Source organism: Tamandua tetradactyla, chromosome 5 (assembly GCF_023851605.1).
Source record: "Tamandua tetradactyla isolate mTamTet1 chromosome 5, mTamTet1.pri, whole genome shotgun sequence".
In the NCBI taxonomy this organism is placed as follows: Eukaryota; Metazoa; Chordata; class Mammalia; order Pilosa; family Myrmecophagidae; genus Tamandua; species Tamandua tetradactyla.
Window position 1 is genome coordinate 34667941 of NC_135331.1, and position 117437 is coordinate 34785377.

Genomic DNA, 117437 nt, shown 5'->3' on the forward strand with positions numbered 1-117437 from the left:
AAAGTGCCTAAATTGTTAGTCTTACAACAGTCGCATCTATTCCTGAGTTTTAACTGCTACAATTCTGAGATGCAGAGCTCTTTGTGTATAACCTGGTCGTTTCCTGGAACATCCATCGGGTATCCGTGTGACACCTGAGAGTCAGAGCTAGAGGAGAGCAGCCATGAAAGTCTGCAGTAACCCAAAAAGCAATTATTTAAAAAGCTGAAAAAGAGATCAGACATCAATTAGACATGAATGAAACTTGTGGTTAGGGCTAAGGTAAATCAGACTAATATAAAGGATGATACTGACTCCTACTTATAATTATGTCTAAGAGTCACCCCCAGAGAACCTCTTTTGTTGCTCAGATGTGGCCTCTCTCTAAGCCAACTTGGCAGGTGAACTCACTGCCCTTCATCCCTCCTTCGGACATGATCCCTGGGGGTGTAAGTCTCCCTGGCAACACGGGATATGATTCCCAGGGATGAACCTGGACACAGCACTGTTGGATTGAGAAAGCCTTCTTGATGAAAAGGGGGAAGAGAAATGATACAAAATAAAGTTTCAGCGGCAGAGAAATTTCAAATAGAATTGAAAGGTCATTCTGGAGGTTATTCTTATGCATTATATAGAGATTCCTTTTTAGTTTTTAGTGTATTAGAATAGCTAGGAGAAAATACTTGAACTGTTGAACTGTTATCCAGTAGCCCTGATTCTTGAAGATGATTATAACTACAGCTTTTGCAGTGTGACCGTTTGATTGTGAAAACCTTGTGGCTGCCACTCCCTTTATCTAGTGTATGGACAGATGAGTAAGAAATTAAGGACAACAAATAAATAATAAGAGTAGATAAGGGGTACAGGATGTGCTGGGTGTTCTTTTTTATTTTTAGTTTTTTAAGAATAGAATTAAAATGTTCAAAAATTGATTGTGGTGATGAATGCAGAGCTGTATGATGATCCTGTTAACCAGTGATTATAGACTTTGGATGATTATATGGTATGTGAAAATATTTCAATAAAATTGCATTTAAAAAGTTTGACATTGGGATAAATTATTCATATTTTCCCATGGTCTGCTAGCAAGATGTCAATAGCTCTCCAAATTGTGAATGTATTTTCCAGGGCCTTGCCTCAAATATACAAGTAAAAAAGAAAATTATATTAACGGATTCAAGCACAGGATACACATAAAGATTGATCACCCATCCAGAAAATGTATGCCTTGTCTCCCAGCAGTGAAAAAGCAGCACCAAAATGGGTACGTGGCCAAAGCCAAGGACAGATCATTAAACACGACACCTTACAACCTACTGCTTGCAAGATATTGTGGACATTTAAGTATTTGGTTGATACAAAAGTAATGCTTTAGTGAAAAACTAGAAAACTGTGAAGGCATATTCTTTTATTATTGATAAATAATTCACATACCACAAATTCACTCTGTTAAAGTGAGCAATTAATTCACCAGTTTTTTAATATATTCATGAGGCCATACAAGCATGATCACTACTGATTTCAGAATATTTTCATCACCCCAAAAGGAAACCTTCCAGTGATTTTCTATGTCCATTATTCACACCCCCCAGCATGACAATTATTTTCTGTCTCTATAGAGTTGCCTATTCTGGACATCTCCTATAAATAGAATAACACAATACATTGCCTTTTGTGTCTGACTTCTTTCACAAAGTATAATGCTTTCAGGTTCATTCACACTGTAGGATGTACCAGTACTTTATTCTTTTTATGACCAATTATGATTCGTTGTATGGTTATGCTTCATTTTGTTTAACAATTCATCAACTGACAGAAATTTGGGTTTGTTTTCACTTTTTCGCTATCATGAATAAGGTTGCTATGAACACTCATGTGTAGATTTGCATGAACTAAGTTTCCATGCCATCCACAAACTGAGATAGTTTTACTTCCCTTTAAATCTGGACACCATTAATTTCCTTTTTCTTGCCTACTAGTTGTGGCTAGAATCACTAGTACATAAGGTATTAACAATGTACATCATTGTATTTTGTCTGTTCTTAGGGATAAAGCTTTCAGTCTTTCTCCATTTTCTATGATCTTAGCTCTTGGGTTTTTATTGATTCCTTTTATCAGGTTGAGGAAGTTTCCTTTCTATTTCTAGTTTGTTGAGTGTTTCATCATGAATGTGTGTTGAATTTTCTTACTTTTTTAAGTTTTTTGAGATGATCATATGCTTTTTAAATTTTATTTTATTAATATGGTGGATTTCATTGATTGAATCTCACGTATGCAAACAACATTGCATTCCTAGGATTAACTACAGTTGATCAGGATGTATAATCCTTTTGTTTTTGCTGGATTTTGTTTACTAACATTTTGTTGAATATGTTTGCATCTCTAGAAATAAGGGACATTGAGTTGTTATTTTGTCTGATGTCTTTGCCTGGTTTTGATATTAGAAAGAGATGCTGGGAAACGATCCCTCCTTTTCTAAGTTTTGGAAGAGTTTGTAAAAGTTTTGTTTTAATTACTCTACCAATATTGTCAGAATTTGCCATTGAATCAGAGTCAATCAAGGTTCTTAAGCCTTTCTTTATAAGAAGTTATTTTGCTGGGTTTTTTTTTTTTTTAAGTATTTCGATCTCCTTATTTATTATTGGTTCATTCAGATATTCTATTTCTTTTTGGGGGGGAGGGGGGTACATGGTCCAGGAATCGAACCCAAGTCTCCCGTATGAAAGGCAAGCATTCTAACTACTGAACTAACTGTGCACCCTCTATTTCTTTTTGAGTCCCTTTGGGTAAGCCGTGCCTGCTCATTTCATAGTTTTACCTTATGATCCTTTTTATGTATACTGAATTGGTAGTAATATCCTTTCTTTCACTCTTGAGCTTAGTAATTTCATCTCTCATTCTTTTTGTCTACATCAGTCTAGCTAAAATTTCATCAACTATTGATCTTTTCAAAGAAACAACTTTTGGTCCTTGATTTTCTCTATTGTGTTTCTATTCACTATTTTATTTGTCTCCACTCTAATCTTTAATTCCTTTGTTCTGCTATCTTTAGGTTCAGTTTTATCTTCTTTATTCAGTTTCTTAAAGTATAATTCCAATGTCTTGACTTATTCAGGGCTAGTTTCTAGTTATGGCTTCATTTCCCTTATGTTCTGGTGTGTGTCAGGGGACCCTAAGACCACTCTCAAGTTTAGATTCTGTAGGAGTACTCACTGGACTCAGTATGTAGTCCTGCTGCTGGCTGTGCTTTGTTATGGACACTAAGCAAAATCCACAAAGGGGAAACATGTGGGGGCAGAGTTCAGAGGACACCAGTCCCAAGCTTCCAAGAGACCACCCCCCAATACAGGCACGCTGAATTCCTCTAGCAAACAGCTGAACATGCTTCAAATATTGTCCTCCAGGGGAGGCGAGTTAGAGACTGATTGTCCATAGTTTTTATAATGTTTACTTACATAGGCACCCTTGACCTAGCATGTACATAAATTCAAAACTCCAGAAGATGAGGTGTTCATCATAAACCTTAGTGTTTACACAAATGGTTTAGGCACAATAAGTCATTCTTATGAGGGAATACCATTCCTGACAAGGAATGTTGGGAATCCTTCTGAAATCTATGCTGAAATTATCATGATGCACATGAGAAATAGAATACAAAACAAACATTAATAACGCTTAGCTGTTTTGAGGAGGAAAGGACTATATTAGAGAATTGATGTGGGCAGGTGAGTAGAACAAAGGAATTATAGTAAGTGGGATGGGTGAGTTTCTGCCTACCCCATTATTTATTCAGGTGTAGCCCTCAGTATGATATGCTGGCTCCCTTTCCATGTCAGACAGTTGTTCCCAAGGGACTCTCCAGTTGGCTAGAGAAGGGGCATATGAGTTGCCATCTACAGCATCTCAAGATCTGTAGGCAAGGGGCTGAGTGTGGGAGAACTCATATCTTTATATAATTTGTAAAGACCATGTTTGTCTAGTTTTACCCTCTCTATTTACAGTGCAGCTTCAGTGGCCATGCTGGAAACTATCTCACAGAGGCTGATGGGGTGTGGCGCTTTCACCACCTCCATTTTTAAAAGAGCCCAGTTAAGCAGGCAGGATCTTCTTTTTACGGGGTCTATGTGCAGCAGATAAGGAGACTCTCTTATTCTAAAGCCCAAAAACTCTTAGTCAGAAAACACATAGGGACTTCCGGGTCAAGATGGCGGCTTAACAACGTGCGCGTTTTAGTTCGTCCTCAAGAACAATTACTAAATAACCAGAAACAGTACAGAACAGCTCCTGGGGCCACGTCAGTGACCAGACACACAGCATACCCCAGTCTGGACCAGCTGGACCGGCTGCGAGCACCCCCCAGAACCATGAGTTCCCAAAGCTGCGGTGGCCAGCGTCCCTCCCCCGCAGGTCTCTTCCCAGAGGGGAAAGGAAAGGATTTTACCAGCAGCAGGGACTGGGCACAATCAAAAGCCAATTGTGGAACTAATTAACAAATTCTGACTACTAAAAATAGCCCCCCAGCTTAGATGAACCTGATCAAAGCAGAGGTTCCTTATTTTTGCCCCGGTGCCAAGGGGGCAGGACTGACAGAAAAAGGGGAAAAAGAAAAGAAGGAAACAGAGGTTTTTGTGGCTGTGTATCTACAAAGGCTTGACTGCCTCTGGATACAGCGGCAGGACTTTTCAGGCTGCAACTGCCCCAGGCATAGGCAGAAGTGAGCTCTTTTGGGGGCTTGTCTGGAGCCTGTGCCTTCCCCAGGGGAGGGGTGAAGCCCAACTTAGGCGGAATCCCTCAATCAAAGAATTCAGACCCCAGGGCTTGGTAATTTGAAGCCATTAAAACCAGCCTACAACCTTTCCTCTGTCTCCACCACGCCCCCAGCAGGGAGAGTCTGCCAAAGTTAAAGGTACCACATCATCTTATGCTGGTGGGACCTGCAGTCAGACAAGTGCCACACACAGGGCAGGATAAGAAAAACAGAGTCCAGAGACTTCACAGGAAAGTCTTTCAACCTGCTGGGTCTCACCCTCAGGGAACACCGACGCAGGTGACTCTTTCCTCCTGATAGGAGGCCAGTTTGGACTGGGTAAATCTGGCTGGGGTCTATAATACCTAATTAGACCCTCCTAAGTGTGTGTGGGGGGAAAGCCACCACACAAGCAGGGCAAGAAACAAGAAAACAAGAACTGAAAAATTCTCCTCTGTTAAACAAAACTTAAGCTAAAGGTCCAGATACAGCTGAACGGAATGTCAAAGAACAGATAGACAACAAATTCATTCAGCAAGAAAACCCTAGATAAAAGAAGTGAAAGCAATCTCCAGAATAAACTATTTAAGGTAATTAAGTGCCTAGACACCAGCAAAAAATGACAAATCACACTAGGAAAATTGAAGATATGGCCCAGTCAAAGGAACAAATGAACAATTCAAATGACATACAGGAACTGAAACAATTAATTCAGAATGTACGAACAGACATGGAAAACCTCAGAAAAGAAAGAAGAAACTGAAAGTCTGAAAAAACAAATCACAGAACTTATGGGAATGAAAGACATAGTAGAAGAGATGAAAAAAACAATGGAAACCTACAATGGTAGATTTCGAGAGACAGAACATAGGATTTCAAAACTGGAGGACGGAACATCTGAAATCCGACAAGAAACAAAAACTATAGAGAAAAAAAAGGAAAAATATGAGCAGGGACTCAGGGAATTGAAAGACAATATGAAGCGCATGAATATACGTGTTGTGGGTGTCCCAGAAGGAGAAGAGAAGGGAAAAGGAGGAGAAAAACTAATGGAGGAAATTATCACTGAAAATTTCCCAACTTTTTAAGACTTAAAATTACAGATCCAAGAAGTGCAGCGTACCCCAAAGAGAACAGATCCAAATAGACATACTCTAAGACATTTAATAATCAGAAAACACATAGGGAGCCAGTGTTTGCCCAAAGGTCTTTGCCAAAGATGCTGTGGTAGTTAGATTCAGGTGTCTACTTGGCTAGGTGAAGGTGCCTAGTTGTACTGCTGCGGACAATGGCATGTGAATCTCATCTGTTGCTGATTACATCTGCAGTCAGCTAGGAGGCATTCCTGCTGCAATGAATGCTTGATTTAATTGGCTGGTGTGCAAATGAGAGACTCAGCATAGCACAGCCAAAGCAGCTGAGCATACCTCATCTCAGCACTCGCAGCTCAGCCCAGGCCTTAGGACATGCAGAAAGAAATCACCCCAGGGAAAGTTGTTGGAACCCAGAGGCCTGGAGAGAAGGCCAGCAGAGATCAACCTGTGCCTTCCCATGTACGAAAGAACCTCAGCTGAAAGTCAGCTTCCTTTCCTCTGAAGAACTAACAAACTAAATTTCCTTTTATAAAAAGCCAATCTGTCTCTGGTGTGTTACATTCCAGCAACTAGCAAACTAGAACAGAGGCTTATTCAGAGGGAGCCAAGGACTCTAATTTAAAATCCGTTCACTTTGGGACATTTGGCATAGCAGGGTAACAGCCTGTTTTGCCAATTCCAAAGCACATTGTTGGGGATCCCCCCAGTGGGAAGTGGCAGGTTTCTGGGTTTGCATCTGGGCTGTAATGAGTGTGAGAGGCATGGGATATGTTACTTTCAGAACATGAATAAAGCTAATAGGTGCTGTGCATGTCATTGTCTGATGAGCTTGTGAGTGACTGAATGGGGAATCTGTCTTTACTTAGAAGACCAGGTGAGACAATAAATTAACTGAGTTTGATCGCCCTTGTATTTTCTGGGATGCTATTCCCTAACTTTGTTCTGTAAACGTGTGACTATGGCTAGGTCCTCTCAGATGCCCTCATTAATATCTTTTGATCAGAGTGCAGTTATATAGTGCTAGATTTTCATTTCAGGTGGAGTGTGGGGTTTGTTTTGTTGCATGGTATAAGAAAAATGTTGTGTTTCTATATATAAGCAAAGAACAATCCAAAATGGACATTTAAAAATCATTTCCATTCACAAACAATAGCATTCAAAGGAATAAAATTCCTAAGAATAAATTTAACCAAGAGGCGAAGGACTTAAACACTGAAAATTATAATACACTGTTGAAAGTAATTAAATTCCTAAATAAATGGCAAGACGTTTATTGTTCACAGATAGGAAATTTTAATACTGCTAAGATGTCAGTAACACTGAAAGTGATCTGCAGATTCAAAGTAATACCTATTAAAATTACAGAAGGCTTTTTTGCAGAACTGGAAAAGTCAATCTTCTGATTCATATGGAATAACAAAGGACTCCTGCTAGCCAAAACAATCTTGAACGAGTCTCACAACCCAATAAAAACACTAACAAAGACATCATTCAAAATTATGCAACACAGCATGCAAAGAACCAGAAAAATATGACTTATTCTCAAGAGGAAATGCAGTCAACAGAAACAGTCCCAAATTAACCAGAGAAGAGAAGGAATTATTAGACAAAGCAGCTCTTCTATCTACGACCAATGAGGTAAATTCTCTTGAAATGAATGGAGAGGTAAAAATAATCAGCAGAGAAACAGAAATAGTGAAAACATGCTTCTTAACCATTTTATGCTCTGTGCAGTGGCTCTGCAGACAAACTGGCATTTGGCAGATGACCAATTCATGAGGGGTTTATTTTTAAGGGTAATAATAAAATCATGGTTTTCAAGCCCTTAAAAAAAAGAAAAAAAAATGCTAATAGAAACTTAAGATCTGAACATAAAATACCCCAAATGAAAAAATTCACTTAAGAGGGATCAATAATGAATGTAGAACAAACAGGAAAGAGTCAAATGGCCAAGGCCATCTGATATGGATTTGTGGAGGGATTTACCTTCTGAAAGCTATCTTTAAAGCAGTGATTAGAATTAGCTGCCAAGTAATGGTATTTCATTACTTATCATAAATTACTACAGTTGCCCCAAATCAGCCACCCAGCAAATTTATCAGTCTCAAGTTAACTTGTCACCACTCCTTGACAGACTCTAGGCTTCTGTCTGGTCACAGAAGAATGTGACTTCATATTTATAGCTCTGACATGCATTTGATTTAAAGCAAAAATCTCATCTGGCTGCACCTGCGGATTTCAGCTTAAACTCTGTCTTCTCCTTTTCTCCTCCCTAAACAATTTATGACTAAATGCATAGCACAAATTAAACAAAAACCCTTATATGCCTCATTTTTACTCTCTTTTGCAGAATCATATCAATATAATGATAACAATAATAATAGTAATCTATTATATATATATTGACCAAATAAAATATTCAGGATTATAACCAGTGCATCTGAACAAGATATTATACTAAAAGTTTCACAGAATCAAAATCACTTACTTGACATTTCTGACACAACTGTTGAGTTATTTTATAACTTGGGCTAGAGCTGACTTCTTTTCAGATACCAGTGAATTCAGTTTTTTCACCTGTCATGTAAAGAAAAGACATGATGCCTTAAAAAAAGAATTTAAGAGAAGAAAACACTACATGCATAAAGATATCTATGGCAGTGATAAATACATAAAACTAAAAACATAAATTACTCCAATGCTCAACAATTGGGAAGTTATTTAGTAAATTTTGATTCCTCAAAAAGATGATGTACCATTTAACTGTTCAAAATGGTAATTATCAGGACTGCAAACCAGCACAGGAAAATATAATCTAATTTTGAATGAACAAAATAAATTACAAAGTTGCCTGTATACAGCTAGAACCAAGTCGTATTATACAAACACACACACACACACATACATAACAAATATGTAAAAACATACATGTAATGGGAAAAGTAGGAGCAAAAGATATCCCCAATAGAAACAGCTGTTTAATAAGAATCGTCCTAATAGTCACAACTCCCAAGAGGGTGTGACTGGACCCTGCATATGCAGAAGGAGGAGAAGCCATATGGACCTCCTTAGGGTGACCTCCTGGGCCTGAGAAGCGAGTATTTATGACTCTTATGTGAGTTTCCCTCATGTCCTCCCAATAGCATCTCCCTATTCACAGCCTTGCAGATAGGATGAGCCATGCCAAAAAGGGTAAGACATGATGCCCAGTAATTTGTGAGGAGAGGGTTCCCTGTAAGAAAATTTTCCATGACTCAGTGTCAAAGGGGTCCTCTTCAGGGTTGGAGACCCAGGTGTGGGTCTCTTTTGCCTGGATGCTCAAAGAAAAGCTATGCCTACTACATCCTCCTAATCTTTCTAAGGAACAGTTGGACCCCATCTATTGTTGCCAGTGGTCAACTGCTAGGCTATAATACCTGCTATGGACAGGTATGTCTTTTTTTAAAAAAATGCCATAAATATCCAAGTCAATAGGGAAAGGGCATGGAATTTTTAGTGATACTGGGTGTGCTGGTTTGAAAGGATTATGCAACCTAGAAAAAGCCATGTTTTAATCCTGATCAATCTTTTGCAAGCAGCTACTTCTTTTCACCCCTGTTCAGTACTGAGGCTGGAAACTTGATTACATGATCTCTACGAAGATGTGACACACTCAATAGTGCATATTACCCTCTCATTAGAGGGAGATGTGACCCCACCCATTCCAGGTGGATCTTGATTAGTTTACTGGAATCCTTTAAAAGAGGAAACATTTTGGAGAGAGCCACGAGAACCCACGCAGTCAGAGAACTCTGGAGATGAAGAAGGAAAACGCCCCGGGGGAGCTTCATGAAACAAGAAGCCTGGAGAGGAAGTTGGCAGATGTCGCCATGTTCACCATGTGCGTTCACAGTTGAGAGAGAATTCCTGAACAGTCCTCGGCCTTCTTGAACCAAGGTATCTTTCCCTGGATGCCTTAGATTGGACATTTCTATAGCCCTGCTTTAATTTGGACATTTCTATGGCTTTAGAACTATAAACACACAACTTATTAAATTCCCCTTTTTAAAAGTCATTCCATTTCTGGTATATAACATTCTGGCAGCTAGCAAACCGGCCAATTGCCCCATTTTCTGGGATAAGAGTAGCAACTCAGATCACCTATTAAAGACTTTCAGTGATCATTCTGCCCCTTTCTCCTTGTCCCCCTGAACAAAACCTTCAAGTATGGTTTGAATTTCCAATCAAGTAAAGTTTTGAACTTCAGTTTTCAATTTGGGTTTCGCATTGTAACCCAATAACACATAGATTTAGGTGTCAAAAGTCATGTAACTATGATTATATATGTATCATATGTACACTTTATCCATTCTACTGTTGATGTGGGTTGTTTCCAGTTATTTGAAATTATGAATATACTTGAAAATAGAGCTGGCATACCTATACATGAACACAGGTATCTAAATAGGAATTGCTTAGCCATAGCATGTGTCTATGTGCAATGTGACCACATTAGCAGGTGGTGCCAGAGAATTTTCCATAGTATCTGTACCAAATGATAGTTATAATGTACTAACTTTTTCATTTATTGATAACTTCAGTCTGACAGTTTTTTTTTAATTTGAGATTTTTGCATCTATGTTCAAAGATGAACTTGGCCTCTAATTTTCCTTTCCTAAATAATGCTTGATTGAATTTAGTAAAAAGATTGTGCTGACCTCAAAAAAAAAAAAAAAGCCATGTAACAGAGAAAGCAATAGTCATGAAGGCACCACAGGCCCTAGGGACACTATTGCCTATGGATGAAACATTGCACTCCCTGTGAAGGGGATGCCCCTCTTGCACAGTGGAACCCATCTATATATAAACGGCCTCTGATGCACCATACACAGATATAGTGGTTGGTCCCTAGTAGTCTCCCAGCTGTTGTGGAGTCAAATCTCTTAACTCCCACATGGCTCCTTCTCCCAGCAGCCCCAGCATCAGGTGGACACTGTTGTCTCTTATCTATATGCCAATTCCATGGAGTCAATGGGACCTTTGCATATTAGCCAATACGACTCAGACTAGTTGCGCCTATTCTAAGGAGCACTGGAAACCAAGGTTTCCTCTCTTGATATACCAGTGCTAACAGTTTGCAGATTCCAAGGAGGATAAAATTTGTGACAGTCACAATTTAGGATTGGGAGTTTTGGCAACACCAGACATGAGCAACAGGCAGTAGAGCAAAGCGGTGCAAACGTTTGTCCTCAAGCCACAGATCCTTCCCAGGTCTGACAAAGCCAGTTAGTAAATAAGCTAAGAGCAGCCAAAAGGCATTATGCCTAATTCTCGTGGTGGTGACCAACACACCCTACTCCTTGTACCACTTATTTTTAATTAGTTAAAATAGGGTTTAAATTTGAGTCTGGGAGGAAGTCAGGTGTGACACAATGGGAAACCAAGACCTTAATACATGACAGAGAAAAGAGTGCCATGAAGATGGACAGGAAGCATGATCAGCTTTGGTAGTTCATCTTGAGGGTGAGGAGCACAAGCAGAATGAGAGGTACCTGTGGACTTGTGCCCTCGTGTGATCCAAGAGTACAGGTTAGTAGATTCCCAGCAGGAGGCAAGGATTTGGATACTTTAAAGCAAATATGTATGGAAAGCTAAAGGGTCTGGGAATTTGGAGGGCAGTGGAGATGGTTAGATTATCATATGGGACAAGTTGTGGGTTTGGGGTGAGGTGTGCTAGTGGGGGTTGTAGTATCATACATGGCTTTCAACTCTGGGGGAGTTTATGGACCAATATTGGAAAGATGTCCATTAACTGGGCCCAAGATCAGTAAATATCTCGAGGCAAATGAAAATGAAAACACAGCATATTAAAATTGATGGGGTGCATAACGGCTGTGCTAAGAGAGAAATTTATTACCTTAAATGCCTATATTAAAAAAGAAGAGGGTGTATGGGTGGTTCGGTGGTAGAATGCTCGCCTTTCATGCGGGAGAGACCTGGGTTTGATTCCTGGACCATGCACCAAAAAAAGAGAGCAAACGTTGAAGAATCAACTCTTCACCTGGAAGAACTACAGAAAGAACAGCAATGTAACCCCAAAGCAAACAAAATAGAGATACAGAGGATTAGAGAAGAAATAAATGAAACTGGGAATATTAAACAAACAGAAAGGGTGCATGGGTGGTTCAGTGGTAGAATGCTTGCCTTACATGCAGGAGACCCAGGTTTGATTCCCGGACCATGCACCCCCCAAAAAAAATCCAATAGAAAAAAATCAACAAAACCAGTAGTTGGTTCTTTGAGAAAATCAATAAAGTCAAAGGACCTTTAACTAGGCTGACAAGAAAAAAAAAACTCAAGAGAGAGAAAATGCAAATAAATTAAATCAGAAATGGAAGAGGGGACATAACCACTGACCTTACAGAAATAAAGAAGGTAATGAGCAGATACCATGAGCAACTATATGCTAATAAAGCATAGATGCTAGACAGCATAGATGAAGTGTTCAACTTCATAGAAAGGTATGAACAACCAACACTGATTCGAGAAGAAATAGATGAACTCAGCAAACCAATTACAAGTTATGAGATTGAATCAGTCATCAAGAAGCTCCCCCAAAAAGAAAAGTCCAGAAACAGATGGTTTTACATGTGAATTCTAGCAAACATTAAAAAAAAAATTACTAACAATGCTGCTCAAGCTCTTCAAAAAAAAACTGAAGAGAAGGGAAAACTCCCTATCTCATTCTATGAAGCTATACACTCCATATCATATGTTACCATATGAAGTCATAGTCATACCAAAGCCAGACAACAATTCTATAAGAAAAGAAAATTACAGACCAATCTCTTTAATGAAAATAGATGCAAAAATCCTCAACAAAATATTGGAAATCAAATCCAGCAACATATTAAAAGAATTATACACCATGATCAAGTGGGATTTATTTCAGGAATGCAAGGTTGTTCAACACAAGAAAATCAAGTAATGTAATACACCATATCAATGAGTCAGAGTGGAAATATCACATGATCATCTCGATTGATGCAGAAAAGGCATCTCACAAAATTCAACATCTCTTCTTAATGAAAACACTAAAGGATGGGAATAGAATGGAACTTCATCAACATGATAAAGGGAAAATATGAAAAGCCCACAGCTAATATCACCCTCAATTGGGGAAAACTGAAAGCATCCCCCCTAAGATCAGGAACAAGACAAAGATGCCCACTGTCACCATTGTTATTCAACGTGTGCTGGAAGTTCTAGACAGAGCAATTAGACAAGAAAAAGAAATAAAAGTCATCCGAATCGGAAAGAAGTAAAACTTACTGTTTGCTGATGATATGATACTACTTGTCAAAAATCCTGAAAAATCTACCGCAAAGCCACTAGAGCTAATAAATGAGTAAAGCATTTATTATGCTGTGACAAGAGTACAAGATTAACACCCCAAAATCAGTAGTGTTTCCATAAACTAGTAATGAGTATTCTGAGGAGGAAATCAAGGAAAAAATTCATTTACAATAGCAACCAAAAGAATCAAACACTTACGAATGAATTTAACTAAAGATACTAAAGACCTATACACAGAAAACTGAGAAATTGCTAAAACAAATCATGGAAGACCTAAATAAATGGGAGGGTATACCATGTACATGGATTGGAAGACTAAATATAGTTAAGATGCCAATGTTACCCAAATTGATTTATAGATTCAATTCAATACCAATTGAAATCCTAATAACCTACATCACAGAAATAGAAAAATCAGTAATAAAAATTATTTGGAAGGGCAGGGTGTGCCAAATAGCTTAAAACATCTTGAGAACAAAAAATGAAGTGGGAGGTCTTACACTACCTGACGTTAAAGCATACTACAAAGCTACAGTGGTCAAAACAGCATGGTACTGCACTCTCACCAGTAAGGCCAGGAGAGTAACAGCCTGCCCCTTCCCAGGCTGAAGGCACAGAAATCCATCTCCTTAAACCATCAGGATGAGAAAAGTGAAGAAAGAGCTGCCATATTTCATCTATTTTAAGTGTGTTTTGATGAAAAGAGTTAATAATATTAATACACTAAATTTTGTGAAACTCTGCCTGTTTGCATACTTGGCTAATTTTCAGCAATCTTGCCAGCTCTGCAGGTGAACTCACTGCCCTAGCCCCAACACTGGACATGATTTCCAGGGACGTAAACCTCCCTGGCAATGTAGGACAGAATCCATGCTTTCGATTTCACATAGCTTATGGCTATTTACTTAGGTTCGGGGCACACCACACAATGCTGACGGGGCAAGTCGGTATAGCACGGGTTGTTGAGCATCTCAGATTGATTCTAGCCTCTGCTGACTCTCTAGCTCATATCTTTGGTGTCTCACTTCTCTGCGTTAGGTCGGGGAAAAGGGAAGGGCACTGCAACTGGACCTGCAGAGGCTCTGTCGCCCCTCCCAACATGGCTTCTGGAACCGCCCCTTCCGGACACCTGACTTCCGGGAGGATGAACCGCACTTCTGGACACCTGACTGCCGGAGAACCACCCCTTCCAGATGTCACCTGACCCCCTTGCTTAAAAACTGCCCATGCCATCACCCAGGCGCTGACTCACCTCCCTCCACCTTGGATTTGGTGAGCTCAGCCCTGGAGCACAGAAATAAACCCCCCACCCCACTTTAAATTTCCTTGTCTATGTTCCTTCTTTCTCAAGCTTTCGCCTCCTAAACCTTTCACTCTGGTCTTCACTATAAAATGCAGATGTGAGAAAGAGCCGACCTCATGGGGCTCTTTGGTAGATTACAAGAATTAATATATGGGAATTACTAAGTGCTCAATAAATTTTGCCATTATTATTATCCTCATTATTGTATTAATTAATTGTGAGGTTGTGAGTTATATATACCCGTTATCAATGTAATACCTCTCAGCTCCAAATCCATTCTTCAATTCTTGCTTCCTTATAATAGACTAAATTTTTTTTATTGTGGTAAGTTATCTATAACATGGAAGTTGCCATTTTTTAACCACTAAAGTGAATAGTTCAGTGGCATTAATTACATTTGATGCTTTGTAGCCATCACCGTTACCCATTCCTAAAACGTTTTCATTACCCCAAACAGAAACTCCGAACCCATTAGGAAATAACTCTCTCCCAGCCCCTGCCCACCCCACACACACCCTCCACTCCCTGGAAAACTCTAATCCACTTTTTGCCTCTATGAATTTGCCTATTATATATATATATATATATATATATATATATATATATATATATATATATATATATTATGCATTTGTGGAATCATACAATATTTGTCTAGACTGGCCTTTTAAAACATTTCTTTTACACAGAGTGCAATTTTGTTCTTTCTCATTAGAGGGCGCTAAAGGGACACTGCAGAAGGAAGTTGCTTCTCTACTGGTTCCATCTACCTTGCAGTGAGATGATGAATATTCTCAAACCCTGGGGAAAGATTTGGGGACCCGGGAAGTTTTACTGCTCTGTCTCCAGGGAGGGTCCAACTCGTCGCTCGAAGAAGGAATACCTTCAAGTCTTTATCATGGGGATAAAAACTCCAGGTTTTCTGGGAAGGATCACAGCTGGTCAACTTCTCAGTCTTGGTGCTTGGCAGGCAAAGGAAAAACATGGGTTTCAAAAAATGATTCCCTGGGGCGGTGCAACAGTGGCTCAGTGGCAGAATTCTTGCCTGCCGTGCCAGAAACCCGGGTTTGATTCCTGGAACCTGCCTGTGCGGAAAAAAAAAAAAAAAAAAAAAAGATTCCATAGAGTGGGTCCTTGGCAGTCTATTTTTCCAAAGTACCCTAGTCAACTCAAGGGTGCATTCTATCCATCCACTGAATCCATCACTTGGGCCTTCGGTCAGAATTCTGGTTGCTGCTCACTTGCTGTATGAGCTTAGACAAGGGGCTTCTGCTCTCTGGGCTTGGCTTTCCTTACCTATGATATAGGAAACAGGAGTAGGGGTGGAGGCAGGGGTCGATAATGTGGTGCCAGCAAAGCCCATAGCATAGTGCCTTGTACGTAGTAGGTCCTCAATATATGGTTGTTATTGTTTTTATTATTATTATTTTGCTTCCAAACAACCCAGTTTCTGAACTCATGGCAGAGTTATCATGCTGGAGATAATGGGATGGGGGGATTGCAATAAAGGACAGGCGTATGTCCCAAGCCAGGCCAATGGGATACTCCCTTCCTGGAGCATGAACCTTAACCAAATGGATCAAAGTGAATACTCCTTCCACCAGAGTGGTGGCATCCTAACAACACTGGCTTTGCCAGGTGACTATTCTCTCATCTTCCTAGATTCCAGAGCTGCCTTGGTTCCATCCCACTTCTCCACCCTCCCATGGATTAAGGAAATACCCAGATTCCTTTCAGTTTATTCCCTTTGTCTAATTTAGCCAAGGTCAGCTTCTGTGGTTTGCGAGCAAAGACCCCTGACACTGGCAAAGGGAAAGAGGGGACCGTGGATTCACTGCTACAAGGAGGGGGCATGCTCTGAGCCACCCCCCACCACCACCAGCAGCCTTCAGAAGGGTCACTGAATACTGGAGGAGCTATAGACAGTAGGATACAAATCCTTACAGTGGCCCTCCAGACCTTATGGGTCCTTCTGCCAGCTCCTCTCTGGTGCATTTCCCACCACTGTACCCGTTACTGCCACCACTCCAGTCCCACTGGCTCCTCGCTGGTTATCATACTTAGAGAGCACATGCCTGCCTCAAGGACTTTGCATGTATTGTTCCCATTTCTTCCCCCAGAAGTCCCCAGGGCTCACTCCTTTTCCTCTTTGCTCACCCCAGCCTTTCAGGCCCTCCATACTTCCCTTGCCTGGTTTAGGTTTTCTCCAGAACTTCCAACATACCATATCATTTGCTTATTCATTTTGTTGTCAACCTCCTAAGCTCCGGGAGGACAGGGATTTTTGTCTGTCTTGCTCATTTCAGTATCTCCAGCATAGTGAGGGGGCCCATAGAAGGTGTGTAATAATATTTGTTGACCTGAATTTCATTCTAGGTAAATAGGAACTTGGGGGAGAGGATGATGGAGCTATTAAAGAAACAAGCATTAGGCCCATACAGTCCACAGCCTGCCCTGGCTTCTGCTGCAGAGGTTGGGAGGGGGCAGGCCCCCGGGAGGACCCCATCTCCCCAAAAATGCCCTGCATGTTGGGGAGGGAACCTCTTAAGCTATGGCCTTTCTTGGCTGGAGACCCAGTATAACATGGAAGACTCGCAGCAATAATAATTATTATTAATAATAATAGCTGCAGCAGCTATCATTTATGATTGCAACTCTTTTTTTTTTTTCTCCTCTGGATCTGTGTTACGGGCTTTGCATCCAATATTGCATTTAAGTCTCAGATTACACAAATGAGGAAAACATATTATATCCATCTCAAATCTGAGAAAACTGCTGCTGGGGAAGGCTCGGTAGGACCCCACACATTGGCCCTCCACTTCCTCGGCCCTGGCCCCCCCGCAGGCGTTTAACAGATAATGCTCTCCTCCCCGGAGAGATGTAAACAGGGTGGGACGTGGGGGGAGCTGGGTGGACGGCAGGGGCTTCCTTCCGAGGCTAGAGTGCAGTGCGTGCGCGAGCGAGGGCGCGAATCTTGTTTGCGTGTTTGGCGGGGAGGCTCCTCCCGCGGCTCTGGCGTCGCTTTCCGGAGCGGGAGGAGGGCCGCCCGCGGAGCCTGACGTCTGTCGCCCTCGGCCGTCACCGGCGCTCGGCCCCGCCCCGCCGCGGCCGCAGCTACAGCGCCCAGGAGGAGCCGCCGCCGCCGCCCGGGACTCGGAACGCAGCGCGCGCGGAGCCATGGCTTCGGGCCCGGCGGGTAAGGGGCGCGCGGCGCGGGGGCGGCGGGAGGGCAGCCCTGGGCCAGGCCGCCACCCTCGGCTGACCGGCGGCTCCCCCGTGTCGCCCCACAGAGCTGGAGACCCGGCAGAGGCTGCTCCGCACGGTCAAGAAGGAGGTAGGTGCCGGGGCGGGCGCGGAGGTCGAGTACCCCAGGGGGAGCGGACACGGCAGCCACGTGGGAAAAGGGGGCTCCGCGGGAGGGGTGTCCAGCGGCGGAGGGGAGGGGGTGGCCATCTCAGGTGTGGGGCTTACCTGGGGGGATATTTACCTCGCGCAGGGCTGCCGGCAGGTGAGTCTGGGGCGGGGGCCTGGGCATGTTTTTGTGCTGTGTGCAGGGTGGATGCAGCGTGAGGATCTCCAGGTGCGGGGTAAACCTGGGTGTGTCTGGGTGGGATCCCTCCGCAAGGGGGTGGGATCCCTCCGCAAGGGGGTGGGATCCCTCGCGGTGGGGGACGATCTTCAAAATGACAAGCCCCTTAGGGGCTGGCAGAGAGTGGGGGTGGGCTGTGTGTGTGTGTGTGTGTGTGTGTGTGTGTGTGTGTGTGTGTGTGTGTGTGTGTGTGTGTGTGTGTGTGTGTGTGTGTACCGAGGCGGGGAGCTGGATGAGGCTGCAGAAGCGAGGCCAGACTTCTGGAAAGGAGCCGTTTGCTCTGGGAAAAGAAATCGTTCCTCCCCCAGCCCCTGATTTCTCAGTCCCTAAAGCCATCCCGGAAGCCAGGACTCTGAATGTCCCCAGACATTGGCCTGTTACCTTTGTGAACATGTGCTGGCGCTCCCTTGACAGGCAGGGGCCCCCACCCCTAACGCAGGACGATAAGAATCAGACCACTTTCAGCTGCTCTGCCACTCTACTCTCCCAGGGGGAGAACCTGTCATGGTGGGGCCTGGGGAAACATTTCGATGCTGGAGCGTGTGTGAGTGTGTGCATGCACGTGCACACATCTGTGTGGGTGGGGACACGTGGCTATGAATATGCATATCTGAGAGCATCTGTATATCTGGGGATCTCTAAGTGTATCTCTGTTTATTGTGTGTGTGTGTCTGTGTGTGTGTCTGTATGTGTGTGCCTGTGTGAAGATCTGTGTTTTTGTGAGTATGAGTCTGTGTATCTGTCTGTATGATGTATGAGTCTGCGTATGAATGAATGACCAGTATGTGAGTGTATGTGTGTGTATGAGTGTGTGTCGGCCTCCCATGCCATCCCACACCCCTGAGGCTGACACCCCATAGGTCACCTCTGTACCTTGTGAGTCCTCAGACCGAGGCTTTCCGTGAACCTTGGGGACTGTGCCTGGCTCTCTGTGCATGTGTGTGTGTGTGTGTACGTGCATGCGTGTGTACATGCATGTGCATGTGCCTGTGAGGGTGTGCACGTGTGTGTGTTTGCATGTGCATGTGCGCGCACACATGTTGTGTGTGCATGCACCTGGCACATGCTGGGGTGTTGGCATCCAGGGGCAGCCCTGAGCACCAAGGGGTCCCTGTCTGCACAATGGCAGGCAGCCACACTTACTCCTCGGCACTTCCAAGAGTAGCTGTGAGGCTGCAACCTGTTGCTGCGCCCGTGTCTCTGTGGTTGGTGGACCCCATTTTGTTTAAAGGATCAGCTGTCTGAATAAGGAGGTATGCAGAACAAGCTAGATCGCTCAGAAAGGCTCAGAAGTTCTCAGCCCAGACTGTTGTAGACGCCCCTGCAGGGGCCTGCCTCTTCTGTCTAGACTCTCCAACAAAACCCACTGATCCACAACATTATTATGACGATATCAGGGGACAGTATAGTCCCTCAAAAGCGTTCAGGTTAAAAACCTGCTGCTTTTCTGTTCTTCTTCCACTCAAACCTAGATGTATATGTGCTTTCCTGATGTTTTCACCCGGAGTGCCTTTGTTTTTAAGGAAATGGTGGGTTCGATTGGGGAGGGGCCTGCAGGAAGCAGGGAGTGTCCGTCAGGCATCTGATCAAAGCATTGCCTCCCCTTTTGGCTGTACCCTGGCTGAGACCCTGGTCCCGGCTCTGCCACCAGTTCCCTCAGTGCCTTGGACAAGTCCCTTCTCCTCTCTAGGACTCAGTTTCCCACCTGGAAACAGATGTCCTTCATTGGTTCAGGTGTCCTTCATTGTCCTGTCCAAATCAGTCTGGTTTAAGTTACCGAGTGGGCTATGAGGGACGCATTGTCCCTATGGCCAGAGGCTGGGCTAATGTCCCCTCTTCTGGCGGCCAGGCTTGGGGAGTGGACTGAATTTTCTGCTCATCTCCAGGCTGGGGCCAGTTCCTGGTTAGAGGGACTTGTGGGCTTCCCACTTGGTGCCTGAGAGGACAGGACCAAAACCTTGCAAGGTTCATCAAGGTTCCTTGAGCCCTGTTTAACCCTGGACCTGCAATCAGAAGCAGGATTCACAGCCACAAATTCTGCATTTCTTGGGGGCAAATTATTTTTGTAATGAGAGATTTCCATTTACCGGGAGGTATTATGTGCCGTGCCCTGTGCACACAGGGAACCCTCTGGGGCAGATAGGGTTACAGACATGGACACCGAAGCTCTGAGAGCCAAAGAAGCTTGCCCAGAACACAGCCAAAAAGGGGCACAGCTGCGACCTACTCCCCACCCCCCAGGTCTGCCTGATGTCAGAGCTAAGCTCTTACCCACCGCCATACCACAAAATGCCCACTGGGGCATCCACCTCTATCTAGTGCCTCAACCTTGGATGTGTGCATGGTATAATTCCCATTGTATACGTGAGAAAACTGCAGCTCGGAGAGAAGAAGGGATGTTTCAAGCCAGCGAAGGGGAACAGGTCTCTGAGACCCCTGCGCAGCATCAGTGCCCCTGAGGGTGTGGCAATCAGCCCTTGCTCCCAGAAGCAGGTCTCCCCTCTCCTTTTCTTCCTTTGTCTACTTCTTTTGGGGGGGCATCTGCCCTGGTGTCAGAGAGCTGTTTTCCAGTGGAATGATGAAGACATAAAAACCTAGGAGTCAGTTAAGTCTTCCTCCTCCCTGCCCTCTGGGTTCAGTGAAGGAGCTGCATCCCTGCCTTGCCCAGAGGCGCCTCCCTCCCTTCTTTCTAGAAGAGCACCATCAACAGTCAGTGTCTCTAGATTAGCCAGGCAGGTCTGCAAGTGTCAGTCCCACTCATTGCAACCACAAATGGGGGCAGCAGTGGCTGCAGAGCTGGGGGCCATGCCCAGTGCTGACTCTAGGAGCTAGCATGACCTAACCCGTTGAGGCAGGGTTGAGAGGGACTTCGGGCTCAGACGGAGCTGGGTTCAAATATCGATGCACTTACTTGCTGAGGGTCATCTGGGATCAGACCCGGAATGGGCTGTGTGGCAGTGAACAAGGCAGGCCCTTTTCCTGCACTTCTGGGGCTGACATTCTGGTGGGGAAACACAGACCCTGACAGCTGCTCTGAGTGGTAAAAGTGCAATTACAGACTGTTCAGAGAGGGCTGAGAGGAGGCTCTTGGCCCCATGGAAACCTTCCTGGGGAAGTAATGTTTAAGATGTCCCAAGGATGAATAGGCCTTTTAGATGAAAGTAGGGGTAGGGATAAAGGGAGGAAAAGCCATTCCTGGCAGAGGGAACTGCATATGCAAAGGTTTTGTGGCTAGAGGGAGCTCCTGAATTGGAGGGTTTGAAGGACAGGGAAAGTGACTGGGGTGCAGAGAGAGTGTGCCTGATGCAGAGGAGATAGAACATGACATCTTCTCCTAAAAGCAAGGGAAAGGGAGCAGGGAGGACACGTGGAAGGAAGTGGGTGGAGCTCATTAACTGAATGATCTTAGACCAGTGTCTTTACCTTCACAAGGGCCTGGGTTTCAGTTTATTCATGATGGGGATGAAAATTACTCACTTGGCAGAATAATACGTGTGAAAGGACCCATCACGTTAGCATGAGCTTCTCCAGGGCAAGGCGTCTACCTTATTTTTCTCTCTCCCCAGAGCAGTCAAGGGAACGCTGGAGACAGGGTGCCCTCAGCATGATTTCCTCCACTTCAATCCAGCCAGCTCCATCCTGACTTCACCCTCCCCTTCCTTTTCATCCTGCCACCCCTTAATTTTGTTTTGGTTCTGCCAGCAAGCAGCGCCTGGCTTCCCGTTGCCTTGACAACTGCCATTAAAGGCCCTGGCCGCGTGACTCGAGTTGGTAACTGAAGCAGAGTGACTAACTGCCTTGTTTTCCTGCCTCTGGGCTGCGCCTGGGAGGCCTCTTAATTGGAGGGAAAAAAGGCAGGGGGTTGTGGGCTGCAGGAGAGACCCCTGGGGAAGGGCAGGGCGAAGAGGCGGGTCCGGGAGAGGAGGCTGCGTGGAAGCGCTTTGAATTGAAGCAGGTGGAAACCCTACAACTGTGGTGTGATGGCCTCAGCTGCTGAGTGGGCTGAGGGGCTGGATGGGGAGGGGGGATGCAGTATAGAGTCTTATGTCTGGGTGGGGGTTAGCAGAATGGGGAAGGGAAATGGGTCATGCTAAGAAGGTTGGGGGAAGATGAGAGGGATGCTTTCGTCCACCCTCCCTCCCCCAAGTAGGGTTGTCAGATAACATACGCGTTGTCCAGTTAACTTAGAATTTCAGATACACCATGGATGGTTTTTCAGATTAAGTATGTGTTGCTAAATCTGGCAACCTTACCCCTGCTGAGGGAAGGGGGTGCTTTGCTGCTGGCAGTCAGTGGGTAAAGGTCAGGAATGCTGTTAAGACATCCTGCAATGCACAGAACGATCCCCGCAACACAGAATTCTCTGGCCCAGTGAGTCAATACTGCGAGAGTAATACCTGCTGTAATCTGATAATGCAGACCCAGTCCCTGCCCTGCTCTTCACTTTTCTAGGCACATCGGATTGGAACCACACGTTCTTGAATAATTTATCCTCCCTTCTCTTTAATGGTTTCGTATGCGTATGTGGGGCTAAGAGGGGCAGTGTTGGATGGTAGGATGGAGTCTTGGATCCTAAGTTGTGTCTGTCATTTAGGACAAACTTCCCTAGAATGTCTCCTAGAGATTTTCATCTGTGAAATGGGCTTGGGCAGGAAGAAAGAGACTGGGCCATGTAATACTTCGAGTAATCCCCACCATTTATGGAAGGGTTACTTTCTGTCGGACGCTGCTCAGTGCTCCCCGCACATTACTTCCTTCACTCTTCATGACTGCCCTCAGGAAGAATTATCATCCCCTTCGCTTGGTAGATAAGGCACAGAGAAGTTAAGCAACAGTTTGCTCTGAGGTCACACAGCCAGTCAGTGGAGAAGCCAAGATTCAAACCCACTCTTGTCTGTATGTGAAGGTTGTGCTTGTGACCTTGGCTAGCGGTGGGCAGTGTTAGTGGGTTGTGAGGTTTAGCTGAATCCCTGTGAACACAGCATGGGATCAGGTATGTAGAGGGAAGAGGTTGAGGCAGGGAAGTTCCATTTGTTCCTACTTATGTAGGACTGTGCATGCCAGCCTGCTGCATTAGATTCGTTCCACCAGATAGCGGAGAGCTGTAGAAGTTTTATGCACTAGGGATGGCCTTGCCTGAAACTGTACTTCTGGAAGGACCCTTTTTTGCCATCTCTTAGAAAGAAATGAACTTCTTTCCTCCCTTTCTTTTTTCCCTCCCTGCTTCCTCCTTCCTCCCACAAATACTTATTGGGCATTTATTGTGTGTCAGGTTCTGTTCTAGAAGCTGAAGATGTCCTGAAATGAGCAAAGCAGTGTAGTGCTTACATGCTTTCATGTAGTGTGGGAACAGATTTGTAAACAATGAATGTGTCTTATAGGTGACGTGTTGTGAGGAAAATAAAGCTGAAAAGAAGCTAGAGAGGGTTGAAAAGGGATGTTCTGCCAGACAATGGTCAAGAGGGGCCTCTCTGGTGAAGTGGTATTTGAGCAGAGCCTTGAAGGAAAGGAGGGGACCATCTGGGGGAAGGGTGTTGCTGACAGAGAGAACAGTATATGCAGATGTCTTGAGTCAAGAACAAGAAATAGCAGGGAGGCCAGTGAGGCGGCAGAGGAGGGAACAGGGAGAGAGGAGGAAGAAATGAGGTCACAGAAAGAACAGGAGGCCGATCAGGCGGGTCCTTGTGGCCACAGAAGGATTTGGCTTGTAGTCAGAGTAACATTTAGCTACCGGGGGTTTTGGGCAGCAGGGGAAAATGACCTCGCTTGTGTTGCGATAGGGTGTTTCAGGCTGCAGGTGGGCAAAAATTGTAGGGACCAAACCGATGAATTAAGGACACCATGTCATCAAGGAGAAGAGGAAACTTCTGCTTGCTCATTGCTGGACTTTTGATTCTTGGGGTGGAAATCACAGCCCCCTTGCCAACTGAATGAGTGTAGTTGGGGCTCTGTGATGCCTGCAGTATAGACTTAAATTGGTTTGCATGTGTCATGTTTGTGGGCTTGAGACGGCAGAAATCCTCATGAATAATGCAGCCATTTCCTCACGATACTTCTGGCAAGGTGGCTTCCAGGAGCTTTATTTTATTTATTTATTTTTTGAGACGTTGTAAGTTTACAGAAAAATCATGCTGGAAATGCATAGCTCCCATGTACCTGTCCTCATACGTGGAGTTTCCCTATTATTAACAGTTTGCACTAATTTGATAACTGTTTCAATTGCTGAAACATTTTTATTATAATTATAGTATTAGCTGTAGTCCATAGTTTACATCAGTGTTTACTGTTTGTGTTGTACAGTCCAATGGTTTTTTTAAAAAATGTTTTCTGGTAATATATATACAACCTAAAATTTCCCCTTTTAACCACGTTCAAACATACGATTCAGTGGTGTTAATTACATTCCAGTATTGGGCTACCATTACCACCATCCATTGCTCCATTGCTTCTTATGACTGAATAATATTCCATTGTGTGTATACATCAGATTCTGTTTATCCATTCATCAGTTGATGGACACTTGTGTTGCTTCCATCTTTTGACAATTGTGGATAATGCTGCTATGAATATCAGGTACAAATATCTGTTCGAGTCCCTGCTTCCAATTCTTCTGGGCACATACGTAGAAGTAGGATTGCTGGGTTATTTGTTAATTCTGTATTTAACTTTCTGAGGAACTACCAAAGTTTGTTTTCCACAGTGACTGCACCATTTTATTTTCCCACCAACAATAAATGACTGTTCCTTTTTCTCTTCATCTTTTCCAACACTTTTTTCCTGTTTTTGTTTTTGTTTTTTAAGTAGTAGCCATTCTAGTGAGTATGAAATATCATCTCACTAGGGTTTTGATTTGTATTTCTCTACTAGTTAATGATATTTAGCTATTTGTGTTCCGTGTATTTGCCTTTTGGCCATTTGTATTTCTTTAGAGAAATGTCTATTCTAATCTTTTACCCATTTTTTGATTGGCTTGTTTGGATTTTTTGTTGTTGTTGTATTACAGGCTTTCTTTATATATTCTGGATATTAAATCCTTACAGATATGTGGTTTCCAAATATTTGCTCCTATTCTGTAAGTTATCTATTTTCATGATGAAATCCTTTGATGTACAAAAGTTTTTCATTTTGATAGAGTCACGTTTATCTGTTGTTTCTTTTGTCGCTTGTGCTTTGAGTATAAAGTCTAAGAAACTGTTGCCTAATACAGGATCTTGAAGATGTTTCCTTATGTTTTCTTCTAGGATTTTTATAGTTCTGGTTCTTTTAGTTAGTTATTTGATCCATTTTGAGTTAATTTTTCTTTGAGCTTATACATTGTGAGGTAGGGGTCCACTTTCATTCTTTTGCATATGGATAGCCAGTTTTCCCAGCACTATTTGTTGAAGAGACTATTCTTTCCCCCATGAGTAGACCTGGTCCCCTAGTTAGTCAAAATTCGGTTGACCATAGGTGTGAGGGATTATTTCTGAACTCTCAGGTAAGACTCCAGTGGTGTGTATGTCTGTCCTTGTGCCAGTACCATGCTGTTTTTGATGACTGTAGCTTTATAATAAATTTTAAGATCGGGGGCATTGGTCTTCCAATTTCATTCTTCTTTTTCAAGATATTTTTGACTATTCAGGACCCCTTCCCCTTCCTTATAAAAGTGATTATTGGCTTTTCTCTTTCTTTCAAGAGGGCTATTGAAATTTTGATTGGGAATCCATTGAATGTGTAAGTTACTTTGGGTATATTTAACATCTTGAAAATATTTAGTCTTCCAGTCTATGAACTTAGAATGTCTTATTTATTTTAGTTCTTTGATTTTTTTTTGCAATGTTTTGTAGTTTTCTGTGTATAAGTCCTGTATATCCTTGGTTAAATTTATTCCCAGATAATTAATTCTTATAGTTGCTATTATAAATGGATTTTTTTCTTGATTTCCTCTCCATATTGTTCATTACTCGTGTATAGAAACATTGCTGATTTGTACCCCACCACTTTTCCAAATCATTTATTAGCTTTAGTAGCTTGTGGATTTTTAGGAATTGCTATAGTAGGATCATGTCATTTGCAAATGCAGAAAGTTTTATTTCTTCCTTTCCAATTTTGATGTCTTTTATTTATTTTTCTTGCCTAATTGCTCTGGATAAAACTTCCAGTACTACGTTGAATAACAGTGGTAACAGTGGGCGTCCTTGTCTTCTTCCTGCTTTTAGAGGGAAAGTTCTCAGTTTTTCACCTTTGAGTGTAATGTTAGTGGGTATTTTGTATATGCCCTTTCACATATGCCCCATTTTAAGGAAGCTTCCTTCTATTCCTAGTTTTCTAAGTATTTTTATCAAAAAGAGTGCCAGATTTTTTCAAATGCCTTTTCTGTGTCGATTGCAATGATCATGTGTTTGTATGTGTGTGTATGTTTTCTGTCTTTGTTCTATTAATGTAGTGTGTTACATTAATTGATTTTCTTGTGTTGAACCACCCTTGCATACCTGGGATAAATCTCACTTGATCATGAAGTGCAATTCTTTTAATATGCTATTGTATACATTTGTTAAGGTTTTGTTGAGGATTTTTGCATCTGTATTTATAAAGGATATTGCTCATGGTATCTTTGTCTAGTTTTGATATTAGGGACATGTTGGCCTGACCATGATGACCAAAATGAGTTAGGAAGTATTCCCTCCTCTTCTATTTTTTGTAAGATTTTGAGCAGAAATTGTGTTAATTCTTCTTGGATTGTTTGGTAAAATTCACCAGTGAAGCCGTCTGGTCTGAGATTTTTCTTTGTTGGGCTGTTTTTGATTACTCCCTGTTTCTGGTTTGTTGAGCTTTTCTGTTTCTTCCTGAGCCAGTGTGTGTAATTTGTGTGTTTCTGGGTATTTGATCATTTCATCAAGGTTGTTTAATTTGTTGGCATACAGTTGTTCATAATATCCTCTTATAATCCTTTCTATTTCTGTAGCATTGTAATAATGACCTTTCTTTCCTTTCTGATTTTGGTTGTGTTCTCTTTCTTTTTCTTTGTTATTGTAGCTAGAGGTTTGCTGATTTTACTGATCTTTTCCATAACACTAACTCTTGGTTTTATTGATTCTCTGTATTGTTTTTTATTCTCAGTTTCATTTATCACTGCTCTAATCGTTGCTATTTCCTTCCTTCTGCTCACTTTGAGTTTAATTTATTCTTCTTTTTGGAGATCCTCCACTTTTAGGTCTCTGAATTGAGATCTTTTTTAATGTAAGCATTTAGGGCTATGAATTTCCCTCTCAGCACTACCTTTGCTGCATCCCATAAGTTTTTGTGTTTTCTGATGTCATTTTTACTCACTTCAAGATACTTCTGATTTCCCTTGTGATTTTTTCTTTGACCCATTGGTTGTTTAAGAAATTAAGAACATGTTGTTTAATTTCCACATATTTGTGAATTTTCCAGTTCGCTCTCTATTATTGATTCCTGACTTCATTCCTTTATGGCCAGAGTATATAGGTTGTATAATTTCAAGATTTTTGAAATATTGAGACTTGACTCTTGACCTGAAATGACGTCTATCCCAGGGGATGATCCAAGTTCTCTAGAGAAGAACATGTATTCTTCTGCTATAGGGTGAGGTGCTCCATAGATTGCCTGTTAGGTCTGCTTGGTTTGTGGTACCATTAAAGTCTTCTGTGTCCTTATTGATCTTCTGTCTAGATATTGTATTCATTATTGAAAGTGGCGAATTGAAATCTCCTACTACTAATGTAGAACCATTCATTTCTCCCTTCAATTATGTTGGTATTTTGCTTCATATGTTCTGGATCTCTGCTGTTAGGTGCGTATAGATTTATAACTGTTTTGGCTCCATGAATTTATCCCTTTATCAGTATATAACGGCCTTCTTCGTCTCTTGTAACCGTTTTTTGATTTAAAGTCTATTTTATCTTATGTTCATATGAATACCCCAGCTCTCTTTTGGTTACTATTTGCATGGTATAGTTTCTTTTCTGTCCTTTCACGTTCACCCTACTTGTATCTTTGAATTTAAGGGCAATCTCTTGCACACAGCATGTAGTTTGGTCATGCTTTTTTATCCATACTTCTAATCTGTGCCTTTTGACTGGAAAATGTAATCCATTTGCATTTAAACTAACTCTTGATGATGCAGGACTTTCTTCTCCCGTTTTGCTGTTTGGTCTTTGTAATTTATGCACCTTTTTCCACTCAATTCTTCTGCTAATGAATACTTTCATATTTATTTTATTTTTTGCAATGTAACATTTTGAATACCTTCTCATTTATTTTGGTATTTATTTTTTTTATCTCTTCTCTGTGGTTACCACGGGGCTTAAATTTAACATCCTACACATGTAACAATCACGTTTGAGTTGATATCAATTGAAGTTGAACACGACACTCGTACACTGTTCCCATACCTGTCTGCCTCCTCCCCATTTGTAGGGCTTGTCTCAAATTATGTCTTTATATATTGTATGTCTGAAACCATAGATTTATCATTCCTTTTATGCTTTTGCAATTTAGAAACTGTGAGAAGTAAAAAATGGAGGTGCATACTAAAAACCTTATTACAATAGTGCCTGCATTTGTAGTTACCCAACCAGTTACCTTTGGATTGGGTCAATATATGGTATGTGCATGGAGGTTGCTCTGCTCCCTCCAGGACAGGATTAGGGACCCACAACGGAGCCTTGGCTGGAAGCCCCTAGAAAGTTCCAGGAGCTTTTGATTGTGATGCATTTCCACGGCAGTGCTGGGTGCCCTGGTCTGATGGGAGGAGGGTTGCAGAGGGATCCCGGATTTCTTGCTTAGTGGTGTCTCCCGTGCAGTTGGGCTGGGTGCCCCCCTGCAGCCACCTCCTGAGGTTCTTAGGGAGCTGGTGGCAGCATTTGCTGCTGGTTGGCAGGTAGGAAAAGGTGCTTCTGTCAGGGTGGAAGCAAGGAAACCAGAGGAGACTCAGTTCTGCCCCTCCTGATTCAAATTCCTTCCTGCTTTCTCAGTGGAAGAAATAGGGCAGCTGCAGGGTTCTAGGAACCTCAACTCATCTAACTCTTTCTAAGGGCCAAATCTTCCATCTTTTTTCTACTCTGAGTTTGCGAAGTCTGTATTTAAGATGTATAAAACTCAGGAGCTGATCAAGAAGTCCTTTGGGGAACCTTCATTCCCTTCAAGTAAATAGGAACTAAAGCTATGTTAATGGAATAAAGATTTTTTTAACACCATTTATTGAGTGTGTTATATGTCCTAATTTACTTACCCCAGCGCCTCAAGAAGTAGATAAAAAAGGAAATAAATAGATAAATGAGGAAATTAATGCACAGAGATGGCAAGAACTTGCCCTGGTAACTGGTACAGCCCAGAGATCTGGCTCCGGGGCATTGCTTTGCATTACTCTGGAGTCAAAACCAACAACCCACACGTGGTTATGAGCTATACTGAGAGTGTGAAATGGTGGAAAGGGCCAGGCTTTGGAACTGGGAGCCCTGGGTCCCATTTGTGTCTGCATGGACCTCTCTGGCTTCAGTTTCCTGGAGTATCATGCAGTGAGGGCATTGCCTGCTAGGCTGGAGTACTATTGCAGTATCAACATCAGGCATTCAGCAGTGTTTGTAGAGGCGCCAGGCACCGTGCTTGTCTCACCCATGTGGGAGTGAGATCCACTCTGTAGCAAAAGGAGATTTGGGAGCCCTTTCTGGTCCTGTCTGAACTTGCAGGTGCTCTCAGTCTGGGATCATGCCCTGTGTTAGATTCAGTTGTCAACTTGGCCAGGTGAGCATACCTAATCTTGTTGCTGCGGACATAAGCCAACGGTATGTGAACCTCATCTGTTGCTAATTACATCTGCAGTTGGCTAGGAGGCGTGTCTGCTGCAATGAGTGACGTTTAACTTAATTGGCTTGTGCTTAAATGAGAGAACGCAATGTAGCACAGTCTAGCAGCTCAGCATTCCTCATCTCAGCACTTGCAGCTCAGCCCAGGCCTTTGGAGAAGTCACCCCGGGGAAAGTTGTTGGAACCCAGGGGCCTGGAGAGAAGATCAGCAGAGACCATCCTGTGCCTTCCACATAAGAAAAGAGCCTCAGTGGAAAGTTAGCTGCCTTTCCTCTGAAGAACCAACAAAATAAATCCCCTTTTATTAAAAGCCAATCCATCTCTGGTGTATTGCATTCCGGCAGCTAGCAAACTAGAACAGAGTTGGTACCGGAGAGTGGGGTGCTGCTGCGGTTTGCAAATGCCAGATCTGTTGGAACTGTGTTTTGGATGGCTAAGGGGAAGACTTTGGAGGAACTGTGAAGAGATTGATGGAGAAGTCCTGGAGGGCTTGAATAGACTGTTGGTGTAAATGAAACCACAGCCAATCTTGACAAAGGAGGACACAAAAGGGAGAGATTGGAGTTTGCAGAGTGAGAACCATGGAAGTTCGGGTCTGAAGCCAAGAAACCTCAGCCAGGAGAGTGGACCCACCTGTATGCGTGGAGAGGGTGAGTTTACCCTGAAGGGCGAGGATGAGTTTCCCCTCTCATTGCAGTGGAAGAGTTGTACAGCCTCAGGCCTTGGAAAAGGCGTAGCACGCTCCTTGGGGGACTGGGAGAGCCTGGCTGCCACCATGTGGAGGGGTTGAGCGTGTGCCCCAGAAATGGCAGAGAGCCCAGGGGTGGCCCTGATGCCTGGAGAGAGTGGAGCCCAGAGGTGGTCTCCTCGATGTTCCCCGAGGTTGATTTGGAAAGCGGCCGGCCACTGCATAGGCCCTTGGAAGGGGTGGGACTGCCACTTTCTACAGCCAAAGGATAAATGGCTTTCAGACTTTGAAATCCAATGGTGTTTGCCTGCAGATTTTCCTTCCAATTTCTCCCTATGGAAATGACAATCTATATCCTGTGAATATCCTCCTTTGCATCTTGGCACTAGACAACTTGTTTTGAGATTCACAGGTCCACAGCAAGAACAGAATTTTTTGCATCTGGTTAAGGTGATGCTTGAAGTTGCCAAGTTGACAAGGGGTGGACATGTGTTAGATTCAGTTGTCAACTTGGCCAGGTGAGCATACCTAATCTTGTTGCTGCAGACATAAGCCAAGGGTATGTGAACCTCATCTGTTGCTAATTACATCTGCAGTTGGCTAGGAGGCGTGTCTGCTGCAATGAGTGACGTTTAACTTAATTGGCTTGTGCTTAAATGAGAGAACGCAATGTAGCACAGTCTAGCAGCTCAGCATTCCTCATCTCAGCACTTGCAGCTCAGCCCAGGCCTTTGGAGAAGTCACCCCGGGGAAAGTTGTTGGAACCCAGGGGCCTGGAGAGAAGATCAGCAGAGACCATCCTGTGCCTTCCACATAAGAAAAGAGCCTCAGTGGAAAGTTAGCTGCCTTTCCTCTGAAGAACCAACAAAATAAATCCCCTTTTATTAAAAGCCAATCCATCTCTGGTGTGTTGCATTCCGGCAGCTAGCAAACTAGAACATGCCCTCCCTGGGTGAATCCTGGACTGGAGTTGTGCAGCACTGGGAGTCTCTCCTCCCACCAGGCAATGCTGTAAAATGAGAAGGGGTCTTTCTGGAGGCCCAAATGAATGATTTTTCTAGTGGGAGTTGGGCAGGAGGGCTGAGCCTTCGTTGGCTGTGTTAACAGCCACCCTGGCTGCAGTGGGCAACGGCTCTTTTTTCTGAGTCTGGGAGCCCAGTGGCCCCCTTAAGATCATCCCCCAACTTAAGGAGGGTCAGAGACATCCATGGGCCACCTGGCCCTACTACTTACCTACCCTGTGCCCTGGGCAAGGTGGCTAGGAGAGCTAAACTTGGATGGGAGGCAGCGTATTTTCTTCCTTTCAATGATTCAAGAAGACGAGAGATGAATGAATTTTTGTGCTTTTTATCCTTGCAAAAAGAATTTAAAGAAACTAAAATTATGACAACATATCCATCTGAGTAAGTCCCCATTTAAGAATCAAATGTGGCACTGAGACTCATTTCAAGAGACTTGCTGATACTTGGAGCATTGAAGGAATTTCCCTTTGATTGTTAATGTTTATTGAATTATGCTTGGTTAGTACATTAGAATCATAGTAACTACTCTTTTATCAATCACTGCTCCAAGTGCTTTGCTTTATCTCATTTAATTCAGAGAGCAATTCTATGGAGTAGGTACAAATATCAACCCTTCTTTACTGGTAGGAAGTTGAAGCTCAGAGAGGTTAAGAAACTGGACCAGGGTCACACAGCAGAGCAGGATACATTAGCCAGCTCTGTCCATTTCAAGTTGGATAAATCATAATAAAACTAGCTTAGGCTAGGGGTGATGGTGCCTGCATTTGGAGCTCAGCCTCTGATCATAGAAGTGCCCACTCTTGTATTTCATGCCTGGCTATGATCCCACGTTAGCAAGTGCTGTCTGAAAACCTGACGTGTGCCCAGTGTCTCCTGGATCAGGGGTACCTACTACAGGGCCTACAAACCCTTGAAATTGTACAAACAGTGAGTGTTTGCTTTATGGAGAGAGATCCCCAGCTTTCATCAGAACTCTAAGAGGTCCACAGCCCAGATGGTCCAGAATCCCCCTGCAAGTTAGCAGGACATAGAGGTGAATGCGGTCGTCTCCTGTCCTCAGTGTGCTCAGGAAGGAGCTGGGCCTTCTGCTTTCTCAACCAGTGAAATTTCTGATGATAGTAATAACAACAGCAGCAGCAACAACTCTTAATAATAGTCATGATTAGCATTCATTGAACACCTACTGTCTTCCCGAGTCCCACTGCTCAATGTGGTAGCCATCAGGCACTGTGTCTATTTACATTAAAATAAATTAAATTAAAAATTCAATTCCTCGGTTGTCCTAGCCGTGTTTCAAGTGCCCAGTAGCGTATGCAGTATTGAACACTAAGGTGTAGAGCATTTCCAGAAAGTTTTGTTGTGTTCTAGGCATTGTACTAAATTCTCTACAGGCATTAAAACATCTAATCTTAAGAACAACCAATCAACACCTACCCCCTCAAAAAAAGATGAAAAAACAGCTGGACGGGGGTCAGGTATTATTTATTTTCCCCATTTTACAGATGAGCAAATCGAGGCACAGAAAAGTGAAATGACTTGTCCAAGTTCATGCAGGGAGACAGGATTTGAACACAGCCCTTAGATACAACATTCCATTGCTTTCTGCGGAAGGTAGGGAAGCAGTGATTAAGTCCATTCTTTGGGTCACCCTGTGTGTGTTTTTTTAAGCAGCCAGCTGGAAACTCCATTGGGCGTGCTCAGGAGCCTGTGCATTCCTCTCATATATGAGGCCTGTGGGTCTGGGGAGATGGGGTGCATTGCTGGGGGCGCCCAGCCCCACACAGCAGCAGGCCGAGCACCCAGGAGAAGCTGTCAGTCTCTAGGATGTGGGCTGCGAAGGTGAAACATGCAGGCCTTGTGTCTGGGAATGGAGGGTGGGGGGTGGCTTTTGCTAGGATTGGGGAGGGGGTGGATGGTGGCCAACAGCTCCCCCGGCTCTGTTGGAGGCACTATGTGGTTGTGCCGAGATGTCTCTGGGTAGATACTCCAGAATCAAGAACCGAGGAAACCTTCTTTGGGTGTGTCTGGGGCACCTGTGAAGGGCTGCAGCACAAGGCTCCTTTGTAGGAATCGTGCTCTCAGTCCCAGCACACCTCTTCTGTCGGGTGGAGGCGGGTTGACCAGTCTTCAGACTGTTGGGGAACAATGCCTGACGCCTATTTATGGTAATTCAGTAAAAGATTAACTGGGTCCAGGCTGGCATCAGGCCACCAGCCACCAAGTTAGAGTCTATTTGCTTCTCCTGCAAGCCCGAGCACCCTCGTTTAGGGCAGGTTGAGGAGGGAGGAACTGGAGGGAGGATTTGACTAATGCTCTGAAGATTGACATGCTGTGGCTTTATTTTAGGTCCCCCACCACTGCCCCTCCCTCCCATCCAACGGGACTGTAGAAAGACAGGCTTCTGTGGGTTTCCGGTCATTATCCGTGCTGTGTGGATGTCTCAGGCAGGGTGGAAGTGTGTGGGTGCGAGAGGTGGGGCAAGTCTGTCCTGGAGGTGACATTTGAACTGGTAGCTGAATGATAAGGAGAGATTGTGCAAGGATCTGGAAGATGGCAGAAGGAATGCAAGAGGAAAGATGCTAAAGCAGGAAGGAGCTTGGAGAGTCTGAGAAAAGCTTAAAGGAGAGAGTGGGGAGGAGAGGAGAGGAAAGGGAGAAGGGACAGTGACGAGGGTGGGTATGGGGCAAGGGCAGGCATGTCGGGCCTTGTAAGCTAGGAGGAGGGGATTTTTAGATTATTCTGAGAGCTGTGGAGACAGTAGAAGTATGTCTCTGTGTCTGTGTGGGTGTGCGTACGTGCACATTAGAGAGTGCAATAGAGAAACAGAGACAGAATAAAAAACAAGATATATGCATGCAAAGATAGGGAAAGAGACATACACAAAGAAACTACTAGAAAGAAAACAAGATCCAGACAGCGAGTTGCCAGCAATCAGTGGCGGCAGCAAGTGAACTGATTTTTTGAGAGACCTCGGGGGTCTTTGGGAAAACTTTTGTGAGGGCATGGAGCAAGTTTTGACACCAGAGGCTTCTGCAGTGGGGGCTGGACCCTCTCTGTGCATGTGCCCTTCAGTGGCGCCCCAGAACCCATAGCAGGTCAGGGTGGGAGGACCGTTTAGAAGGAGGTGCTGAACATGTTTGCTTAAAGGTCCCCATCCCTGCCAGCATCTTCCATTAGTGGCAGAACGAGGAAAGGTCATTTCTTTTTTGTTACAATGAGTCGAGAGTCACCATATGCAGGCAGAGGGAGCCAGAAGGCACCGGGAGTAGTGGACCGTGAAAGATGGTGGCCAGGGGCGGAAGTGGAGCTGGCAGGAGCTGCTGGAACACGGCTCTGGGAGCAGAGTTGGCTGGGACTGTGGTGCTCGGCTGCAGTGAGCTGGGTACGCAGGAGCGTTGGCCACTGGGCGGCCAGCTCCTCGGGTCCCCATCTAGGGCCACCTGAGGCTTCCGTAAGGAGACCTGCATTTGCATCCCGGCTGCTTCCCAGACCAGGTCGGCTTTGCCGGTCCCAGGTCAGTTGCCTCTTTGAGAAAATGGGCATAATAGCAGTGACATCTAGATTGCACAGTTCTGTATCTTTGAGCTCAGGTGTGTGAAGCGTCTGGCATGTGGGAAACACCCTTAGGCTTCTATTGAATAAGGGAACGAACCTGCTGTATGCCGGGTCCATGAAAAGCAGACCATCCTGGCTTTGAATCCGTACCCTGCCATTCCCAGGTGTGCTCTCAGACCAGTTCTTTGACTCAGTTTCCTCATCTGGAGAATGGAAAGGGGATTGTGCCCACCTCATCAAGTTACTGTGAAGATCAGATTATATAATGTCCCCCAAAATGATGCCAGCCACTCAGTGAACACTTCATAGATAAATGCTGGTTGTGATGTCTTAAAACCAATGAGTAGAGCAGTGGCAGCTAATGTGTTAAAAAGGCTTTAAATGTGTTATCTTACTTCTGTGAGGCAGATACTATTACCACCCGTTACATCGATGGGAAGCTGAGCTGTGGGAGGGGACATGATTTGCTCAAGATCATGCAGTCAGTGCATGGAGAAGCTGGGATTTGAATTCTGCAGGTTGCGTCTGGAGCCCAATGCTCATATCCTTTGCAGTGGGCTTTACTCTAGGAGCTCGGAGAAGGGGGAACCACGTCAACTTAGCAGGGGGCTCAGGAGGATTAAGGAGAGGAGCATGTGAACTGGCCCTAGAGGATTGGGGGATTTTTCCAGAGCTGGAGGCAGAGGTGAGAAACGGGTAGGGACATCAGGTGGAGGGACTGTTGTGAGCAAAGGCTGGGCAGAGGGAATTATGTGGGTCACTCAGAAAGGATGGCATGTGTGATCAGAGTTGGGGTGCAGGTAGGGGCAGGGGTCGGATTTGGCAGGAAAGAGAGGTTGGGGCGCACAATGGGAACTTGCACAACTGCTGGGCAACCTCGTCCCCCCACCCCTGCTCCCCCACCCCACCCCCAATCCCACCACCGCCACCGGGGTTTGTTTGCGTCTGTGCTTTGGAGCTTCCCAAAATATTCCTGTCCTTCCCCCATCAGCGCTGCTCCAGCCCCTCCCGACTCTCACTTCCAGCTCCTCGCCCATAACAACTTTGAAAAAAAAAAAAAAATACAACGCCACTATTTTCAGACAGTGCTTTTCCCTGCCACATTGTCTGGACATCTGTTCGTTCCTTTACGCTCCAAGGCAGACATGTGGAGGCAGTTGCAGGGGGACCGTTTTCACTCTCCTTCAGATTTGGAGAAGCCAAGGCCCAGAGCATTGGTTCCTACTTGTACTTCAGCTCTGGAACGTCACCTCCTTTGGGAAGCCCGCCCTGACCTCCCCCCTCCCTGGCGGGTCAGGTTTCTTTGCTATCTGTTCTCCTACAGCCACATTCTTTGAGCTGGTTTCACCTCGTAATTGTTTACCCATTTGTGTGATTCAGTTTATATCTTTGCATCTTTCTGAACTGTCACTTCCTTAAGGACAGAGACTGTGTGTGTTTGCTCCCTGGCACGTGACATGCAGGAGATGCTAGAAAAGTACTGAGAGGGAATGAACAGCTAGTATTCACATGCCAAGTGCTGGGATGGCAAATGAGAGACCTTGGAAGTGGCGCATTTATCCTGGTTCCTAGGGATGGAGAGTCCAGGAGGGCTCCCAGGAGGGGGCGTATTCTTGGCAGAGACCTGAACCTGAGTAGCAGCTAGCCAGCTGGAGTGTGCAAGGAAGGGCAGCTGGTGGAAGGCACTGCGAGAGCAAAGGCACAGAGGTGAGAACCTGGTGCCACTGGATACCCGGGTCTGAGAGCCAGTGCCCGGAGGCAGGCTGCAGATGCTGGCTCGCCAAGGTGTCTGCATTTTGTCTTGATGATCTGAGGTACCTGGGAGGGAGGCCCAAGCTGTCTCCTGCTCCCCAGTGGGAGTCGAGGAGCCTTTGAGTCACCCCCTCTTCTCCCCATCTTCCCCACATGGTGTGCATTGCATAGTTATGTTTAAGGCTGCCTGGCAGGCCCCCTGGGCCTAGGTACCCTAATTTAACCATCCTCTCCACTGGGAATAGATGTAAGAGTCAGGCTGCCTGGGGGCCTCAGTCACTCCTAAGCAGGGCACCGGTGCAGCGTCACTCACCTCACCTGCGCTTCCCCTCTCCCTGCTGGTGTCAACCACCCAATTGGTGGGAGAGGCCACTCTGAGTCAAGACTGAGACAGCAGGTCTTCTGTGGATCACAGGTACTGTGCCAAGTGCTTTAAACCAGGGCTCAGCAAACCACAGCCTGGGAGCCAGGTCCAGCCTGTTTTCTGTAAGGCCCTTGAGCTAAGGATTCTTTTACAGTGGTTAAGGGATCAAACAGTACAAAGGAAAAAAGAAAGGCGGAAGGGAAGAAAAACTGTGCAACTGAGACTGTACCTGACCAGCAGATAAGGTTGTCAGATTTAGCAAATAAAATTCCAAGATGCCCAGTTAAATTTAAATTCCAGAAAACCAACAAATAGAATTTTAATACACATATGCCCCCTGCAATATTTGGAATGTACTTGTACTAAAAAATGTATTCTTTTGTTTATCTAGTTGAAGTTCTGAATTAATTGGGTATCCTGGATTTTGTCTGGCATCCCTGCTGTGAGACCTGAAATATTTGCTCTCTGATGCTTTACAGAAAAAGATTGCTGTTCCAGCTGTTTGGCAAGAACACGTGCGCATGGCCAACTCCCTGAGGGATGGGACCCCTGACATCTGAGAAGGAGGTCCGTTTGATGGCTCCACTGAGGGCCAATGGGCGGCAGAGGGGCATGTCTGCCAATTGACCTGAACCAAGATCTGAGCTTGAAAATTCCGCTTTTGCTGATGTAGAAAATCAGAGGATGCCTTTTAGTATGGGCAAGGAAAAAATAAAAAAAGGAGGGTTTTAAGCCTTACCTTTAAAGATTAGCTCACTAAATGTAAGATGGTGGAAATATTTCCCAGCCCATGAGTGACAGGTCCTGGCTACTGGGGCCTGGCCAGAGAGGATGGTTAGGTGAGTGATGTCCAGCTCAGATGACCCTGCCAGAATCTCTCAATGCACATGGCAGGCCTGGAATCCTGCAGCCTTTCTTAAGGCTAGCTCACCTGGGAGCCAGAACCCCACCGATTTCTCTTTCGAACCCAAAGCCAGAGCCTATGGCATCATGACCCATCCTGTGCTCTCAGTCAGTGCCACCCTACTGGGTAAGTGGCCCTCAGCAATTCTCTGGGGAATCTGGGACCTCAGGACAGCTGTGTCTGCACCTTCAGCCATGGCATCCCTTCTCTGGTTTTCTAGATTGGACTTATGCATCAGGTAGTTTTCAAATAAAGCATTCTACTATATGAATTTAAAAAAAAGAAAAGAAAAAAATTCCCACCCCTGACCTTACCTTAAACTCAAATCAGAGGAGATCAGTCATGAAGGGGCTTAGGGTGCAACCTGGAATAGGGCTTGCTGCTGCTATTAATAATATTAATTCAGTCGCCAAATATATATTGAGCACCTAATGTGTGCCCAGGCTTATGGTCTACTTGGGATAGAGAGACACTAAAGGGATAAATTCACGGGTATATAATGATAGGCTAGTGCTATATAGCTATAGTGACTCCTAAAGGAAACCATAAAGCAGGGTAAGGGCAAAGAAGGGTATGCACAAGGGAGCCTTCCAGGAGGCCACTTTTCAACCAACTCCTGAAAGCAGTAGGGGTGGGGTGTGGCTGTCTGTGGCCACTGCTTGCCCACCACTCTCACAGTGGGCCCAGCCCTGCTCTGAGGTCCACGTGTATGGTATTCCCATTTCACAAGTTGCACAGCTCATGGCAGAGCTGGAGTTTGAACTTGGGCTTGGCTTGGTGAATTCCAAGCTCATGTTCTTTATTGACATCAAGAAAGTGCTTTTGTTTGGCACCGACTGTGTGCCACGTCCTGTTTGGGGCCATCTGACTGTATTTTCCATTATCTTTACTACCGCTCTGCGTGGTGGGGGCTGTCGTTGCTCTGTGCAGCTTAGAGAGGTGGACCCAGCACATTTGACTGGGGTGGGGCGGAGTGGTGGGCAGAGAAGAGTGGGCAGCATGGTGAGGTGCAAGGTGGACAGCACGAGAGTACCTGAGTATGGGCAGGTGCGGGGAGGGGAGAAGGAAAGCCAGGCCTGAGAGCCCTGAGGAGCCTTCCTTCTGGCTCTGCAGAGTGGCCCGGATTTCCCTGTCTGTGTGCCTTGAACCAGTGCCTGCCTGCCCTCATAGTCTTCTGAGTTAAGCCTCCTTTTATGTTGTTTAAATATTTGCAGGTGGAGGGAGGGGTGGCAGCAGGGCAGGCTGGTTTCTGAATGGTTGCAGGGTGGAGACTGAGGTTGGGTGGGGGCAGGGCCGCTAGGCCCTGGGCTGGGAGAGTGGAAGGGAGCTGAAGGACTCCTTAGCAATCACCAAACTGACATTTCAAGAGCATTTACTGCGTGTCAGGGAGTGAAGTAGGCCATCAGTGTCATCACATTTGTAGAATCCCTACTATGTGCTGGGCACTGTCTCCACAATCTCATTCAGACTTCACAGCACCCTGGTAAGGCAGAGCCGCTTATCACCATCAAACTCATTTTACAGATGGCAAACGTTGTGCAAAGTCATGTGTATAGAAAGTGACCAGGGATTCAACCCCAGGTCAGTGACTCCAAATTCCAGGCTCTTTAGCCTCTCTCAGCTAACTCCTGACTTCTTGTCCAGCTAATAAGCTTGTTCCAAAAGGAGTGAGCACCCCGTCATTGGAAGCATACAAGCAGATGTTAGAGGTATACAGCAGATGGATGCTGGCAATGGAGTACCATTTTTGTCTCTGATGCCCTCCCTTCCCCTGAAGGGCCCCCATAGGATATGGTTGGCAGAATCGGGTCCAGGCAATGCAGGTCTCCTGATTCCTAGTTCAGCACTTCCTTTGGTCCCCAAGTGGAAAAAAACTGAGAAATCGCTTCTCCGGTTTCTCCGCATCTTTGTTTTTCGGATGGCCTGACCCAGTACTGGGTGGAGCTGGAGACAAAGCTGGATCAGGCCCTCAGACAGATTGGGCTCCAAGTCCTGGCTTTACCGCCTCCTGGCCATGTGATCATGGGAAAGCTGCATACACTCTCCAAGCCTCAGTTTATTCATCTTTAAAATGGGGAGGATAATGTTCTTATGAGGATTAAGTAATCTATACAAAGCACCTGCACATAGTAGGTGCTCAAATATTCACGTTTACACTTTTACTCGGGGTTGGGTAATAACAAAACCATTTGGTTCAAATTGGTCACCAGGTTCTGCTGTGAAACAACATGCTTGTTAGAACAGGAACCCTGGACCTGACTCCTTTCTCCTCCGTGTGACCTTTGGTGGGATATCTAATCTCGCTATGCCTCGGTTTCCCCATCTGTAAATTGGAATAATTTTGGACCCTGACCTCATTAGGGTTGTGTTGACAAACAGTGCCTGGGATAGTGAGTGCTTCAAAATAAGTAAGCTTAGAGGACCTTATCATCACCTACTGGGTGCTAGGCTGGCCACACCCTTTCACAAATAGCATCTCATTTAATTCTCACCACAGCCTTGCAAGGTGGTGGGTCTCTGCTTTACAAAAGAGGAAACTGCAGCCCCAGGTGGGGTGTGAACTGGGCAAGCTGACACACCCGAGTGGCCAAGCTGGGGGTTGAGTCTGGCTCTGAATTCACACCTCAGCCGTTGCCTTCGGGCTGCCCAAACCAGCCACAAATTCCTGGGCCACAGCTTAGAAGATCATACACACTGTAGTGAGCCTGAATGCCATGCAGCCGCCGCCTCAGACACCTCCCACCCAGGATTCCCTGTAGTCTGTGTGGATCAAGTCCAAGGTTGGGTCTGGGAACCCGAGATGTAGAGGGTGGCTGACCTGAGTTTCCAAGTTTCCTTCTGGGGCCTACCTCACCCTCTTCCCTCCCTGCCCACAAGGGGAATGGGTTTCTCTGGTGGCAAGAGCTGGTGGCAGCCTCTTTCTCCCTGAAGGAAGCAACTTTCAGCTAGGCTCTAGCCAATCACCAGCCTTTTAAATTTCCTCTCCTTGCCTCAGGCTATCAAACATTATTAATTTCTGGGGATAGGTTCTGGCTGATGGCTCTCTGTTCCAGCAGAGGTGGGGAGGGATCCTCCTTTGCTGGAGGCCCATCCCCAGGCTATACCCTGGCAGCTGCATTCCCACCTCCAGCACCTTCCCCACCCCAGAGGGCTTCCGTACCCCATTCTTCAGGTAGGAGGTTTGGAATCAGAGGGCTGTGGGCTGGTCTCTGCAGCAGCTTCCCAGCTGTGTGACCTGGGGAGAAGGCCTTAACCTTTCTGAATTTCAGGATCCACATCTGTAAACAGAGAGCCTTCTCTCTGGGGTTTGGTCTTGAAACAGCGTATTGGGTGAGCGTAGTCAGGGCACCAGCGGGAATCAGATGGCACCCCCAAACCTAGTAAATTGAGGCAAGTGTAATAAAGGGGCTGTTTATGGGAGCAGGGTGGGGCATGGGGGCAGCGGGGACGAGCAGAGTATGCGGAGACCACAGGGAGGGTACAGCACCCTGTGGCTGTTACCGGTGGGGAACCAGGAGACGTTACGACCCCCAGACAGAAAGGAAGGTAGCCTGTGAGATTACCAGGCCCCAGGGTGGCAGCTGCGTGGTGAGGGTCCTGAAACAGGAGCTGTGGCCGCAAAGTATCTTCCTTCCCGAGGAAGTTCAGGAAAAGGTCCTTGCCTCATATTATGCCCCACCCCCTCCCCTCTCCTCCTCCACTTTCCCCCCTCTCCTTTGCCTTCCCCCCAAATTCTCTACTGCAATAGCTGTCAGACTTGAGCATGCATCAGAATCACCTGGGAGACTTGTTAAACATCCCTGAAGCTTCTGATCCAGCAGATCTCAGATAGAACCTGAGAATTGGCATTTCCTACCAGTTTCCCTGGTGAGGGTGATACTGCTATTCTGGGGCTCTGAGCAGCTGCTGTACTGCCAGCACTTTCCCTGTCCCCCTCTCGTCTCATCCTGCCCTGCGGTCCATTGGTTAGAAGCTGCGCAGGAGCAGGGCTGACTGCCCCCACCCCTGTCCCTCTGGCCACACCGTGCATTGTGTGGCTGCTCCCTCAGTACCTAGGGACTGACTGACAGGGCGGGCGTGGGGATTCAGGGATTAGCTTCCCGCCTCACTTCCCAGCTTGCATACCCTGATGTTGGCACCTGTCCTTGTTAACTGCTGGCTAGACATGTCCACACTGCAGCTGAGCAGTCCTGGATGGGAGGCAGACCCTGAGATAGAGGCCAGCATGCAGGAGGTGTGTTAGGGATACTCTGGAGACCAACCCCATGGAAGCGAAGTGAAGCAGGCAGGAGTGGGCAAAGGGAGAGGGCAGGCCACGATGCAGTGGAAGCTTCAGCCAGCCCTGTGGGGAATTCTCTGTGGAACTGGACTGGTCCTTCAGAGCTGTCCTGAGTTCAGATGAGCCTTTATTCCCCGCATGCATCAGTCATTGGATGTGAGCCCACCTGGGAAGGGCTGAGAGCTTGGGTGCAGCGCTCTTGGTAGCTGAGGAGATTCCTTGCCCCCTGAGGGCCTGACAACTAAGAGCCTTCCAGCAGCTCTTCCAGCAGTGGGCAGCCTCTAGTCCTGACGGGGATTGGGGCGGCACATTGCAGCATCACCACATCACCAGAACCTGCCCAAGGAACTGGGCAGGGGCCAGAGAATTTCTCATGCCCCCACTACCCTCTCCTTCCCATCTCTCCATCTCATGGCCCCTCTACCCTAAAACCTTACCTCCTCCCTCAATCCCAAACCAAAAAGCCCTCTTGCTGTCCCTCCAGCACACAGACCCCCAGCAGTCACTTGCCCACAGTTCTGCTAACAGTGGGCCTCTGAATTTTAATTTTGCTTGGCCAGGCCATCCTGCAAGGCAGAGAAACTGTATCTCCTGGGCCCAATCCCAGTTTACACTGAGAAGAGAATAAATGCAGTTGTTGTTACCCTCCAGATAAAGTGGTAAGTGCAGGAGAGCTGCATGCGTCACTCACCTTTCCCTGAAAATTGGTGCAGGTGCAGGGAGGATTTCTGGAATCCTTGCTTGAAGGCCCTGCCTGTGGCTTCTTGGGGCAGGGACCCCCTCGGCTGTCTGAGATGGTCCAAAGGTTTTGGAGCTCGATGTCAGGCAGAGTGCAGTGGGAAGAGGCTCTCCTTACAGTAAACTTTAGAGGTGTGATCTTGGATTTGTTGAAGACCTTGGCCACCCAGGAGCTCACATCTCTAAACTTTGTAATTTTCTTGACTGTAAAGCGGATGATGATGGCTACCTGGAAGGGATGTTAGGAGGTTACATGGGGCATGTCATGTCTGCATAGCATAGTGCCTGGCATGTAAGAAATAAATTATTACTATTATTATTATTATTTACAGAGACAACCGTTGGTTGAAGCTTCAGGTATGGCAGTCAAGAGTATGGGTTTAGATTCCACTTCTGTGGCATTGGGCATTTTACTTAAACTCTCTGTTCTTACCACTGGAGAAGTAGGTATAATGTAGAACCTACAATCACAGGACAGTCAAGGGGATATAGTGAGCAAAGTCAGATATAGCTTAGGGTGAATTCATCCATTCAGCTGCGCCGGGCGGACATTGACGATGCTGGGGCGGAGAGGAGGAGGAAAAACAGGAGGAGGAGAAAGAGAAAGAAGATACTGCGGGAGGTGACGATTTGCAGAATCAGATTCCCAAGGGCAGAAGATGGAACTACGAAGGGAAGGAAAGGGAGGAGGTTAGGACATCCTAGAAAATGGGAGTTGGCTGGTCTTTGAGATGAGAGGGGTAAACTGAAAGCCCAAAGGGTGGGGCCAGCCTGAGTGCACCTTCTAATTGGTGACAGAGTCAGAATTTCCCGAGACTCAGCCCCCTGCCCTCTTCTCCGACAGAAAGGCGAGGGGTGGGGAAGTTCTGAGGACGTTCACAGCTTCCTTTTGGGGTGGAACAGATGTGGCCAAATGGCCACTGTTGCTCCCTGCAGGGGAGGATGTGGGCAGGTGGCACTGGAGGGCGACAGGCAGATGGCTGCCTCCAAGGAACAGGAGGGCGTTGGCGGGAGGGCTGCAGCCTGCTTAGGAGAGGGGCTGACTGCTGGAAGGAGCTCGAGCCTGCATGTGGGTGGTCAGATGCATTGCTGCTGACCCGGAGAGCTGGGCTCAGCTGTAGACCACCCAGGCAGCCAACCCAGGCTGCTACTCAGGGGACAGGGAGGAGCAGCTTCCCGTCCTGGAAGTAGACCAGCCTGGTGGAGCTAAACATTCAACAAACTACAGCCCACAGACCGAATCTGGCCCCCTGATTTAGTAAATAAAATTTTATTGGCACACACAGCCATACTCATTCTCTTGCAGCTTATCTGTAGCTGATTTTGCACTACAGTGGCAAGGTTGAGTAGTTGCCACAGAGTCCACCCGAAAGTATTTACTCTCCAGCCCTTGACAGAAAACATTTGCTGACCTCTGCTCTTCTGTCTGAAGTCCCTGGTGCCATGCCTGCCCCTGGCCATCTTGGAAGACAGTCCTCCTTCCTCAGAGTCTCAGTTTCCTCCTCTGTAAATGGGGAAAGAATAATCTTGGAGTCGTTGTGAAGATTCTGTGAGACAGGGCAGGCAGGAGAGAGTTTTGCAAACTGCAACATGGTTACTACATTCAAATGTCAGTTGTGTTCTGCATTCAACCTACATAAAACCTCTACAAGCTGCCCTTGGTGGTGGGGTTTCTCCTTCAAGCTTCATTGTACTAATTCATTTCTTTTATTTTTATGGCTATAGCAAAAAAAATTATATAACAAAATTTGCCATTTTAGCTATTTTTCAATGTGGAATTCAGTGGTTTGGATTACACTTGTCATCCATCACCAAAGCTTATTCATGATTTAAATGGAAACTCTGTCCCCATTGAGAAATAACTCCCCATTCCCTCCCCTGGTAACCTGTAAATCTACTTTCTGTGTCTGTGAATCTGCATATTCTGGGAATTTCATATAAGTGAAATTATACATTATCAGTCCTTTTGTGTCTGACTTATTTTACTCAACATGATGTCTTCAAGGTTCATCCACGTTGTACCATCTATCAGAACTTCATTCCTTTTATGTGACCAACTAATATCCCATTGTATGGAGATACCACATTTTGTCTATCCATTTGTTGTGGGTAGATACTTGGGTAGTTTCTAGCTTTTGGTTACTGTGAATAATGCTGCTATGAACACTGATATTTGTTGGATTCCTTGCCTTCAGTTCTTTTCAGTCATAATTCTTTTGGGTCTACAATCTGATTTTGCCTACATAAATGTGTTCGATGGACACAGAAGTAGGATGGACTATTAGGTGTGATTTAACCTGGGCAGCAGAGGTTCATTAGGATTAAATTTGCTACTATTTGCTGAGCACATAGAACATATCAGGCACTATGCTAAATGCCTGAACTTTGTTGCCCCATTTAAACCTCCCCGTTGGAGGTATTCATTCATTCAACAGGTATTTATTGAGCGCCTACTAAGTGCCAGGTACTCTTCTACGCCTTGAGACTAAGCAGCAAATGAAATAGAATTCCTGCCTTCATGGAGCGTACAGACCCAGTATGGGAGAGATGGAGAATAAAGAAATTAAGAAAGAAAAAGAGATAGTGTTCTAGAAGGTATGAAACATGGTGGAGGGAAATAAGGCAAGGAAGGGGTATGTTGAGTGTTGGGTGGGCTGGAAAGGGGGAGCAGTTTTAAATAGAGTGATCAGAGAAGTCTTCTCTGAGAAGGGGACGTCTGAGCAAAGAGCTGGTCTGGGTGGTTTTCTGGGGGAAGTGCTCTAGCAAAGGGAACAGCAAGTGCAAAGGCCCTGAGGTAGGAATGTGCCCACTGTGTTGGGTAACATAACATGGAGGTGGGGGCAGCTGATGAGAGTGATGAGAAGAGTGTGGGGTGGGTAGGAGGTCAGTGGGGGGCAGTGCTCCAGGTCAGGTAGAGCCTTGTGGATTCTGGTGAGGACTTGGGGTTTACTCTAAGTGACATGGGAGCCATAGGAGGGTTCTGAGCAGAGAAGAGATACGGTCTGAATTACCTTTTAATAAGAGCCTTCTGACTTTAAGACAAGTCTCTAGGAAGGCTGGGTGGATGCATAGAGAACAGAGCTGTGGCATTTGTCCAGGAGACAGGTGATAGTGGATTTGGACCAGGGAGGGTGTGAGAATTGATCCTGGCTGTATTTTGAAGGCAGAGCCAACAGATTTCATTGACTGTTTAGAAGTTGATATATTATTATGAATCCCAAAGCAGGGAAGGGTTTGCCCAATGCCCTGCAGCTTTTAAGTGGCCAAGTCAAGATTTGAACCTGGACTGTCTGTCCCAAAGTCTTAGGTAACCACCGTGCATCTCGGAAAATGTTCCAGAATGAGCCACGCCTCCCCTCCACGCCTCCCTGACAGCCCACTGCTGCTCACCCTGAATTCGTCCCCCTGCTCCTCTACTCCCAAAACATGTCAGGGTCTGCATGGCAGCTCCATTCTGGCAGGTTCTCCGAGACTGGGTGATAGGTCTACATCACTGCTCCCTGCCTCTGGGGAGCAAAGAGGAAGACAGGGCCCTGGGAAATGGAGTGTGTCGAGTAAATGTGCTGAGACCTTATCGACTTGACGGCATGTTGTAGAAGGAGCTCAGCCCTGGGAGCCAGACAAAACTGTGTCCAAACCTTGATTCCACTCCTGACCAGGAGGATGGGAATGGAGGGGAGCAGGGGGCCAGTTGGGGGTGGTTCCAATACCCAGTTCCCTTTACCCCTATGTCGGAATCCTGCTGATGTAGAACTGAAACAGGCCTTTTGGATCGTCTCTGCTGACCTCACTCTCAAGTTGGGGATACTGAGGCCTGGAGAGGGAAGGTCCTTTGCCAAAGTCCCATAGTGTGACCCGGTGTGGGTTACCCCACCTCCGTGGGCCTCAGTTTCCTTCCTTGGCAGACAGGGATAATAGGGTATTTATGTCTCTGCTCTATGACCCGCAACTATGGTGACAAGAAAGCAGTTTTTCAACTGAAATATTCTCCCAAAGGCTGAAGTTGTTCATGATTTTTTTAAAACCATTCATTCTTCAGGGAACCTTCTTAGCACCTATTCTGTGTGGTACCATAGGTAGGGGGTGCCCAGAGTGCTTGCCTGCAGGAAAAACGGGTGCTGACCAAATCTTTATAAGCCTGGTGGGTGTTAGAAAGGCAGCTGCTATGGATACCTGGTGGGTGGGTGGGGGCAGGTGGTTAATCAGCTGTGGGATGGTTCAGCCAAAACCAGAATAACGGAAGAAGGAGGCCAGGTGAGGTTTTGGGGAGAGGGCATAACCTGCATACAGCTAACATTTATTGCAAGCACACTGCCCATCAGACCCTGTGCTCAGCATGGAAAGTACTTTACCTGGTTCAGCCCTACCATGGCCCTTGGAGGCAGGTACTATTCCTACAACCAGTTTTAACCAAAGAGAAAACCAGGCTCAGGGAAGTGGTGTGATTTGTTTGAGTACACACAGCTAGAGGGACCAGAATAAGGCAGCTGAAGCCAGGGTGGAAAAGACTGCTGTAAATTTAAATCCCAATCCTGCTGCTTCCTAGCTTTGGGTGGGCCAGCTTACCTCCCTAAGCCTCAGTTTCCACATCTAGGAAGTGGGGCCAGTTTTAGTGCCCTCACCAGGTAGTTTTAAGACTTTGAAATGGTGCTGATAAAGCCCAGCTTGGAGCTTGCTGGGAGGTCCGGAGCTGTTCACGGGCAGGGTGCTGACTTGGCTATAAATGGCTGGGGCAGCTTGCCAGCTCTGGGGCAGGCACTGCTGTGTTTATTCTGGAGAACGTGACCAGGAATGCTGAGTTCTGTCTTCTTCTCTTGGAGGCAACCAGAAGGAAAAGGGTGGGTGGCAGTGAGCTCCTGGGACTGACTTCAAACCGGACAGACCACAGGGTTCTGCCCTTGGGAAGGGAAGGGAGCAGGGGGCAAGTTGGGGATGATTCCAATACCCAGTTCCCTTTACCCCTATGCCCCATAGTGACTCCAGAAAGAGCAGGGGCCAGAAGCCAGGGTGGTCAGGGACTTTTGGGTCACCCAACTCCCTGAGGTGGAGACTTGCTGTCCTGTCAGGGCTGTGCTCAGGAAATACTTGTTGAGCGAGTGAAGGTGATGGAAGATCACCCTGACGCAGGCCAGAATTCTGCCTCCAGTTTGGGCCAGTCTCCCTCCCTAGGAGAGCTGCTCCACCTCACTGAGCCTCAGTTTCCCAAAATGAGATCACAGACGCATCTGGTAAGTGTGAGATGAAGAAGTTCAATCCAGGTCTGTCAGACTCCAGGGCTGATTTCTGACTCTTCATCCTCCTGCTTCTTTGACACACTCGCTTAACCCATTCATTCCTCCTTTCATTTAGAAAACACTTTTTCGAGCACCAGCTGTGCACCCAGGACTATCTTGTTTCTGCAGATCCAGCTGAGAACTAGATGGACAAGGTCCCTGCCCTAACGGAACTTATGTTCTAGAAAGGGGGGAGGCAGACATTAATCAGATAAACACACGGTGCAGGGATGGTGCAGGGATGGTGGCTGGTGCCCAAAGGAGCTACAGCAGGGGACGGGATGGAGTGGGGAAGGGGGAAAGAGGTGGTGCCAGGTGCAACACCTGGGAGGTGCCCGCCTTGCAGAGAGCTTGGGAAAAAAACAATGAAAATGGACAGCTTGTGTTGCTGTCACAGACTTCAGACCTACGGAAGACACGCGAGAAGAGTGTGGAAGGAAACCAGTCACCGAGACGCCACCAGCAACCTGGAAAGGGCTTGGGGAGCCGCCCGCGTGGGGTTTGGTCCTGTTCCCCTCCAGCTACCTCTGTCTTCCAGGTGAAGCAGATCATGGAGGAAGCCGTCACGCGCAAGTTCGTCCACGAGGACAGCAGTCACATCATCTCCTTCTGTGGTGAGTCGCGGCCCGGGGTCTTGTTATGTGACCTCTGTTTTGTTTTTTTTTTAACACGGGCAGGCACCTGGAATCGAACCCGGGTCCTCTGGCATGGCAGGCGAGCATTCCTGCCTGCTGAGCCACCGTGGCCCGCCCAACCTCTGTTTTTTTTGAGGGCTGTCTTGGGGAAGTGGGTACCTTTGAGCAGTGCTTTTTGCCCAGTTTTTTGCTTTGGAACTCCATAGTTATGTTCCGATTCGCTTTGGAGAATCTGGAAAAACAGAAAAATAGCAAGAAGACATTGAAAATGCCTTCTGCATCCTGGTTAATGCTGGAGATTGTGGCTTGCCAGCCCCTTGAGTTCGGTTAGTACTGACCCGTGCTCCACAGGGAATAGGGGTCAGTGTCCTTTACTGTCTCTGTCTAAGGTTGATGTGAGCGGTAAGGGAGAGGAGGGACGGGGGACTTGATTTAAAAACAGAGGTCACGTCCCGCTGCCTCAGCAAGGGAGGCAGGCCCCAGGCTCAGAGCGTGGCGCAGGCCTCGCCTTCGTGAACCAGCAACGCTCACAAGATTTCAGAAATAACCTCACTGTCAGCTTCTCACTGTACTTTCACGATGGCTGGAGGCATGTGTTTTATGTGTCCCTCAGGATTCAGCTCACAATCAATGTGTACACGTAACTCAGCGGGTTTCCGTCTTTTTCCCTGAACAGCTTTTCATTTGATGTTGGGGATGGCTCATACTGAAGGGCACGCTCCCCTTCCCCAGTCTACTTTGAGGCCACTGAGGGCACTTCACCCCCTTTGCGAACAGACAGACCTGGGGCTGTCTTGGACAAGATCTTTTTTTTTTGCAATGTGGGGATATGTGTACTTAACACACACACACACACACACACATATATATATTACTTATGTATATATGTGTGGCTGTTTATTTCCAACATTTTCCTTTCTTCCTCACACTTTATTTACAAGTAAAACACTATGTATGGGCCAATGTGATGGTGGCTCAGTGGCAGAGTTCTCGCCTGCCATGCCGGAGACCTGGGTTCGATTCCCAGTGCCTACCCATGCAAAAAAAAAAAAAAGCTATGTGTGTCCATTTCAGAACTAGCTAATTATACCTACCAATTAAAGACTTAGAGAAATAGCAGGTGATGAAAGTGATAATCGTTCTCAAATTCTGATCAAAGTTTCTGGGTGGGAGATATTTTCACTGAGGCTAAATAAGGTCCTGAGATTCTCTCTGAGGTTCCTTTTATCCATTGTAATTCATAATCCAATATCAGAAAGAATGGAACAATGTCCACAAAACCTGTATAGATAATTAACTTGAACAATATGAACAGATGAAAAGTACTGTGCATGTAAATCGAAATTAAGATACTTAAGAGAGCCTCACCCAGATTATTGTAAACCCATGGGCAGACCAGAAAATACGTGACCATTTATTTAAAGTTAAGTGATTCCTAAGAAAAACAAAACAGGAAACAACAAAGAAAAGCAGTTAAATCCAAACTTCTCACCTGCCATCAGGAAAGGGGCTATATTTCTCCTTGCACGTGAGACAGCCTTGGTTAAGATTATAACCATCAGAGGGCCGGTTTGTACTTCTGTGAAATGCAAAGCCTAGATAGTACGCTTCATGAAGTTTGTTGCAAACTTTAGGTAAAGTAAACGTTAATACTCACACCCAGCTGATACCCTATAAACAGGGCTCTTGTTATATATTCGTATTTGCAGTAAATATTGATTATGTATCTATTGTCTACCATCATGGGTTCCTAGTCTACTGTTATAAGAAGATAAGAAGCTACTTAATAGAATACTGAGAGTACCTGGAATAAGGTAGGAGCAGTCAGAATGGCCTGCATGGGACTGCTTTCCTGAAAGGGAATGCTGAAGCCCAGAGAGGGAAAATGATTTACCCGAGGTCACACAGCAAATTAGTGGCAGAGCCTGGGCTACAACCCAGATCCCTTGCTCTGAGCAGGGCTGGACAGGGCCTCCAGGAGAAACAGAAATGGGGAAGTAATGTCATAATGTACCCTTCATGGAGGCGCAAGTGTTATGAGTACACCATGGCTTGGACTTGGGTTTGAATCCCAGTCCCAGAACTTTATTTGCTGTGTGTCCCTGGGCAAGTCAGTTCATGTCTCTGAGCCTTAGTTTCCACATCTGATAATGTGAATGGTTTTTCCCTCTTCTCTGACTATGGCAGGGATGGTATGAGATTGATCAATGGTAGCTGTTGCTATAATCACAATAGTGATGGTGATGATGTTAATGGTTCTTTAACCCAGATAAAATCCAACAGTCACGTGCTCCCATTTCCCTGCCCTTGGGCAGAAATAAGAGCTAACATTCATAAAGCACGTACCACGTGCCAGGCTCTGTGCTAAGTGTTTTTCATGCATTTATTGGGAAACTGAGGCTTGAGGGGGATAGATAATTGCAAAAAAACACGCAGCTGGATAGCGTCTGGGAGAGGATTTGTACAGAGATGGTCTGACCTTGAGCAGCAAGTGTGGATTAACCACGGAGCTTTCCTGTCCCCTTTGGAGGGGGTGGAAGGGAAAGAGGCTCTGTGCTTTTCCTCCCTGGCTGTTGCCATCAAATGTTCGTGATTCTGGGGCCCCTGCTCTCCAAGGCGCCTCTGTCTGCCTGAAGCTGTGAGCCGAGCTGAGCGCGGGGGCATGTGGCCAGGGCAGGCCTGCTGACTGCTGTGTCTCTGCAGCGGCTGTGGAGGCGTGCGTCCTGCACGGGCTGCGGCGGCGGGCAGCCGGGTTCCTGCGCAGCAACAAGATTGCAGCTCTCTTCATGAAGGTGGGCAAGAGCTTCCCACCTGCCGAGGAGCTGAGCCGCAAGGTCCAGGACCTGGAGCAGCTGATTGAGAGCACGTGAGTGCAGGGCCCAGGGCTGTGGGGCTGGGGCACAAACCCTGAGGGCAGGCCACCTGTTTTTGAAGCTACACTGGCCTGTCTGTTCCTCAAACTTGCCAGACTCTTCCCCCCATCTCAGGGCCTTTGCACATCTGTTCCCTTCACCCAACTCACCCTTCCACCAATTTTTGGAGCTGGCTTCTGGTCCTGCAGGCCTTCCTCTAGATAAGTAGGTGACAAGCCCCTGCCCATATTTTCTTCCATGTCATCATGTTCTGCCTATGCGTTATTCTCATCTGTAATTATCTATTCATTTTTTTTGCTATTACTTGTTTGTCATCTGTCTCCTCTACTTGAATCTGAGCTCCATGAGAGTAGGGACTACATCTGTGTTATTCCCCATGATGTCCCCAGACTCTAGGGCAGTGCCTAGCACCTGGTAAATACCCAAGAAGCAGTGATTCAGTGAATAAGTTCTTGCTGTGAACCAATCCCTGTTCTAAATGCAATGTGAGCAGAATTGCATGTAACTGATTTGGTCTCTGTCTGCGTGGACCAGATGCTGAGGTCTCCAGTTAACCTCACACTGAATGGAACCATCGAAGGGGAGAGGTAGCTTCATTGAATCATCTCGGTGTCTGGTTGTATTGTTGGGGGAGGTTCATGGGTTCATGGGTGTGTATACATATGAGAACTTTCCATCATAGCCACCCCCTTGGAGTCCCAACAGCACAGCCGAACCCCCATCCTGGAGCCCGTTCCAGGATGGCAAACAAGTTTTAACTCCAGTTGATGGTAGTAGCTTCCCAGAAGCCTGGGTTGTAAAAAATTCTGAAGCTGTGATTTGGCTGCATGAGAAAGAATGTTTGAATTGATTGGTCATGTCTGCCATGGGCAGAGGAAAGGAGAGAAAGAGCTGTGTGCCATGTGTTTGCTGTCTCCACCCTGGGTCATCACTCAGCTTCAATGGAAGAGAAACAGCCTGTTTCTTTGCCCTTCAGGCCCTGTCTGTCCAGGGCTGTTGGCCACAATGCATGGTGGGCATAGCTTTGGGCTCGCCTCTGCCAGCTCCTACTTGGAATCTGATTCCCAAGCCACTTGAACCTCGGAACACCTGCTCATCCATCTGCTAAATTCCCAGGTGTTTACTGATACCATCTGAAAAGACTGGACTTTCACAGACCTCCCATAATATTGGAGAAATTTGAGACTCGCGTGCCAGGTAGTGAGGGAAAGCCAGATGTTCATGCACGCAAATCACTCCTTCATAAACGTATTTTCTGAGCCCTTACTCAGGCACTGTGCTAGGCCCTGAGGTACAGACATGAGGATCCATGCTTGCCCCGTAGTAGACACTCAGCAAATATTTTATTTTAAAAATATAAGTGAGTGGCTTCGTCCCAGGCCCTTCAATGCAAAGGGGAAGACAGAAGAGTGATGGAGGAGGCGTTGAGGTGGGACCTCTCCCTCCATTTGGGCTGGTCTGAGTGGCTTCCTATAGGAGGTGATGTCAACCCTGACACCTAAGGAATGACAAGGGACTGGCCTGGGAGTGAGGCCGGGAGAGAACCAGGAAGAAGCAGGAGAAGGAAAGGCCTCATAGGAGATGCTGGCAGCCTCAGGGTATAGATGTCTCCATGTGGCTGGATCATGGCAGGAGAAGGGGGTAGTGGTTAGGGGAGGAGTTGGAGAGGTGAGCAGTGTGGCATCATGGACTGCCTGACTGGTCATGTTAAAAAGCTTGGATTTTATTGCAGGGGCAGTGGCAAGCCACTGAAGGATCTATAATCTCAGGCTCCTCTTGCCAGCACTTCTTGCCAACAAAGGGAGAGGGAGAGGGAGGGAGGAAAAGGGAAAGGGAGAGGAAGGTGGTGGGGTCTGAGAATCAGGCTTGTCCGTCAACAGCGTGTAAGGATCTGGTAACCACCTCTCCATGCACGCTGGGTATTGTTATTTTTCATCACCTTACTGATTTGCTCGGAGCAATGTGAGCTCTCCTTATTATTTTATTTGCCATTCCTTTATTTCTTAGAGAGGTTGCACACTTTCTCATTTGCAAATTGGTCCTGTGGTTTTCCTCTTTTGTGAATTGTCTGTTCTCCTTCTCCGCTGATCTTGAAGGAGGAACCAGATCCAAGGCCTCCAGGAGAATGTGCGGAAGCTGCCGAAGCTGCCCAACCTGTCCCCGCTCACCATCAAGCACCTGTGGATCCGCACGGCCTTGTTTGAGAAGGTCCTGGATAAAATTGTGCATTACCTTGTGGAAAACAGCAGGTAGGACTGGATACCTGGGTGTGCTCTGCCTCCACCTGCTGGCCTTCGTAGGAATTGCGCTCTCTTGCCCAAAGCAGCTTTCTGGTTTTTTTCTCCTTGAGCTTTATACTTGATTTGGAAGTGCTTAAATAAAGTCCACCTGCATATTTAACCCTGAACTATCTTAGCACCTCTGGAAGAGTCAGGTATTTAAAAATCAATGCAGAGGGTGGGCCACGGTGGCTCAGCAGGTAAGAATGCTTGCTTGCCAAGCCCTAGGACCCGGGTTCGATTTCCGGTGCCTGCCCATGTAAAAAAAAAAAAAAAAAAAATCAATGCAGTGTCTTTTGATTTAGGGTAGAGTATAGGAATCTTGGGTTTATCCCTCTTCTGTGAATTAAGAATCATATAGTATCTCTGGGGCTCCCTTGCCTCCTTTGGAAAATGGGACATGGATTGCTGCCACTCCAGAGAAGAGGTGAGAAGGGAATTTGGCAGGTACACAACATTTTGGAAATGCATAGTGAAACTTTATTTTTTTATCCCTAGCTCAGATTAATCTGATGTATATATATATATATATATATATATATTATATTCTCTTGGAAATTCATTCGTTCATTTGTCCAACAAATACTTAACGACTACCTACTGCCAGGCAGTAATCTAAATGTTGGGGATACAGTGGTTTGGTCTGTCTTATGAAAGAGCAAGGGCCTTAACCCAAGGAGAGTGGGTAGCCACTGTTGGTCCTATAATCTGAGATTCTTGGTTACCAGCACTCCTTCCCAGCACCTGAGAAAGAGGTGGGATTGGGGGAGGCAAGAAAAAAGAGAGAGGGAGAAAGGAGTGAGATAAATGGTTGTGAGAGAGAGAAAGAGAAATGAAGAAACAGCTGAGAGTCTCCCCACATTTCAGTGTAGGAAAGTGACTATTTAACCACATCTCCACACACAGTGGGTATTATTATCTTTTCATTCTTGATCCATTTGCTAGAAAAATGTGTCTGCCAGTACCGAGCCAAGTCCCTCCCCTCTTGAAATTCACATTCTGCAAGCAAATAGCAAGTGCCATAATATATGATGTGTTCCAAATGGCGTATGGTGTTTACTTTCTTTTGGGCAGCCAGGGAAAGTGTCCTGGAAGAAGTGAGCATTTTAAGCTTATATGTGAAGGGTCATAGGTATTGTGCAGGTGAAGGGGATGGGGAGAAGGCTGTTCCAGGTTACAGGGAACAGCAGGTGAAAGGCCTGGAGGCAAGAAGGCGTGTTTGAGGAACCGAAAGAAATCCTGGCTCCAGTGCACCTCTGCATCTTCTTGTAAATTATATTCTGCCTCTGCCCTCTTTCCTCTTTTCCTCTTTCCTTTGTGACTCCTTAATTATTGTCTTTGGCATGTGACCTTGTGTTTTCCCGCTCAATAAGTCGGTCAGAAAGGAAATATTCTTTATTTTTTATTTTGTTTATTTATTTGTTTTTTCTGTATGCTGTATGGTGGGGGTCACATTTCATTCTTTTTCCATGTGAGTGTTCCGTTATTGCAGCACCATTTCTTGAATTTTTGTTTTTTGTTTGTTTGCTTGTTTGTTTGGGGGAAGTACATGGGCTGGGAATCAAATCCTGATCTCCCATATGGCAGGTTTTAGAATTCTGCCACTGAACCACCCTTGCACCCACCAGGAAATACTGTTTTATTTGAGCAACAATGCTATTTTGTTAGAAAACTTTTTTTACTCTGAGTTTTCAATCACGTACAAGTTGCAAAACTAGAGTTCTCATGTACTCCTAGCTTCCCCAGTAAGAGCATCTGACATAACCCTTGTACAATTATCAAATCCAGGAAATTGACACTGATACAGTACTATTAATGCAATTGCAAACTCTATTTGGATTTCACCAATTTTTTATATGTGCTCTTTCTTTTTTTTTTTTTTTTTTTTTGGTAGATAGTTCTGGGGAATTTTAATGCGTGTATAGTTTTGTGTAACCAAGTCCACATCCAGGATGCAAAACTACTCCAAAGAAACTCATCATCTAAAGGAAATTCCTTTGTGCTCCCCTGTAGCCCCACTACCCGCCCAACTCTACCTGTTCTTCTTCAAGGCAGCATTCCCAAGACTTGTGATCACATAGCACAGCTGATTTTGGGATGGGAACTATGGGGCTGAGTGGAAGGTGTCTCAATGTACTATCCTCAGAGTTGACACCAAAATGAATAGACTTGATCCTGAGCATGTCCAAGGCATGTCACTTCTGGCTCATCCAATATTCTGGTTCCTAGAAGATTTCTTTGGGTCACGTTGTGATGATGGCACCTCCCTGTAGTGAGTCCTTCCTCTGCCAGGCCCTATGCTTTGCTTTACTGGCATGTCATTACTGAATCCTCCCAACAACCCTGGCAGATCAATCTCCTCAGTTCACGACTGAGGACTCTGGAGCTCAGAAAGGGAGTCAGCAGCCCAGGATCACTCAGCAAGGGAGGAAGTGGCCAAGCTGGGCTCCCACCCAGGCCTTCCTGGCTCCAGATCCTGGGCCCTTCACCATCTGCTATAGAAAGGGAGGAGTTGAGCAAACTGGGCATAGCCCTGGCCTGTGCCAGCTCTGTGACCTCCAGCAAGTTACTTACCCTCTCTGGTCCTGGGGTCCCTTGGGAGATGAGGACAAGATCCTGCCCAGCTCTGAAATTCTGTTAGTTTCTAGGATCTAATCCACCACAACTCAGACCAAACCAAAAACACTCAGTGCAAACATTAGGTTGTTGACATCAAACATTATTTTGAAGGTCTGGGGGCCAGGGGATATTTTCAAGCATCATCAGTGTTAGATGTTAAGGCAGGAAAGAGTGTTAAAGCAATCTTTCTGTACACAGTGCAGCTGGACAGCTTTATACTGCCTCACTAACATTAGGAAGGGAGACTTCATCTGAACTTATAAGTGAATTCCCACCCGAAATGGAAAATGCACTCCAAGTGGATACCATCGGCTATGCCCAGGCAGCCTCCTAAGTTTTATTCCTGTTATTCTCTTTAGAGCTATGTCTTGACCATGTAATAAGTGGTGCCAGGCACCATGTTTAGTACCTTCTACCTAGTATCTACCTGTCTGTACATCTCTTCCTTAAAAGTCCTTTCATCAGCTCTATGAGATATATTATTACTACCCCCATTTTACAGATGGGGCAACTGAGGCTTGAGAGGCCAAGGCACCACTTATTCAGAGTGGTTTGCAGAGTTGGAAAGAGATACCAAGAGAAGGGTTGAACCCACTTGTGCCTGCTCTTAATCACTAGCTGTAGTCCATTGTGCACCTTTTGCCAGCCTCCACCCAAACCAGCATGTCCTTTCCTCTCTTGCTAGTAAATACTATGAGAAGGAAGCTCTGCTGATGGACCCTGTGGATGGCCCCATCCTTGCATCTTTGTTGGGTAAGTGGTCCAGTGCCCTGAGCTTCATTTAGACTCTCTGTTCTCAGCTCCCGGGGCACCTCCTAAGGTCCTCTCTCAGCTCAATCAGCCTCACCCATCCAAACTTAACCTGTTCACTGTCCATCTCTTGCTCTCAGCCCCTTCTTCTCATCTCTGCTTAGCAGAAACCTCAGGCATCTGAGGTGGCTGGAAGGAGATGGGTAGTTCGTTCCTCAGGTGACCGATGAGAAGGCAGGACTTTGGGGACTCCCTGATTCCCAGCCCTCGTATGCTCTGCAGTGGGGCCCTGTGCCCTGGAGTACACCAAGATGAAGACTGCGGATCACTTCTGGACCGACCCCTCAGCCGATGAGCTTGTCCAGAGGCACCGTATCCATAGCTCGCACCTGCGGCAGGATTCGCCCACCAAGCGTCCAGCCCTCTGCGTGAGGAGGGTGGAGATGGTGGGACCTTGGGAGGTGGGGGGGGGGGGCAAGGCCCAGAACTTCTTGGGGTGTAGGTCCTGAAGGTCACTCCAGGCCATGTCCTGCTCCCCACGCTACCAGATCCAGAAGAGGCATTCAAGCGGCAGCATGGACGACCGGCCATCCCTCTCCGCCCGCGACTACGTGGAATCCCTCCACCAGAACTCCCGGGCCACCCTGCTGTATGGCAAGAACAACGTCCTGGTTCAGCCGGTGAGAGTCCATCTCAGGTCCAGACAAGATCTCCCACTAGGATCTGGCTGCAGGCTATAGAGAAGGGGCTCCCCCTGGCTCCATATTGTTCGCCTATCCTTCCATCCATCCATCCATCCATCCATCCATCCATCCATCCATCCATCCATCCACCTACCCATCCATCCATCTGCCCACATGTGTCCATCTATCATCCATCTACCCACCCATCCATCCATCATCTGCCCCCCTTAGCCATCCCTCCATCTGTCCATCTTTCCATCCATCCATTTGTCCGTTTATTCACCAGGCCATCTGTCTACCCATCTGTCCGCCCAACCATCTGTCCTTCCATCCACTCTCAAGCTCACTCATTCAGCAAACATTTGCAGTGCACCTGCTATATGATAGATATTTGGGACGTCAAGAAAATCATCATGACTAACATTTATGGAGCATTTCCCATTTATCAAGCACCTTGCTAAGTACTTTTACCTGTATAAACTCTTTTACCCTCACAACAGCTCTTTGGGGGAAATTCGGTTATTATGGATAACAGAGAGGCCTGAAGAGGTGACGTAAGGGCTGGAGGTAGGATTTGAATTCAGGCAGGTGGCATCTGAGTCTGTGTCATTTAATCACCTTCTAAGATTCAGACCAGGCCCTGTGGAAGGGTGGCGATGGAGACATACGCAGCCCCTTCCTCATGCCCGGTCTCCTTTGGTCTCAGGGGCAGTGTGGTGGTTGGGTTCGGTGGGGAGTGAGGAAAGGAGAGCTGTTGGCCACTCCTGTTCTGTGGTCACTGTTGAGACCATTGAACAAGTCATTTCTCCTCTCTGAGTCTTAGGACCCCCCCATCAAAACCCTATTTCCTCCAATATAAGATGTCATGACTTTAGGATGCACCATTTTTTTAACATCAAGAAATGAAAAATGTGAGTAAATTATATACATTGTTCTTTTGCCCCTTGGAGTTTTTATTTTACCCTTTTTTGAAAGACACGTATTTGGACATAGTTTTGGTTTGTTTTTGATCATGCATCACTTTTATGTGTACATGCAAGGAAAAATATAACTGAAATGCATTAGATATTTCTAGAACTTCTTCACATTTCAGAGTCCAACTCTTCCCTGTCACTTTTCGACTTCGAGTCATTGATGTCCTTATTTTTCTACCTATTGTCACTTTCTTTTCTGCTGAGAGAAGACTTCAGCCAACTGTGGGCCCCAGGATCAAAATCTGAATACCACCTGTTTTTGTAAATAAAGTGTAGTTGAAGCATAGACAGGCCCCGTACTTTCTATATTGTGTACGGCTGCTGCTTTCATGCCAGAATGATAGAGTTGGCTCACAAACTCAAAAATATTTCCTATCTGGTCTTTTACAGAAAAAAGTTTTACAGCCCCTATCGGGAGTACAGGAGATGCAGCCTTTCTTGCAAATGTCTACTCATCTCTGGGAACTTCTTGATTCCCATAAAGCATTTGGTTGTTGCTTTGCAAGAAAACAGGAGTCAGTGGGCATCCCTGCAGTGATAAATAATGTATCTGCTTTGCCAATATCACATCTGCACCCCACTCTTCCATTACCCAGCCTACGTTCACAATAGCTTTTTGATCCAAAGCTGAATCACAGACTCATCTTTTGAAGACATTTTCAATAGCACTTAAACTCCACATGGGAAGGAACAGCCAAGTACAAAACTTAATTGACGTGACATCAGTACGAATTGTTCTGACTGCATCTGCACAAGGTCAAGCAATGACGACTATGTCTCAGCCGCAGGACAATGCTGATTGTACGGCACATCCTCATTTCAGAGACACTAAAATATGAAAAGAACGGGGCATTTTAGAGTCAATGAGATATTGCAGTGCTGCTTCCTCATGGGTCCTAAGCATGTGTGGTTTAATTGAGATAGTGTGTGTTAAGGTACACATTAGGTGCTCAATAAATGCTAGTTAATTGTCTGCTGTTACTGTGAAAATAATTTGGTGGAGGGGCTACTTCAATTTGCACCTCCTCTCTAGGTGAGGCTTGTAGGGTTGGTGATATCCCTGCCTCCACCATCACCACCTACCTTTGGGATAAAATAAAGCCAGTGAAAAGTCCTGCAGGCAAATTCTTGGAAGGCAAAGAGCCAGGCTGCTGAGTGGAGAGTGTGGTGGGGGTATTTGGGGAACGTGTTTCTGAGCAATGTCTGTGGAATGGGGACCTAGAACTCATCTGCCATCTCTTTCTCCCTTAAGACTGGCCAACATGAGGCCAGATGCATGCCTTCCAGTTTGGAAAGGGCAGATGTTGAGATGGGCAGAGCTCCCTTCCGGGTACGGAAGAATGCTTCCCACCTCCACCCCTCAGCAGAGCCCCTCGGCCTCAGGAGGGGAGGACAAGTGTGAAATGCTGAGAGCAGAGTGATCTTCCCGAGTCTCTGTGGAACTCATCCTGGATTATTGGCAGCAAACAGCTCTGCTCAGCTTGGCCATGTGGAAGGAGGTTTGAGGGTGTCCCCGAACTGAAAATGGCCTTGGCCTTGAAAGGAAGAGCCCAGCCTTGTTCTGGTTACACGTCCTTGAACAAGGTGGCCCAGGGCCCATGTCCACTGTGACTCTGGCACTGCCGTCAGGTCTGAGTCCCCTCTTCTCTCTGCAGAGGGATGACATGGAGGCTGTCCCAGGGTACCTGTCCTTGCACCAGACGGCTGACGTCATGACCTTAAAGTGGACACCCAACCAGCTGATGAACGGGTCTGTGGGAGACCTGGACTATGAGAAGAGGTAAGGCAAGAGTCCCCGGCGGGTTTCCCCTGGGTCCCTCCATGCCCTTGGCACAGTAGCAGTTCCCTTCTGGGCAGAGCAAGCCAAATAAAGCAACAACCACCTGCTTTATGGGACTATCGCTGGTTGTCGAGGCCACTGGGCCCAGCCTTCCTGCAGCTGTGACCTCGTGGGTAACTCAAGAACTCAGGAGGCGTGCAGAAACCAGCTGGAAGACTCTTTGGATATGGAAGTTAGGCAATGCCCTGGCCAAATCACCATCCAAAAAGAGAAATAAAATGCTCCATAGTCTCCTGCTGCCGTTTCCCATCCCTCTGTGAGAAAGGGAGTCAGGAGAGGTTCGTGGGCATCTGCTCCTGGGCTTCCTGCAATATTTAAAACCCCCAGCAAAGGTGGAGTTGTGCTCAGAACTATATATTACTGGTCAGTGGGATTGGGGATTCCATGTCACACAGTAACAAATATGTGTTCTCCCAACACAATCAGGGAAGATTTTAGGAAGAATCAAGGGAAACTTCTGCAATGGTGTGGCCATCCCAGGACTTCACCCTGAGACTCTTGACAGCTGGCAGGAGGAGAAGCAGTGGTTTCTGTTGCTCTGAGTCTGTGTCTCATGCTATTTTTCTTTTACACTTTCTTGCTTTTCAAAAACAGATTCTTATAGGGTGCCCAGGGGTTCAGTGGTAGAATGCTTGCCTTCCATGCTGGAGACCCGGGTTCGATTCCCGAACTATATACTTCCCCCTGCCCAAAAAACAAAAAGAAAAAAAAGTTCAAAAACAAATTATTATATAGAATTTTCAACATAAAAACAGAACCCAGGTACCTGTCACCCAGCCCTAACTGCCATCAGTGCAACTCCCTTCTCTGCTCTCACGTTATTCAGAAGCAGGATACAAGTATCATGTATTTCATCCATAAATGTATATATATATTTTGGCTTTCAATAAAAGGGGATTTATTTAGTTAATGTATAGTTCTTCAGAGGAAAGGCAGCTTACTTTCAACTGAGGTGCTTTCTTACGTGGGAAGTACAGGGTGATCTCTGCTGGCCTTCTCTCCAAGCCTCTGGGTTCCAACAACTTTCCCAGGGTGATTGCTTTCTACATCTCCAAAGGCCTGGGCTGAGCTGTGAATGCTGAGATGAGGTATGCTGAGCTGCTTGGGCTGTGTTATGTTGCGCTCTCTCATTTAAGCACCAGCCACTTTAAATCAAACATCATTCATTGCAGCAGGCATGCCTCCTAGCGGACTGCAGATGTCATCAGAAACATCATCCATAAATATTTTGCATTTGTATTTCTGAAAAATAAGAAGTCTTTTCAGGAAACCTAAGCAGGACACTGTTCTCATGTCCTGTATTCATCGTAAACCTCCATGTAATGAACACAGACATCGATGTGATTAATTCCTTTCCCTGAACTGTTCACTTTCTGCTTGGAAGTTGCCCGCGTAGAGGGTCAAAGGGAAGTCCACCCCGTCCCAGGCTGGCCCAGATAGTTGAACTCTGGCTCAGCTCGGGGGTGTCTGCAGCAGAGACCCTCACCCAGCGTGGAGGCCAAGGAGACATTCTTGCTCGGAGCCTCACCTTAGTTTATTTGTCTTAAAGCTCAGTGTCAGGCCTTCCCTGACCTCCAGCTGGGGTTAGATCGCCCCAATTCCCAAATCCACTTTGCAACACTTACACAAAACTGTAATCACGCAATACATCTGCACCTGCTAGTACACCAGTGGGCTTTCTCACTAGACCGTGGTTCCGTGAAGGCAGAGATTCTGGCTTGCTCATGTCTTACCCTCGATGTCTACCACAGGCCATATCCAATAGTAGGTGCACAGCGAATCTTTGTGGAATGAGGCAGGGACATCGGGGAACCTGGGTTCATTCATTTGCGCAGCAAATATTTACTGAGCACCTACTATGTGCCAGGCACACTTCTAGATGGTAGGGTTTATGGCAGTTGAATAAAAGGAGAGGAAAACCCTTCTCAGAGCTTACATTATAGTGGAGGAGACAGTGAATGAGCCAATATAGATTATTTTACAGATACTTGTATAAAATGGAATTAAGTCCTTTTCCACTCTCACCTTGCCGGGTGACTGGGGTACATCATTCCTCCTCTCTGAGCCTCAGTTTCCCCTTGTACCATAGATGAGATGATCTCCCTAGAACTGAAGGAATTTCTGGGGGGTCTACAAGAGATCCCCAAACATTGAAGTATCTTCCATCAAAGCCTTAAACACTGCAAGGGGCCTGAATATTGCTTGAAGCTAAACCCAGGATTGTGTATGGGGTGGGGATGGGGGGCATACTTTTGATGCTAACATTTTGGGAAAGGCACTGGCCAAAATGCCAAGTCTATCATCCCACCCTCACCCCTACCCTCAGCTCAAATCCTCAGGGACTCTTTGTTCCCGCATCATCTCTTCCTCCGTGAATCAGCACATAGTAGGTGCTTCAATATTTGTTCCAGCTGAATCTGAACTTCTGACGTCATTGTTGATAGGGCTGGGGGCTTCCCTAGGCCTGGGCTCTGGATCCTCATCTATTCTCGCCTGGAACTTGGAGCTCAGTGGGAGAGAAACAACAAGGGGTTCCAAACATGGGGATTAAAGGGTAGGGGTGCTCTGGGACTCCAGCATCCCTTTTGGGACCCAAAAGCAGTATAGATAAGAATGAGAAGGTCCTTATCTTAGGAAGGAGGTTCTTTTCCCTCCACCCCATCCACTTACACACCGTGACCCTAACTCCCTAGCTGGGTTTCCTAAGGATTAGAAAAGAAATATCACCAAAGAGGTAAGAACTTGAGCTCTGAAGTCAGGTTGGACTTGGTTCCAATCTCAGCCCTGCTGTGTGGTGCCGCTGGAGCCCTCATACACTGCTGGTGGCAGAGTCACTTTGCAAATCAGTCTGGCAGAGTCTTACAGCATAGCCTCACCATATGACCCAAATTCCTCTTCTAGGAATCTACCCAAGAGAAATGGAAACATGCCCCCACAAAAACTCATTCATGGCAGCATTATTCGTAATAGTCAAAAACTGAAACTGCCCAAATGTCCATCAACTGATGAATGGATAATGAACACTGTTCAGCCATAAAAATGAATAAAGTCCTGATACATGCTGCCATGTGGTTGAACCTTAAAAACATGGTAAGTGGAAGAAGCCAGACACAAAAAAAAACAATACACGTAGTGCATGATTCTACTTAGATGAACTATCCAGAATAGGCAGAAAGCAGACTCATGGTTGCTTGGGTTAGGGTGGGAAGAGAGAATTAACTGAAAACAGGCATGAGGGGTCTTTGGGGGGGTCAATAGAAATGTTCTAGAACTGGATTGTGGTGATGGTTGCACAAGCCTATAAACTTACTAAGTAGATGTACTCATTAAATTATGCACTCACAGTGGGTGAATTTCATGATATGTAATTTATACCTCAGTTCAGCTGTCAGAACATGTAAAGCTAAAGCAAAATCTCAGCCCTTGCTACTTCCCACCTGGGTGACCTTGAACCACTGAATTCACCTCTGAGCCCCACTTTCTTCATCTGTAAAAAACTGGGGTATATCTGAATAGGGAGGATTTAAAGAGAAAATTCAGGCTAAGTCTTCATCAGGGAGTCTAGCACTTGGAGAGGGCTCGGTAGTGGGGGCTGCTGTTGGTATTTTCATGAATCCAAAGGGACCCCAGGCACAGGGTCCCCCTTGCTGGCGTCTGGTGGGGCTGGGGACGCTGTTGTGTTCGTGTGGGCTCCCCAGAGCCTGGTGTTCACCATTCACTCTGAATGTCCACTGAGAACCATACAGCAGTGAACAAAGCAACCTCTTCTTCAGGTGACCAGTAAGTACCCTTTGGAGAGACAGAGGAGTAAACAGGAGAAGACAGAACAATGCAGTGTGTACCTGGAGCTGCAGACACCCAGGCAGGGTCTCCCTGGCTGAGACTCAGATTGTGAAGGACTCGGAGAAGACTGCTAGTCCAAAAAATGCCTGCTTGCTTGTGCATCCAGGGACATTTACTCATGAAGCCTGGGGAGGCTGATGCTAGACCAGGCAGGAAGGGCCATTAGAGAGGATCAGTACCAACTTCCTCAGTTCATAGCTGGGGAAACAAAGTCCCAGCTGGTCCGTGGTAGGTGGTGGAAATGAAATTTGAACCCTGTCTGACCTTGAAGCCTGTATCCGTTTGGGTCCTCCTAGAAACAGAGCCAAGGCAGGATTAGGCATGCTTGAGAATGATTAGGGAAGCATCTGTGAAGGACAGAAGCAAGGGGACAGGATAAGTGGGAGAGCTTTCAAATGTAATGCTGGTCTGACACCTGTGAAGGGAAAGGGGGAAGGAAGGAGGATTGGATAGGAAGAGTCTCAGATATAGCAAAGTTCTAAGAACATTTTGGACAGGTCATTTGGGGGTCTCCAAGTATATTAGTTTCCTAGGGCTACCACAACAAATGGTGGCGAACTTCATGGCTTGAAGCAACAGCAATTTATTATTTCACAGTTCTGGGGACAAAAAGGAGTCCCAAACCAAGTGTTAGCAGGGGCATAGCCCCTCTGAAGGCTCTCAGGAGAACCCTTCCTTGCCTCTTCCAGCTTTTAGTGGCTCCAGGTGTTCTTGGCTTGTGACTGCATCACTCCAATCTCTGCCTCTGTCTTCACCTGCCCTTTTCCCCTGTTCTTGGCTCTCAGATATCCCTGCCCCTTTCTCTTACAAGGACACCAGTTGTTGGATTTAGGTCCTAAACTTAATTAAATCTGCAAAGACTGTTTTTCCAAGAAGGTCATGTTCACAAGTTCTGGGGTATAGGACTTTGACATATCTTTTGGGGAGCCACTATTCGATCCATTGCACCACGCTAAAATTGTCCATTAGAGGAGTCCCATGTCCCATAGGAATGGGCCCTGCGGTAGCCCCCTGTGTGCTCAGTCCATGGCTGAGGGCTGCCCAAGAGAAGTGTGTTCTCAAGCACTAATGTGGTGGGTCCAGAGGGGCAGCTGCAGCCAACTTGACTCCCTGCAGCAAGATCTCCCAGAGGGGTCTGTATAGCTCATTCCTGTGGCTTCTCCAAAGCCCAAGTTACCTCCACCTCCCATCATGTTCGGATGGGAAAAGCCATTTGTTTCAAGATAATGGTGGGCTTTGAGCTGGGGATAGAAATATTTAAGTAAATAATCATGGGGTCCAGTTACCAAGTACTTTTTTGCATCTCAGCTCTGAATTGAGTTCTTCACATATGTGATTCATTTAATCTTCATAATAACTACATGAGGTGGGTATTACTATCAGCTCCATTTTACAGATGAGGAAACTGAGTTTCAGAGAAGGCCCCAAGTGACACTGCTGGGAACCTATAAGTCAAGACTGTTGAATGGCTCCTCTGATTCCTTCCCATGGGACACATGGTGGCCTGATGTTAGGGTGTGAGTTTGTCAGACTTAGATGCTGATGACAGAAACTCAAACTCAAGTTGGTTTAAGCATTGTCTCATATGACTTGAAAAATTTGGAGGTACTATATGGCTTCAGGCATGGCTTGATCCAGGGACTTGAATGATGTCACAGGGACCTGAAGTCTTTCAGTATCTTGACTCTGCTTTCATCTCTGTTGATTCCATTCTCAGGCAAGCTTTCGCATGGTCCCCTACATCCCGACTTCTAGCATCCTTATCAGTACTATCCTAGCAGAAAGAAGTATCTCTTTCCCAGTTATTTCTAATATAAATCCAATAATTGGGTCTTACTGGTTCTGCTTGAGTCTTGAGACCATCCTTGAGCACAGCCAAGTATTGTGTCTGGGCAGTGATATGTGTATTGTCCAGGCCTGGGTCAGAGGTGATCACTTCTGGTCCCTGGGGTACAGTATGGCTAGGGTCAGTCTTACCTCAGCCATAAAGACTGAGAGTTGGGGAGGATCCCCTAGGAAAACTGGAGATCTGGGTGCTGGGACCAGCAGAAGAGGAGATAAGAGTCTGGGCAGGATGGATCACAGATGATGAGAAGAGGTGGGTCCTAGTGAGGCCATGGGTTTTGTCTGCTGCCCTCCTGGACACTTCCCCATGCTAAGGTAGGTAGGCATAAGTGTCCAGAGAGCTGCATCCTGCATGCCTAACCACCCCTCCATTTCCAGTGTCTACTGGGACTATGCCATGACCATCCGCCTGGAGGAGATTGTTTACCTGCACTGCCATCAGCAAGGTAGGGTCTGCCAGGGCGGTAGGAGCCTGGACTGCTCCTGCTGGATCCCCAAACTGCCTTCTACCCCTGCCCATGTTAACCTTGTGAGGCACTGTGGTGGACATCCAGTATTACTGTGTGACCGCAAGCAAGGGACTTCACCTCTCTGAGCCTCAGTTTCCCCATCTATGAAATGGGGGTGATAAGGGCCACGCTGCACCTGGGGTTAGTGTGAGGATCAAATGATGTACCACCCCATGTGGTAGTTGGCTGACACTCACTGAGTACTTGTCATGTTCCCAGCACAGTTCTAAGAATTCATGCACCTGTGACATAATCGTCACAACAATCCAAGGACAGGGACTTGGTTCTTCCCAGGTTAGCGGTAAGGAGGAAGCAGTTTGTTGCAAATGTCACCCAGTTTGTACGCATCAGAGCCTGGACTCAAACCCAGTTCTTGTGATTCCAAAGCCAGGGATTTGTAGATCCAGGACTAATAACTAGAGTCCTCCTTTAAAGTCCAGAGAAGGTACATTCAGCTCAAGCAGAGGGCCATGGTGTTTTAGAAAGCAAGGGGTCTGTGCCTCACCGAGACACAAAGCACAGCCATTGAGATCACGGACTCTTTAATCAGACAGTCCTGGGTTCAGATCCTGGCTCTGCTACCTGCCACCTGTGTGACCTGGAGCAAGTAACTTAACCTCTCTTGGCCTCAGTTTCATCATTTGTAAAATAGACAATAACAGATATGCCTCGAAGGGCTGTTATGAGTATTAAACTAAGACAGGGCCTTTAATGGGCTGTGCTTCTTTACGGAAAGTGTACTGCACTTGCTGGCTAGAAGCAGTTCTTTCCCTGAGACGGGTAGGACTGAAAGCCTCCATGCAAAAACTAGTCAGGTAGATGTGTGGTAGACAAGGTCACAGAAGGTCCTAGATGGGCATAAGGTGTTTGGGGCGTGCTTTTCCTTTGGCCGCTGACTTAAAGGAGCCAGCCAAGCTCCTCATGACCTTGTCCTGTGTTCCCCAGAGACTGGGGACTGTGAGTGGGATGAGAGGGACTCAGAGAGGTAGAAGACAAAACGGCCCTCGCCTTCTGCCCAGGCCTTTCCTAGAGCCTCAGAGCAGGACCCCTGAGTCTCCTTTGGCATCCCTGGGGTGGGAGGTGTTTGCCGGAGGGGCCCCGTCCCCGTGCCTCATAGTGACTTCCTGCTGGGTCTTCTCTGGACGGCTGGCGGTGGCAGTGGACAGCGGCGGGACGGTGGTGTTGGTCAGCCAGGACGGGATCCAGAGGCCACCCTTCCGCTTCCCCAAGGGCGGTCACCTCCTGCAGTTCCTCTCGTGCCTGGAGAATGGGCTGCTTCCTCATGGCCAGCTGGACCCCCCACTCTGGTCTCAGAGGGGAAAGGTAGGTGATCGCAGGAGGCCTGGGAGGGGGAGGCTGGGGCCGGGGGGTAGTCTCAGCCCTGGGAAGTGCACCCCAGCACAGCTCTGTGGGCTTACGTATACCCACCCCGGAGTGCGGGCTGGGCAAGCTGGGGGGACGGGGCTGTCCCAGGGTTCTGTGCATTGGGTCGTGTGCTTTCAGGGCAAGGTGTTTCCCAAGCTTCGCAAGCGAAGCCCTCAGGGTTCTGCCGAGTCCACGTCTTCAGACAAGGAAGACGATGAGGCCACGGATTTCGTGTTCAGGCTCATTTACCCTGGCATGCAGTCTGAATTCGGTAAGCTGCCCTGTGCCCCGGACCCGGGGATCCACCTGGCAGCGGGTCCTGACAACAACTCCGGGCGTGTGAAACCAGAAGATAAGAGGTCTAGATTCTGGGGCCAGCAGGGAGACCTGGAATCAGGAAGTTAGTATCTTGGTGGCCTCAGTTCCCACCTGCTGCGCGCCCCCCTCTCCCGCCACGCACACACATGCACAATACACAGATGAGAACAAGTAATCCCTCTCGTTAGCTACTAAAGCCACTGCTGGTGAGAGATGGCGTGGGATAGTGCAGTGGCTTTAGTAGCTAACGAGAGGGGTTACTTGTTCTGGAATCTGGAATCTGGAATGGGTTCTGGAATCCTCTCTGTATCCTGGTGGAACTTGTGCAAGTCATTTCACCATTCTGCACCTTGATTTCCTCAACTGTATGGGGGTGCTCATAGCACCTACTTTAAGGGGGCATTATGAGGATTAAATGAGATAAGGCATCTGAAACACTGAGCATGTAGAGAATTTTCAATTGTTAGCTGCTATTGTTATTGATATTATCATCATCATTATTATGTTATTTCACAATGCTGATGTAGGGGTTCAATGAGACAATGGGGTAGTCAGTGTAAAACCCATGGAATAAAGCAGCACAACCCCCCGACCCTCGATTCAAGGTAGCCAGAGTACTGGAGGGGAAACAGAGCCCCAGCCATGGGCACATGAGATGACAATCTATGTCAAACAATTTGCAAGGTGACGTCCACGAAACGGAGGCTTGATAAACGGAACCTCTTCCCGTTAAGATCATCGTTATCGTGTGGCTGCCGGGAGGATTAAATGAATTAATATTTGAAATGTGCTTAGAAGGGGACTTGGCATTTATTGAGCACCATATCGATAGCTGTTAAATCAATATCGAGTTGTAGGTTCTTTCGATTAATCTCATTGTGTTTAACCCTCCACAGACCTGTTGTTTCCACTGGACAGGTAATGGCTCTGAGCCTCCCTTTGCCTAAGTGGCCACGATCTGGACAGTGAAAGGCTCTTTCAAATACACACGTCCGCCCCAGCAAGGTTGATTGTGCCAGGTGGTTTAAAGTCACTTTTTGCTAAGGCCCCTGGCACTTATCCAAGGCTGAATTGCATCTGGGATCTGGGGTAGCTTCAGTGTTAAGGTCCCCCGTTGCTTGGATGAGCCAGTGTTCTCACCCATGAGATCCCTTCATGGCCAATTATTTGCAAAGCCACATCTTCTTGCATCACTTTAGTGTCTTGCAGAATTCATCTCCATGTCCATTTCCACCTGAGGTCGGTGGCTGAAGCCCCCCCAGCCCCTTCAGGATGGCATGGTTCACAGAGTCCTGACCCGATGCCAAGGCCTGTCTGGGCTCACTGCTGAACGAGCTCAGCTCATGAGTATGAAATCCCCCAGGATGCTGAGCCAACTTCTATTCAGTTTCCAAGAGTCCTGGGCTTCCCCACTGCCCATGCAGGCTGCCATTAATTAAGACACCCCTTCCGAAAGCTGATTGATGCTGGGGTCAGATCCCCGTGGCTGTGTTCCTGGGAACCCCTCTCCAGGTTCTTATGCAGCAAATAAATTGTACAGTCCTTCTGGGAGCCAGGCTGTCTGCTGGATGTTTTCCTTACTTGGGAAATATCCGTGTTATCTTGCTATAGTTCCACAGGGGCCGGTGGAGCAGATACTGGCGGCACCCACCCTCAGCCCTCAGCATTTCCCATTCTGTGCCTGACTTTGCCAGCTCTTAGCCCCTGCGCCTCTGCCTTAGACATTTCTCTGGCCACCAGATCCCCTCTGCCCATAGAAGGGTCAGATTAGAAGTCTCAGGGAATCAGTGCCTTGCTCAGCCAATGACAGATGGGAGTTAGTGTGTAACTAGCCCAGCTCCTGCCCCCCGCGGTGGGACAACTCTGAAATCTGTGTTCTCCGTAGTCTCCCAGAGGTCCCCAGGGGAATTGAGCCCCAGTTGCCCACAGTGGTAACTTGCTTGGCCACTCACTCCCTTCCATGTCTCACTTCCCCACCCCCTAATCGCTGCTTCCTGGAATCGTGTTCCAAATTAACTACTTGCACCTGAATCCTTGTCGTGGGCTCTGCCTTTGAGAAAACCCCGATTAAATCAGCATATTTACAGTAGGATTTCTCAATGCTAGCACTATTGATGATATTTTAGATAGACTGATTCTTTGGGGGGGGGGGGCTGTCCCATGCATGTTGAGCAACATTCCTGGTCTCTACCAGTAGCATGTAGCTAACACCCGGTTGTGACAACCCAAAGTGTCTCCAAACACTGCCCACTTTCCCCTGGGGTGTAAATCACCCGGTTGAGGATTTCTGGTCTACAGAGAGGACGGTGGGGTGAGGCAGTAGTCAGTGGGAAAATAACATGAAGGCTTAAGAGTGAGATGTCAGGAGACTGATCCCCTCAGTTGGAATCCCAGCTCCACCACTTGTTAGCTGGGTGACAACTGGCTTGTCCTGAAATCTCTATGCTTCAGTTTCCTAATGTATAAAAGGGGATAATGTAGGTATCATTACTGGGTGGTAAGTGAGAGCTGTTGTTAGCGGAAGGAAAGGGGGAACTTCTGGTTAAGTAGACTGCCTGGTGGGACTTTGGGTGTTTAAGTTGTGCCATCGTCCTGAAACTCAGTTTCCTCTTCTGCAAAATGGGTAAAGAAAAGCATCCCTTACAAGGCCCTCAAGGATGATAAGGCAATGTCCTGCCTCGAATGACACCCAGCAGAATATGCCCTTTACAGACAACAGCGTTCTTTCTTCCTTTACTCAGACATCACCCATGGGAGTCAAGTGGAGGAGCAGGGAAAGGGTTTGAACCGTGAGGAAGGGACTCTCCAGGCCGTCTTGGAGTCCTACCCTCCTCAGACCTTCCATTTCACTCGTTCTTTTTATTTTGTTTCTCAAGTTGTTTCCGACCCCTTGGGCAGCTCTCCCCCTGTCTCCGTGGGCCCAGCCTGGATGATGGTTCCTGCGGGTCGGTCCATACTGGTGGTGGCCAGGGGGAGTCGGTGGGTGCAAGCCAGATGGGACGCCACCCTCCCCACACCAGGCCTGAAGCAGCAGCCCCCCAGTAATGTCCAGGCTCCCCGCCAGGCACTGGGTGCTGGCCACCTCCGCCATGTTGTCATTTGAGTCTTGTTCCCAATGGAGATGGAAGCAGGAGACAAGTTGATGTCCGAACGCTGTCCAGCCTTCCCCCTGCAGGAGGCAGCTGGGAGGGGTCTGTCAATCCAGTAGCATAGGGATCCATTGGTAATGTCTGCTTCAGTGTGAGTGGCTGAGGTATAGGTGTGTCTGCCACCCCCAGGCTAAAGTGATCAATGCTTCCCTGGGATTTGGTAACTTCTAAGGATACTTTTCTAGCACGTTTTTTTAGGGGCATACAGGTCTTTCTTAGCCAGCACATTGGTGAGCCTGCATGGGGAGGAGTGTTGGATGACGCCACTTTTTTTTTTTTTTTTTTTTTTTATTAACGGAAAGAAAGAAAAAAAAGAAATTAACACAACATTTAGAAATCATACCGTTCTACATATGCACTCAGTAATTCTTAACATCATCACATAGATGCATGATCATCGTTTCTTAGTACATTTGCATCGGTTTAGAGGAACTAGCAACACAACAGAAAAAGATATAAAATGTTAATATAGAGAAAAGAAATAAAAGTAGTAATAATAGTAAAAAAACAAACAAACAAAAAAACCCCTATAGCTCAGATGCAGCTTCATTCAGTGTTTTAACATGATTACTTTACAATTAGGTATTATTGTGCTGTCCATTTTTGAGTTTTTGTATCTAGTCCTGTTGCACAGTCTGTATCCCTTCTGCTCCAATTACCCATTATCTGACCCTGTTTCTAACTCCTGCTGGACTCTGTTACCAATGACATATTTCAAGTTTATTCTCGAATGTCCGTTCACATCAGTGGGACCATACAGTATTTGTCCTTTAGTTTTTGGCTGGATTCACTCAGCATAATATTCTCTAGGTCCATCCATGTTATTACATGCTTCATAAGTTTATCTTGTCTTAAAGCTGCATAATATTCCATCGTATGTATATACCACAGTTTATTTAGCCATTCTTCTGTTGATGGACATTTTGGCTGTTTCCATCTCTTTGCAATTGTAAATAACACTGCTATAAACATTGGTGTGCAAATGTCCGTTTGTGTCTTTGCCCTTAAGTCCTTTGAGTAGATACCTAGCAATGGTATTGCTGGGTCATATGGCAATTCTATATTCAGCTTTTTGAGGAACCGCCAAACTGCCTTCCACAGTGGTTGCACCATTTGACATTCCCACCAACAGTGGATAAGTGTGCCTCTTTCTCCGCATCCTCTCCAATGACGCCACTTTTGATGGCTTCCAGAATGCCACTCTGTAGGCTGCTTCTTACTCTGTCAGTGAATAGGGCGAACCAGGTCAACCACTGAAGATCTGCTGACAAGTGGGGCCAGATGCACAGCACGCCGTCCCCTTGGAGCCTGAGAGGCAAGGCAGGTTATGGCCAATTGTCCTTGCAGAGACATGGCAATAATTTCTTAAAGCAGCAGTTGACAAACTTGGTCCATGGGTCAGATCCAGCCTCCTTCTATACCGCCCATGAGCTAAGAATGCTTTTGATACTTTAAAGCAATTGAAAGAAAGTAAAGAAGAATTATTTCATGAAATTATATGAAATCCAAATTCCAGTGTCCATAAATAAAGTTTTGTTGGAATATAGCCATGCTCATTTACTTACATTTTGTCTATAGCTATCTAAACCCGTACTCTCCAGAACAGTAGCCACACGTGGCTGCTAAGCACTTGGAATGTAGATAGTGCAAATTGAGCTGTAAGTGTAAAATACACACTGGATTCATTACGATAAAGACTGAATGGCCTGCAGAGCCTGAAATATTTGTAATTTATCCCTATACAGAAAAAACTTGCCAACCTGTGACTTAGAAAAAACAAAATTTTTGTACCACTCTGGAAATGCCAAGAGATCATGAAGTTAGCTATAGAAATTGCACAGCATTTGTCCCCAGTATGTTTGTTTTATGGCCTTATGGACTCTGAGGTTTGCATGAAGCTGGAAAATAGGAATGAATGAATGAATGAGAAACTATGAATGCTGTCTCCTATGAACAGTTGATCAGGATAGTCTCCAAAAATTAGGAGATCAGTTGTGTCCTGTTGGTTCTCAAACATGCCACTATATTAAAACTGTTTTTGAAATACAGATTCAAGTGCCCTATCTCCAGGAGACTTTAGTTAAGTAGGTCCAGGGTGGGGATTGGGCATATGGCTTTTTTAAAAAGCCCCCCATGTGACTCTGGGGGATTGCCAATCTGTTGGAGACCCCTTAGTGGAGCAGCTTTATACATGCACTCCTACACTTCTGCATCAGCAGGGACTCCACTGTGTCTTGCCTGGGTGTGTCCTACCTCCACAGCTTCCTTTCCATCTCACCAGCAGGAGCTCCCCATGAAGTCTTTCTCTGCGGACTTTAGACCCTCAGCCTTCCCCAGAAGTCCCCAGCATTATTTTACAAGAACAACTAAATGACAACATGGCGAGGCTTAGCCTTCTGCTCTGGGATTGGGCCTCTCTTCTTGTCTCTGATCTCTCTTTCTGCCTTGCTCTGCAGCTGTCACTGGCTCTGTCCATCTGCTGAAGTTCCCAAATCATGGTGATGGTTTTCACTGGATCACATGGGCTCAAGGTCCCTAGGTCAGATAATGATTGGGGTCACTGTTTCCTACTGTCACATCCAGGGTCTTTCCCTATCCCTGCTCTGGCCTGGAGATGAGCTGCTTGCTTTGGGGTAAGGTGTTTGAGGCCAGCACAGCTTTAACTAGGGCTGTTTCTCTGTCTCTTCCTTGACCCTTCACAGTTCCTCAGGACCTCATGGATGTCTCAGTGAGCAACCTGCCATCCCTCTGGCAACCCAGTCCCCGGAAATCCTCCTGTTCCTCCTGTTCCCAGAGCGGCTCAGCTGATGGTGGCTCAACCAATGGCTGCAATCATGAGAGGTATGAGGGGCTTGAGCTGAGGATAGAAGAAACCAAAAGATTTAGCAAAGTTTGTGGATTCCTGTGTCTTGCCCTGCACTGAATTCAGAGGAGTGAACATAAGTTATGGAATCATCCAGATTTAAGTTAAATCCTGGCATTGTAAAGTCCTCATTGTTGTATCTTCCTACATGTAACAGTCAGCACAAACAAGGTTATGTTGCAGTAACAAACAATCCCAACAAAAGCCTCAGTGGCTTAGTCCAGTACAGTTTGATTTATCATACATGCTGTGTGTCTATCACAGATTGGCTGGGACTCTGTTTTCTCAGCATTCAAGGGCCTGGCTGATGGAGCAGCCAGCATCTTGAATGTTGCTGGTTATGGTAGTAGAGGAGAAGGTAGCTCTAGGGGGGCTTGGACCAATAGTTAAATGCACCTGTCCAAAAGACACACATGTCATTTCTATTCACACATCATTGACCCCACCCACAAGGGTTGAGGACATGTGGTCCTTCCAAGTGTCCTGAAGACAGAAATCAGAAATATTTCTTTATGACAACCACGCGTGCTTCAGTTTGCTCCTCCACAAAATAGGGATACTAATGCTTACTTATATGTCTACAGGAAAGAACAAAATCAAAGAATAGTTTAATGTGGCCAGGGCATGGTACCTGCCACATGCTAATACTCAATAAATGACCTTTATTATTTTATTGTACAAAGAGCTCCAGCTCGTCTCCTTCCTTGTCGGTAGAGCTTTCCGTCCCTTTGGAGCTAGTGGGCCAATTCATGAGTTTGGACTCATTTCCTTCCTTCCTTGCTGTCCCAGTGGGTGGTCCAGTCTTCAGCCATGGAAGAATAGAGATGGGGGCTGGCTTCACAATTTTTAAGTCATGTAACCCCTGGTTCCTCAGTCCATTGCTTATGGGCCAACAGCATCACCAGCATCACTTGAGCATATTCTCAGTTATTCATCCCAGACTTTGGGATCTAGTTAGAATCTATATTTAACCAGATCCCAAGATCATGTATGTACATTTTAGTTTGAGAAGCACTATCTAACCCCTTCTCAAACTTATATGTGCATCAGAATCACCTGGGGGAGGTAGAAAACATACTGCTTGCTGGACGCTTGTTCCTAGAGGTCCTGACTGAGTAGGTCTGCATGGGACCAGGAAATCCACATGTTGGAGAAGCCCCAGGTAACTTTTGTGCTGGTAGTCCAAGGACCATTGATAAATTATGCTCTAACCCAGAAATCCTCTCACGGCATCTGCTTACATGCCTGTAGTGACAGGGAGCTCACCACCTTGCAAATAGGCAGGTCCGCCGTGGAACAACTGTCTATGTTGTGCTCTTTTTATATTACCTGAGCACAATCTGGGTACACAAAGTTGTCGCTTTAATATTTAATGCCTCTCTGTGCAAATATGGGCATAGAAGTTCGATCTATAGAAGTCAGATCTCTTTTTGCAGGTGACAGCAGCCCAAGTCAAACTGGTTTAAGTAAAAAAAGGAAATTTGATGACCTAACTGAGAAGTCCACAGTCATAGTAGCTTCAGGTATGGCTGGACCCAGAGGCTCAAAACAAGAATATCTCCATCTCTCTGGCTCTTGGCTCTGCTTGCTTCTAGGATGGCTTCATCCTTGGGCAGGTTTTTCCCATTTGGCAGTGGCCAAAATGCCCCCCTGCCCCCATCCCACTGACTTAGAAACTCAAGCAAAAAAAAAAAAAAAAAAGTGTTCCTTTTCTAATAGTTCTCTCCCAGGGCTGATTCTCATTGACCGAGGTTGGGTCACATGACCATCTCTGGCTCAATTACTGTTACTCCAACCTGGACTGTGTACTGACCCAGGGTAGAGTCAGCCCTATCCAAACCATAGGGGCAGAAAATTGCAGGGAGGGGGTGATTCTCCAAAGAAATATTGAAGAGCCATTAATGGAAGAGGTAGTGGTAAATCGTGTCTACACGGGTAACAGTCCCCTTCAGTCCCCCGACTAGCTGGACCTAATTTGCCCTCTAAAGATGAGTTGTGTTCTTGTTCACAAAACTTAGGCTCTGTAGGGATCCATTCTAACTTTCTCCCTCTTCCTCCACCTCCAGGGCTCCCCTGAAGCTTCTCTGTGACAACATGAAGTACCAGATCCTTTCTAGAGCCTTCTACGGATGTATGTATTGACCTTCTTTGCCCGTGTGGGTGTCAGGGGTGTTAGATTATTGTATGTCAGCTACTCCAGAGGAAGGAGCCTGGCTCCGGACTTTGTTGGCATGGGTGTCTGGGGAGAACTTATTGAGTGCTTACTGTATGCCAACAAATTCATAGGAAGGAGCCTGGCTCAGACTTTGAAACTCTCTTTTACTTCCTAGATGTCTGGTTTCAATGAAGTTGTATTAATCTGAGTTTCAATGATCTCATCTATATATTGGGAATGAATTTTATCCTTGAGTTACAAAGGATGACAACGAACAATGAGACTCTTCAGGGGCAAGGGATTTGGTTTAAGCACCATTGCAACCCCAGCACCTACCCTGAAGGGATTATTTTCAGGACTAGAAAAGAAACATATATAAAGCACCCAGCACATGGCGTTGCATGTCATATGTATTCAGTGATTGTCACTTCCCTTCTTCTGTGGGTAGAAACAGAGGAGTAGCGTGGCTTAACCTCTCTAGGAACTAAACTAAATTCGTAATACAGGTACTCTGATTACCCTCCATTTAACTTATGAGGAACCTGCACTGAGAGGTCAAGAGACTTGCCCAAGGTCACACAGATATTACGTGGCAGAGCCGGGACTCTGCAGAAGCTCTGTTTTTTCCACTCTGCTGTATCAATTTTTAGCAAGTTATATTTCATCAGCCTCACAGCCTAGTTGAGGGAGATGAAACATGCATGCATTTTCAGGGATTCCAAAACACTTCTGATGTGGCCTGTCGGTCATATCCCCAGAGAAGCAGAGAAAGACATGAGCTCCACCAGGGCAAGGATTTTGCCTGTTCTGTTACCACCCATATCTGCAGCCATTTAATGCAGGGCCTGGCCTGGAGCAGGCATTGGCAAGCATTGATTGGCTTCAAAGGAGAGAGCTTCGTGGAATGGGGGTCATGATAGGCCTGGGGCAATGTCATCACACACTGTGACTCAGTCCTGAGGCTGTGCACGTGGTAGCTGAGAGTTCAGGTGTTGGTGCTCAGTGGCCTGGGTTCAAATCCACCCACGCACTTCCTAGTGTGCCCCAGTTTCCCCATTTTGTAAATAGGGATGGTAGTAGCAACTGCTTCATAGAGTTCTGGTGAGAATTCAATGAGTTAAATTATATAAGCTTTGAGACCAGCTCCGGGCGCATAGTATGTACTATGTAAATGTCAATTATTATCATTATGATGATGATGCTTACTATGATTATTATTATTCTCCCCATTCTTGGTAGGAGTGGAAGTCCCCAGAAGGTCCAGGGTCATTTCTAGGAGCTGGGGATGAGATGGTGGGGGATGCCCAAAGCAAGGGGCCTGGTCAGGGCAAACAGAATCCAAGCTGGCATTTGCCATGTGCTTCTTGTGCCAGGCACTTTCCACTTACCCAGGGTGAGTAGATAAAGGATGGAGGCTAGCAGGCATTCCTTTAAGGGTGTAGGACTGTCTTGGAAAGGAAACTGGGCATCCTCAGCATCTCCCCTGGTCACTGACTTGCTGGGATCTCCCTTTTCCAGCTGCGGTTTGAATGAGGGCTGTCCACCTCTCACGCACTTACTTTCTGTTTGGATTGGAGGGCGTCTCTCAGGGTCAGAGGCTGCTATGAGGCGCAGTGAACCTTTAGAGTCTCTGGCTCCCCTCCTACCTTCCTCCTTTGCCTCCAGCCTGTAAATTAATTACCTTAGATTCCAGCAGAGAAAGGTACAAAAGGTGCTGTGACTTCATAATACAGGTACTCTGGGCGAAGCCAGCAAGTGACGTCACCTCTCTGGCCTCAGCTTACTCATCTGGAAAATGGGGATGCTGAGTATTCACTTGGGTATGATGGTTCAGTAAGATTGAACTCCATAAGACAAGCAGAGAGATGTCAGATGATGGCTGCTAACCCTTCCCTTCCCTCCTCCGACAGGGCTTGCCTACTGCCGACACCTGTCCACCGTGAGAACCCACCTGTCAGCTCTTGTCAACCACATGATTGTGTCTCCAGACTTGCCCTGCAATGCTGGCCACGGCTTGACGGCTGGGATCTGGGAGCAGTACCTTCAGGACAGCACAGTAAGACTGCACTATGAGGCCTGGCTTGGTCTGCAGTGGGGGCAAGGGTTGCTCGTGGGGACTAAATCTGGTCTCCTTGGGTTCTGCATGTACAAGTTGAAGACCCTCACTTCTTCTTGAGATTTCCAAGACCTGCTGCCTTCTTCTGCCCCTGGGGGTAGCGGTTGGTAGGGGGTAGCAAACAGTTATGTTTTCCTGGAGGGAGTAAAGGATAAATCAGCAAACATTTATTAAGCACCAGCTGTATGCTCAGTCCTACACAAGGTGCTGTGACATGGCCTTAGCCAGAAGGAATCTACAACCGAGTTGAAACTACCCTAGAACGCTGAGAGCCGCTGAAAAGATGGAGGCTGTGGGACCAAGTCAACCCACCCACCCATGTTCAAATATTTTCTTCCATCTCTGTCTTGGGGTCTGAGGTCTACATTAGCTATTTTACACAAAGATGGTCATCCCTTGAATATGTCCTAAGATTTTCTTATGAAAATGCAAATGTCCCCAGAAGGTAAATGTTTATTTTTGAGAAAAGATTGATGGTCAAGTAGTGTGGGAAATTTAGGGTGGAATAGCTTTTCACCTCTGCCTCTGCAGGGCTTCTCAGAACCTTAGCTGTGCCAATATGCTTTTTAATCTCAATAGATTAGGGAAGCATAGGAGAACATACGGGGACCTCCCTTCAAATTTATGTGGTCACAGGTACCTCTGTTGGAGAACCACCTTCCATGACTGGTGGATGGCAGGATCCACTTTGGGAAACATTAATTTATCTGCTGCCAAGAGCCAGCATTAGAAGTCGGTGCCTTTTTCCGCCACGCTAGGTGAATCTAGTGGCCCCATCTGCTGTGTGCCCTGCCACAGGGACCCAGGGAGGGCTGGGCTAACTGCACTGATGGGAGGGTGCTCGTCTGTGTATTATTCTGGGCATCTCAGGGGACTCGGTGGAAATACAAATTGGTCCCCAAACCTGGACAAGCAGAAAGATGGTTTTTCTTTTTGCCAAAAATAGTTTTTCTAAATTCCAGACTTAAGGCCTACTTATTGTGACAATTTAGAGAAGGCAGAAGTATATGACATAAAAATGTTTTAAAATTATCACATCTCGGCTTCACCCCTCTAGTTCTGAATTAATGGACGAGATCAGTTTGGTGTGAACTGTTCCATGCATTTCCTTTGCTCATGCATCCATAGAGATGTCTATATGGGGTTATTTTTTAATAAGGTCGTATTGTGTCTGTAATTTAAGGGGCAAACTTGCTTTTGTCAGCTAAGGTATGAAGGGCTTTCAGATCTGTAGGTGAGATATTGAATGTTAGACGCTCAGCATCTCATATATGGGCAGTCCATAATTGATTCAACTCTTTCCCTATTGATGGACATTTAGGTTCTTCCTTATTTTTTTCTTTACTTCTAACAATACTGCAGTCACTGTCTTTATAAGCACATACCTTTCTGTACAGTTCTTTCACTTCTAGGGAAGATTCCTAGAAGTAAAATTGACTGTTGTGCATTTAAAATGTAATCAAATATGCCAACTTACTTTCTCGAAAGGTCAGAGCATTCATAACCCCCTGCAGTTGATGATAGTGCATATTTCTTGAACAATTTAACAGATTTATAGATTTCTAGGCTCCATTCCAGCTTTACTGATTTAACTTCTGTGGGAGCGATGCCCAAGTATCTGAATGTTGAGAAAGCTCTCCCAGCAGTTCTGGTGTTCTCTCCAAATAGGAGGCACTATCTAAGGACAAATTGGAGGAAACATCAAATTGATCAAAATGACTGTTTTTTTATGCTGTTTTTAGGACCCCTTCACAACCTGTCTCCCCGTGCCTTACCCTTCCTAGTTGCAGCATTATATTAGGGTAGATGGAGCCATAGTAACAAATGGGCCCCTATATCTATTTTAGTTACTTGACACCATGAAAGTTTGTCTTTTGCTCACTTAACAGTCTTGGGTGGGTGTTCCTGGTGGGTGGGTCTCTCTGCTCCCCACTGCAATTCAGGGACGCAGGCTCCTTCATTTTTATGCCCACCATCTTCCAGGGTCTCACGATCCTCTATCCCCAGGCAACAGAAGGAGAAGGAGAGCTTCTTAAAGCCTGGAGGAGGCACCCAGCGCTCCCTCTCACATCCCGTTGGCCAGATGGTCACATGGCCACGTGGAACTGCAGGGCAGGCTGGGAAATGGAGTCTAACTGTGGCATCAGGGCGAAGAGGACATAGTGTTTTAAATGTATATCTTGCATTCTCTGCCACAAATATTTCTCTTTTTTAAACAGCTTTGGCAAGGCCATCTGCATGATACAAATAAAAATTCCAAACAGGGAAAAGAGAATGGCTGACTTTGCCATTGCGGTTGGACATGCCTAAGAATAGCATTAAGATTTGAAATATGAGTTTAATATTGGAATTAAAGACGTTGTTTAATATTGGAAGTAAAGACACAAGAAGAAACGGGCTCCCGTTCCCTTCAAATTAGCCTTCAGGGAGGTGTCAACACTGTTGCCCATAAACCCAGGTACAGAGTTCAGATATGCTGGTTCCTCAGCTTGGCTATTTGCAACTGCAGCCTTTGACTGCAAATGAATTTTTTTTAAGTTGGTAAAGTCATCCATCTGTAAGAAGATATTTGTATATGAAGTTACAGCTAGAAATGTTCATTTGGGCCAATTTGCTTTAGAACACTTTTCTTAGAGCAGTGTCAAGATGAGTAACCTGAAGATAATATTGCCAAGTTAAGTATAGAATGCAAGATTAACAGAAAATCATTAGAAATTTTAATTGATTGTAGGCTAGCCATTTTCTCTTTTTTTTTCACAAAGATGCATCCTTTAAAAAAAGGTTTATTATAGTAATATGTATATCATAAAACTTGCCATTTTAGCCATTTTTAAGTATACGATTCATTTTTAATTGGACAATTCAGTTGTATAATTAATAACATTGCAGTGCTGGTACTGACCCTACCATCTATTATCAAAATATTTTCATTACCCCAAACAGAAGCTCTGTACCTATTAAGTAACAGCTGTTCATTTTCCCTTTGGCCGCTGATGACCTCTAATACATCTTTGTGCCTAGTATATTTCACTTAATATGTTTTCTAGGTTCATTCATGATGTAGCATGCATCAGACTTTCATTCCTTTCTATGGCTGAATAATATCTAATACATGTACATACCACTTATACCACATTCTGTGCCTCTGTTGATGGACACTTGGTGGTTTCCACCTTTTGGCTATTATGAATAATGCTGCAATGAACATTAGTGCACAAGTATCTGAGTCAAATATTTTGGCATATACCTAGGAGGAAACATCACCATGTTGTACATTTTGCTTTTTTCAATTAACAGTGCACACTGGACATTTTTTCGTGTTGGTCCTTATAGACGCACCTCCCGTCCTTTTTAACCTCTGTGTGGTGAACTGTTCTAGCTTGCTAGCTGCCGGAATGCAATGTGCCAGAAACAGAACGACTTTTAAAAAGGGGAATTTACTAAGTTGCAAGTTTACAGTTCTAAGGCGGAGAAGATGTCCTGATTAAAACAAGTCTATAGAAATGTCCAATCAAAGGCATCCAGAGAAAGATACCTTGTTTCAAGAAGACTGATGACGTTCAGTGTTTCTCTCTCAAGTGAGAAGGCACATGGCGAACACAGTCAGGGCTTCTCCCTCGGCTGGAAGGGCACATGGCGAATACGGCGTCATCTGCTAGCTTTCTTTCCTGGCTTCCTGTTTCGTGAAGCTCCCCGGGAGACGTTTTCCTTCTTCATTTCAAAGGTCGCTGGCTGGTGGACTCTCTACTTCGTGGTGCTGCAGCATTCTCTGCTCTCTTCGAATCTTCTTCATTCTCCAAAATGTTTCCTATTTTATAGGACTCCAGAAACTTCTCAAGACCCACCCAAATGGTTGGAGGCATGTCATTATCTAATCCACCTTAAAAGCTACTCTTGATTAAATCACATCTCCAAGGAGATGATCTGATTACAATTTCAAACATACAGTATTGAATAGGGCTTATTCTACCTTTATGAAATGGGATTTTGATTAAAACATGACTTTTCTAGGGGACATACATCCTTTCAAACTAGCACATGTACCGTTTAAAGGTCCCCTGTTCCCCTGTAGGTAAACAGGTGGGCAGTTGCCGGGTTCTGATCTTAGCCATGATGCTGCAATGGATATCTGAGTACATATGTCTTTGCTTATTCATGCCAGGATTTCTGAAGATTAGGAACAAAAAAGTGGGACCACTGTGTCAGGGAATCCGCCCCCTGGTTTTCTGTTGACCATCCTTGTGTTAGTTTGAAAGCTGCCAGAATGCGATATACCAGAATTGAAATGGCTTTTATAAAAGGAATTTAATAAGTTGCAAGTTTACAGTTCTAAGGCCAAGAAAATGTCCCAATTAAGGCAAGGCTATAAAAATGTCCAAATTAAGACATCCAGGTAAAGATACTTTGGTTCAAGAAGGCTAGTGATGTCAGAATTTCTCTCTCATAGCTGGAAAGACGCATGTCAGTGTCTGCTAGCTTTCTCTCCAGGTTTCTTCAGTGGCTTCCCTGGGTTCCTGTGCATTCTGTTGGCTCTTTTAGTTCTGGGGGCCCTAAAACTTTTTCCAAAAATGGTTCCCTCTTAAAGGCCTCCAGTAAGGAACCCCACCTTGAATGGTTGGAGACACATCTCCATGGAAACCATCTAACCAAAGGTTACCACCCACAATTTGGTGGGTCACATCTCTATGGAGACAATAAAAAATATCCCACCCAGCTGAGCCCCCAGTCTTGGGGTTTGTTCATATGAAACTTAACCCCACAAAGGATAGGTCAAGTCTACTTAAAATTTAGGCCTAAGAATCACCCCCAAAAGAGCCTCTTTTGTTGCTCAGATGTGGCCTCTCTCTCCAGCCAACACAACAAGCAATCTCACTGCCCTCCCCCCTGTCTACATGGGATATGACTCCCAGGGGTGTGGACCTTCCTGGCAATGTGGGACAGAGATCCTAGAATGAGCCGAGACTCAGCATCAAGGGATTGAGAAAAACCCTAGAATGAGCTGAAACTCAGCATCAAGGGATTGAGAAAACCTTCTCAACCAAAAGGGGGAAGAGTGAAATGAGACAAAGTGTCAATGGCTGAGAGATTCCAAACAGAGTCGAGGGGTTATCCTGGAGGTTATTCTTACGCATTAAGTAGATACCACCTTGTTATTCAAGATGTAGTGGAGAGGCTGGAGGGAACTGCCTGAAAATGCCGTGTTTCTTGAGGATGATTGAATAATGATATAGCTTTCACAATGTGACTGTGTGATTGTGAATACCTTGTGTCTGATGCTCCTTTTATCTACCTTGTCAACGGAGTAGAACATATGGAATAAAAATAAATAATAGGGGGAACAAATGTTAAAATAAATTTAGTTTGAAATGCTAGTGATCAATGAAAGCGAGGGGTAAGGGGTATGGTAGGTATAATCTTTTTTTTTCTTTTCTGTTTTTGTTTTATTTCTTTTTCTATTGTCTTTTTATTTCTTTTTCTGAATGGATGCACATGCTCTAAGAAATGATGATTATGCAACTAAGTGATGATATTGTGCATTACTGATTATATATGTTAATGTTTTATTTGGTTTGTTAAATTTTTTAAATAAATAAATAAATTATATATATATATATATATATATCCTACCCAGCAATACTGAATGAGGATTAAAGGACATGGCTTTTCTGGGGTACGTAATAGCTTCAAACCGGCACAACCCCTTTACTTTTTCTCCCTGCCACAGAGTTATGAGGAGCAGGAGCTGCTGCGTCTCGTCTACTACGGGGGCATCCAGCCGGAGATCCGCAAGGCCGTGTGGCCTTTCCTCCTGGGCCACTACCAGTTCGGGATGACGGAAGCGGACAGAAAGGAGGTTGGTTAAAGCTGATAGGCAGGGCAGGCCACAGTGGCTCAGCAGGCAAGAATGCTTGCCTGCTATGCCAGAGGACCTGAGTTCCATTCCCAGTGCCTGCTTATGTTTAAAAAAAAAACTGGTAGGCAGCGAGGTCTGTGGCAACAAAAGGGGCCAGGCACTGTGGGGCTGGAGCCCTCTGTTCCTGTGCTGGACCAAGGTGGGACAGGAAGATGTGGGGACCAGGGAACTCAAGGGAAACTCTGGCCAGTAGAAATATAATGCAAGCTGCATACGTAATGTACACAATATTTTAAATTGAACTTTTTACTTTGAGATCATTGTAGATTCACAGGCAGGTGTAAAAAAAATAGTGCAGAAAGACCTTGTGTAGCCTTTCTCCCATTTCTCCCTACAGTATCATCTTGCAAAACTACAATACAGTTTCAAAAGCAGGATGTTGACATTGATACACTATGCCAGTCTCATTCACATTTCCCTGGTTTCATTTGTTCTTGTGTGCGCACGCTCATGCGTGCATTTAGTTCTATGCAGATTTATCACCAGTGCAAGTTCATGTATCCATCGCCACAAGGATACCACACATTTCCAACACCAAAGGACCATCATGGTGCCCTGGAATGACCTCATTCCCTCCCTCCCACCCTGACCTGATCCCTAGCAACTACCAACCTCTTCTCCATTTCTGTAATTTTGTCATTTCAAGAATGTTATATAAATGGAATCATACGGAAGGTGACCTCTTCAGATCCACTTTTTTTCACTGAGCATCATTCCCTGGAGATTCATCCGAGTTGATGTGTGTATCAAGTGTATTCCTTTTCATGGCTGAGTAGTGTTCCTTGGCATGAATGGACCACAGGTGGTTTAATCATTCATCAGTTCTCCAGATTTTTGCTATTGTGAATAAAGCTGCTATGAACAGTCACGTAATGGTTTTTTTGTGTGCCTAAGTTTTCATTTCTCAAGAATGAAATTGCTGGATTGTATGGTTGTTGCAGGTTTAATTTTATAAGTTACTGCTAAACTGTTGTGTAGCAGTGCTACCTTACATCTGCAACAGTAATATACGAGTGATTCAGATTCTTTACATCCTCATCAAGATTTGGTGTTGTCGCTTTTTTTTTTTTTTTTTTTTTTTGGTTAACCACTCTGATAGACATGTAAATGATATTTCATTGTGGTGTTTATTTGCATTCACCTAATGGATAATGATGTTGAATGCATTTTCATGTGATTATTTGCCATCTGTTTATCTTTTTTGGTGAAGCATCAGTTTATGTCTTTTGTCCATTTTCTGATTGGATTGTTTGGGTTTTTTTGTTTGAGAACTCCTTTATATCTTTTAGTTACTAGTCCTTTGTCAGATATGTGATTTGCAATTATTTTCTCCCAGTCTCTACCTTGTCTTCTCATCTACTCAACAGGATCTTTTGCAAAATGTTATACTTTTGATGAGGTACTATTTATCAACTTTTCCTTTTATGGGTCATGCTTTTGATGTCACATCTAAGAACAGTATGCCTAGTCCTAGATCCTGACAAATTTCTCCTATGTTTTCTAAAAGCTTTACAAAACTCTCATATTTTATGTTTAAGTCTGTGGTCTGTTTTGGGCTCATTTTTGCATATGGTGTGTGGTTTAGGTTAAGATTCTTTTTTTTTTTTTTTTTTTTTGCCTATGGTTGCTGACTGCTTTAGCACCATTTTTTGAAAAGACCATCATTCCTTCACTGAATTGCATTTGTACTTTTGTCGAAAATCAGATGGGTCTGTCACGTGAGTCTGTTTCTGGGTTCTCTATTATGTACCATTGGTCTCTGGGTCTCTCCTTCTGCCAATAACACACTATCTTATTTATTATCAATCGTGGATCATTTTAAATGGTCCAGCAATCACATTTTTAAAGTAAAAGGAACAGGTGCAATGGTATTTTTTTGTTTGTTTGTTTATCTTTTTTTTTTTTATTAATTAATAAAAGAATTAACAAAACAATTAGAAATCATTTCAATCTACATGTACAATCAGTAATTCTTAATAACATCACATAGTTGCATATTCATCATTTCTTAGTACATTTGCATCGATTTAGAAAAAGAAATAAAAAGACAACAGAATAAGAATTAAAACAATAATAGAAAGAAAAAAAAAACAAAAAAAACAAAAACAAAAAACCTATACCTCACATGCAGCTTCATTCAGTGTTTTAACATAATTGCATTACAATTGGGTAGTATTGTGCTGTCCATTTCTGAGTTTTTATATCCAGTCCCGTTGTACAGTCTGTATCCCTTCATCTCCAATTATCCCTTCTCTTTTTTTTTTTTTTAATTAATGGAAAAAAAGAAATTAACCCAACATTTAGAGATCATACCATTCTACACATGCAATCATTAATTCTTAACATCATCACATAGCTGCATGATCATCATTTCTTAGTACATTTGCATTGGTTTAGAAGAACTAGCAACATAACCGAAAAAGATATAGAATGTTAATATAGAGAAAAAAATAAAAGTAATAATAGTAAAATCAAAACAAAACAACACAAAACAAAACAAAAACCTATAGCTCAGATGCAGCTTCATTCAGTGTTTTAACATGATTACTTTACAATTAGGTATTATTGTGCTGTCCATTTTTGAGTTTTTGTATCTAGTCCTGTTGCACAGTCTGTATCCCTTCAGCTTCAGTTACCCATTGTCTTACCCTGTTTCTAACTCCTGCTGAACTCTGTTACCAATGACATATTTCAAGTTTATTCTCGAATGTCCGTTCACATCAGTGGGACCATACAGTATTTGTCCTTTAGTTTTTGGCTGGATTCACTCAGCATAATATTCTCTAGGTCCATCCATGTTATTACATGGTTCATAAGTTTATCTTGTCTTAAAGCTGCATAGTATTCCATCGTATGTATATACCACAGTTTGTTTAGCCACTCTTCTGTTGATGGAGATTTTGGCTGTTTCCATCTCTTTGCAATTGTAAATAATGCTGCTATAAACATTGGTGTGCAAATGTCCGTTTGTGTCTTTGCCCTTAAGTCCTTTGAGTAGATACCTAGCAATGGTATTGCTGGGTCGTATGGCAATTCTATATTCAGCTTTTTGAGGAACCGCCAAACTGCCTTCCACAGTGGTTGCACCCTTTGACATTCCCACCAACAGTGGATAAGTGTGCCTCTTTCTCCGCATCCTCTCCAGCACTTGTCATTTTCTGTTTTGTTGATAATGGCCATTCTGGTGGGTGTGAGATGATATCTCATTGTGGTTTTGATTTGCATTTCTCTAATGGCCAGGGACATTGAGCATCTCTTCATGTGCCTCTTGGCCATCCGTATTTCCTCTTCTGAGAGGTGTCTGTTCAAGTCTTTTTCCCATTTTGTAATTGGGTTGGCTGTCTTTTTGTTGTTGAGATGAACAATCTCTTTATAAATTCTGGATACTAGACCTTTATCTGATATATCATTTCCAAATATTGTCTCCCATTGTGAAGGCTGTCTTTCTACTTTCTTGATGAAGTTCTTTGATGCACAAAAGTGTTTAATTTTGAGGAGTTCCCATTTATTTATTTCCTTCTTCAGTGCTCTTGCTTTAGGTTTAAGGTCCATAAAACCGCCTCCAGTAGTAAGATCCATAAGATATCTCCCTACATTTTCCTCTAACTGTTTTATGGTCTTAGACCTAATGTTTAGATCTTTGATCCATTTTGAGTTAACTTTTGTATAGGGTGTGAGAGATGGGTCTTCTTTCATTCTTTTGCATATGGATATCCAGTTCTCTAGGCACCATTTATTGAAGAGACTGCTCTGTCCCAGGTGAGTTGGCTTGACTGCCTTATCAAAGATCAAATGTCCATAGATGAGAGGGTCTATATCTGAGCACTCTATTCGATTCCATTGGTTGATATATCTATCTTTATGCCAATACCATGCTGTTTTGACCACTGTGGCTTCATAATATGCCTTAAAGTCAGGCAGCGCGAGACCTCCAGCTTCGTTTTTTTTCCTCAAGATGTTTTTAGCAATTCGGGGCACCCTGCCCTTCCAGATAAATTTGCTTATTGGTTTTTCTATTTCTGAAAAATAAGTTGTTGGGATTTTGATTGGTATTGCATTGAATCTGTAAATCAATTTAGGTAGGATTGACATCTTAACTATATTTAGTCTTCCAATCCATGAACACGGTATGCCCTTCCATCTATTTAGGTCTTCTGTGATTTCTTTTAGCAGTTTTTTGTAGTTTTCTTTATATAGGTTTTTTGTCTCTTTAGTTAAATTTATTCCTAGGTATTTTATTCTTTTAGTTGCAATTGTGAATGGGATTCGTTTCTTGATTTCCCCCTCAGCTTGTTCCTTACTAGTGTATAGAAATGCTACAGATTTTTGAATGTTGATCTTGTAACCTGCTACTTTGCTGTACTCATTTATTAGCTCTAGTAGTTTTGTTGTGGATTTTTCCGGGTTTTCGACGTATAGTATCATATCGTCTGCAAACAGTGATAGTTTTACTTCTTCCTTTCCAATTTTGATGCCTTGTATTTCTTTTTCTTGTCTAATTGCTCTGGCTAGAACCTCCAACACAATGTTGAATAATAGTGGTGATAGTGGACATCCTTGTCTTGTTCCTGATCTTAGGGGGAAGGTTTTCAATTTTTCCCCATTGAGGATGATATTAGCTGTGGGTTTTTCATATATTCCCTCTATCACTTTAAGGAAGTTCCCTTGTATTCCTATCTTTTGAAGTGTTTTCAACAGGAAAGGATGTTGAATCTTGTCGAATGCCTTCTCTGCATCAATTGAGATGATCATGTGATTTTTCTGCTTTGATTTGTTGATATGGTGTATTACATTAATTGATTTTCTTATGTTGAACCATCCTTGCATACCTGGGATGAATCCTACTTGGTCATGATGTATAATTCCTTTAATGTGTTGTTGGATACGATTTGCTAGAATTTTATTGAGGATTTTTGCATCTGTATTCATTAGAGAGATTGGTCTGTAGTTTTCTTTTTTTGTAATATCTTTGCCTGGTTTTGGTATGAGGGTGATGTTGGCTTCATAGAATGAATTAGGTAGTTTTCCCTCCACTTCGATTTTTTTGAAGAGTTTGAAGAGAATTGGTACTAATTCTTTCTGGAACGTTTGGTAGAATTCACATGTGAAGCCATCTGGTCCTGGACTTTTCTTTTTAGGAAGCTTTTGAATGACTAATTCAATTTCTTTACTTGTGATTGGTTTGTTGAGGTCATCTATGTCTTCTTGAGTCAAAGTTGGTTGTTCATGTCTTTCCAGGAACCCGTCCATTTCCTCTAAATTGTTGTATTTATTAGCGTAAAGTTGTTCATAGTATCCTGTTATTACCTCCTTTATTTCTGTGAGGTCAGTAGTTATGTCTCCTCTTCCATTTCTGATCTTATTTATTTGCATCCTCTCTCTTCTTCTTTTTGTCAATCTTGCTAAGGGCCCATCAATCTTATTGATTTTCTCATAGAACCAACTTCTGGCCTTATTGATTTTCTCTATTGTTTTCATGTTTTCAATTTCATTTATTTGTGCTCTAATCTTTGTTATTTCTTTCCTTTTGCTTGCTTTGGGGTTAGCTTGCTGTTCTTTCTCCAGTTCTTCCAAATGGATAGTTAATTCCTGAATTTTTGCCTTTTCTTCTTTTCTGATATAGGCATTTAGAGCAATAAATTTCCCTCTTAGCACTGCCTTTGCTGCGTCCCATAAGTTTTGATATGTTGTGTTTTCATTTTCATTTGCCTCGAGGTATTTGCTAATTTCTCTTGCAATTTCTTCTTTGACCCAGTCGTTGTTTAGGAGTGTGTTGTTGAGCCTCCACGTATTTGTGAATTTTCTGGCACTCTGCCTATTATTGATTTCCAACATCATTCCTTTATGGTCCGAGAAAGTGTTGTGTAAGATTTCAATCTTTTTAAATTTGTTAAGACTTGCTTTGTTACCCAGCATATGGTCTATCTTTGAGAATGATCCATGAGCACTTGAGAAAAAGGTGTATCCTGCTGTTGTGGGATGTAATGTCCTATAAATGTCTATTAAGTCTAGTTCATTTATAGTAATATTCAGATTCTCTATTTCTTTGTTGATCCTCTGTCTAGATGTTCTGTCCCTTGATGAGAGTGGTGAGTTGAAGTCTCCAACTATTATGGTATATGAGTCTATTTCCCTTTTCAGTGTTTGCAGTATATTCCTCACGTATTTTGGGGCATTCTGATTCGGTGCGTAAATATTTATGATTGTTATGTCTTCTTGTTTAATTGTTCCTTTTATTAGTATATAGTGTCCTTCTTTGTCTCTTTTAACTGTTTTACATTTGAAGTCTAACTGGTTGGATATTAGTATAGCCACTCCTGCTCTTTTCTGTTTGTTATTTGCATGAAATATCTTTTCCCAACCTTTCACTTTCAACCTATGTTTATCTTTGGGTCTAAGATGTGTTTCCTGTAGACAGCATATAGAAGGATCCTGTTTTTTAATCCATTCTGCCAATCTATGTCTTTTGATTGGGGAATTCAGTCCATTGACATTTAGTGTTATTACTGTTTGGATAATATTTTCCTTTAACATTTTGCCTTTTGTATTATATATATCATATCTGATTTTCCTTCTTTCTACACTCTTTTCCATATCTCTCTCTTCTGTCTTTTTGTATCTGACTCTAGTGCTTCCTTTAGTATTTCTTGAAGAGCTGGTCTCTTGGTCACAAATTCTTTCAGTGACTTTTTGTCTGAGAATGTTTTAATTTCTCCCTCATTTTTGAAGGATAATTTTGCTGGATATAGGAGTCTTGGTTGGCAGTTTTTCTCTTTTAGTATTTTAAATATATCATCCCACTGTCTTCTAGCTTCCATGGTTTCTGCTGAGAAATCTACACAAAGTCTTATTGGGTTTCCCTTGTATGTAATGGATTGTTTTTCTCTTGCTGCTTTCAAGATCTTCTCTTTCTCTTTGACCTCTGACATTCTAACTAGTAAGTGTCTTGGAGAACGCCTATTTGGGTCTAATCTCTTTGGGGTGCGCTGCACTTCTTGGATCTGTAATTTTAGGTCTTTCATAAGAGTTGGGAAATTTTCAGTGAAAATTTCTTCCATTAGTTTTTCTCCTCCTTTTCCCTTCTCTTCTCCTTCTGGGACACCCACAACACGTATATTTGTGCGGTTCATATTGTCCTTGAGTTCCCTGATACCCTGTTCAAATTTTTCCATTCTTTTCCCGATAGTTTCTGTTTCTTTTTGGAATTCAGATGTTCCATCCTCCAAATCACTAATTCTATCTTCTGTCTCTTTGAATCTACCCTTGTAGGTATCCATTATTTTTTCTATGTTTGCTACTTTATCCTTCACTTCCATAAGTTCTGCGATTTGTTTTTTCAGTTTTTCTATTTCTTCTTTATGTTCAGCCCATGTCCTCTTCATGTCCTCCCTCAATTTATCGATTTCATTTTTGAAGAGGTTTTCCATTTCTGTTCGTATATTCAGGATTAGTTGTCTCAGCTCTTGTGTCTCATTTGAGCTATTGGTTTGTTCCTTTGACTGGGCCATATTCTCAATCTTTTGAGCGTGGACAGTTATCTTCTGCTGCTGGCGTCTGGGCATTTATTCAGATTTCTCTTGGTGTTGGACCCAGCAAGGTTGTAATATTTTTCTGTGAAATCTCTGGGTTCTGTTTTTCTTATCCTGCCCAGTAGGTGGCGCTCGTGGCACACGTTTGTCTGCGGGTCCCACCAGTAAAAGGTGCTGTGGGACCTTAAACTTTGGAAAACTCTCGCTGTCCTGGGGGTTCGCTAGCCGAAGCGGCTTGAGCTGGCCCTCGGTCCGAACGCAGGGAGGGTTGCTGGTCGCCGCAGCCAGGGAAAGAGCCCCTCCGAATTTCCTAGTCGGCCCTGGGCAACAAGCGTGGCGGGAGGGCGCCAGCGGCAGCGGCCCGCCCGAGAGAGTGCACGTTCCCCGGGAGTCACGGGTTTGGAAGGGGCCTCCCCCACCCGTCACCGTTCTCCGTGGGCTGGGGATTTCCGATCCAATTCTCTCAGTTGGTCCGGGGGCTGCGCGTGGTGTGGGCGCCAGTCGCCTTGGTTTCAGGGGACCACCTCTCCAATTCTCCCAGCCGGCCCGGGAAGGGGGAAGGGAGTAACTCCGGCCGCTTGCCACCCCGCCCGGTAAGGCCCGCGCGCCTCGGCGATCTCACCCGAGCTGCTTCTCTCAGCCAGCCAGCCGTTCCAGGATGGGGTACGCTGTCTTTTTTATCTCTGTTGTGGCTTTGGGCGCTTTCTGTATCGTTTCTACTCCCCTAGTAGGTGTCCTGGAGAAGAAACTAAGATCCGCGCGTCTTACTAAGCCGCCATCTTCCAGGAAGTCCCTCTGCAATGGTATTTTTACATTTTTTGTTTTGAAACAATTATAGATGCACAAGAAATTATGAAAATAGTGCAGAGGTCCTGCGTGTACCCATCATTCAGCTTTCCCCAGTAGTAAACTCTTCTTTAACCATCGTGCATAATTAATACCAGGCATTTGATATTGGCACAATACAACTAAATAGGCAGAGGCCTCAGTTTGATTGCACCAATTTTTGTGTGTTCATTTCTTAAGTCTGTGTGTATACATAGTTCGATGACATTTCATCAAGAGGAATTTGATTTAATAGTATATTTTATTTAACCCAACATATCAAAAATATCATTTCAACGTATAATAAATATCAGTTATTGAGATATTTTACATTCTTTTATTTGTACCAAGTTTTCCAAATCTGGTGGCATTTCCACTCCATATCCATGTGCCACTCGTAGTATTCATTTAACATTTGCCTTTAAATTGCCTCACTTAAAAATGTATACAACCTATTTTTCAAAATGTTTGATATCTCTGTGATAATGGAACACCAGACTTGCCATATATAGAAAGAAACTATAAAAAAAAGGATAAAACAAAATGCTGTTGGGCGGTGCCCGGGTAGTTCAGGGGTAGAATTCTCGCCTGCCATGGGGAAGACCCCGGACCATGTACCACCAAAACACACAAAAAAATGCGATGTCATTCTGTGGCCTTGCTATGCTATGAGCCCGAAGCCCTCTCTCTTTATTAAAAGGAGATTAGAGAGTCTTAAGATGTTAGAGACACAGTCACACCAGACTGGCCCGAGTCCTTGGCATAATCAGCAAAGCTGAAAGAGAATTGGAAACAGAAGCCTTCTCACGCGCGGCTCAATGGCTCGAGAAGCTGCGCCCTTGAACTGTCTAAAGCCATCTGAGTACCGGCTGAGAGGCCCGTTGCACTTGACCTGGTGCCTGGAGGGCTCTTGGGCAAACAGTAAATGAGCCTCAGGTGTGCTTGGCGCTGTGCTCGGGACTGGGGACCTACAGCTGCGTTAGAGGAAGCCCTTGTCAGTTCAGTGAGGTTGTAGTGGTCAGTGGTGTGATGGAGGCAAATGTAGGGGCTCTAAGAGCCCATAGGAGATGTCTAAGCCAGTGGAGAGGAGTCAGAGAAGGCCCCTGTGGGAGCTGGCTGTGTCTGAATTCTTTGAAGGAATTGTTTACCAGACAAAGGGGGTGAGGAAGGGCTTCCAGGGAGAAGGAGCAGTAAGGGCGAAAGCCTCCAAGGTAGACCAGTAGACCAGTATGATGAGAGAGAGAGAAAGAGAGAGAGAGAGAGAGAGAGAGAGAGAGAGAGATATGTGTGTGTGTGTGTGTGTGTGTGTGTGTGTGCGTGTGTGTATGTTGCATGTATCTGTGTGTTCCTGTGCGGGGAAGGGGTGGGAAGGTGTGTTAGGTATGAGGAAATTGAGAAATGGTTTGTGCTTGCTGGAATGTAAAGGACTAGGCAGGCGAGGAAAGCAGTGAGAGTTGAAGCTGCAGAGAATGAGAAGCTGGGGCTGCCATGTCCAGTGAGTTGGGGGAGGGGGATGGCAGGTGAGACAAGCAGAGACCTGGGCGAGGCTGCTTGGCTGCCCCCTGAGGGGTGGTGGAGGTCTGACCTAGTATGGGAGTGGAGGTGGGGAGGTGGGGAGAGCTTGGTGGAGTCTTAAGAAGGCTGGGGCCAGGACTGGGGTCTAAGTTGGCCCTGAACCTCTCTCCAAAAGCTCTGAGTAGCTAAAGAAGACTGTCCTCTCCCTGCCCAACCCTGAAAAGGTCCGGCTTCCTGCTTTCTCTCTTCCGTCTCTTGCCCCAGCCACACCTTAAATCAGTTTATCTGCCTCCTTTTGTACCCAGAGGTCTAGGAAATTCAAAACATCAGCTGTCTGGGCTGTGTAAGCCAGAGACAGTAAAAACTCCCCACCCCTCTGCTGAAATCCCAGAAGGAAAAAACTTGAAATCTGTGGCAATTGCTATAAATCGAGGGACGAAATTGGTTTTTTGCATCTTTGTATTCTCAGTATCTTGCCCAATGTGAGGCAAAGGGAGACCCTCAATGTGAGTTGAAGGATGGATGGAGAAGGTCAGCATTTTGCTCATCTTGTGTCATATGTCTAGCTTGGTTCCTAGCAAATGGTAGGCAATTAACAAATTAAATGAAGAAATTAATGAATGAAAGAATGAGGAAGAAAAGGGGAAAGGGTATAAAGGAGGAGAGAAACAATCTGTTTATTTCATTATCTCCAGGGCCTGGTACACTGCCTAGAATATAGTAGGTAATCAACAAGTTGTTGAATGAATATAGGAATGAATGAATGAATGCATAAAAGAAGGTGGGAAGGAAGGGGAAAAGGAAAGAAAGAAGCAGCCTTGCTCACTTTAAGCCCTAGGTTCTTAGCAACCGCCTGGCACACAGTAGGTGCTTAGTTGATGTATGTTGGTTGGACATTTAATGCGTGAACATTGGTTGGATGGGAATTGCCAGGGTTCAGGGTGCTGGGTCACAACCACCCTCTTCTGGGTTGGGCTGAGTCTGGTCACCCCGGGGGGGGCCTTGCATCTGCCCTGGCAGGTGGACGAGCAGATTCATGCCTGCTACGCACAGACCATGGCTGAGTGGCTGGGCTGTGAGGCCATCGTGCGGCAGAGGGAGCGGGAGTCCCATGCAGCCGCCCTGGCCAAATGTTCATCGGGGGCCAGCCTGGACAGCCACCTGCACAGAATGATGCATCGCGACTCCACTATCAGCAACGAGGTGATGGGCGGCTCACCTCCGGGACCTTGGGGGCGGGTATCCAGGTTTGCCCCCTCTGGCCATTGTAGGAGCACTGGGTGGCTGGGGGCCATGGGACAGGGTCTCACCCCTAGCTTTGGGCGGGAGATAACTTTGAAATCAAACTCCAGTGGCACCATTTTCCTAGCTCTGGGGCTTTGGGCAAGCACTTTACTTCTGGGCTTCAGCTTCCTCCTCTATAAGGCAGGAATAATCAGGTGGATGGAGGACCGTGTGCAGCTCCAATGAGACAGTGTATGTAAAGCACCCAGCACAGTGCCTGACTTTTGTTTATTCAGCAAATATTTATTGAGTGCCTACTATGTGCTCTGTGTCAGGGATGTGCCAATGACCAAAGCAGATGTGTCTGCCCTCAAAGAGACTCCAGTTTAGCAGCCGAAGGAGGTTTTCAGAAAAAAAGTTAATTCTCTTCACCAGTGATGTATCAGTCACCAAGGGCTGAAGCATTACTGCATAACAAGCAAGTGCCAAAAGTCAGTGGCTTCCAAGAATAAACATTCATTTTCGCTTGTGAGTCCCTGGATCAGAGCTCGGCTGGATGGGGCTCCCTCCTGGGTGTCCTGCCAGCAGCAGACCAACCAAATGGCTTGTTGATCTGAGTTAGAATCCCAGGTGTCCAGGATGGCTGGCTCTGCTCTGCTCCGTGTGTGTCATCCTCCAGCAGGCTAATCTGAGCATGTCTTCATAAAAACAGATGAGAGGGCGGGCCGCGGTGGCTCAGCGGGCAAAGTGCTTGCCTGCCATGCCGGAGGACCTCGGTTCGATTCCCGGCCCCAGCCCATGTAAAAAACAAACAAGCAAACAAAATACAATAAAACAAGAAAATGTTTAAAGATGTTTCCCTTTCTTCCTTCCTTCCTTCCTTCTCTCTGTCTTTCCTTCCCTTCCTCCCTCTCTCTTAAAAAAAAAAAAAAAAAACAGATGAGAAAGAGAGAAAACAGACATGAGCAAGCATGTTTCAAGCCTCTGCTTGCATTCAATTTGCTAATATCCCACTGGCCAAACCAAATCACATGACCAAGCCTAGTGTCAGCGAGAGCAGGTACTCCCAAATTAAAGGGCAAAAGTGTGTATATAAGGAGCATCTGAAGAATTGGGCTACTAAAGCTACCAGTTATTCTTATTTGAACTAAAATATTAGCTGGAAGTCTGAGGTACACAGCAGTTAAAGGTGGAGTACTCTAGTTGCAAGGGTGGGAGTGGGGGTCCAGTCTCATGAGGAGACCCCAAGGAGCTGCGAAAGGCTCCATGCTTTCGTTGTGCAGAGAGGGAGCAGAGGCCCAGAAAGGGGACTTACCCAAGTCAAGGAAAAAGACATCGCAGACTTCCTGGCTCAGCGTCCCAGCTGTCCCTCCCAGCTAAGGGCAGGGTCCCTGAGCCAGGATGCAGCCTCATCCGCTCACCCCTTGCTCCTTTCTCTCCCAGTCCTCCCAGAGTTGCAGCTCCGGCCGGCAGAACATCCGCCTGCAGAGCGACTCCAGCAGCAGCACACAGGTGACTCTCCCAGTGGCCTCGCCCCTCCCTGCCCACCTCCTCCTCCACCCGCTTCCCTCCAGCCTGGGGGGAGGCACTGGAGGGCTGCCTCCTTCGGGTGTTTTTTTTGGTGTATTTGTTTTAGCGGTACGTATTAGTGTTAAAAAGAGATCTTGGGCAGCGTGATGGTGGCTCAGTGGCAGAGTCCTTGCCTGCCATGCCTGAGGACCCAGGTTTGATTCCCGGTGCCTGCCCATGCAGAAAAAAAAAAGCAGGTCTTTTAGTTACACAAGTAATACATGAATCTGTTTTTTCTGTAAAAAATGAAAGCATTGCAGAGAAAACTGAAGTCTGCATTGATTACCCCGATCCCCGCCTCCCCTCCGTAGAAAGGACGCTGCTTTCATCAATTTGCTGTGTATCCTTCCTGACCCTTCTGTCTGCCTTTACGTACGCACAGATGCTTAGATATCTGTAGGCAATCTATAGCGATGTTTGGTAGTCTTTTTAAAATTTTTATGTAAATGTCATTGCATGTTCAACTTTCCATTTTTATCCAGTGGAAAGAATGGGAATGTCAATTCAGTCTCATTCAATTAAAAAATGTGCAGAAAAATGTGGATAGTATGTCACTTTTCCTATAAAAAGCAGGACTATGCCTATATGTATATATGTACATCTATTTTCAAAAACAATGGAAGGATAAACCAGAAACAAATTAAAATGTTACCTATGAGAGAAGGGGCAAGAAAAAAAAGCTACATTACCCTGAATTTATCTTGTTTTCCAGTTTTGACCTTTAGGTTGAGTAAATTTTTTACATAATTTAAAGCAGTTAAATCAAAAAAGAAACAAAGAAAAAAACAAAACAGAAACACATGAAACTAACAGTAAATCAAATTCATGACATAACCACACAGAAAAGAAATATTTCAAGTGATTATTGAAACATGGTCTTTTGTTGCATATTCTTCATAGGATTTGGCCTAAGAATCAAAAGGACCATAAATAGATCTTTAAAATATATCCTGGAGATTTTGCCATAGTATTTCATATTAAATCTACTTTTGCAAATGGCTCCATTGTAGTCAATGATGTGTGTATTTTAGCCAATTCCTTACACTGACATAATTTTTCCTTGAAAAAATTTATCTGCTCCTGCTGAGAGCCTGTGCGACTAAGTTATTTTCCCCTCATTCCAGTTCCCTAGTACTCCCTCCTCTGGGGGGTTATTTGCAATTCATGATGCAGGTTCTTGTTTCTTTCAGGATTATTATATTGCTTATCAAGCATATAGATCCCTTTTTTCTTTTTCACAAGTGGAAGTGTATGTCACACTTTGTCCTGCCTCACTCTGTTTTACTGGATGTCTAACACTCCACTGCATGCATGTGCCATATTTACACCAATCCCTTACTGATGGATGCTTAGGGTGCTGAAATAAGCACTGCTGCGTTGGACATCCTGGTCCATCTGTCTTTGTGCATCTTGTCTTCAGGTGTTTGAGTCTGTGGATGAGGTGGAGCAGGTGGAGACAGAGGGCCGGGTGGAGGAGAAACAGCCCAAGATCCCCAATGGAAACCTAGTGAACGGAACTTGTTCCCCAGACTCTGGCCATCCTTCCTCCCACAACTTCTCCTCGGGCCTCTCCGAGCACTCTGAGCCCAGCCTGAGCACGGAAGACAGCGTCCTGGACGCCCAGCGGAATGCCCCTGCCGTGCTGCGACTCGGGGACGGGAGTGTGGATGATGGGCAGAGCAGCGAGGCCACCACGTCCCGGGACGAGGCTCCGCGGGAGGAGCTGGCCGTGCAGGACAGCCTGGAGAGCGACCTCCTCGCCAACGAGAGCATGGACGAGTTCATGTCCATCACCAGCAGCATGGACGCGGGCCTCCCCGAGAAGGACGCTGCCGGGCTGGAGGGCTGGGGGCCCAGCGAGGCGGAGAAGCGTGGCCAGGTGGTCAGTGATGACAGCCTCTTGGAGGAGCCCGAGATGGAAAGTCTCTTCCCCGCCCTGGCTTCTCTGGCTGTGACCTCGTCAGCCAACAATGAGACCTCCCCTGTGTCTTCCAGTGGCGTCACCTATTCCGTGAGTCACCAGGATTCTTCTCTGCTCGGTTTTCTCACCTGCAGCTGCGGGAGGATGGGAGTGTGCCAAAGACCTCAGGTCTCCAGAAATTCCCAGTGGTGATCCTCTTCATGGGTGACTCACCATAGAAACCTGTTAGGAAGAGCAGATGATATCATAGTTAAAGAACACAAACTTTGCAGTCAAACGGTCCTGGGTTCAAGTCCCAATACAGACAAGTTAGTTTATATTTCTGAGCCTCAGTTTCCCCATTATCTAGTACCTACCTTCCTGAGTTGTTCTCAGAATTCACCCAAAGTCTTGGGTGCCTAGCATAGTGAGCCCCCAAATCAATAGCATCTTTGATCCATCAACGTCATTTAAATATTTGAGTTTCGCATTCTTGCCAGAAAATCCAAACCAAGGGACACCAATTGAAAGGAAGGCTTTTCCACTCCTGGCATTGCACCTGCATTGCTTTTAAGGAATTTATTTCTATCAAAGATATGCGTGTCCATTGTTTAAAGAGTCAAAAATTTTTTGACAGAGCTGGCTATGAAAACCAGAAGTTGTCTTCCTCACTTCCCCCCATTAACCCTCCCCAGAACCAGTCATATCTTCTTATTCTGCCTGAATTGTTGGATCTTTGCCCCCGTGTGTCTAAACGACTCGTTTATATTGCTACTTGTTGATCTTATTTTTTGCTTTCAGTTTTGAGCATGGTCTGTTGAGTCCCCACAATGGAAGTGGAGAATTTAGCCCTCCTCCACCCCCAAGCCCTCGCTGCGCAAATGAAACTTTCCCATCCCCACCCTTCCAACATAGGCATGTAAGAATTTTAGTTAAATGACTTGTCAGTGTGTACATTCTTGTGATGGTATAATGTAAGCCATGGGGTAGGTTCTGTCCATCTTTTCTTCCCTAAACAAAATTGTGCTTTTTCCTAGATTTGTGTTTTCTTTTTTTTGTCTTTCTTTTTTCTTTAGTTTTCATAGTTATCACTAATTTACCACTCAAACTCCACCAATTTTCTAAATCGCCTCTCAAACCTTGATTCAACAGGTTTTCTAGCCATGTTGTATTTCTAGAGAATTCTCTCCAGGTGCTTCTGACCGTCTCTAGTCCATTGCACCTAATTCACAGCTGTTATCCTGGGCTCTCCCCACCATCATCTTGGGGCTCCTTTTGAGTCTCCCCTATTTCCTGTATCCCGCGTCTTGTTCTTTCTTGGTTCATTCCTTGTTTAGGTGGAACACAGGCCTCAGTATCTTCTACTTTTTTTTTTTTTAACTTTTCATTCCTTCTTATATTTTAGTTATAAGGTCAGTAAGTTTTCAATATGTTGTTGAAAGTTTTCTTGGTTTCTTTTCACATCTGCTACCAACTCACCTGCTTGATCACTTGAGAGTCTTTTCACTCTTATTTTTAATCTCTTCTTTTATATCTTCAGAAATATTCAGCGTACGTATCTTGTATTCTGTTCCTGACAGTTCTAACAACCGAAGCCCTTGTGGGTCTGATTCTGCTGTTAGATGGCTATGCTGTCACTCATGGTGCTTTCTCCTCTGAGTGTTTTGTGATTTTTGAACCTGAGCTCATCTTTCTTGGAACTTTATCTGCTGGATACTTTGAGGCCATGCTGGAACGTCGATTCCTCCAGAGAGGATTTGCTTTTGCTAGTTCCTAGGGGCATAAACAATCAGAGGTCACTTTAAACTGAATCTCGCTGATCTTTCAGGCCATCCAGGTAGTGAGAATTTGGGTTATAAACCTGCATGAGTCCAGGGAAATATCTTTTCTACTTAATTTCACACATTTGTCAAGACTAGCAGTTGTCCTTGAGACCCCAGGATGCTAGTGGGTTTTTTCCTGGTTTTTCCTTACTGACCTGTAGCTCTTTGGGGTCCCCCCTTTATGTAGGAAGGTCTTTTGTTAGGCTCCTCAACTTAAGGGGCGCACAAACCATTAAATCAAAAGTTTGCATTTTCCCAGTTTCACAGCCGCCATCAAGGCAAAATCTGGCTTTGATAGTTTCTCACCTATCTGGGCTAATTTTTTGTCTCTTAGAGTTTCTGATTTTCTTGCTAGATCATTGAACCCTTTTGTCAGCGTGGTTAGTCAAGGCATCAACTCTGACATATTGCCAAAATCTTGGTCCACTTTTCAGCAGAGGCGGTACATTTGCAGCTTCAGTTGTGACTTTCTGAGTCTGTTTCTTCATCTCGAAAATGGAAATAATAATTGTTCCTACCTCACCATAAGTGAGGTACCAAGATTGCTTTTTATTATATAAAGGCTAAAAAGAAAAAAATCTTATTTTCACCATGCAAAGTCAAAAAAAGCTTTCCCTGAAAAAACAAAAGCAAAATCCCATGCCTGCCCAAGGCCAGGCTTGGGTCATTCTTTTCAGGAGCAAGAGGAGAAGGCCAGGAGGAGGCGGGGAGGAGGGGAGAGGACCTCTGGAAGAGCGCCTCTTTGGGAAGCTGGGGTGTGCTTGTCCTTTTCTTGCTCCCTGGGGGGCTACAGCCGGAGCTGCTGGACCTGTACACCGTGAACCTGCACCGCATTGAAAAGGACGTACAGCGGTGTGACCGCAACTACTGCTACTTCACACCTGCCAACCTGGAGAAGCTCCGCAACGTCATGTGCAGGTGGCTGGAGGCGGGGCGATCAGAGAGGGGTCTCTGCAGGGGACGGTGGGGGTGGCAGAGAGGGAGCTGCAGGAGACAGACCCAGCCAGAACCGTAGCCTCTGCGGCGGGCACCAAGCCAGGAATCTTATTCCAACCCATGCTGCCAATAAAATAATAATGAGAGTCATGGTAATAAAAGAAAACATTTATTAAGCACTTTCTGTATACCTGGTCTGAGCTCTTCACTGTATCATCACTGCACTTAATCCTCACAGCAACCCTATGAGGTCAGTAGTGTTATCCCCTTTTATAGTTTAGGAAATGGAGACTCAGAGAGGTAGCCTAGTATTCTAAGTCCCTTGGCTGGGCAGTGGCTGAGTGGGAATTCTAACCGTCTGATTCCAGAAATTATGCCTGTTTTTTTCTTAAAAATAAGATCTATAGCTACTTTTTACTTTTTATTTTAAATATATTCTTGGCATTTCTTAAAATATGAAAATAACCAATGCTGGTAAAAAAAAAACTTAAATCAATAAATATATTCTTGGCATTTCTTAAAATATGAAAGTAACCAATGCTGGTAAAAAAAAAAAACTTAAATCAATCAAGGGAATCAGAAGTTCATAAGAAATAAAGAGAAATTTCTCCTTCCTTCTCCGCCCATCAGTTCCACTCACCCAGAGAAATAACTGCTGTTAAAAATTTGGTGTATATCCTCCAATGACATATGTATGATACGTAATATAATATCTAATAGACTGTATATTAGATAATTTATATTGCATGATATAATAGTGTGAATGCACACATGGTTTGAAAAAATTTTACTTGTGGGATTAAACTATAAACTATTTTTCTGCATCTTGTTTCTTTCACTCAGTAATATATCCTGGACTTCGTTCCATGCCAAGACATATTATTCTAATTAGTGAGTCAACATACCACAGCTCAGGGGCCAAACCTAACTCACTGCCTATTTTTGTAAATAAAGTTTTATTAGAACACAGCCATGCCCATTTATTTGCGTATTGGCTATGATTGCTTTTGCAGAGTTGAGTAGTTATAACAGAGAACATATGGTCTGCAAAGCTGAAAATGATTATTATCTGGACCTTTACAGCAAAAGTTTGCCAACCCCTGCTCTAACTCATTCTTGTTAATAAGCTCAAGCTCTTAACTGTTCCATTTCCTAAGCAATCACACTGCCACTTAAAACCTAGTTTAGGAGATATAAATATAATTAACTACAATATAGAATATGTCCTGTTAAAATGAAAAATTGCTGGGAGAGAAGGAAGGATAGACTGACTTCTTGATTATGAGATAGGTGGTAATCATGGAAGGCCTCACAGAGGTGGTGACCTTCATGATGGACTTTGACAACATTTAGAATAGCTGAAGAAACCATTAAAAGCACGTGCATTGGTTGTATAATATGGTTGGACAGTGTGTGTGTGTGGAGATTTGTCAATAAAAATATTTAAAAAAGAAAGAGCACATGCCCTGGAGTGAGAGAGACCTTCTGATTTGAAGCCTGCAGCTGCCATTTATTATTAGGTGGTGACTTTGGGCATATCTCTTACTTCTTTGTGCCTCGGTCTCCTGAGATGTGAAATGGGACAATAATAGAAACTCTTTCCTGTGATGATTTCGAAAATTAAATGATGCAATGCATGTATAGCGGCCCAAATATACAGTAAATGCTTAGTAAATATTAGCTGTTATTATTAGCCAGTGGGAATTTCAGATGGAGGAAACTTTTAGGAGAAAGGCACAAAGGTGTAAAGGGGTGATTTATTTGGCTGGAGTTGGGAGGATGCAGGAAAGTGATGGGTGAAGCTGTAAAGATGGATTGAGAGGAGAGTGAATGGCCCATTCCCCCAGTAAAGGAGTTTGGACATTATCTTGGCCCGAGGAGGTGTTTGGGCAGGTAGGTGGTCCCCATGAGCTGGACTTCAGAAAGATCATCCTGGGGTGGCTGTGTGTAGAGTGACTGAAAAGCATGAGACGGGGAAGGCCAGGCAGGCAGGAGGCTGAGGGGGTGGGCCAGGTAAGGGATGAGGGGACCAAGCCAGGGCAGGGGAAAGGGAGAAGCAGGTTGGAGAGGCAGGCTGTGGGGCATCACTGGGTCCCTGTGTCTCTTGCAGCTACGTGTGGCAGCACATTGAGGTCGGATACGTTCAAGGCATGTGTGACCTCCTGGCTCCCCTGCTGGTCATCCTGGATGACGGTGAGCGTGCCTCCCCTGGCCTGGGGGACCACACTTGTAAATTGTGTATCTGATGAGGGCCTGGTAGCCAAACGAAATGACACACTCTTACAACTCAACAATAAAGAGGCAACCCAATTTAAAAGTGGGCAAAGGATTTGAACAGACATTTCTGAGTGGAATAGAAGAGTAATAAATGATCAATAAGCGTATGTCATTAGGAAAATACAAATCAAAACAACAGGGAGATACTTCACCCCCCAGTCAGATGGCTGAAATTAAAAAGACAGACAAGTGTTGGAGAAGATTTGGGGAAAGTGCACCCCTCATATGTTGCTGGAGGGATTTTAAAATGGTGTGGCCACTTAGTAAAACAATTTGGCAGTCCCTCAGAATGTTAAGCTTATTACCCAGCAATTCCGCTCCTAGGAGTATACCCAAGAGAAAAACCTGTATCCACACAAAACTTGCATACGAATGTTAAAAAAAAAAAAAAGTATTATTCATAATAGTCTAAACTGAAAACAACCCATGTGTCCATAATCTGATGAATGGATAAGCAAAATAAGTCATATTCACACAGTGGAATATTACTGGTCAATAAAAAAGGAATGAAGTTCTGATTCACGGTGCAGCATGAGTAAGCCTTATAAACCAGCTAAGTAGAAGAGCCAGACACTAAGACTACATAGAATATGATGCTGTTTATATGAATATCTAGAAAAGGCAAATCCATAAAGACAGAAAGGAGGGTAGTGGTTTCTAGGGCTAAAAGGAGAGAATGGGGAGTTACTGCTATTAGGCATATAATTTTTCTTTACTTTTTTTTTGTATATATTTTGCAGGACTTCTCAGACCCTTTACTCAATATATATACAATGCAATATATATATGCATTGACCCTTTAAGCAGCAGATATTATAATTAGGAAAGTAGGTTTACATATGCATAGTATATGCATTGACCCTTTAAGCAGCAGACATTCTAGTTAGGGAATATATTTATAGAAAAATCATGCATGAAATAGAGTCCCCATATTACCCCCCCCCATCATTAACACTTTGCTTTATTGTGGTACCTTTGTTACGAATGATGAAAAAATATTCTTATAGCTATAGCCCATGGTTTACATTAAGCTTCACTGTTCTTATTGTATAGTCCTTTTTTCTACTTTTTATTCTAGTAGCATATAGACAACCTAAATTTCCCCCTTTTAATCACATTCAAATATATAATTCAGTGTTGTTAGTTTGTTCACAGTGTTGTGTTACCATCACCACCATCTATGATTAAAATTTTCCCATCACCCCGAAGAGGAGGAATTCTGTACCAATCAAGCATTGATTGCCCATTCCCTACCTCCACCCCAGCTCCTGGTCAACCCGTATTCTACTTTCTGACTCGATGAATTTGCTTAGTCTAATCATTTCCTATCAGCGAGATCATGCACTATCTATCCTTTTGTGTCTGGCTTATTTCAGTCAACGTGATGTCCTCAAGGCCCTTCAATGTTTTAGCCTACATAGGACTCCTGAGAGATGGAAGCAGCCCAGGCGTCCATCACCCAATGAATGTACAAGCAAAATGTGCTATTCAATGGGACAGTATTCACCTGTAAAAAGGAATGAAATTCTGTAGTTTATTTGGGGGCTAATTAAAATGTCCTGAATTAGACAATGGTAATGTTTGCACAACTCTGTGATATCATAAAACCATTGACTTGTACAATTTAAAAGGATGAATTTTGTGGTATGTGAATTGTGTCTCAAATTTAAAAAGAATGAGATCCTCCTGTGCCTTGGGAGAGCTTCCTGACTGGCATAGCTTTCCCCCCAAATTAATAGGTGTTAAGAGATAAAAAGGTACCATTTTCAAATAAATTTTGGAAACACTGGGTTAAACAATATAAAATAAGTTCCTTTATTGCAGGACTTCTCAGAACCTTTACTCATAATATATGCATTGGCCTTTTAAGCAGCAGATATTCTAAGCAGCACTTCCCAAGTTATTTGACCCTTTCTTTGCCTGTTGCCTAAAAACACCCTCCCAACTTTACCAGCTGCTGCTCAAATACAGAGGTTCCCAGATTTGAAAATTTCATGAACCGGTCAGAATTAAAAAAAAAAAAAAAAAAAAAGGTTTGGACCCAACAATATGTTATCAACTTTTTATTGTAGCAGGTAGGAATGTTTTAAAAAGAGCATGTCCTATCACCATTGCTCCCTAAAAGAAAAGATGTTTCAACAGCTCTAAGGTGGAAAGTGTATAATTAAGACTGGAAAGCATCCCTTGAGATGGAAGGCACTTGGCACTCCGTTGTCCATGTTTTTCTCGTTCAGCTGTGGACTTTGTGAACCAGCGCTGGGCCTTAGACTGTCCCTTTGGGAGCTGCTGGTCTCTCGGGCAGTGGCACAGCTGACTGTCTCTCCTGTGCTCTTTCCCCAGAGGCCCTCGCCTTCAGCTGCTTCACGGAGCTCATGAAAAGGATGAACCAGAACTTCCCCCACGGAGGAGCCATGGACACGCACTTTGCCAACATGAGGTCACTGATCCAGGTATGACCCCCTCTCTAGTCCTGCTTTGGGAGACAGTAAGTGTCTCCATCTGTCTGAGCCTCAGCTTCTTCATCTGGAAAATGGGGTAGCAGTAGCACATAGGGTAGTATGGAGATGAAATAAACTAATGCACATAGTGGGCTTAGCAGAGTGCCTGCCAGCGCTATCCAGAATGGAAACCGGTAGCAGCAGCACTGGCATCACCTGGGAACTTGTTAGAAATGCAGATTACCAGACACTGCTCTCACTGAAGCAGAATCTCTGGGAGTGAGGCCCAGAAATCTGTGTCTTGGAGTGATCCAGGTGTTTCTGAGGCACATTCAGATTGGTGAAGTGCCATCATAAACGCTGGCTCTTTAGCATCCGCAGTGTTCGGCATTTCTGCTCCCCAGAAAGATGAGGGCACCTTCCTTGTTAAGTGCAAGGATAGAAATGCATTAACCTGTGAAAATGATAGGAATGTTTTTCAGTCTCCATTGTATTTAGCTTCTGACTAAAAGGGGCTTTTGCTTAACTTGACAAACAGTGAGATGGAACAAATTTTCTTTCCTTCTTTTCTTTTTGTTCATTTGGATTGCTCCTCCTATGAATTGCCTATTTGTATGTTTCTCCCACTTTATATATACGTTTTTCCATATTAGGATCATTGTGTACGCAATATTTTAACTCCTTTTTGTACATACTATTTGGAGCCTGCTTTTTATTTCACTTACCTGCATATCCAATATAGCTGTAGATATTCTTCCACCACCTGTTTATTTTTAAATAATAGCCCTGTTGAGATAGAATTTGCATATCGTAAAATTCATCCTGTTTAAATTTATTTTTATTGTAGTTTTGTATATATATTTATATAGATCATAAAAATGGTCATTTTAACCATTTTAAGTGTATAATTCATTGGTTTTAATTACATTTTCAGTGTTGTGCTCTTATCATTATCATCCATTACTAAATGCTTTTCATCACCCCAAATAAAAAAATCTGTACTCCTTGAGTGATAACTTCCCCATTCGGGAGACCTCTAATCTATTTTCTGTCTCTATGAATTTGCTCATTCTAGATATTTTGTATAAGTGGAATCATACATGTTCTTTCACATCTGGCTTATTTCACTTAGCGGAGGGCATGCAAGGCTCATCCATGTTGTACCATGTATCAGTCAGTACTTCATTCCATTTTATAGCCCAAGAATATTTTCATCCTAAGTATATACCACATTTTGTTTATCCATTTCCCTATTTATGGAAACCTGAATTGTTTCTGCCTTTTGGCTATTGTGACTACTGCTGCTGTGAACATCCGTGCATATGTTTTATGTGAATACGTGCTTTCAAGTCTTTGGGATATATCCCAAGGAGGGGAATTTTGTGGAGTCCTGTGAAAATTCTGTGTCAAACCTTCTGAGGACTTGCTGAACCGTTTTCCACAGAGCGTACGCTGTTGTACATTCCCACCAGCAGTCCAGGGGGGAGCCAGTTTGTCTACATCTTCGCCAACACTTGTTATTTTCTTTTTTTTTTTTTTTTTTTAATAATAGCGATCTGAGTGTGTATGAAGTACTATCTCCTGGTGTGAGCTGCGTTTCCAAAATGGATAAGGGTGTGAAGCATCTGTTCATGTGCTTATTAGCCATTTGCTTATCTTCTGGGGGGAAATGGCTCTCCAAGGCCTTTTCCATTAGTTGACTCCTCCTGGCTGCTAGAGGTGGCATGGTGTGCTGGGATGGGGCTCTACCATCATTTGCACAGCCCGACCGTCTGGCCTGGCCTTTTCCCAGGAAGTTCATGTCCACCTTTCCTTCCCCTGACAGATCCTGGACTCAGAGCTGTTTGAGCTGATGCATCAGAATGGAGACTACACACATTTCTACTTCTGCTACCGCTGGTTCCTGCTGGATTTCAAGCGAGGTACAGACTTCAAAATAGGGCTTTATTCCCAGATTCTTTGGAGCAGAGCCTCTTGGAAATAGGTATCATTGAGGTGAGGCTGAGGGGGTTTTGAAGTAAAGACAGAGGAATGCCCAACTGTTGAGTCCCAATTATCGGTTCACTCACTGCATCTTGCACTGACACTATGAAGTACATGTTATTTACAAGCTCCATTTTATAGATGGGAAAACTGAGGCTCAGAAGACTTAAATTTAGAGCAAGGAATGTAAGAGCAGGATCTGAGCCCTCCTCTGTCTCCCTCCCAATCCCACTTCCCTTCCATGCTAGCAAGCATTTTGTTGAGGACCAAGGGCTGCAAATTCTGGAGCAGAAGTTATTTAGTGCCTGTTTCCTACCTGACTCAGAAATAGTGTATAAAATGCATCATCATCACCAATATCATCATCATCGAGCATGCAAGGGGGGATTTATGAAGTGTCAGACACCGTGCTGAGCCATTTCTATGTATTGTCTCTCTGATCTTTTGCTACTATGAGCATCACCTCCCTTAGAGGTGAGGGAAGAGATGCTCATGGATGGAAAGTAATTAGTCCAAGACCACCTTACGAGTGAGTGATGGAGCCAGGACTCCAACCGTGTTTATTGGACATCAGAAGCCTTGCTCTTAAACACTGCCCTTTTCTGCCTCTTTGTTAGACAGCAGGTGGTGCTGCCTGTGTTTGGGAGAAAGGGGAAATATTCCCACAGATGCTATTGGAGATAAGGGGGAGGTGGGGTCAGGGACACCATTAAGGGGATAGGGCAAGGCTAGGTGAGTGTAAATCAAGCCTGCTCATGCTCAGAACATCAGAGCTGGGAGGAACTTACAAACCGCCCGGTTTGCACAGTCCATTGCGCAGATGGGGAAAACTGAGGCTTCTGATGGTCACAGGAGAGTGTCCAGGTCTCCTCCCTTCAACCTGAGCTCTGTCCACTATACTGGAGCTGAGGCAGGAATTGCAACTGGGCTGCAATTCCCCGAGAGAACGCAGCGCCATGAGCTCTGTCACCTACCCCCTTCCCGTGTGTGCGCGTGTGGTGTCTCGGCAGAGCTCATCTATGATGACGTCTTCTCAGTCTGGGAGACAATCTGGGCGGCCAAACACGTCTCGTCCGCCCACTATGTCCTGTTCATCGCGCTGGCGCTGGTGGAGGCCTACCGCGACATCATCTTGGAAAACAACATGGATTTCACAGACATCATCAAATTCTTTAACGGTAACCTGCGCAGCTGGGCGGCCTCGTCTGAGGCTTGTGGGTTTCCAGAAGGTTCCTTCACAGGGTTCACTGGGGGGTGGAGATTGGCTAAGACCGACACGTGGTAAAGGAGTTGGAGGTACGTCCTGCCCACTTGTGGCTCCTTCCAGATGGGTGAGTTGAAAGTCCCGCTGATGCTGGGGGTGTGTTTTCCTCTGAGAACTGCCAAAGAGGGCCTGGGTGTTGAAATCAGGCTTGGAACAAACCCTGGTTCTGGCACCGACCTACTGTGCCCATGACCACATCACTTCCTCTCTTCTTTAAACATCGGCTTCCTCACCTGGGAAATGGGGTAACTGTGTGCTTCAGAGATTTGAGGTGGTAGGAAAAGCAGGGCAGGAAGGCAGGTAAGGTGGCAGGAAAAAGGCACGGCCTTTGAAGTCAGACAAATGCGTATACTAATCTCAGCTCTGCCACTTCGGAGCTGTGTGACCTTGGTCAAGTGACTTCACATCTCTGGGCCTCATTTTTCTCAGGGACAAAATGACGCTAACCTCCCTCACAGGAAGGTCATGACGTCAAAATGAGACAACATGGATAAATCCCCCTAAATAGGGGCCCAATAATAATTGCTACTGTTATCACTATTTAAAGTTTTTTTAAAAAGTGGATTTTGGTAAAAAGTAATAATAGAAAAAAAGAGAGGAAAAAGCAGTCCTTGAAACATTATTAATTTTTTTAAAATAAGCTTTTATTTGGGAATACTTTTAGATTTGTAGAGAAGTTGCAAAAGAACTTCCCAAATCCTATTCACCCACCTTCCTCTAATGTTGGCATCTCATGTGGCCCTGGCACATTTGTCAAAACTAAGGAATCAACACTGGTACATGATGATTAACAAAGTGAGAGACTTGATTCAGATATCACCTGTTTTTTTCACTAATGTCCTTTTTCTGTTCCAGGAACTAATCCAGGAAACCACATTGCATTTAGTGGGATCTTTTTTTAAAAAACATCCTTCCAATCTTTTCCACACTCATGCAAATTTTTATGCTGTTACCATCACAGTGTCATTGTATCCTCTTTTTTTTCCCCTCGATATTTCAGAAACTATCTCGTGTATGACTGTTTTTTTAAATTTATTTATTAATTTAAAAAATTAACAAATGAAATAAAAATTAACATAGGGCGGGCCACGGTGGCTCAGCGGCAAGAACGCTTGCTTGCCATGCCAGAGGACCTGGGTTCGATTCCCGGTGCCTGCCCATGTAAAAAAAATAATAATAATTAACATAGATAATCAGTAATTCACAATCATCACTTAGTTGCATATTTATCATTTCTTAGAACATTTGCATCCATTCAGAAAAAGAAATAAAAAGACAATAGAAAAAGAAATAAAACAAAAACAGAAAAAAAAGATTATACCTACCATACCCCTTACCCCTCGCTTTCACTGATCACTAGCATTTCAAATTGAATTCATTTTAACATTTGTTCCCCCTATTATTTATTTTTATTTCATATATTCTACTTGTCTGTTGACAAGGTAGATAAAAGGAGCATCAAACACAAGGTTTTCACAATCACACAGTCACATTGTGAAAGCTATATCATTATACAATCATCATCAAGAAACATGGCTACTGGAACACAGCTCTACATTTTCAGGCAGTTCCCTCCAGCCTCTCCATTACATCTTGAATAGCAAGGTGATATCTACTTAATGCGTAAGAATAACCTCCAGGATAACCTCTCGACTCTGTTTGGAGTCTCTCAGACATTGACACTTTGTCTCATTTCACTCTTCTCCCTTTTGGTCCAGAAGGTTTTCTCAATCCCTTGATGCTGAGTCTCAGCGCATTCTAGGATTTCTGTCCCACATTGCCAGGAAGGTTCACACCCCTGGGAGTCATGTCCCACGTAGACAGGGGGAGGGTGGTGAGATTGCTTGTTGTGTTGGCTAGAGAGAGAGGCCACATATGAACAACAAAAGAGGCTCTCTTGGGGGTGACTCTTAGACCTAAATTTTATGTAGACTTGACCTATCCTTTGTGGGTTTAAGTTTCATATGAACAAACCCCAAGACTGGGGGCTCAGCCTACAGCTTTGGTTGTCTACACTGCTTGTGAGAATATCAAGAATTCAACTTGGGGAAGTTGAATTTCTCCCTGTTCTCACCATTCCCTGAAGGGGACTTTGCAAATACTTTTCCACTCACTGATCGAATCATTCTGGGATTCATCGGGGCATCACTCTGGGCAAACCAACAAAATCTCATGTCCTACCTGAGATTCCAAGTACTTATGGTGTTCAATCAAACTATCTACATAAGTTATATTAGGAAATGCACTAGTCAAAATATAAATTTTGTACCAAATAAACATTTTTTCTTTAGTCTCACACATAAGGTGACATTTTAAAATATTAATTACCATCTATTTTCAGCACCCTGCAGTAATGACATTCCTTTGTTCTTCCTCATGCAAAAACATTTTTAAAATTTGTACATTTAGTCTCTATTGTTATACACTCTAGGCATTCCTAGATTATACCATCTCAATCTTTAACATCTATCTTTCTTTATGATTTCATTTATGTCCCCAGCCCTCCCCACTCTATCACTCTCACATGCAGCTTCATTCAGTGTTTTAACAAAATTGTATTACAGTTAGGTAGTATTGTGCTGTCCATTTCTGAGTTTTTGTGTTCAGCACAAGGTATGACCGTTTTTTAAAGCTGTAGAATTTAGCTTAAGTGACTGTCCCAAATTTATGAACAATTCTTTATGGTGGTAACTAGGTTGATTGCAGTTTGGGGAGTTATTGAGAGTCCAGAGCAGTGCAGAGGGTCCCAAACTTTCTCAATTCACAGCATCCCTAGCATCCTTAATTTTTTCATGAAACCCCAGGTTTACCCACTGGTCAGGTGAAGCCACTTAATAAGTACTTATGCCCTAACAACTTAATAACCACTTGAAAAAAAAAACAGTACACAGAAATCTAAAGAAAATGATGTTTTTATTTCATTTCTAATACCTACAATTGGTGACTAATAGGATGTGTTCATCTGTTGGTCTCTGCAGACACCACTCTCATTTCCTTTTCCACAGTGGTTTTTACGTGGTGCTTGCTTTGAATCTCAGCAACTGCTGAAACCCTAGCTTTGCAGAGATAGAATGCTGTTGATAGGAATTTAGTGCAATTTAGGTTGAAAGTGTGAACTCACTCAGCTAGCAGTTTACCTGGCGTTTAACAGAAGTGGAGTATCACTGTGTCTCCCCCCAAAAGTGTAATTTACCCCACAGAGCTCCTGTGGCCTTACCTATAGCACTCCGAGGTAGCTCAGCACACAATGGGGGAACCATGGTCTCAGTGCCTTTTTCTTCCACTGAATGTTTTTTTTTTTTAATGGCAAATGTCTATGTTTAGGATCATTCAGTTTGAAACATCTGATCATTTTCTGTGGTTTTTGATGTAAATTATCATTTTTGCCTTCTTCCCTTCTATTCCCTCCCTCCTGCTTTCTTTCCCTCTGCTCCTTCCCACCTTTCATATCTTTAAGCATCAACTGTATTCCAAGGATTGTTTCCTAAAAAGGCTGCCAACCTAGGGTGGTATGGTGGTGGCTCAGTGGCAGAGTTCTTGCCTCCCATGCTAGACCCCCGGGTTTGATTCCCGGTGCCTGCCCATGCAAAAAAAAAAAAAAAAAAAGGCTGCCAATCTATCTCTTATTAGGAGAGGGATGGGAAGAATTAGCATTTTTAAGCACACGCATGCAGGTGCCAGCATCACCTCATTTGATGGCCACAGTAACCACGTAAGTCGGTAGTGTTAGGAACCCCATTTGGCAGGTGAGGAAGCCGAGGTCTGGAGGTGCAGGCTACGCCAAAGCCACCAGCCACCATGCCCGCGTCCCTCTGCTTCTGGAGCCTCTCCATGTTGGAGCTACCCCAGGCGGAGCTGGAGAGTGCCTGAGGCCAGACGCACGGGTTGGCTCAGGGGGTGCCTGCCTTCTTCTTTCAGAAATGGCCGAGCGTCACAACACCAAGCAAGTGCTGAAGCTGGCCCGCGACCTCGTGTACAAGGTGCAGACGCTGATCGAGAACAAGTGAAGGCGCCTCGTCGGGCAGAATCGGCTGAGCTGCCACCTACCCACCCTCTGCCTGCTTAGCTCCCGGGAGCCAGGGCCAGTGTCTCATGGGCTGGGACTTCTGGGCACAGGGAATCTACCCCGACTTGGGCCACTGGGCAGGTGGGGGCAAGGGGTTGCCCCTTCAGTTCAGCCTTACGTTTTCTTGTTTGACCAAAGATCGCCCGGGTCTGGGATTCCTCCCTGGCCGGAGGTGGGGATTGTCGGTGGACAGAAGAAACATCTCCCTTCATGGTCTGCAGAGTGTTCTCCTCCTCTCCTCTCTCCCACCCCTCCATACTATCTTGATGAGCCTTAGGGAGGGTAATTTTGGAAAGTGGGTGTAGGAGAGGTCTGGGGAGCCATTTCTATCCTTTGAATGGGGCCTTTGGAGATGTCCCGGAACACGGCTGGAAGGCGACTTGGGACAGGGTTTCCAGCCTCGGCACTACTGATATGGGGGGCTGGATGGATCTTTGTGGTGGGGGCTGCCCTGAACATGGCAGAAGGTGGTACAGCATCGTGGGTCTCCACCCCCTAGATGCCAGTAGCAGCCTCCTACCCCCCACCTTGCTCCTACCAAAAATATCTCCAGACATTGCCAAACATCCGCTGGGGGACAAAATCACCCTTGTTGAGAAGGATTGGCTTCTTGGAGGGGCTCCAAATGTCTGTCCCTCCCCGCTTTCACTTTCTTTATACCTATGTCCTGAGGCCTTCTCCCCATTTCGAAGAAGTACACAGGGGCATGCTTCACACGTTTCTCTGGGGGATCTGGGATTCCTTGGTTGTATTCCCTAGTTTTTTCCTCCTCTCCCTGATACCAGGAGATACTTCTTTTCAAGAAAGGCTTCTCCGATAGAATTCGAGAAGTTTCCATAGGTGTCAAAAAGTTTGCTTAGGTGTGAGATCATCCCAGGTAACTCTGGATTCTGCCTGGAACCCCCAGGCAGGGCGGGGTACACACACACACACACACACACACACACACACACACACGCACACACACGCACACATGCTCCTTGGAGGGAAAACTTTGTCTCTCATGCCATGCACTGGGTCTTATACCCCAGAGGCTTACATGGTGTCTGTTGGTGAAAGGCTTGTAGTCAGGCAGGCAGGTTGTTTTTTAAGTGCCCTTGCTCACTCAGGACAAAGAAGGAAAAAGAAGACAGAGGGGGGCCAGAGTACAGTATGGTGTGTGTTTTCCTTCAAAAATCTCTGCTGATGAATGGCTGGGGCCAGGGCCATGGCCAGGTCTGGGAACTCCCTCCCTCCCCCCTCCCCCCCACCCCACCGAACCCCCACGTCTTCATTCCAAAGGATACCAATCTACAAACAGACCCTCAATTGGCTAGTTCCCCTAGCTTCCCTGTCCCTCCACCCGAGCCACCTTTGAAAACGTACCCAGAATCTGGGAAACAGCTCGAGGTCAGGGGAATACTCTTCCCAAGAATCCTGCCACCTCTAGGGCAGTCAGAGAACGACACGGGATTTAGGCGCAGAGAGGAGATGGAGGCAGCACCTCGGAGGTTTTGCAGAAGGGGTCTCATAGTCCTTTGGCTCTGAGCAAACCAGAATGGGGAAAGATTCCTGCTCTGAGAGCTTCAAAAGGTCCCCTTCCTCGGCCACAGCGCCTTCATCCGGATTGGGACCCCTGGCCTCTGCCCAAGCAGGGCCCGTTGGGCAGGATGGAAGAGACCTGGGCTACCTTTGCTTCACGAAGGGCCCTTTAGGGGAGACTTGAAGCTTCGTAGCCTTTGCTCACCCAGTGTCCACCCTGCCAAAGCAGAAAGGCGAGAGAGCAGCGTTCTGGCTATTTGGGGTGCATTCCTTCACCCTAGTCTCCCAGCTCCCCAGGAGCAGGAAAGAAGACTGTGCAAGAGGCCCTTCCAGATAAAAGTTTATTTTGCCATCCAGCTGTCCACCACAGAAGAGGCTGTGTTTTAGCAAGACCCAGGTCCTCGACTTCCGATATTTATTTATTTTTGACACACTCGTCAAAAAGTACAGCACAAGAAATCTTCTCGGCCTTTGTTCTCGGTGTTCCAGAGTGCATCTGCAGTTGTGATGTGGAATAACGAGTATTTATTCGGTTTCCTGTGTTTCTTCAGGTATCCGCACCCTGTGTGTGTCTTTGTATATTTTTGGTATTTTAATGCGTGGGAGTATTCTGTCTATGGAGTGCCCTCTTTTTTCAGTGTTGCCAAACGTATCTTGTAAATGTTTATGAAAAATTGTGTCTATATATAGAGAAAAAATATATATAAACAGAGAACTATGTGAAGCTGAGTTCTTTTTTGTTTGTTTGGAGATTTTTTTTTCTTCTCTTTGAAAACAAAAGATGCTCACATCTAATGTCTCCCCCTGGCCCCGGTGACTCCTACTCACATGGAGTCAAATTCTCATGACAACTGTCTGGCTTTTCCCCAGAAAGATCAAGACTGGTGAATCACTTCTCACTCCCCTACATTGGTTAGCTATTGCCACAGATAATGCTGCATAACAAACCACCCCCCAAATTTAGTGGCTTAAACCAGCCATTCATTTAGCTGTGATCCTATGAGTCGGCAGTTTGGGCTGGGTTCAGCTGGGAGATTCTTCTGGTCTCAGCCCGACTTCCTCACGTATCTGTAGACGCCAATCTGCTTCCAGTGTTGGCTCACTGTTGGCTAGGGCAGTGGAGGCAGCTGGGTCAAGTCTGTCCCATTCTCTAGCAGGCTAGCTCAGGCTTACCTACATGGCCCTGTGGGCAGTTCCCAAGGGAGCTAGCAGACGTGTGCAATGCTTCTTGAGGCATAGGTGTGAAAGTGGTATGAAGTCATTTCTGCCTTATTCTGTGAGTCAAAGCAAGTCACCTGGTGAGCCTAGATTTGAGGGATGGGGAAACAGACTCCACCTCTTGATAGGCGACTTGAAAGTGACATTGAAAAAGGGCATGAATACTGGCAAGAAAGTAATTGAGGCCGTT

The 117437-nt window shown here is 45.2% G+C and overlaps 1 protein-coding gene and 1 non-coding gene across 6 annotated transcripts; both read left to right on the forward strand.

Annotated features, from left to right (window-relative positions):
* The first annotated feature begins 11973 nt into the window (after positions 1-11973).
* Positions 11974-12044, forward strand: TRNAV-UAC (transfer RNA valine (anticodon UAC)). Its single transcript has one exon. It is a non-coding gene; the product is annotated as a tRNA-Val (tRNA).
* Positions 12045-17580: 5536 nt separating this feature from the next.
* SGSM1 (small G protein signaling modulator 1) lies at positions 17581-116771 on the forward strand. 5 transcript variants are annotated; one of them, XM_077160671.1, is made up of 26 exons: positions 17581-17654; positions 17749-17792; positions 48968-49043; positions 51768-51930; positions 54034-54186; positions 57521-57588; positions 57868-58031; positions 58134-58265; positions 60898-61022; positions 67149-67216; positions 68439-68602; positions 68783-68915; positions 71839-72003; positions 74814-74952; positions 77041-77105; positions 79040-79185; positions 84971-85099; positions 96049-96231; positions 97696-97764; positions 99242-99832; positions 102338-102462; positions 104591-104673; positions 107098-107207; positions 109021-109117; positions 110189-110356; positions 114361-116771. In XM_077160671.1, the coding sequence occupies exons 1-26, from the start codon at positions 17636-17638 to the stop codon at positions 114447-114449; spliced, it is 3468 nt and encodes a 1155-aa protein (XP_077016786.1). In that variant the 5' UTR covers positions 17581-17635; the 3' UTR covers positions 114450-116771. The 5 variants fall into 5 exon arrangements, with proteins under 5 accessions (XP_077016786.1, XP_077016788.1, XP_077016787.1 ...); XM_077160673.1 differs by having other exon boundaries at positions 71839-71907; XM_077160672.1 differs by having other exon boundaries at positions 57868-58013.
* The last annotated feature ends 666 nt before the right edge of the window (positions 116772-117437 follow it).

Coding starts and splice junctions, on each gene's coding strand:
- SGSM1 (XM_077160671.1), top strand. Junction 74,953..77,040: donor AATGGCTGCAATCATGAGAG/GTATGAGGGGCT, acceptor CTCCACCTCCAG/GGCTCCCCTGAAGCTTCTCT. Junction 96,232..97,695: donor ACTCCACTATCAGCAACGAG/GTGATGGGCGGC, acceptor TTTCTCTCCCAG/TCCTCCCAGAGTTGCAGCTC.